This window comes from Miniopterus schreibersii, assembly GCF_964146895.1.
Source record: "Miniopterus schreibersii genome assembly, chromosome: 1".
Classification (NCBI taxonomy): Eukaryota; Metazoa; Chordata; class Mammalia; order Chiroptera; family Miniopteridae; genus Miniopterus; species Miniopterus schreibersii.
Window position 1 is genome coordinate 155,445,807 of NC_138101.1, and position 144,179 is coordinate 155,589,985.

Sequence of the window (144,179 nt, forward strand, 5' to 3'; positions counted from 1 at the left end):
CACCACTGTACCCTCCCCCTTCCACCCCCAGCCTCTGACACGCACAAGGGGAGCTGAGTGGCTCTCAAGAGGGGTCACTGGGATAACCTCAATTGAGAGGAAGCTGATGGGTCAGGGGCTGCCCAGACATTTTTGTGTGGAAGTCAGAGAGTCCCCGTGTCTAGGGAACAGATGCTGCAGCCTCCCAGCCCCTCCCCTAGCCTCTGCCTTCTCACCACATTAAGCAGGGTTTGGGGATTGGGGACGGATGACTGCGTGTGTCTGGGCCACACAGATATCTGCTCTGATGAATGAGTGGTCTCTGATGTCAAGGGCTCCCTCACGGTTGTGGAGGGTGATAGAGCAGGGGAGCAAATGAGTGCAATTAGTGTTACGACTTGTCAGAGCACAATTGGTAGAGTGATTGATCTATCCCTGTTTTAACTGCTGTAAATAATTTTCCTTTTTCTCTAGTCCTTGCTCAAGCCTTTCCATTGCCTTGTTCCAGGGCCTTTCTGTAGATCCATATCAGGAGTTCCTTGTGTTCATTAAAGCCCTAACTGATTCAGAGACTGGTGACAATTATTCTCAAAGGGGAGGGGATGAGGTGACCTGTTGCAGTGGGGAGGCAGAAATAGCCATATCAGAGGGAGGTTTGGATCAGAACTAGATGTTTTTCCAGGCCCAGTGAGCAATGGAGCCCGCCCCCCTCGCCCCCATCCAAAGGTACTGGGACCTTGGATGGACTGCTTTGAGCTGCTGTCACCCTGGGGACCATGGCAAAGGACCACTCACTCATTGATTCAAGAATGAGCTACTGGATGTCTATTCTGTGCCAGGCACTGTTGTAGGCTCTGGGATTAGAGGAATGAACCAAACAGACTCTCTTGACCTTGTAGATCTTGGATCTTAGTGAGGGGAGATGAGCACAAACTAAAGGCAAAAGACTTGGGCTTTTATCTGAAGAGCTGTGAAACCACTGGAAGGGCCTACGCAGAGGAATGGGTTTAAAAAGATCATGGCAGCCTGTGTGTTGTGATTGGACTCTAATGGGGCAGGGGCAGAGGCAGGATGACTAGTTAGGAGGCTGTTTCTAGGATCCAAGGGAGAGGCAATGATGGCTTAAATGTTGGTGATGAAAAGTGCTTAGATTTGAGACATGTTTTGAAGGTGAAGCCAGATAGGGAAATGTAGGGTATGAGATTAAAAGGAGGAATCAAGAGTGATTGCAGGGGTTTTGGCCTGAACTAGAATGGAGTGTCCATCAGCTGAACCAGGGAAGGCTGTGGCAGAAACTTTTGGGGGAGAGGAGGAAGGTGATCTTGCACAGAAATATCAGAGCTCCCATGCCCCTGATTCCAGGCAGGGGCCACCAGCCCATACAGTTGTGTGTGCATTAGAAATGGCATCCCTTCCTCTAGTAGACACAGCCCCTTGCTGGGGGCACAGCTTGACAAGGGGAACATTAGCTCTTCCAGCCAGAAGCCCTGGTGCTGTGAACAACCTTTACAACCACATGAAGAGGCTCTGCCTGACGGGACCAGCATATCAGAAAGACCCCTGCAGGCGGTTTGGGGCCAGATGGATACTTGGGACAGAACAAACTGAACTTAGAGCAATAATTGTTCATGTCCCTAGGTCATGTTTAATAGGAAACTTTATACTTGCTCAGCAGCTATAAAGGAAGTCTGTTTGCATGAGCTCATTAGAGGTATAAAGGCAGGAAAATAATGTTAGGAAGTATTGTTGGTCTTCTTAGGATTAAAAAATGAATGCTCTTTTGTTTTGAAGTTATATGATCGTCTTCCCTTACATGATAAGAGCAGATAAGTTCTTTATATTAATCTCTTAATGAAGCAAATAAAATTTAGGAAAAGAATGGCTTTTATTTTTTTCTGAACGTCTTCCATTAGCACTGGTATGGAACACAGAGTATTTGCTTTGAAGAAGTTGCTCTAAATCTAAAGAGTTCCATTCTCTTCCACACGCAACACTGCCCAAAAAGTGACCAAACCTCAGTTTCCTTTAGAAGGTTCCTCACAACATACCGTAGTCATATAGTTCATACATTCATAAGCCTCACGATGAGCCTGAGAGGTGGGCCGATGATCTCCCACTTCACAGGTGAGGAGATTAAGGGTTGGAGAGTGGAAAGGACTTTCCCAGGATGCTTCAGCTAATATGTGGGAGAACCTGAATGTAACTCAGGTTAGTTTGGCTCCAAAGCCCACAATCTCTATTAAACAGTGTCTTTCAGACTGAATGCTCCGATGTGAAACCTGGCATTCCACAGTCCCAGGACCTCAGATTTTGGAATTTGTAGGTAATAAATGCATCTATTCCATACTCCCTCTTCCATCTGATACCTGAGCTCTCTCTAGTCATTCCTGATGAGATGTCTTCACCCGTGGTCCCAGACCCTGGTCAGAGTGTAAATGCTGGATGATGCATAGGAAAGCCGATTAGGAATACTATAGATACCTGAGTGTTATCCCAGGTCTACTAAATGAGAATATCTGTGGGTTGGGGCCCAGAAGTGTAATCTTAGCAAGTCCCCAGGTGGCTTTGGTGTGGAGTTGGGCTTAAGGAACCGCTGATAGGGCCTCATTTCAGTGATGGGGAACGCCCTGCCTACCCGTGTTAGCCCTGCCCATTGTTTCTACCCTTCTCACTTTCTTTTCTTTATCCCATCTCCTCGGTTAGCTCTGACGATTAAAATATTCCTTAGATTGCACTGGACTCCATCTCCAAGTAGCTTTTACCTACTGGGCCCCATTCTACACTTTGGGTTTCACAGAACAAGTCTAACCACAGTGACAGTCCTTTAAGAATTAAAGTCACCTAACATGTTCCTGGGTCTTTTCTTCTCTAGAAACAATATTCCCAGCTCTGTCACCTACCTCTCCCGTTATTTAGTGTCAAGTTTTTATACCATCTGTGTCATGTTCTTCTGAAATCACTTGGGCAACCCATGTCCTTTTAAACTGGGCATCCAGATCCAAAGGCCACATTCCAGGCATGGTGGGAACTGTACAGCATAGTAGAGAGTTTTGCTTTTCTGGTTCCAGATCCTACCTTTCTCTAAGTGCAGCTTGAATTGAGTGAGATGTTCTGGGTCATGGAAGGGTGGGCTTCTGTGGAGCTACTGGCCAAGCTGAGTTTCACAGGTATCCTTGGTACAGGTTTCTTGTATCCTCCACTGGTACCATTATTGACTTTGGACCCTGCTGGATTCCATCTCATTAGATTCTGCTCCTTGCTCCAAACTGTTTTTTTTTTTAAAATATATCTTTATTGATTTCAGACAGAGGAAAGGAGAGGGGGAGAGAGAGGTAGAAACATCAACGATGAGAGAGTCATTGATCGAGCCCACAACCCGGGCATGTGCCCTGACCGGGAACCGAACCCTGATCGCCTGGATCCCAGGTCGACGCTCAAACGCTGAGCCACGCCCGGCCGGGCCAAACTCTTAATTTTTTGGACCCTGCCTCTTCCATCAGTTGATCGAGTGTTCTTTCCTCTGATTCTTTCAGACTGACTGTTTTGTACGAGACTCTCCAGGCCACACAGTGGTTTATGGTCATTCTTGTTCCAGAGATCATTATTCTGAAAATGACGTATTACATATTCCTTGATAGCTGTGTGCATGTCCAGTTTTTATGTAGATATAATATAGAGATGTAGTGAAAACAGTTGGTGCCCACCCAAATCTTGGTCTTCTACCAATTCTGTGTGTCTGTTTCCCAGTTTTTGTGTGATTTGATGCTAATAGTCTGTACCTGTGACCTTCAGAGGATTTTCCATGGCCATAGAGGTCCCTTTCCCCTATGGAGTGCCACAAGTGCCCAGGAGTGATATGCCTCCCCTGCTCCCCAGCCCTGTACCAGGGAATGACTGACTAGTGCAGAAGTACAGACACACAGCTTTTGTGTCTGGAGGCTGGACTGAGGTGCCACTTATACCCTACAACAGCCAGTGGGTGGAGGCTGGACCTGGAACTTTGCGTAACATGGTGCCCTTGCTCACCTCTTCCCCTTCCTGCACATCCACTCCCCTCCTGGTTTCCCCTGGGAGCACCTTCGCAACAATCCCCTACACATGCATTTTTGATGCAGGGTCTCTTTTGGGAGAAGCTGACCTAAGATGGGAGTCACAGCATGAAAAGACATATCAGGTGTTTCATGTGGATATACATATATAAACATTTCAGAAGTTTTTATTTTTAAAAACCAAAAAATTTCCCTTTATAGATTAGCTATTCCATTTTTGGTATAAGCTCAAATACAGGCATTACTTATATTTTAAGTGGTCCAAGTGAGATTTACTGGCCAGTATCTTTCAGAAGGAACTTCCTAAATCACTCAAGGAAGCACCTGGGTGCCTAAAGGTGGTGCTCTTTGTACCACACTGCTCAGGAAGGCCCCTAATTCCTTTAACATTTCTCATCTGACTTACTCCTTTCCTTCTGTGATTATTTTCTTTTGACATTGGGTGGAGCCTACTTCCTCGTAAAGACAGTCACCAGGATGTCTTCCTGAAAAAATAAATACATACTATTACTGCCTTTGCATCTGCAAGTTTCTACTACAAGCCCACTTAGCTACTTGGAAAAGTCAGAAGGATGCCTTCCTCTAGGTGGACATCCAGATTTGCCCCTGTGTGCTCAATGCATGACAATGCCCCAGGGCTGAGGAAGGAATCACTCATCCCTCACTCCACCCATGTTCTTTTCTTTTTTTTTCCTTTCTAAAAATATGTTTTTATTGATTTGAGAGAGGAAGGGACAGGGAGAGAGACAGAGAGAAACATCACTCGGCTGCTCCTGCATGTCCCCTACTGGGGCATGCACCCTGCCCAGGAATCTAGCCATTGACCACTGTGTATGGGACAACAATCAGCCAACTGAGCCACAGTGGCCAGGGCTCCACCGTTTTTCTTGACTGCTTCCCCTTACATCAGGATTTATAGAGGATCCTGAGATAAAGCGACTTACAATTCACAAAAATCCTCCAATGTTTGGTTGGTTACTAAGTTCTGTCGATTTTCTGCCTTTTGCATCCTTCCCCTCCCTCCTACCACCACTCACTGCCCTAGCTCAAAGCCTCTTTATCTCATATCAGTACTATTTTAGTAGAAGTCAAAGTACATTTGACCCTTGAGCAACATGCGTTTGAACTACGTGTCCACTTACACATGGATTTTTTTCAAAAACTACTGTCAGTGTCTTTTTCTCTTCCTTATGATTTTCTTAACATTTTTTTCTAGCTTACTTTATTGTAAGAATATGGTATATAATACATATAACATACAAAACATGTGTTAATCTACTGTTAATGTTATCAGTCAGGCATCTGGTCAGCAGGAGGCTATTAGTTGTTCACCTTTAGGGGAGTCAAAGCTTATACGCGGATTTTCGATTGTGGGGGGAGAGGGAGAAGGCGCCTCTCGCCCCCTCATTGTTCAAGGGTTAACTGTTCTTGTCCTGCAGTCTCTGCCTTCCATCTGTACTCCTCTCATCACCGCCCTGGTTGCAAATCTTCAATAGCTATCCATCGCTTGCCGATCGATTCTCAGCTTTATTCAAGGCCTCTTGCAATCTTCTTCCACGCTCCTGCCCTGAAGTTCCAGCTAACTGGCTAACGCGCATTCCCCAGACCCTCTGACCCCACCGTCTCCTGCGGCCCCTCACCCCCTAACGCCAGGTCTCTCCCTCCTCATTTTCCAGGGCCAGCTCCCCTGCCGCCTTCTCCAGGGAGCTGCAGAGAACAGACCCAGGAGATTCCCTCCTGTGCCCACCACTAGGACATGCCTCGAGTCTGAGCCTGACCCAGTGCAGGAGGTGAACAGCCAAGTCCCCAGGCTCTGGAGCCACCTTGCCTGGGGCCGAAGCTTAGCTTCACCACTTCCAAATATTGGAACCCCAGGCAAGTCACTTCATCTCTCTGGGGCGTGATTTTCTCATCTGTAAAATAGGGGACATAGTGGCATCTTCCTCAATGAGTTGCTAGGAAGGTAAAATGAATTGATGTCTTCTCAGCCTTTTGCACAAAGCAAGTGCTGTCCAGTGTTAGCTCTCATTTTACTCAGTACATGTCTCTCTTCCCAAATTGACTGTGAACTCCTCAAAAGCAGGGGCTGTCTCACTCATCTCTGTGTCCCCAGTGCCTGGCACACAGTAGGTGCCTGGTCATACTTGTCCAATGAATTGGCTTATTACTACTCTGCCAGTTGTTCACTTGTTCGCAGGTTAACCGGTGAGCGCAGGGTGATTTTCAATGAGCTTGTATTCCCCGGAGCGGGCCAGCAGCAGGCTCCAGGCCCTGTGTCTAGACAGGTTTATAAATGCTGTGTATCTGGGTGACCCGGCCAGCGTATAGGGTTCCTCTCAGTCTCCTCTCCTTATCTCTAGGCCCTGTTCTCTGCTTCTCAGACGCCCGTGAATACGGGGTGTTTCTTGCTCTGCTTTATCCAAAGAGGCTTTGTAATGCAATACCCTTGTCCTTGGGTTGGAAATGTGTCCGTTTTTCACCCTGACAGTTTGGTCTCTGTTTGACATTCAGAACAGGAGAATATGCCAGGACTTCGGGATGTCGTGACGGATGAATGGAAGAGGGAGGAAAGGGGAGCCTGAGAAACGTGAGCAAAGGAGCCATGAAATAACCGGAAGCCTGGCACTGCTTGGGCTCGCCTACTCTGGGTCCTTGTCCAGCCACTCAATTCCCGATCGTTTTCTGCCGAGAAACAACGATGGCCTTTGCCGCTTAGGACTTTGCTGGAGAAATGGGTCCCATCATAAGCCCCTCAGCTGAACATGCCAATAGAGAATTCGGAGAGGGCTCAGCAGAGAGCAGCAAGGACAATTCTGAAGGGAGAGGGGGGAAGGGTAGGAGAGAGAAATCTAGGAGGGAGCTAGGAGGAGGGCAGCAGTGCCTGACTTCAAGAAAACGAAGGGCGTTTACACAGACCTCTAGATTGTTCTATAGGCCTGTGCTTTAGCCGAGACATTCTGGACAGCTGTTAGGAATACGCAGCTGTTACTGTGGATACAAAGGGATGGCAGTTCTGCCATAGCTCCTGTGCCCTTCAGCCCAAACAGGGGCAATTCTGTCACCAGTGCTCAGTGAGGGCCCGGAGGAGACTGGGGCAGTGTTGAAGGGGAGCAGGGTGACCTTCCACGCCAGAGCCCTGTCCCTGTCCCTCTCAAGTGTGCCCCTTCTGACTCTCAGTTCTGTGGACTGTGGAGGACTCTGCCTGGGGCAGAAGTACTCAGCCTTTGATTCCTCTTTCAAAGAGCCAATTCTTCCTTTTTTATCTTCTCCCTGAACTGCTCATAGAAATCTGTGACTATGAGTTTATTTTTGACGTTTCCTTTTCATTCTAGATCCACCTTGCCATTGATTTCTCAATCTCTGCTTGTCTTTCCATTTTTATCTTCTCCAACTTTTCTAGTTTCTGGGGCTCCCCACTCTCCTCCCTTGTGCAGTTTCTTATGTGATACCTGGCAGAGAGGGGCTGTGGAATAAGCCAGAGCCTGGCACCTGCCCAATCCCATCACCCACAGCCCTCAGTGACAGCCAGTATGGGGAAGGAACTTTCCTGGCTGGGACCATCCTGGGGCTTTGGCTACTTCAGCTGACAAACTGCTTGGAGACCCTCACACATCCTAGAACTGGGTTGAGAAGGAGCTTGCTTTCTGTATTGCTTGACCATGGGTGAGTTGAAATACTGCTCTGTGACATCATTTTTTCATTCATTCAACATTTACTGTGCACTTACAACATGCCAATTACTGTTCTGAGCACTGGGCAGGAAGAGTTGTAAACAAGATCCGGTTTCCACAAAGATCTCACAAGCAGGTGTGCAGTCTGCTGCTTTTGTAATGAACCATAACACAGTGTGGAAAATATTATATTAACAATATAAAAAGACTTGGGTAGATGGGGGGAAAATGAATCCATGGGCCACACTTCCTCTCGAAAGCTGACTCCATCTTGGGTGATTGACATAATGTAAATAAACACGGATGATGCCATGTTATTTTGACTCTGTCTGAACAGCAGCTCATTTCCTTTCTCCTCAGGGCAATATAACAAAACAACAGTAATCATTAGCCTTTTTCTGCTGAGGTAGCCATGTAGATATTTCTAACCCATGTTGGCTTTCAACGGCTACATTTTGACCACTTTTTACTGAAAGCAGACCCAGATTTTAGTCTTACAAAATTCTCCCAAGAGTAGGGGCTGTGTGGAAGTACATTGGAAAGACACCTCTCATGAATGACCTCTTTAGAAGAGTGGTTGGTTGGGAGAATGCAGGGAGAAGCAGTAGACCTGCAATTAGAGGACTAGAAGTCTAGTCTGAGCTATTCACCAATTAACCTAATGTCCCTGGGCCTTGGTGTCCTCATTTGAAAATGGGATGACACCAGTATCCACCTTGTTGGGTCATGGTAAGAATTTGATGAGAATGCATATTAAGCACTTAGAATGCAGGCTCAGCAGTAGTGATCACGAAGGGCTCACTTCCTCTTCAGCAGAAGGAGTGAGTTTCTGTTCAGCAACATTTCATGAGCATCTTCCATACTGGTGCCACAGTGGGGGTTCAGAATGGTCCAGAAGCTCACCATTGGGGAAGAGGTCACACACACACACACACACGACTCTAACCAATACACAGTCCCAAAGAGCTGCTAGGTTCACCAGTGTGGTGTGCAGGGCAGGAGGGTCCTGGAGAGCTCGGTGGGGAGGCAGTGTTTGATCTGGGCTTTGAAGGGTGAGTAGAGAGAGGTTGTCTTTCCTTGAAGAAAAACACATCGAGTTCTTCATGATCTGCCTGGACTCCCTTCTGCTACTTCTCTACCATTAGCCCTTCCACTGGGATATTTTCAGTTCCTCAAAAACAGAACATACCTTCTTTTGCCTTCCACCCACCTTTGCACATGCCAATTCTTTGGGCCTGGAACTCCTCCTCCCTCTGCTGGGGGGTGGGGGTGAGGAAGCTTAGTGGAGAACAAAGCACTAGGGTCAAACTGTGGAGTCCCCATCCCAGTTTTGCCATTTACCAACCTGGGGTGGGATGGGGTGGGGGGTTGTTCTGCTGTGTTACTCAATCTCTTGGTGAGTCAACGTCCTCACCAGCAAAATGGGGATACAGGATAATAGTAGTGCCTATCTCAAAGGCTGGCTATGAGGATTAATTGAGGTAATAGCTGCCCAGTGCTTGCCAGACCACAGTAATCACTGAATACAAAACAGGAGCAGTTGTGGAGAACACTCTATGCTTGAATTGCTCCTACTTGTATTTCAGGTCTTAGCTTAGTCATCACCTCCTCTGAGGGGGCTTTTCCTACACAGGCCAACTCCTAAGGCCAGGTTGAGTGCTCCCATGGCTTCTCCTCTCCCACCAAATTGCCAACACCTGTCATCTCTGTGTCCCCACCAGATAGCCAACTCCATGAGGACAGGGGACAGTTGATTGTTGGCTGCTGGGAGGGACACATAGTAGGCACTCAATAAATATTGAATGAATGTCTTGGGGGTATGACAGAGCCTCCTGGGGCAGCCAGGGTTGTGGGGGTGGACCACCAGAGCACCGTGGGGATGAACGGACAGATGGACCTTGACACTGCAGACAGCAGAGAGCGCCCGGGAGTCCTGGGGGTCTAGGGCAGCTTCCCGACTCGGAATAGACCCCGGGAGGACGCGCGTCATCTGAGGGGTAGGTTGCCTTTCAACTTTGGCCCGTCTGCCCCCTTGGGAGAAAATGCAGCCGGGCGGGTCTGGCGAGCGCCCTGGGGCCCCGCCCCCGCCCCGCCCCGGGCCCCGCCCCTCTCCCGACGGCGGCGGCGGCTGGGGCGCCCCCACGCAGGCGGGCTCCGCGCGCTCATTCCGCCGGGAGCAGCGCCTCGAGCCCGCGCCGGCTGCCGCGGCGGGATGCTGCGCTCCACGTCCACCGTCACCCTGCTCTCGGGCGGCGGCAGCAGGACGCCCGCGGCGCCCAGTAGGAGGGTGAGTAGCTGCGGACGCGGCCGCCGCCGTCCAGCTTCCCGGTCCCAGCCGCCAGGCAGTAGGGATCTGGGGACCCGGACGCCCCGGAGCCGGTCCGTGGCCCCGACGCCCCACCCTGGGCTTAAGGATCCTGCCCCAGATCCAGCCTTGACCCTTCTCGACGCCCCAGGCTGGGAGGGTTTAGGGGACTTTTCTGGAATTCCCAGAGATTTCCTGTCCTTCCTGACTCCTCTGTGAAGCCAAGTTTATTGGCACCAGCCTAAAAAACAAGGGAGACATTTCTGCAGTATCCCTACCTTGAAACTCAAAGGTAAAGAACCTATTTAACATACAAACTTCCCTCGTTCCAGCGATTAAAAAAAAAGGGTCGCTTGTCCCCACTGGTGATAGAGTAACACTGCTTGTACTGGAGTGGGCTTAGCCAAGATAGGCTTCACCTGACAAAGTAGGGGCCAGCAGCTGGAGCCCAGTTGCCTGTGACTTGGGTTTATGCAAACCACTTTCTTCCTTCTGATTTAAACATTAGCACAGAGACAGCCCCGGTAGCCTTGCGCACCATCTCCAGGAAGGTTGCCCTTTGGAAGTGTCCTGTTTCTCAGCCATCATTGTTGCATCTTCTCTCCTCTCTCTAGGTGCTCTGGGAAAGAAACGCTGGGCACCTGCAGGTTGCATCTTTCCCATTCTGTGTCTGTTCCCAGATCAGCACCTCAGAGCACACTGCCAGGGCTTCGCTTGAGCTTTTCTGTCCATCTATCCATCATGATATTTAGTGCTTATGATTTGGTGCCTCTTTTCTGTGGATGAGACATCTCTAATGTGTTTCCCCAAGGTTTAGCTAAGTGGGTGGTTAAGTCCAAGTCAGGGCTCCCTTTGGTACTCTAGTTGTGTTCTAGTCTTGCAGAAATGCCTATTTGCTTTTTATATATGTCAGCCAAGTGACTAGCAGTTGCCTTATATGCTATCTTTCTTTAGCTCTGGAAGAAAGGCGTGTTACTTTTGGGTGTGGGCCAAATAATGGGTTTTGTGTGCAAGTGTGTGTGTGCACTCTTGCATGTGCTCATGCATGTGTGCATATACCAAACACTTAGGATTGACATAATTCTGCTTATTCAATCATTAGCTTCATAAAGCAAGATCCCTATTAGGTCCAGATGGGTTTCCAACCATAGTTCCAGCCTTATCCAAGATGAGTATTTGCCTTTTGCTATGGAGCTCCTTCACAGTTGGAACATAATTATGATTGAGAATGAATGGAGTTGCTAAAAAGCTAGCTCTGAGCCACGACAGTCATGCATGAACCAGATTGCATGAATTGCATTGTCTAAGTCGCCCTTCAAAGATGGGACCTGATGGGAACAGCTGGAGTGATAATGTGGGTGCATGCAAATGTGATTAGTAGACAAGTTAACCTTTCTGAAGATTTTTTTCTCAAATATTTACTTTCAAGCATTTCTTGAGTTACACGTGTTTTGACATCTGACACAGTGGACACACTATTGAGCAGGCTTTGCCTTTGGAGTAAGAGAAATACTTTGCAGAGAAGGGGGCAGGGCCCTGAATCAAACCAGGTAGGGCTGTTCTGAGCACAGGAGTACTTGTTTTGGGAAGATAGCTAAATTTTCTAGGATTCCCTTTATGATTTCCAACTCTGCTCATGATTTTCATATGTCACAAGTACTGTGTGTGTGTGTGTGTGTGTGTGGTGAGAGGCTGTGATCCTTTGACTGATTGATTTATTAAACAGCATTTATAGATCTCCTCTGTGGGATGCAGGGCTAGGCCCTGGGCTTCACTCTACCTGTCACAGACTACTGTCATACAATGTGCTGTCATACAGTGTGATGGCTGTTACAGTGGGGTAGAGTGTTGACAAAGTCAGGTGGAAGCTACAAGGACAGGTTCTTCCAGAAGCATCTGGAAGGCCTCCCTCTGCAGGAGACATTTAAGTTTAGTTGTTCAGGATGAGTAAGAGTTTGCAGGGCCATTGACATTACTGGGATGCTGAAAGGAGGACCTATCATTCTTTTAAATGGAACTCTTGACACATACTGTATAACAGTGGCATATTGGACCTGCTTTAGAGCAAAACACTTACTGATTTTTGGAAAACAGGGGGAAGATGTCTTGGACATAAAATTGTAGACCAAACAAGTGATCATGAAACATGTTCCTGAAGTTGAAAGTTTTTCAATAAACCCTGTATTGTTCTGTCTTTCCTTTCTGATGTCGGACAAGTGATGGTCTTGAACAATAACGTTGGCCATTAAAATAACATTTCTGTTTCATCTACATTGCTTTCCAAATTAGGGGCTGCAGGGGAACCAGGCTGTGTTGGTGTAGACATTCAAGCCAACCAGAAATGGTGGTGACAGCTGACACTGAGCAGGGCGTTCTCTGAGTCAGCTGCTAAGGGTGGTGTGGCCAGACCAGACTGTCACCAGTTATCCTTCCTTCAGTGGCTGTCACCTACAATTTATACTTCCTTCTTATCTGAAATCATCTCTCAAGGAAAAAAACAACTACAGGTGGGAGAGTAATTTCTGTCAGCTGATAAACAAAGCTTTAAGAGGCATTATGGATGCCAACCAGCAGGGGTTATGAAATTAAAAAAAAAAAAAAAAATCTTCCTCCAAACCAGTTGTGCTCTAAAAATAGTTTTATCTATGGCAACAGCAGGAAGATAAATTGGCTGGAGAATAACTGTAGGCAGAAAGATGACCTTGGAGAATGGGGAAAACATTTTTTTAAAATATTGACATTGCTTCATGATTTTGAAAGGAATTTTGTAAGTGCAATTGATCCCACTTAATGAGCCTTTGAAGTGAAAGGTCAGTTGTGTCACCAGGTTGTGCACTTTTGGGGGAAGTCACCTGTTGCTTTGTATAGCCAAATATTTTTGGTTAAGCAGTCCAGCTAGGGTGGTGTGAGAGCCGTCAAGGGTTTCCTCCAACACCATTAGATATTATGAATATCTTCTATTGATAATAAAAAATTGATGGCTGATGTTACTGTTATTGTGGCCCCTCAGTGGCGTGTAAAACCCTGGCCCTGGCTGAGTAGCTCAGTTGGTTAGAGCATTGACCAAGTACACAAGGTTGTGGATTTGATCCCCAGTCAGGACACATACAAAAATCAACCAATGAATGGGTAAATAAGTGGAACAACAAATTGATGCCTCCATCTCTCTCTCTCTCTCTCTCTCTCTCTCTTTTTCTCCTCTCTTTAAAATCAATTAAAAAAAAATTAACAAAACCCAAGAAGGCTACAAGGATAGGACTGTCTCCTAGCCTGCTCTTGCCCACATTTCTGTTTATTTGGCAAAGACTTCCTCTATTAAATATCAGAATGGGCCTGCCAGTCATCACTTCCTAGCTAATGCACCACTCTCCTGGGTCCCATTTCTGTGCGATTGGCTCAAAATAAAAAATTCTCTTTAGCTGAACAGTGAATGGGTCAGACAGGTATTTACCTCATTTCCTTTTCCTTTTCACAGAAACATTGTGTGCATAACTTCTGTGTTGTACTACAGGCTCTGAGGAAGGGACACAGGGTGTTGTGGGACATCAGTGTCCAGGGGGAAGTTGGCAGCAGCATCCACCAGGGAGGGCATGGGCAGGGCCTCAGAAATTGTCTCATCGCGTTCAGGGAGCTGTGGATCCAATGCTAACTAACCAGAGATCATGTTGAAATGTTTTGATCTAAAGCGCTTTCAGTGATTCTGTGCGTTGTGGTCTTAGAGCTTCCTGTGGCGATCCCTCTCAGGCCAAAACAGTTCTGGTGTTCCCCAAGACACGGAAGAGCAACACAGTGGTGTGTACTGCTTTTCATTCTTTAGATGAGTGATGTTTCCTAAATGTCAGTCACCTTGTTGACTCGTACTTGTTCCTTAAGGCCAGAGTGAAATGCAAAATTCAGTCACCCGACTTCTGCTTTGGGAGCCCCCTCAGCACTGCCAGAGAAAGTACTAACCCCTTAGTTTAGCATCTAGGCCCCTTGATCTGCTTTGCCTTCCCTGTTCCCCTTCCCCATGCATGCTCTTTCCAGATATTCCAAACTACTTGTCATTCCCCAGGCTTTCCATGCTGTTCTTGCCTTTTTGCCGTTTTTGTACATCTCCTCCGATGAAGGGTCATCTCCTCCAGGGAGCCTGCCCTGAACTCTCCTCTTCCGTGTTCCCCTGGAGGCCTATGCACCCTGTCATTGTTTGCATCATCCATGGTTAACTACTTTAGGGACCCTCCCTCCCCAGGCCTGCTGTGCTAGGTGCTTAAAAAGAGACGTGTCACCAGGGTCCTAAAGGAGCCATGTTTAACACTGAATTGGCAAAGGGGAAAAGAGAAGCTTGGGATTAAAGCCAGCCCATCACCTCTGGCCCACCTGGGCAGGAAGCAGGTGACAAATGGATGGGAGTGCTGGCCCAGGTGAGGAGTCTGACAATTCTGGGAAGGCCTCCAGATATTGCAGTTACCTCATCCTGTTGCACAGTTGGAGTTTCATTCCTTTGGTTAAGTCAGTGATTCTCAACCCTGGTTACACATAGCATCACCAAGAGGCTTAAAATATCTATGCCCAGGTGCCACCCCAGAACTTCAGAAAGCGGAGAATAACATCCGTATTGTTTAGGAAGCTCCCCAGGTGACTCCAATGTGCAGCCAAGAATCAGCACTCCTTCCAGTTTTGCTCTCCCCTTACAGCTCTTGTGGAAATGCAGACACTCCTGGGACAGTGTTCTGGGAGGCCCCTTTGGCCTTGTGGAAGGGCAAGGCTGTTGGGAGGGGCTTATGGAGGAGTCATACACTCCAGGTCACACTGGTATCTCTGAGCATTCATTTACCTGTGTGTTCTCCCTGATCTTGGCATTCGCACATTGTGTGCTGGTACAGAAGTGAGCCAGCACTACGGGAAGGAGAGGTCACCGTCCTCCTATTTATGAATTTTGTCTGGAGCCAGCACTGACACAGAAAAAGAGGCTGGAAAAAGTGTCCAGGTATATAGATCAGGGGTCAGCAAGCTATTGTCTCTGGGCCAAATCCAGCCCTCGGCCTGTTTTGTATACTTTGCATTAAGCATGGTTTTTACAGTGGCCTGAGAAACATAAATGTTTACTCTCTGGTCCTTACAGAAAAAGTTTGCCCCACCCTGATGTAGATAATCAGCCCTTCAAGTTCAGGGCCACAGCAGAGATAAGAGGCCTACTTCAGAACAGGCATGCTCTGTTCCACACAGCCTGGCCCGAGCGTTCTGGAGAGGTTATGTTTGTGCTGAGCAGAGAGAGTGTGAGATCCATCCTCCTGGCCACAACCGCAGGGTCTACACTTCCTCCTATTAGGTGGAGCTGGGCAAGAGCCTCACAGTCACAGTGCAGACCAGGGCTGAGAGAAATTTGAATGCATTTGTCTAATTTCCCTAGGGAAGTCCATCTTTGTAAATCCAACCCCTGTCGTGTCTCAGAGTCATCTTCTCCACCCCGTTTTATTTGAGATGGATAGTTTTCCTCAGGTGAGCCCAGGTGCCTATAGCTGAAAACTTGATGGCATGTGGATCCCTAGGGTTCCCCCTACATGGAGACCAGCCCTCTGCCTCCACAAAGGGGTCAGAAACAAACCCCAGAGAGTGCTCTTAGCTCCCAGGTACCCTGAGTTGCAGAAAGGGCTTGCTTTTGTATTTTCTTGTGGCAAAGGCTTGAATGTTTGTGGTGGTGGCTTGAATGCTATCTGCCCCTCCCATGCTCTCCCTCCCATGGGGGTTAGTTTGAAGAATGTGGAAGGCTCTCTAGGGAGTTTCAGGTATATTCTCCTTACTGTGTTTTAGTTCAACCCAAAAAGAAACCCATACTGACATTTACTGAGCAACTGCCTATTTTGTGTTGATGCTATGTTAATCACTGTAAGGGCTACCAATGCAATTAAGGTGCAAAGCTAGCTCGATATCTCCCTCTCTTTTTCCCTTTCTGTCCATGTTGTAGTGTGTGGACATAACAAGAGGTACTCAATAATTGCTATGGAATCACTGAACTCAGATTTGAATGTTAGCCCCTTCCTCCAAAGGTGGCTCCCCAGTCTTCCACTAGAGGCCTTGCTTCTGCAGCAGGCATTTGTAGATTGTTAGAGGTTGGCCACTGCTTCTTTGTCCATTTTCTCTCCCACTCTAGCTTAGGCTGCTGGCTCACTCACCATTCTTGGAACAGGCCAGCTTCTGTGCCTTTGGCCAGCCTAGAATGAACACCTTGCCTGGTAGTTGCCTGCTATTCTGACATTGGATTCTTCAAACCTCATTGACCTGAAAAGTTCTTTCTGCACTTCTATACCCAGCTCAAGTGTCATCTCTAGGAGCCTTCCCATATACTCTTACTGCCAGGTAACATGGTTGTTCTCCTTCCTTTAGTATAAAGGACACTTACAGAGGGCTTAAATATGTGCCAGAAATTGTTCTGAGCCCTTGACATGTATTAGCTAATTTAATCCTCACTACAATCCTAAGAGAGTTGTTCTGCCCTATTGTTAGCTCTGTGTTACAACTAAGGTAACTGAAGCTGAAGATCAAGTAGCTTTCCAAAGGTTTCAGAGCTAGCAGGTGTCGGGGCCAATATTAGAATCCAGGAAGTGGAGTTCCACCAATCTACCCTGTCTCTCAGGACCTTGTGTTGGTGACACTAAGTGTTCTTGATTGCCTTGTTTGGGTGTGCTTTTAGATTCTGAGCTTCTGGGGGGCATGGCTGTTTCTTTTCCATCTTGGGACCCTCAGAGCCCTTAAAAGTATTTTATAAGTAGCGGGTGCTCAGTAACTGAGTGATGAAATATACTGAGTCCATCTGCTTTTATGCACTTGAGGGGACCCTTGCCTGTAGGGATGGCTGGTCTGATAGTACTGGTGTTCAGGGTCGGTAAAATTCAGCATTCCTCATTGTTCAGAAAACAAGGCTGAGCCAGCCACTGTGGGAGAATAAAGTACCCTACCTGCCCCTCATATACTCCCCCGCCTGGATTGCTTTGGGTATTGTGTATCTGAGTTTCAGGAAACCATCGAGATCAGCATCACCACATGCTGAGAGAGATTTGCCTTGATCTTACTCATGGGAGATTTTACCACGGAGGGATTCCTGAAAGTGAAGGAATAAGGAGAGGCAAACAGTACCGGGTCTACCTAGTGGGTGTGTTCAGGGGTTACTTTTCTTAGTGCTTCTGTTGAGGAATTCAGAGTATCTTCCAGACCACTGGGATGTTCTCTTTGCTGCTCCTGAGGCAGTTCTGTGGGTTTAGGAAGGATTGATATCTCTTTCTTCCTATCTTTCTGATATATTCACTTTCAAATTTTACTAGTGCTATTAATATTACTGTTACTATTTTAATTTAAAAACTTGAAACAGTTGCAAACAATGCAGAAATCCCACTTTCTAGAGACTAGCACTACCATCACCAGTTGGTTGTGTTTCCTTAAAGATGCTTTTCCCGCCCAGCCAGTATAGTTCAGCGGTTGAGCATTGACCTATGATCCAGGAGATTGCGGTTGATTCCTGGTCAGGGCACATGCCCAGGTTGCCGGCTTAATCCCCAGCAGGGAGTGTGCAGGAGGCAGCCAATCAATAACTCTCTCATCATTGATGTTTCCATCTCTCTCTCTCTCTCTTCCTCTCTCTGAAATCAATAAAGACATATTAAAAAAAAAAAGACACTTTTGTATAAATCTACACAAATGATCAGAGTGTATTTAAAAACCAAAAATGGGCCCTGGCTGGTGGGTCAGTGGGTTGGAGCGTCGTCCTGTACACCAAAAGTTTGCAGATTCGATTCCCCCCAGTCAGGGCACATACCTAGGTTGCCATTTCGGTCCCTTGGTGTCTCTCTCTCCCAGCCCCTTCCTTTCTCTTTAAAAATCAATAAAAAACATATCCTCCAGTGAGGATTAAACAAAAAAACAAAAATAGGATTATTCTTAACATTTTTTTGCAGCTTCTTTTTTTTCACATGACAATACATTCGGCCATCTTACTAGGAAGGCATCAGATTGTTCCTGGGTTTAAATTGCTTCCGTACAGCTGGTCATCAGTGGGTCAGCCTTGATTAAAGAATGCGAACAGGGATCCTTAGTGTTCCCATCGGAGCCCCTCTCATGACAAGAGTCAACAAAACAGGAGCTCGGGTGTAGCCTCAAGCACCTACTGCATCTGCCAGATATCTTGGAGGTTCATTTCATTTTAATTCATTATCTGTCACCAGATAAAACTGATAGTTTAGGGAATTGCATTCTATATATCCTGTGGCTTTGTATACCCAGGGTGCACATGGCTCAGTGAGAGCTGTAGGAAGTGTGTTGAGGAATATCAAAGTTCTGGGTAGACAGATGAAAAATGGGCTCAAGCCAGGGAAGGGGACATCTCACTTTTGAGCAGTTGGACCCATAGGGACCCTTCTGAGCCTTGTCTCCTCTTCAGTTTTTTTTAGTTTATTACCATTATGGATTACCCATCTAGGGCAATTGACTTACCAAAAAAAAAATCACTTACCGTTCTAATGCCCACTAGATCATTGACCAAATAGTCATTTCCATGGAAAACAGAGCCATGAAACCAGTAGGCCTATTTCATTTTGAAGCTTGTAGGGTGATAAGACTGCCTAGAGAATAATAAAAATACCTGACATTGATAGAGGCTTCCTATGTGCCAGACATCTTTCTTTTATTCACATTTTGCCCTTGGGGTTCAGAGAGCTCAAATAACTGTCCCATAGTCAACACAGCTAGTGGGTATTGGAACCTGTATGTGCATGTGTGCACCTGTGCAAGTGTGTGTGTATGGATGCATGTGTATGTGCACAGACGTGTGTGTGTGTGGGGGGGATGTGTTACAGGAGAAAAGTACCTTCTTTTCTCTGCAGAATTATGCTGTGGATTAGATCCAGCCTCTTAGAGAAGATTACTGAGCATCTCAGACTTGGATTGCCTACCTGGTGTGAGTTCTCTTAGATGTCTGTGTAAATGCCAGCTGATTTCACCCAGTTCAGGTGGCTTGAAGTCAGAGGGTTCCCTTTCTCTGGAGGGACTCGGATTCCCATCAGTGTTGTTGCCTGTCAGCTAAGAGAGTTACCTGTGGAATAGTTGGTTTCTCTTTGGCCCAAATGACTAGCACTGAGTTTTGAAGGTTTGGTACAGAATTAGCCACATAAGAGGCAGATAGCTTTGGGGCCATTGGGGGATGAAGCTTGATCAAAGGCGAGCGGGGATGGTGAGAGAACTTGAAATCAAGTCATGTGGTTGAAAGAACAGGGATTGTTTGATCCATAGGGAAAGAGGTTCAGAGGACAGGAAGCCTGTCTAGAGAAAGGGGATTCTGTGGTAGTCCCCAAGGGCAGTGCTGTGTCTATTAGGTAAGAGTTCTGAGGGAACATGTAAGTTCATTATCAGGAAATAAGAGGTGCTGGGTAGCAAAGTGGGATGCTTTGGAGGGAGGTGATGCTGTATGCAAAAGTGCTCACACGTGTCCCAAATGCTTGTGCGTGGAAAATTTTACCCCCAGACTGGGCACCCATCTGCCAGTTACATTGTTAGGTGTCGGGGTTCCTTCATAGTGCCGACCAGGTGTAAATGAATCATGATGCTTTGCTATAGTTAAAAATGGCAAAGTTTTATTCAAGGGTCTTAGGGTTTGCAAACTGGAAACAACGACTAGGCAATACCCAGTGTTCTGAAGAAGAAAGACAAGTTAAGAGTTTTTTGGTAAAAAGTGTATTCTTGAGAAGAATCCAGCCCTGCAATCTTAGCCTCTGGATTGGTCTGAGATGATAATCTTCCAGATGTGGTCTGGATAATAGATGTCAGGTGGTCTGGATCTGTGAACATTATTAAGTCCTTCAGGTGAGTAATCAGAGGTTTAGCTATAGGATAGGTATCTGTATCTGTATCTATCTGTATCTATCTGTATCTGTATCTGTATCTGTATCTGTATTTGTATCTTTAGGCATTGATGCACAACTGGAAAGTTCAAAAGTTTAAGTCCTCAGGCTAGTTAAAATAAAATCTATTCCTAATGCTTCAGCCCATTTGGTCCAAACCAGTTTTGTCAGCTTAACTATACAGACTCCATTTCAGTCAGCTTAGCTCTACTTGACTTCATCTTGTTTTCCTCACTCATTCCTCCTAGGCGGGCGGGTTGGACTTAAGTGGTCTTTCACCATCCCATCCCACCCTGGGCTTTTTGGCTGCAGGGCATTTTAGCTCAGAGACCACCCTGTGGATCAATGCAGACCTGCCACCCTGCAAACTAGGTTGGGGATAAATTAGTTTGCTGGGGCTGCTGAAAAAAGTATCACAGACCAGGCGACTTAAACAACAGGCGCTTATTGTCTCACAGTTCTGGAGCTAGAAGTCCAAAATCAAGGTGTTGGTAGGGTTGGTTCCTTCTCAGGGATGCCAGGGAAGAATCTGTCCCAGGCTTCTCTCCTCGGCATGTTTACATGGTGTTCTCCCAGCATGGGTGTCTGTCTCCAAATTTCCCCTTTTTACATAAGGACATGAGTCATTTTGGATTAGGGCCCATCCTAATGGCCTCATTTTAACTTAATACATCTGTAAAGACCCTGTTTCCAAATGAGGTCACTTTCCGAGGTGCTGGGGGTTAGGACTCCAACATTTGAATTTTAGGGAGGCACAAATCAATCCATAACAGGGAGCAAGCAGCACCCCTGTAAGTTGAGTCCACGCTGCTGTGGACTCGGTGCTCTGGGTGCTGCTGGAGCCCTCTTTGGGATTTTTTTATGGAAGGATCACTTCTCCCTGGGAGATGTCACAGCAGGACCTGGCTGTGACATTAGGGTGATAGACAACATGTGGCATTAAGTATATTCTTGTTGTGCAAACATCACCACCATCTATCTCCAGAATTTTTTCATCTTCTCAAACTGAAACTCCATACCCATTACATAGTAAGTGCTCATTTCTCTCTCTTCAGCTCCTGGAAATCACCATTCTACTTTCTGCCTCTATGAATTTGTATTACTGGTTTATTTCACTGAGCATAATGCCCTCAAGGTTCATCCACGTTGTAGCATGTGTCAGAATTTTCTTCCTTTTTAGGCTGTATAATATTCCTTTCTATGTACATATTACATTTTATTTACCCCCATCCATCAATGGACATTTGTGTTGTTTCCACCTTTTGGCTACTGTAAATAATGCTGCTATGGATGTGGGCGTATAGACTTAAAAAAAACTTTGTGATTGAACATTTACCTGTTTATTGTAAAAATTCAATATATAGTCAAGTAGAAAGCACCCTCACACCCTAGTCACCGCTGTGTGTTTTTGGCCTCAATCCCTCTAGCTGTATTTTGGACTATGCATGTGAAATAAGATCATTCTTTACGTACTGTTTGGGAACCTGGGCCATTAAAAAAGCTCTTTGTAACACTGTGAAATCCCTCAGTGGTTTCCCTGTTTTGGGCAGCCATGTGGCGAATGTCGGCGATGGGCAGGCTAAGGCTGGCCTTCCCTCAGAGACCCCTGTGTGGGTGGTACAATGACCCCCATTGCAAACTAGGGAAACAGGTCCTGAAAGCACAAGATCACCCAGCTCTTTCTGCCCCAAATGCATTTCGTAATTGGCCTCTCCTCTCTGTCTTCTAGGCAAATGTCTGCAGACTACGGCTAACCGTACCTCCGGAGAGTCCAGTTTCTGAGGGAAGTGAAAAGAAGATTGAAAGAAAAGAGCAAGTAAGGCATTTCCCAGGCAAAGCTCCAACAAGTCCTCCTCTTTGTGCTCTTCTATGTTAGCCCCTGCCCCTCGGTCCTCTCTGCAGGCTGCTCGCAGAGCCCGAGTGGCAGCAGCTCTGCTGCGTGGAAGCCCTCTCGGCCTCGCCACCCCATCTCCCTCCCCCCAGAAGTCAGGCTGCTCTGACCACTGGCTCTGCTGGCCCTGGGCCCCTGCTCTTGTTTCTCGATGAACACTGGCTCTGTGTTGGCTTTAGCGACAGGTGCTGTGGCAGGGAACGTGTTTTTCCTGAAAGAGCACAGTCCGGTAGAGTCAAAGGGCCCATTGTGAGCTGCTGGTGGGGCCTGAGCTTTGCTCCGTAGCTGGAGCTGGAGCCAGCTTCATGCTGTGGAGAGGCCGCCTGGAGAGAAGCCCAGAGGACTCTGGGGTGTGGGGCAGGGGCAAGGGCACTTGGCTGCAGGTACGAGGGAGCAGACATTTCTGTGCCAGCTGCCATGCTAGGTGCTGGGCCGTGGAGATAAGTCTAACCTTGTCCTTGCCTTAGAGGAACTTGCAGTGTTTCGAGTGAGACTGACATGTAAGTAAACAGTGATGATGTGATACTTCAGGTGTTAGCATCAGGGAGTGTAAGAAGGCCGCTGGGAACACTGGGAAGGGAGTAAGACTGCTTGGGGGGCGATGTGGAAGCGGAGGCCTAAAGGGTACATAGCAGATCCTACCCACCTCTAGGCCTGGTCCTAGGCAAGTCACTTTTCTCATTCACAAACAATGATGGAGCGCCTGCTATGTTCCAGGCGCTGTTCTAGACGCTGTGAGTATAGGAGTGAACAAAGCAGTAAACAAAAAAGTGCCTGTTGCCCTGACTGGTGTGACTCAGTGGTTAGAGCATTGACCTGTGCACCAAAGGGTTTCTGGTTTGATTCCTGATCAAGGGCACATACCTGGGTTGCAGGTTCGATCCCCGGTCCTGGCTGGGGCACGTGCAGGAGGCAACCAATCGATGTGTCTCTCTCACATCAGTGTCTGTCTTTCTCTCTCTCTCTCCTCCCTCCCTTCCTCCCTTCTACTCCCTAAAAATCAATGGAAAAAATATCCTTGGGTGGGGATTAACAAAAAAAAGCATGTCATTCACAGAACTTGTATTCTATTGGGGTGACAACAAAAATTTTAAAACGAAGCACAATTTATAAAGTTTAGAAGGTAGTAAGTACTGATGGAGACAAATAAAGCAAGCAAAGGGGACAGGGATACCAGGGGGTAGGTAGTAGTTTTTCTTCTGCATGTATTTTATATAAGTATAAAATAAAACAATAAACTGTGATGTAGCAGAAATTTTATACATGAAATCATAAGACAATGCCTTCTCAAAATACAAGCTGTGGTTTGGAAATAACCAATCGTGGTGACCTATAAAAGAAGAAGCTTTTCCTTGACTGGTAAATGGTTGATAATGTCCCCAAATTGACTGTAGGTCTTTGTCTCTCCTTTCCCTCTCTTACACCCTTCTCCCCACTTGCTGCCAAGGACAAAGAGCCATCTGTGCTCATGCAAATGCTGAATGACCAGGAATGGAGGTAGGGAGGAGGGAAAATGAGGCTATGACTAGAGCCTGGTGAGAGGATGTAAAGTTGCTTATCTGCTGAAAAAGAAAGGGCGAGTCCCACTAAAAGGCTCCAGTAAAATATCTGGTTCTAGGTTGGAGCAGGGAGAATACCGGGTGAGCTGGGACATCTCCTGCTGGGGAGCAAGGGAGCACTCAAAGGTGAATGGGGTCATATCAAAGGACCCAGAAGCTGGTGTGAAAGGGCTCTCACTGGCACACCTGAGACAGTTGGAGCATCAAATGGAATAATCACCATAGTGGGTTATGACACATCGAGTAATAAAACCAGCCCTCATGAGTCTATAGTAATAATCAGACAAGGGCGAGGGTGAGGGCGAGGGCGAGGCCTCTTCCTTATAGAACATCAACTAATACATTTAGAAAACCTCTATTTTGTAACCCTTAGGTTGGGGCATCAATGGATGCAAAAATGAATTGATGAGTGATTATTGTGGAACCATATGTTCACATGGTCTCAAAGGAATACCTCACAGATTGCTTACTGACTTAAAGGTACAGTGGCACAGTCTGGCAGTTAATTCAACCAAGTGATCTAATTTAGCCACCAATAGTGGGAAGGCCTGATGTCGTGTGACTTCTAAGGTGATCTGAGTAAGAAGTGCACAGTGTTACCTACGTAATATTCATGCCAAATTTGTTTAACTGAATCTAGTAGTAAGGAAATAGAGAAAGCCAAAACCTGGGACTATCTGCAAAACTATTGGCCAGAACCTCATAATAAAGTCAGTGTTATTTAAAAAAAAAAAAAAATGAGAATCTGTTGGATAAAAGAGACTTAATGCCCTAGCTGGTTTGGCTCAGTGGTTAGAGCATCGGCCCTTGGACTGAAGGGTCCCAGATTTAATTCCGGCCAAGGGCACGTACCTTGGTTGCAGGCTTGATCCCCAGCCCCAGTAGGAGTGCTTGCAGGAGGCAACCAATTGATGTGTCTCTCTCACATTGATGTTTCTCTCTCTCTCTCCCTTCCACTCTCTCTGAAAAGCAATGGAAAAAAATATCCTTGGGTGAGAATTAAAAAAAAAAAGAGAGAGACTTGACATCAAATATAGTAGGTAAACCTTGATTAGATCCTGGATAAAAAAAATCTGTAAAAGATACGTTGGGATAATTGCACAATTCTGAATATAAACCATATATTAAATGTTATTGAATAAATATTACTTTTCTTACTTGTGATAATGGTACTTTGATTATATAGGTGAACTATTCTTTCTGCTTCCCTGTAGCTTTGAATATTCTCCAGAGAAAATGTTTGGTGTAAAAGCTTATAACCAAAAGAGAGCGGGAGCGGCCAAGCTTCAGCCACTGGGCCCTTGTTGGTGACCAGGATTGAGTGGGGCTCTGTGTTGCTGGAGTGTGTGTGTCCCCTTCTGCCTCACTGACTCCCTTCCTGTCTGTCCCTTTTAGAGCTGATAGATTTGTCAGAGAGCTGGGCCTGGGCTCTGGCCAGGGGCACATGGGCAGCTTAGCACACGGGGACTCAGAAGTAGCACTTTGTGAAGAAGAGGCCCAAGCTGGAGTGAATGACAGGACAGGGCCTCGGTGGCTGTCCCTGTATGCATGGTGGAGGAGGTGGGGGATTTGTTGTGTTGGAGTTGACCAGGGCTGTGAGCCTGGGGAGATGTTTGTGAAGGGCTCCCAGTGCCGACACTGGGACAGTGGGTGCTAGAAGCTCTGGAAGGCACATTACCACTAAAGAACTGAGCCTTCCCAAAGAAACAGGCACATGTGCCCTGTGTCAAGTGGGAGTTGGTAACCAAGCTGTATATAGATTTGCCTATTAGTCTTGAATAGTGCTTTTCAAACTTTTTAAAGCAATAGGGCCCTCTTTTTTTTTTCTTTTGATCAAAATGTTATCCAGAGCTCATAAATATAATTGAGGTAAAAGTGGTGATGGTGAAGGCCAGAGTCCTCCCAGTCTCCCTTGACCCTGCTCTCCAAGCCTCTCTTGCCTGAGAACTCCGGGAGCACAGGGCAGAAACCACAAGCGCAGATCATGTGCCGTGATGCTGCTGGCACTGGGTGGGCCAGGTGTGCAGCCGGCGTGCCTGTCTGTGATGCATCAGTGACTCACTGCAGAGGAACTGGGGTAGAGAGGAGGAGGGTGGAGCTGGCTGTTTCCCCAGGACTGAAGTCCTTGGGTGGTGGAAGCACTTGAAGGCACCTCTGGTGAATGTGAAGCTGTTCTGGGTGATTTCATCACTAGTCTTGGGTTCCTGGTCTTAAACACTGAGAGCCAGAGGCAGGCACCAGTGAGGAGGCCCTGGGGCTGCCGCCTCCTCTGATGTACCTTCAATGTGGTGGCCCCTCCCTGGGACATCATAGCCCACACAATTACAAGATGCCAGGAATTCTGGTGAGACAGCTTTGGTGGTTTTGGAGGGGGTTTGCTGTGTGCAAAGGCTGGGGACTGCAGCTGGCTGGGATGTGGAAGCAGGAAGATGTAAATGGCCCAAGTGGCTTCTGATGAAACGAAACTTCTTGGAGGATTTCCAGGCCCTGTTAGAACTGCAGCCGACTGAGGGCAGGGCTGGGCCTTCTTCTTTTCCACAGTTGTGGAAGATGCTTAGTGTACTTTGAGGTCCTGAGATGACATGGAGCAGCCGGCCACACAGAGATGCCACTGCCAGTTGGGCCATTCTGTCACTGTTCCCACATCACCGGAGAGAGGATTAAGGGTTACTCGCGGTGGATGGGGGTGGCACATGGTACACGTTGCCTAGCTTCATGGTGGTGTGTCTGGAGGCTTCTGGGGACGATCAGAACAGAGGCAGCGTCTTTTTCTGGAGTCGTGGGGCTATGGGGTGGATGTGGGAGGCTGTCTGCTCCTTTCCTTTCTCTTACAGACCATATCAACTGCCCTGAGGCTGTTTTCTCAGGCTTCACAGGAGCCCCCAAATCCTTCCTCTGCTCCTCAGTTTCTTCGTCTTTCAAGTAGAGACGATAATGTCTGGTTGCAAGAAGCAAACGAGCTACTGTAGGCAGAGGACCCACTTTGGTGTCTGGCCTGTGAACTTGATTACAGAGGTGTGACTGACTGAATGCCAAATTGCTTTCCTTCGATGCCCGACCCAGTGATTCTTGTTCTTTGCTTTCCTCCCTTGGGTCCTCCTGGAGTCAGTCCCCTTCCTGGAACTGCCTGTCCCGCATCTCCTCCCCCCTCTTGGGCTGTGCCTGCTGCACAGTCTTGATGTCATTCTGTCCCTTTCCATAAATCTGAGTGTCCCCCTGCCCATACCACCAGGCCTCACCTCCTCTGCACAACCTTCCCGCGGAGAACTTACATGACTCAGAGCCACCTTTGGGGAGCACGCCCTTCGCACCACCAGCTCTGCTCTCCTGAGCCCTGTGCTATGGGTGGCCACCCTGGCTCTCAGTGTTCTCAACATGGTGGCATTTTTATGTACAGAATACAGATATTTTATTGTGTTTTACCATTATTTTAGTATTAAAAATATAAAATCTGGATTTTGTATTTTTATTTGAAAAAATTTGTCCATAAAGTTCTGGGCTTCATTAAAACTCTGAATGGACCCTGTCAGAACAGGCAGCCCAGGGAGGGCATCTTCCATTCCCATCCTCTGGTTACCAGTGAGAATGGGTGTCCTGTCTTATGTTTGTTCATCATATGTATTTCCCACAGAGCCATTTGGGTCTCATCTGTTTCTAGTGGACTCTGCTGTAGTCATCTTGGAAATGGAGCAGAGACTTTAAGGGGAATACAAAGAGAATGTGTAGGAGTTCAAGGGGGAGAGAGGGGAGGGAATGGGGGAGGCAGGTGCCAGCACCCAAGTCCCTATCCTTCACTGAAGCCTCCCTTAGCCTCCACATCTCTCCCTGTATTTCCTCCAGAGTCAAACCCCTTCTCTCTTAGAGCCCGACCCTTCCTTCTCTAGGATAATTTAATTGTTCTAGAACTTTCTTCCCTAAACAACGTACCTGAGAGATTCAACTCTGGGCCTTGGCCCTCTCTCAGATAAAATTACAAATGAAGACAAAGGGTAGAAGAAAAAAATTAATGATATATCTTCTTTTAAATAAAATAACTATTTTGTTACAATAAAAAAAGTCCAAATATCAGTATTTTGATTTGTTTCCAGTGTGGCTCCCCTGGGTGGGTTGCAGGACTCAGAGCCTGCTGGCCAGTTCCTCTTGAATGACCACTCAGCACACCTGAAACCAGCTCAGTATTATCTCCTTTGTAATTTCCTGGTTGCTCTACCCTCACTGGACAGGTTCACTTATTACCTTCTAAACCCACGGCATCTACTTCCTCCTCAGAACCCTTGCTAAGGCCCTAGCCCAGGCCTGGAGTCTCTCTCTTCTCAGCTGTCTCTCAGTTTACCCACGCCTTCCCTGTCCCTTGGGCCTGCTTCCCAGAGACCTTCCCTGACTGCCTGTGCTTTGGTGACTATTTCTCCTGAACTGCAGGTGCCCAGGCTGCCCCTCTCACCTGGCATCTAGTCACCTGCTGCTAAGAACTCCCACATGTCGCATTACATATTCCTGCAAAATTTGTGTACAACATATACTTATGCATATCCACACACATATAGAAATGAGGTGGTGTCTTTGTTTCTTCCTAGAGCCTAGTACCTGCCTTGCACATAGTAGGTGCTTAATGCATGACTGTTGATTATGATGATTCGGTTTTGTATTAGTTTTCTAGGTTAGCTGCCATAACAAAGGATTACAGACTGAATGGCTTAAATAACAGATTTATTGGCTCAGTTTTGGGGCTGAAATTCTGGGATAAGGTGTCAGCAGGGCCGTGCTCTCTCTGAAAGCTCTAGGGAAGAATCCTTCCTTGCCGCTTCCAGCTGCTGGCGGCTTTTGGCAATCCCTGGCTTGTGGCAGCATTCCTCCAGTCTTCACATGGTGTTTTCCCTATGTGTATCTGTCTCTGTATCCAATTTTTCTCCTCTTTATAAGGACACCAATCATACTGGATTAGGGCCCACTCTAATGACCTCATTTTAACTTGTCCCTATCTCCAAATAAGGTCAAATTCTGAGGTACCAGGGATTAGGACACCAACACACCTTTATTTGTGGGACACAATTCAACCCATAGTAAGTTCTTTGTAGAATATAATCACCTTAAATTGTACTAACAATTCAGATGAATTAGCCATGGACTTTTATTTGTCTATTAAAAAATCAGTAATAATAAGGGGAGGAAATGTTGGTTATTTTGTAGGCATACATTTCATGTTCATAAATTGATAAATGTGGAATATAATCTTTATAAAATTGTTGAACATTAAAATTAATATTGGTAGTAGATAATTTTGAAATTAAACCTCTATCATTTTCAAAGAACTTCATGAATGTATGCATCCATATTTCTATCCAAATCTATTCGCAGTGTATTCTTAGGTAATCATACACTCACACATAGAGAAATAAGAGACCGACGCATCACCAGCTATTACAGATTCATTGTGTTGGATCTATGTCTCACCACATAGTTGAATTTTTGAGAATAGGATCTCAGCTTTGCTGATTTAGAGTCTATGTGATGGTGAAGCCTTTTGCAGTAGACAGAGTAGTTTGAAGCTGATGATATTTGCAGTAGCTATAACATCCCACCATCGTAGGTGTCCTTTAGTGACCTGTGTTTTTAAAGAATCTAGACCTTTGAGAACTCTGAGAGAGAGAGAGCAGATATGTGTATATGTATATATATGAAAAGTCAGGAATTTTCATAGCCCAGTAAAATGTTTAAAAGGAGGAAACCTTGCCCTTGGGTTTTATAGTCCCCTTTCCTTAAGAGCCCTGGATGAATAAGCCTGTGGAGTTCCTGTCTTGGCGTGACTGTTTATACAACATCCCGGGCTGTTGCCAGGTGAGGGAGTGTGCTGCCAGGATTCAGGTGGGGCTGGGGCTGCCCGGCTGAGAGCATGCAGGATCTACATGCGTCCCAGAGAGAGTGGCCCTGGGAGGACCGAGAGAGGCCTGGGTTCTAGTCCTGGCTCCCTCGCCAACTGAGGTAGTATCGGCCCATCAAGACCTCTCGAAGGGCCCCAGTTTCCTCTTCTAGCAACAGGAAGCATTTGCCTAGAGCCACCATGCTCCCCAGCCTCTTCAGCTGTGGAACTCTTTATTCAAGTGAATATCTGGGAAAGTGCCACCAATAAAAGTGAAAGTGCAGTGGCTGTGGCTTCCATAGGTCAGGGCTGGGTGAGCTGCCCCAGCAGTGCCCCCCCCCCCCCAACTTTATCAGATGCTGAGCAGGGGCAGGTTACAACTCCCCTGGACTCTTCAGCTCTTTTCCATTTTTCTAACCCGAGACTCGGTGATTCTCTCCCCGGGAAGAGGAACCAAGGCAGGTTAAGAGGTGAGTAAATTTGATCACTGTGATGGGAACAGCAAAAAGACCCAAGAAGAGAGAGGTGGACAGACAGACAGAAGCATCCAGACAGATATGTCGGAACCCAGATCCTCAGAAATGTAAAGACACCACCACTAATAATAGAATCTGTCAGCATCTACTCTCTGCCCAGCAGCAGACTAGGTGTTTTATGTATTCCTTGGAATGACCTTCTGAAATTGGTGGTATTATCCTCATTTTACCACCTGAAACTCAGGGAAATAAGTAACTTGTACAGGGCCACACAGCTAGCACATAGTGAGTTTGCAGTTCCAACTAGCCTCAGTGACACAGCCATGTTGCCATGGGAACGCCAACTTGCATACTTTCTCCTATCAGGAAAAGTCTGGTTAGGATATTTAATCAATCAGTCAAGGTTACCTAAGGTGTCTACTGTACCACCGGGTTCCAGAAAAGAAGTTCCTGACTCCCCCCCCTCCCCCTTTTTCTTCTCTTTTTCCCGGGGGTTGTTAGGCCTGAGCACCTATTGTCTGCTCAGAGCTATAAAGTGATATCTTTAAGAAGTTACCTCCTATCAGGATACTGTCATTAGAACTAAACTCTCTTTGGGATTTCTGCGTGGCTGGTTTTTCTTTTTCTTCTCATATGTAAGCATTCAAAATTATTGTGTGGTTTTTTTCCCCCACGTATGATTTTATTTAGGAAGGGCTCTCTATTCAGCCTGTGAGATAGTAAAAAATATCTTAATAAGCCAAAGGTTTCCATTTCTCTGAGGATCCTGGGCTGCCCATCCCTCCCTATTTCTCTGATAGACTGTGGCTCAGCTGTCTTGTTCATTTTTGTCACAAGAAGCAAAACAATGTCAAATGTAAGTAATGACCAGGGGCCAGTAATTTGCTGAGATGGACACACAAGTCAGACAGGTCAGGACACATTCCTGAAAGTGACTGAAGGATGGATAGTATGCCCAGTGGCTCAGCACTCAGTTATCTCTGGGTCAGCTGCTGCCCTCTGGCTGGAAAATGAGGTCCAAAGCAAGACGCTTTGGAAATAGCTCAGCTTCTAGTTTGCAAGTCCTTCAGTTCATGTTGTGGCCTATCTTTGTTGTACTGGCAGCCTGGAGGAATGACCAGCTGCCTGTCTTGGCCCCTGGGGCTGTAGGCCGGCTGTGGCAGTGTATCACCGTCAGTTTGGATTTATGTTAAACTGTGTTTCTGCATTCCCCCCAAACCCTTCTTGTCCCAGCGACTTTCTTCCCTTTGCACAGATCAGTGTCCAGGATGACCAAACACTTCAAATATTCTGGCATAGACTTGATTTTAAATATTCTGCTGTCTTCCTTCATTCAAAATATATTTATTAAGCATCTATTTATGCTGAGTATCGGGGACAGCAGATACTGTCTCTGCCTTGATAGAGCTTATCTCATTGTAAGGTCACATGCTTTGATTTAGGGTTTGGAAAATATGGTCACCCATCACTGGCCTCACTAAAGCCCTTATAAGGAGGAATTTAGGCTGAGTTACTTTTCTGTGGTTTCTCCTTCTTTCTAAGGTACTGGGAAAACAGCCATATCATGAGCCTGTAAGTAAATTTAAAGCTATGAGTACATCCCAGGGAACTGTCTCTATTTTACTGATTATGCCTGTTGTTAATTCTGCTGCATTTCACGTAGGGATTCTGGGATGGCCTTTCTATTGGTGGTTCCCTTTTCCCTTTTGGCAATAACTTTCTTTTCATTCCATGCATTTATTAGGGTTTTTGTTTTCAAGGAGATTTTGCCTAGTATTGTTTTATGCCCTGGAGGCTGTTAGTGGGCCTAGTGTACATTTTTTTAAAAATTAATTTTTAATACTAAGCAGCATTATAAAAAAGTTTTTAAAAAGTTAATTATGGAGAATTTCAAACATAAACAATAAGAGACTAAAGTGTGTAATGAGTCATTGACCCTTCACCCAGCCCTAGCAACCCTCGGCCAGTTGTCAGTCCTGTTCTGTCTACATCCTATCTACTTCCTCCACCCTGTACCCAGATGTCATAAATATTTATTTAAGTGCATTTGTCTGAGAGATAAAGACTATCTCCTAATATAATCACAATGCTATTATCATGCCTAAAAAGTTAATATTTATCTTATAGGGAGATATTTTAAATGATATAAATGGAGGAATATTTAGCCACAAACATAGGGCCAAAAGTTACTCTTTTCATTCTTTGCTATGTTCTCCAGTTTTTGACCAAAAGCATACTGACATTTGGTAAAAATGAGAGCACTCTCGGCTCCTTTGTAGCTTTACTGGATATCAAATTTATGATTAGGGTAAAACCATCAGCTCCCTGTTCCTCCATCTAAGAGGAAGCAAGGATGTTTCTTTCAGCTGGACCCTGTATACACATATTCTGGGTAATTCCCCAGAACCTCTCCCAACTTTCAAAGCTCCCTATTCATTCAGCAAATATTTATTGAGAAACTCATTGGGTGTCTATCACTGTTAGATGTCAAGGATTATGGTAGAAAAGAAGACAAACAGGGCCTTAGACTTCTTGGAGCTTCCAGTTGATAGGGGAGCAGGCGTTACATACATAACAATACTAGTAGTCACTTCATTATGGTTGTGGTGAATGTCCTGGAGACCCAAGCAGGCTGAAGGGCCAGTGAAGATGTCCTTGAGGGAGGGACTTTCAGGGAACTGCTGACAGAGCAAATGTTCTATGTAAATGCCCTGAGGCGAAAAGGAAGGTGGCTGATAAAGGAGCAGAAAGGAGACAGTGAGGCAGGAATGGGGCAGAGGCTGAGGGGGAGATAGATCATAGGAGGCTGGAGGAACCTCCCCATCCTGGGCCTGCCTCTTCCCAATGGTCCAGGACCCTGAGGTCTGGGCTGCCACATGGAGATGTGAGTTCCAGTTGCTCTCCTGACTCTAGACTATTTTGAAGGCATTCTAGTCAAACAAGGAGCTTACATTTGGCAAGACATGGACAGGCACTTGCATGCTGCCTCCTTGGAAGAACTAATATTTACACAGTAGAGTTATTGTGAGGATTTAAAAATATGTATAATAAAATGGCTAGACAACAAATATTTCTCCCCTTCTCTTTCTTCATAAATATCCCTTCTCCCTTTCCCTGTCACAGCCCTGCAGCTCCTCACGCTGCCTCAGGAACCCTCTCCTTGTGGAGTGGCCTGTGCGGGTGGCCCTGCACCTGAGCAGGGTCCTGGGCTGGGTCCTTCCCCGTGGGTCTTTCATTTATACCCTGATTTTGGAATAATTTTTCAAGTATTTGAAAATTGAAATAAAAATTATTAATTCAAAAATAATGCCTTTTTGGCCCCCCAAGTCAAAGAATATAAAGGAATATCAAGGAAAAATGAAATCCAGTTTTACTGAGGAAACTGGCATTAAAGGTTTGGATTCCATTTTTCTAGATGTCTTATACACACAAACACACATTTTTAAGACAAAAAAATAGGAATATGAAAATTGCTATTTTTTACTTAACGGATCTTCGATATCTTTCCATGTATGTAACTTGTAGATCCATGACCTCTAGGGTAGTGTTTCACGACCCTATTGTCCTTGGCCTGGCTTGTGTGCTTCTCCATGGTGGTGGCCCTCTTCTCCCCTCCTGGGCAGGGAGGCAGAGTCCTCTGTATGCGGCCACCTGAGCCGTTTCCTGGAGGCCAATCCACCTGTGAAGCCTGTGCTTTGCTGAAATGTATTTCACCAAAGCCTTATGTCATCAGCTTGTTTTGCAGGAACTGGGTGGAGCCCGTGGCTGAAAGAGCATGCTTATGTTTCCTGGTACAGGGGGAGTTTCATCAGCGTGTTTCCTCTTCCTAATTACATGCCTAGTAAAGCAGGGATTATCTAATCCCAGCTTGTCACCTCAACTTGATGGACAATTTCAAGAGTTCCATCAGTGCCTGTGAGACAAGTGTGAGACTCAAGTGGAAGCATTTTCCAGAATCAAATGTAGAGTGTCACAGTTCCTCATATCCCACCTCTCCCCAAATATGTACACAAGGGTGGGAAGCGGTGAATGTTTTGTTTTCTTACTTAAAAAAAAAAAAAGTATCTTTATTGATTTCAGAGAGAGGAAGGGAGAGGGAGAGAGAGTTGAAACATCAATGATGAGAGAGTCATTGATCGGCTGCCTCCTGCACTCCCCCCACTGGGGATCCAGCCTGTAACCTGGGCATGTGCCCTGACCGGGAATTGAACCGTGATCTCTTGGATCCTAGGTTGATGCTCAACTGCTGAGCCATGCCCTGCAGGGCTATTTTCTTTTTAAAAAAGCTCGCATTGTAAACAAACGATATGAAAGGGTATAAAGAAAAAAATTGACAGCTCTCCTGAACTCTAGCACCCCTGTACCACCCTGCTGTCCTCTCCTTTGAGGTCATCACTGTTAATAATTTATCACGTATCTTTCTAGACTTATTTTGTTTTGTTTTGTTTTGTTAATCCTCACCTGAGGATATTTTTTTCCATTGCTTTTATTTTTAGAGAGAGTGAAAGGATGAGAGAGGGAGGTACAGAGAGAGAGAGAAAGAGGGAGAAACATCAACGTAAGAGAGACACATCAATTGGTTGCCTCCTGCACATGCCCAGGCCAGGGCTGGGGATCAAACCTGCAACCTAGATATGTGCCCTTGACCGGGAACTGAACCCACAACCCTTTGGTGGTGCATGGGCTGATGCTCTAACCACTGAACCGCACCGGCCAGGGCTCTAGACTTTTTTAAACTTTGAATTGAATGGGATCATAAAGTATTCATTATTCTTCCACAAATGAATGATTTTAAAATGCAAATTACAGTATTGTTTGCAAAAATATTTTGCAAGTGCATGGGAAGTACTTATGCAAAGGTGATCTAAAGATGAGTGGGAAAGCAGCATGGCCGTTGTGGATGGAATTCAGGCTTTTGCACTGTGATTGTGGAAGTACCAAGGTCAGCCCCAGGGAAAACGGGCTCAGCCAGTTTGTCTATGAAGACTGAGTCCCTGGTCCTGTTTTTTTTCTTGCCCCTTCCTTTCGATGTCGTGGAGGCCCCTACTCTGTCCCCCTATGTGCAACAAAGCCTGCCCTTGGGGAGGTGTACTTAGTGCAGACAGATTTGGGCCTAAATCTAGATGTGTGACTGTTAGCAAGTTACTTCTCTCTGAACTCTAGCTTTCCCAGCTATAAAGTAGAGAGGAAAATCACTATGTCTGAGAGTAGCTGTGAGGATTAAATGTGCCAAGGAACATTTCTAGCTTAAAGTGTGGGCTCAACAAGTTCTACTTTCTTTTTCTCCTACTTCTTGAGCCTTCATTCTAGGAAGGTGTGTCAGGCCTTGGACATGTTACCTCTTCCCAGGGGTATTTGCATTACAAAAACTGATCAAAGCTTTAACTGAAGAAATTAAGGAGTAGGAAGATTCTTTTGCAGTGGTCACACCTCTCTGCCTGGCTTTTCAGAAATATCTCATGAATGATAACAACAGGTTGTGTACTCACCCCATGTCCTTTTCTCTGAGCTGGTCCTAGGGTCGGTCCTAACCTCAGAGGACAATTTGGCTGCCAGATAGTGACCAACATTTCCCCCCGAGTATGTCAATCGCATGCATTTCGGGCCACATATTTAGTGAGGAGGTTGAAGGCACACAGAGGAACTGGTTTGAGGGGAAAGACAGCATCACCAGGAATGTCAGAGTTCAGGCACTTGCTCTTGTTATTGGAGACAGCACAAGCCTATCTTGCCCTTTTGTGAGAATTAGAAAAAGTTGCCCCCTCTGGGAAGATGGGGCCCTGCAGATGCACTTCTAAGGGGGTGGACAGGGCCCTGGTGGAAATTAGAGAAATATACTCTTCCTCCAGGGTAAAGGCAGGCTCTGCCCATGGCTGGTGCAACTGAGCGAGCAGAGACTGGGTTTCTGCTGGCCTCCCTGCCTGCGGCCAGGCACCCCAGTGCTGGGCACAACCTGCATAACCATATACAGTGGGCCTGTTATTACAGTTGTTTTCACACGGCCTAAAGAGTCACTATTCCTTTTTTCTTACCTTCTTCCAGCATCTCGACCCAAGCAATGGGGAGCCAACCAGGAAACTTCCTCAGGGTGTCGTCTATGGCGTGGTGCGAAGATCGGATCAAAATCAGCAGAAAGAAATGGTGGTGTATGGGTGGTCCACCAATCAGCTAAAAGAAGAGATGAACTACATCAAGGATGTGAGTCATTTAAGGGCTTTTTGTTTCTGGTTTATACTCTTTCTGTAGCATGTAAGGGGGTGGAGTTGGAAGCATCGATGTGAATGTAACAAGGCATTTTGGAAGAATTTTTAGCATTATCATTTTGGATGGAAATGTTTCTATATATCTTTATGGTCTTGTTCAGAGTACAGATGTAATTCTGCAGTGAGGTGCAGACTGAGCTTCTGGGTGTTACTAAGTAGGACTACTCAGGACACCAGTGGCTTTCTTCTTTTGTGTATGGTATTGCAGCTCTTTAGTGGTTTTGCTTACTATATTGGACACTCTTAATACGTGAGTTTGGACAACTGTATAAATTTGGCTGCTTTTGGAAGCAGATAACAGAAAAGCAACTCAGACAGGAAATTTGTCTCATGTGGGGATTAGTCTAGAAGTAGGTGGGTGCCAGGCTCCACATGTCCAGGCTCCAGTATATTTCTTTGAGTTTCCCTTGGTTCTTTCCTCCTTCAGCCTCAGGCTCATAGTATTGTCTGAAAATGTGACAGTGTCTGGAGGAAGAAAAGGAGCCACTCATCTCTGGCCACTTTGAAAAGGCCCTCCTTTAGGCTTCTCTTATGTCTCATTGGCCAAGACTGGGTCACATGCCCATTCCCAAATCCATCACTGGTGAGGGGAATGGAATGACTGGCTGGTTCAGACCAGTCGGTTGATGTGAAACATATGCTGAGAAGTCAACCACAATAGACATTGTTAAACCCAGACCAATCAATGCCATTTCTTTGTATTTAATATTACATTTTTGATTTGTTTAAATCATGTGGGGTGTTTTTGAGATAATTTGGAAAATACAAAAATGTAATAATAAGAAAAAATCACCCATAGTTCCACCATTCAACCAGAGTGGTTGTTAGCATTTGGGAGCACTTCCTTCTAAATTTTTTATATCTATCCATCTCTATCTATCTGTTTGTCTGTCTATCTATCTATCTATCTATCTATCTATCTATCTATCTATCTCTATCATCTATCTATCATCATCTATCATGTATCTCCATTCCTTTTTGGTTCTTTTGGTCTCTCTAGATTGACCAATGCCTCTGTTTACCAAGCCAGAGCGATTACATAGAGAGAAAAGGAGCTGCTGTGACATTGATGGTCCCCCAACCCTGACCTGTGGACTAGAGGTGCTCGTGAGCAGCAGGGCATTGTGGCACCATGGAGTACACCATGGGCCTTGGTTCAAGGCCCAGCTCTCTGTCTGGCCCAGCCAAACTTTTGCCCTCTCTAGGCGTTAGTTTTCTCATGCATAGGTCATTGGGCTGGGAAGGGACCCCAAAAGTCAAAACCTCCATCTCTGTGTACCCCATTTTATTTGGTGGGTTTGTGGATAAAACACGAAGTCATTTTGTCAGCTTTTGTGTGGGGTTTTTAAAAGGACATCTCTTACTGAATATCAAAAATAAGTGTTTTAGTTACCTTCTTGAATGTGTCTTGAAAGTTTTGAATACTTGTATAATTATAAGGAATAAAATACCTTGTTTTGATTAAAAATAATAATAATAAATGCTTAACAGAGAAAATCCAAAAAAGCTACATACATACACACATGCACAGAACATGTGTGACAACCACCAGCCTCAAATCCCCAGTCATCCAAGTCCCTAAACATAATTTTTAACTTTTAGAGTATCTCATTCTTATTTTTCCTGAATAGGAGCAGCTTGGACATTTCTAGTCTGTATTTTTCTCATGGAAATACTTAGTCCTTCATTTAAACGCCCCAGATAACATGGCACTGCTTCCGCGGTAAACCTTCTCAGCAGAGTGGAGAGTTGCAAATCGATCAAGACAAAGACAGCAGGTTGAGGCTGGCTGTGGATCAAGATGATGTGAGCCCAGCTCACAGGGGGGCTCTGATCGGAGCTGCCAACCTCCACTGTGCTCTGCCACTTAAAACTAGTTTCTAGGTCCCCCTTTTATAGCTGGCATCAAATCCTTTCCTGGCCTGCTCATTCCTCAGTGTGTTTATGCGATTGTTTGTTCTGTCTCATTGTGAGTGATTCTGGTCCTGCTGGCTTCTTGAGTATTTGCCACCCAGCTAAACATCTCGTCCACTCCCCACTGGTGAGCAGCATGAAGCCAACTTGGAGCCACCGATGGAAGACATTCTTCCTGCCTACAGTGAAAAGTAGTGATTTTAGCTCCGTTTTCCCAATATGTTTGTAGTTAATGGCAGGAACGTAGACTATTATTATTTTTTATTCAATTACAGTTTACATTCAATATAATTCTGTATTAGTTTCAGATGTACAGCAAAGTGGTTAAAAAATCATGTACTTTACAGTGTGGTGCCCCTGCTGCTTCAAGGACCCACCTGGCCCCATACATAGTTGTCATGATCTTATTGACTGTATTTCCTATGCTGTGATCTCCATCTCTGTGGCTCTTCTGTAACTACCAATTTATACTGCCTGATCCCTTCATCTTTTTCACCCAGACCCCAAACCTCTCCCCTCTGACAATTGTCAGTCTGTTCTCTGCATCTGAATCTGTTTCTATTTTGTTGAAAGTATATTATTATTAGAATTTGGGGAAGGCTTCACATCTTAACTGCCTTCCCCCCCAATTTCCACCAATATCCAGTCACCCCTAATAAATATATAGTCTTAATTTTAAAATGTGCTACTTCTGCAAATGCAACTTCAAGATTAAGTCCCCCCATGCTGTCCCCTACATGCCTGTGGTCGTTTTAACCAAACTGTTTCCTTCAAGCCCTTCCTGTGGGAGAAGTTCCAGAGACTCCCTGTTCTCTCTGCAGATCCCTGAGCTCTTTGTCCATCCTAGGGACACCAGAAGGAGGGAGGAGACAGGGACTGCTTATAAGATTTTTTTGTTTTTATTTTAAAAAATATTTAAGGCCCCACTACTCCTCTGGAAGTGCTGCTACAGAGAATCTTGAATAGCGTTTTTGTGAACAGGTGTTTGGAGATTACCTTGCCTGATGCCATATTTGGTGCCTCGTGTATTACTGGTGATTGAGGAACTGGCTTCCAAATCTACGGGCTCTCCAGGGCTCATCCTTCCCTGCATTACATTCCAGACATTTAATTGCTCTTTGGCAGTCAGAGCAGAGATAAGGAAAATTAGAGGTTGCTTTTGCTTGTTGGTCCTCTTATCCATGTGTTTGCAGTCAAATTTTAAAATTTGTCTACTTGTAAAAAATGTGTGATAAGAAAAGGGGCAAACTTTGCCTGAATTGTGGTTTGAAGGTGATGGGTGAATTTTAACAAAGCATTTTTCTCTTCAGTTTATTATTTGGATAATTAATATTCATTAGTAATTACAATTATATAGAATCATAATATGTTTATTATTAATAATAATATATTTCCCTTGGTTTCTAACTAGATATCAGGAGTGACCTTATTCTTTAATTTCCCAAACTGTCCTGTTCTTAAGATTTTTTTGGGTGGGGAGCCCTGTTCTTGTTAGGGTTTCTTAAAAGATTTGGAAATCTCGCATGAAAATGTTATTGCCTGCTCTCTAACCAGCATCTTTGTGGGCTTCAGGTGAGAGCCACCTTGGAAAAAGTACGGAAGCGAATGTACGGAGACTATGATGAAATGAGACAGAAGATTTGGCAGATCACCCAGGAGCTGTCCGTAAGTCAATGTCTCGGTGACATGGAAATAGGGAGGGGTGATAGAGCTTAGAACTCCCTCTTGGGGGCTAGTAGTGGAGATATTTGAGTTTACGATGTTCTTTATGAATGGAATCATATTTTAAATGAACTGGGAAGTTTATTGCAGGATAAAGTTTATTATTTAAAGGATTTTTTTCATAGTAAGAATACTCTTTCTTATATCAAAGCATTCCCTCCAAAGTCAGGAACAAGACAAGGAAGCCAGCTGTCACCATATTAGTTATCATTGTGTCTGAGGTGCTGGCCAATGGAACTAAACAAGAGAAATAAATTTAGAGGTATGAAAGCTGGATAGGTAGATATAAAACTATCACTATTTATAAACTATATGATAGTAAACCCAGAAATCCCAAGTGACCCAATGAAAAAAAGGACTGAAAACAATAAAATAATTCTGTAAAGTAGCAGGGTAAAAAATTAATAGATACAAACAAAGAGGTTTCAATGTATAAAAACCAACATGTTCTAAGAAATGACAGCAACAACAACAAACTACCAAATATCTAGGAGTAAACTGTAACAAATGTAATATAACCCCAAAGTACCAACAGATTTTTATTTTATGTTGTTTTTCTACAACTGGACTAGGCGATTTCAGGGAATACAGAAAATAAATATGAAGAGTTGGGGAAATTCTGGGGGAAAAATACCAATGAGGGAGACTAGCCCTATTAATATTAGAAGAAACTGAAAAAGCCTCAGAGATTAAAACAGTATAGTACTGGCATATAAATAAATAGACATCAGTGAAAAAACCCAGAGATGTACCTCAGTGTGTGACAGGTGTAGCATCTCATATAAAAGGAGGGAAACGGACCAGCCAGTGTGTGCTGTGTCACAACTTCTATGCTGTTGGGACAGAATTATATGTGAATAAATTCCAGGGACATTATATCTCTATAACAGAATACATAGTTGTAAAAAAAGAATCAGAGTGATTAAGTTCTTCAAAAGGAGATATGGAAAGATTGTAAAGATTAGAGAGTAGATGATGAAAAAAGAAAACACAAGAAAATATAATGTGCCACCGCTTATATGAAACAGAAGGGGAAAATAGGTGTATCTATATTGTTTTGTGTGTGCACAAAAAGTTGCTAAAAGGATAATGAAGAGAATAATTAACAGTGATTCTTAATTGAGGGGCCAAGTGGGGAAGGCGGTAGCCGAGCGGATGGGACAGGGAGATTTATTTTAGTGTGTATACCTTTTATACTTTTTAAATGTTTGAACTATGCGACTGTATTACCTACTCAAAAATTTAAGAAAAGACAACCTTCCTCTGACTTAACCAAGCTAATGCTTGTAAAAAAAAAACACACACAAAAAAACTTGGGATTAATAATCTTGAAGAAAAAAGCCCATGTATCTATGTCATACTCTCCTAAGAGTTAATCATTGCAGGACAGTTACAACAGCCACACATTAGAGTTCACTTTACGGCTTGGCTGTGAGATTATCTGCTGAAGTAAAGCCTACTGCCTTGATTATAGGGCTAGGGGTTTATAAACATATCCACCCAGCCCATTCTCCCTGGCGTGTACGAAGTGATGTGTGAAATTCTCGCCTACTTATGGAAATTCACTCTGCTATCCAGTGACAGACACTAACAACTTTAATTAATGTCAGAGGACTGGATTTGCAACATATGCATAAACAAGTCTTGCACGCCCTTGTTTTCTCATGCTCAAATTGTCACAGGAGCTTCCTCTCTGTGCCTACAGCCCCCCCTCCTCCAGGGTATACCACACACCGCAGCCAGACTGATTGCTAAATGACTGCAATGCTCGCATGCCCCTGAACAAGAACATGCCACCTGCTCGGGGCCTGGCCTGCTGCCTCAGCTCTCAGTCCCGTCCCCCGGTGCACCCCCTTCAGCGCTGTGTCCGGCTGCTTTCCTTGGCTCTCACAGGGGTCTACCCTTGAGCCGTCCCGGAACCCTTCCCCTGGCTCTGCTGCCTCCCTGCCTCTCTATCTATAGCCAGCCCTCCTTCAAGGTCTAGCTCAAGACAGGCCTCTGATGAACTCTCTCAAATGTGCCAAACACACACACCCACCAAAGACAACACAGCAGCAGCAGCAGCCATAAAACAATTCTCGAGAATGGGGTGAGCCCAAAGTATATGCCTTCTGGTGGGTAGAAAGAACGAAAGGGCACGGGCGGGCATTCCAGCTGGGCTCGAGTCCCCGGTGTGCCATTTCTTAGCTCTTTGGGTGCAAATCCTGTACCTTCTCTGATTCTGTCTCCTCCCCATAAGGGGCGATGTCTGGCTGCCGCATAGTGTTGTGAGGACTCAGCCCAACAGATGAATGTGTAAAAACATCCAAAGGAAATGGAGTCTTGCCTTTCTGATCTCTGGGCCGCGCAGATGTTGACTTTTTCATTTAAAGCTGTCCGTGAAATATCGAGGTGGATGTGGCTACTCTCAGGAGACAGTTCCAGCCTACACAGATGTTATCGGGGAGGTGTATGGATTGATTTTGTGTAACTGTCTTTTCTATCTGTCCAGGTTTCACAGGCTCAGAAGGACTATCTGGAGAACCACATCCAAGCGCAGTCGTCAGCCCTGGACAGCTTCAACGCCGTGAACTCGGCCTTGGCGTCGGACTCCATTGACCTGCAGGTACGCTCTCGCTGTTCGTGGGGTGCCATCTGCTGTGGTGGAGACAGGCCTAACCAAGGGTGGCCTGTGCCTTAGAAACAAACATGAGTCACAGGGAGTCCTCACGTCACTACTCAGAACCCGTTAAGCGTGGCTGCAGCAAAGTCCACGCCAGGGAAGACAATGAAGGAAGCGCTTCCACGCCGAGGCGCTAAGCCTTTGTGTTGCAGTTGTTATGCCCTTGTTAAAGTGGGGGTTCAGATCCTCAGTTTCATGCTGGAGATGTCACTTGCTCCCCCAGATCCCCAAGTGGTCTTAAGTGCCAGTGTCTAAAACAGTGTGTCAGCCCCCAGCCCCGCAGCCCTGGGTTATAGGAGGTTCCACCCAATCACGGGACAGAGGCAACCTGTGTTTATTCGTGGCAGGGGACCCCCAAAGGCCGATAAGCACTTTTTCTTAATTTAGAAATTACTTCGCATGAAAAGAAATCATGTGCATTTTAAAGAATCTCTTTTAGTACTAGACAATGAAGCAGAAAGCTGCCTCAGGATCTTACATTTGTGCAAATGTGTGTTGCCCGCCCCCTGCAAGGGGCTTGCTCTCTTAATTAATTTGTTTTTGCTGGGGGTTTACCCCTCAGATGCCGCCCATTGCTCTTCTTCCAACGGAGCTCCCTCATCGAGTATGCAAATTAACTTGAAAATGACCAAAAGGAAGCATACAGCCACCTGAAACAATGTCCCTGTCCCTTGGCTTTCGTTTCCAAATATGCAAACAGTAGTTTCTGCCCCACCTCCAACTTTATTTGGCTCTTATCTCTTTACCTTCCTCAGGCTATTCCATATCCTCTCTGGTTCTATATAAATAATTTATCAGATAAGCAAACAAATGTTTACGTTAAGGTTATCCACTTCCCCTAGAGCCTGGTATTCTCTAATAACAACCACCGGGGCAGCAGTGCCACAGACCAAGCCGGGCCACTGTCCCGCAGCGCAGCGGGCCTGGGTGGGCCCCTTGTTTGGATTCGTCTGGGGGCCCATTTCTGGTGAAGCCTCTGTGTCCCACCCTTTTCCTGGCTCTCCACAGAGCATGCCCTTGCCCCTGGCCGCGGGCCAAGCACCACTTTATTCCGCAGGCTTTGTTTCCCCCGACTCCTGCCATCAGGCAGGCTCGCCAAGGCCTCCTTTCCTTCCCTCTCGGAGATCTCACTCCTGGCCAGCTAGGAGGTGGTGTGCCCTGTACTTCACCTGAGTTTACGCCTGATTGGCATCTGTGCTAAATTTCTGGGTTTTCTTTCCCATGATACTTCTGATTTGCTGTCATGCTGACGCTCCAGCTGACACTCCTACTTCAGAGGTCCGCTGTTAAGACAGGGTCAGCCATGACCCAGGTACCCGGACCGATTCCTAGTTATGGTCCAGACTCTCAGTCCTGGGCAGACAGAGGAACCTAATAAGGAAAAGAGTAAAAACCATTGTTAAAAAGGCGGAGGAGAAGAACGGGAGGGAGGGGAGGAAGAGGAAGGAAAAGAAGGAGGGGAAAAAGGCAATAAAGAAAGACCATCTCACTGCCAGGAAACTCAGCTGAGCCTGAAGATAGTTGGCTTATTTCTGCACGGCCCCGACCTCCATTGTCTGTTCTGCCCCACTTTCTTTATTATGTACAGCGAGACCAGACCCTTGGTTTGATTTCATAGAACATCAGAGCTGGAAAGAACTGTTGAGATGATCTCCAACCCCCTTGTTTTATGGATGAACAGATTGAAGCCAACAGAGGGGAAATGACTTTATCAGGGTGTCTAGCTAGTGGCAGAGCCAGGACGAGAATCCTGGTCTCTTGGTCCAGAGGTAGGTTTCTGAGCACAGAGTAGTATCTGTAGAGCCAGTGGGGCATGGAGAGGGGTGGCTGGGCCACGTGGTTTCTGTAGCCTCCGTGATTCCATGCTTCCAATGGCTGCCCTATTTATTACCATTGAAAATTCTCTGGTTCAAGTATGTTTAAGAATGAGGCTTTTTATTTAAAGTGGAGGCTAAGGATTTGGGGGAGCTTCAGAGACTGATCATCTACGTGGAAGACATAGGCATGAGAAAGTGTGTCCAACACCGGAGTTCCCAAATCTCCTGATTTACAATTGTGGATGACTGGGGGAGGTGGTGGAAGGTGCCCAGACCCAGTGTCCAGTGGTAGGAATTCTAGGTTCTATAAGTAGCAACACTATTCATTTAAACATTCTTGCCCCAGTGGGTGGCCTGGAGCAATAATCAACAAGCGTTTGACACTTGTCAGGCGCTTGTCTGAGTCACTGAACTCTGTTCCCTCCTTCACCACCCTCCTCTGCCCAAGGGAGGAAGGTGAAGCCATGCAGGCATTCCAGCAGCCTCAGCCATGCTCCACTGTCTGTCCCGGCAAGCAGTCTAGGGGTACAGAGTGAGGGCTCCTGTACGAAAAAATAGGAAAACACCTCTACCCTACCAAACACATGTTTTGTTTTCTGATTTCATTGTGGGAATTTGGAAAGTAAAGAAATCACAAAGAGGAAAATAAACATCATCCATAATCCTATCGCACAGGGAAAACTATTATTTGGATTTGGGTGAATTTCTTCCTAGTCTTTTAAAAATTTCTCTGTATAAACACATTCGAACAAATGCTTATACATCTTTTTCAAAATGCGATTGTTCTATACTTCCTATTTTCAAACCCAATTTTTTCCTATGTGAAATGATGTATTATGAACACTTTTCCGTGGAAAGCCTTCATCTTACTCCATTTCTGTCCATCCTGAGCAGTGGCAGGTGGCCTTGGCGGCAGCTGTGGGGTGCTATGGGGGAGGTTCTTGGCCCATTCAACTGCAGGCGGCAGAGCTCCTGACCTCCATGGGGGCCTCAGCCCCGCAAATACCAGGTTCTCAGGTTTGTGTCTCCTGTGGCCTGACCTCTACCTCAGTGGTTGATGACAAAGATGTCCCAGTGCAAGCATGACTCTGGTCACGTTTTCTCACACCACGAGATCTGTGGTTTTTATTTATTATTATTGTTTTTCTTTAATTATTTTCACCCCATTAGAAAACGCTTGTGGATGTTACTCTGGAAAACAGCAGCATTAAGGATCAGATCAGAAATTTGCAGCAGACATATGAAGCATCCATGGACAAGCTGCGGGAGAAGCAGAGGCAGTTAGAGGCAGCACAAGTTGAAAACCAGCTGCTGAAAATGAAGGTAGAGTATGGGGAGGGGGGCGTAGATTTCCTATTAACCTTTCTCTTGTTTCCTTCTCCTCTCTCTCCTCCCATCTTCAACTCCTCCAATTCCTTTTCTCTGTTCTCCTCTTTGAATTTTCTCACCCTCTGTGGCCAACCCCACAGGGCTTGGCTTGAAGGCACTGAGGAGATTTCTGTGTTCACACTGTCAGTCCAGATTGGGGGTGCCCCATAACCCCCCATTGGGCACTCCTGCCTTGACCCAGTGGCCTCAAGGGCTGCTGAGACATCCACCCTGGCGCTGCTGTTACTACTGAGCGGCACTGGGATGCCCTTAGGTCTGGGATTGCAGCAGCTTCACTGTTCGGATTTTCTCCGAGGCCCGAGGCCTTCCGGTGCGGTTTGACAATAAAGACCTGAAGGACACAGAAGGAAGATCAATGCTGATCAAGGACTCTGGGCAATGTCCCTCTTGCCCACCAGGCTGCACTTATTCCACTGCTGAGCTCCTAATGCCCTCCCAAATTTGAAACCCACTTTTGCCTCACCCTGTATGGAGTGTCTGCTCTGTGTCTGTCCTGGATATCCCTGTTTGTCCCAGGATTGGCATCAGGCATCTGGGTACATAATTAGGCAGTTTGGCAGTCTGGCTCCTTCCAAGGAGACCAAGCCCCTAAATCCAGTATACAGTTGCCTGTTTGAGAGACTAATGCTTTACTTTACCCCCAAAATAAATAAAAAAGTTATAGGACTCAGAGTGTTTCATGACCTGGATGCAGAGGAAACAGGGCTTGGCAGAAGACCCCTTTTTGGAAGTCTGTGTTTGCAGTGGAAATGGGGTGCAGGACGCATTAGGTCTCTCTCACCTGATAATAACCTCTGTTCAGGATTTTCCATTTTGTGGCTTCTGGGTACCAAAGTGTGCCTAGGGACAAGAAGGGAGAACTAGAGGGCATCTTTGAAGTAAACATCATGTAGCCTGCTGAGGTTGAAGTCCAGCTCACTTATCCAGGGTTGCATGTATAGCTTACTCAGCATTCTGGAACAGGCAGTAAGCTGGAAGGATGGGACACAGACAAACCCACAGCAGCATAAAATTGATAGCATGAAGTTCACAGGCAGGGACAGGGCCACCTCCACCCTAAGTCCTACCCGCCCACAACTCTGCTGACTTTTCCTCATCTCCTAAGCTAGGTCTGCCTGAGCCATGAGAAGCCCCCAGCTTAGTGTTGCCTACCAGGTGGGAATGTTTCCAAATGCAACATTTGGGAAAGCACAAAGGTATGGAAAGGATGAGTCCACATTTCTTACAGGAGCTTAATTAAGTCTTTCCTGGTAATTGATCGGGTGGTGCAACCCGTGGGACAGCTTCACCTCCATGTGGATGACTTCTCTTGAAAGGCCTCCCTGCTTTTCTGGCATAATTTTTAAAAAGTAATAAATGTACATAGGGGGGAAAGTAAAACAATATGAAAGGTAATCTAGAGATATGCCTGCGCCGTTTTACATTCCCACCTCTTCCTGACGACATCGAGTAAGTTAGTATAAAGTGCACCTTTTTAGGTCCTGTGCGCCTGTTCGCCCCCTTTCCTCTGCCTTCCCTCCCTTTGCCCGTTGTTTCCTGCCGCCTCTGTCTTCTGCCGAGCCCGGGCCATGGGGTCCCTCCTCTGCGTGTCCACGCGTGACACATGCAGAGTGGAAAGGGCTGTCGCCTGAAATGCGTGTCTCTGCAGGTGGAGTCCTCCCACGCAGCCAACGCCGAGGTGATGAGAGAGATGACCAAGAAGCTGTACAGCCAGTACGAGGACAGGCTCCGCGAGGAGCAGCAGCGACACAGCGCCGAGCGGGCGGCGCTCCTGGTACGGCGCAGACGCACAGGAAACAGCAGAGGGTTTGGTTCAGTGTTGTCGGCGAGGGTTAAGTACAGGGGCGGCAAAAGTAGGTTTGCAGTTGCTCGTATGGAAAATAATACAATAATTCATAAATAATAATGCAAGGATAAACTCTGTGCTTGGCGTACGCACAACAATAAACCTACTTTTGCCCCACCCGGTGGTAGGCTTTTTGGGTGGAGGTGAGTTAGTGGACTGACTGCGGGGTGAGGGGTCAAGGAATTTATTGTTTTCTCACTCCCTTCCCTTCTCCCTTCCTTCCTTTCTGCATTCCCCTCCCTTCTCGGGATAGCCCCCAATCTCTAGCTCTAAATACACCCCTTTCTCTAGCTAATCTGACCATTTGCCAGCACCCAACCAGGTCCTGGGCTTACCTGCAACTGTGTCCTCCCTCCCTCCACTGCTCCTCTCTGCCTGAACTTTCCTCCTTCCCTGTCCTTGATCCTGCCTGAGCTCCCTAGGAGCCTTGAAAATGCCACCCTCTGCGTGAGTGAAGTCTGTCCCGTTCCCACAGCTGGCAGTATCCCTGCCCCTGGGAAGCCCACACGCTCTCCCACTCTTTGCTGTGGCCTTCTCTTGTCCCTGTTATCAGAGTGGGGCTGTATGTTTCACGTCTTGGCTTCCCTAGGACAGCATGAGTTCCTTGAAGGTAGGGACTCCGTGTCTACCTTAACCTGTGTCCTTACAGGCGTAATAAATGTGCCTAATGATTGGCTGAGCTGGTGCTTTGCAATAAAGGAGAGAGAAGTGGGCATTCTGCACTCAACTCCAGATCTGGCCTTAATGCCTTTGCATTGTTGGCACGTTGACATTCTGAGCATCTAGTCAAGGGGTAAATAACATTCGCAGTCTCATTTTAGACATGAGGACTCAAAGCAAAAAAGGCGAAAAAAATAACTAGGCTTATTAGAGAGCCATGCGATGTGTCTTAATTTCCAGATAAGAACCAGAATCATGGAAGTTGATTTCATGATCTGTGAGAGACATCTAGGCCCCAAGGTCATGCGTTTAAAGAGGCATTGGGATTCAGCAAGACCCTGGTTGGTAGCCTAGGGACTCCGTGGCTCTGCTGAGGACAGTTTGTTGCTTTTGCAGGAAGAAACCAATAGTTTCCTGAAAACGATTGAAGAAGCCAATAAAAAGATGCACGCGGCAGAGATCAGCCTAGAAGAGAAAGACCAGAGGATTGGGGAGCTGGACAGGTTTATCGAACGCATGGAAAAGGTAACGGACACTGCCCCTGTCTATTGCCACTTACCCAGATGCCCCTGCATTTCCTCGGCCCTCTGTAGGCCTGTCTGAGGGTCTGAGACGCCCTCAACACTGATACCTTTCAGCCCTGCAATGTGTGAGTTCAAAAGAAAAAAAAGACAAAACTATTGAAGTATGAGGAAGTCGAAGAAAGTTCTGATTTTTCCATGATGACTATTTTGATGCTTTAAAAAACATTACATGTAAAGTTACCTAAAAAGTCAATATTTCAGTGGCCCTGCTTTGCTGGGGTTTCAAGCATGAACCTAGTTTTCTTGTTCGGTGGTCAAGCCCTATTTAGACATTACCTCCGCACCCCAAGCCTGCTGCTTCTGGGCCGTGCTTCTGAAGGGTTGACTTTTCTGTGACAGGGCACATTTCAGAGGGGGACACCACGATTCTCTGTGGGTGGGGACCGGGTTGTGCAGGAAGGCAAGAGCTCAGGGGAGATAATGAACCTAGCCTAGGGAAAGGGAGGAACCAGAGAGTAGTGCAAATTGGAGAAAAGGGGAGAGAGGGTGGAGAGAGGAAAGAGAAAAGGAAGGAAGGGAGGGAAAAAAGAGCAGAGGGTGACCTTTAGCAGGTGACAGCTGACTTGTGGGGGAGGGGTGGTAGCCGAGGGCCAAGGCTGGGTCTGATTTCTGGAAAATGGCTTTTCCAAACCCTGATTTCCATGTGGAGCCAGTAGCGGGGTGTATGGGTGGAGGACAGGGAGGTGGTCCTGCCAGAATTTGTGTAACTCAAAATGGTCCCTGTGTCCTGATGACTTTTTCTTTAGTGATTGAAAATTTATTGCCCTTGCCCTAAATCTTCTTTTCCATTTAGTCTAGAGAGATGTTTGCTTTATTTAGCTAAGATTAGGTAAACTGATCGACTGCTCTTTCCCCTTCAGGGATAAATCTTTGAGAGCAGGAATTGTGCCAAATCTGTGTCACACACTGTGTGAACAGCGTGTCCACAGGCATGAACCATGGCAGGTTTGTGTCCTGCTCACACTGAGCTCTGGATTTTGCTCAAGGACAGACCGTGTGCTTTTGAATGGCTTCTCTACTCTATATATCTCAGTTTACTGTCTTCTCTTTTTGAGCATTGTATTTGGAACACTTTGGTCAGTAACAATCCTTTAGGGAGTGTGTTCTCCCGGGGACCCTTCTGCAGAACAGGTAATGTTCTATGCCTTGATCTGGGTGGTGGTTTCACCAGGTAATCAGGTATATACAAACCTAAGAAATGATTGTGCAGTGTACACTTAAGATTTGTTTTACCTCAATAGCAATATTGCATTTTTAAAGTATGCTATAAATTAGGCCTTGCCCTACTTTATGACAGCTTTTGGGGGGATTGAAGGGGAGGCTCACCTGTGAAAAATTCACTGGTATTTCAGGACTAACGTAAACTTCCAGCCCATGGCCTAGCACATGGGCTCAGGGGGTCATCCTGCCTAAGCTGGGCAGCAAGAACGTGCATTCGCTGCACAGATTGAGAAATAATAATAGAACCCCACCCGAAGTGGGTTTTCTTTTATGACTTAATACATTGATGGTGACAGACTCTTCCTGCCAGGGTGGCTGCCCTCCACTTCTTGCGTCTGTTCCGTGGTCTACCTTGGTTTACAGCTTCAGAAGTTGTGGAACTTAAGTTTTCAAAGATTTGCTTTTAGTAATTTGACAGGAAAGGGGTTTGGAATCTATATAACGAGTAAGAGTTTGTTAGGGAGCATTTCTGAGAATAAAGATGAGGCACAGTAGTACTTAGAGGAAGGCCTAAAGTAAAACCATCTCCTCCCAATTAGGGAGCACGATGTGGTAAACTTCATTAAGGAAATTTATTATGCCAACGTCACTAATGTATTTCTAGTATGATTTTGGTTACGATGGGCACTGTGCTTTATTAACTTTCCCATTCTCTCCAAAGAAATAATTGTCCAGATTCTATATTACTTTATTGGGTAAACTTCTAAATTTACATAGAAACAGCAAAGTTGACCCATTTTAATGCACAGCTTGTGTTATGTATCAGTTTCCCATTGCTGCTGTAACAAATTACCACAATTAGTGACTTAAAACAACTTGAATTTATTATCTTACTATTCTGGAGGTCAGAAGTTCTAACATCAGTGTGTTGGCAGGGCTGGGTTCCCTGTGGGAGCTCTAGAGAATCGTTTCCTAGCCTTTTCTAACTCCTGGGGACTCTCATATTCCTGGACTCATGGCCCATCCCCCAGCTTTGGAAAAGCAGGCAGCATTTTCCAATCTCTGCTTCTCTCTGACTCTAACCCTCCTTCCAATAAGGGCCCAACTGGATAATCCAGGGTAATTTCTCCATTAACTTAATCACATCTGCAAAGTTCTTTTTCCCATGTAACTTGATACATTCGCAGGTTTCAGGGGTTAGGACGTGGGCATTGTTGGGAGCCACTGTTCTTACTACCACAGTACATTTTTACAAGTGAACATACCTGTGTAAACATCACCCCAGGTGAGTGTGTAGGCTATTACCTGAATTCCAGAGCCTCTTTCATTGATGATACAGGAAAGAATCAAGAATTTTGCAGGATCACCGGCACTGATATAGAGTATTGATTATTATTTAGAACTATGAACGTCACAAGGCATCTGAGCCTGGGCTGGTGGAATACTTTGAATGGCTTTATCCAAGATGTTTGTCTCTAACTCATAAATATGCCTATAAACACACACCAACAAATCTGGCATTTTTGAGCTTTGTTTGGACTCTGGTGAGTAGATGTATAAAATCCACAGGGTGTTTCATATAGAATTGAACTCATCAGTGCTGTAGTTGACAGAGATAATACACATTCTCTGTCCAATGTGGTTTAATCCATTGGTGAAAATGTCAGTGTCTGTCTGTTTTAGGAACGCCATCAACTGCAGCTACAACTCCTAGAACACGAAACAGAAATGTCCGGGGAAATCACTGATGCTGACAACGAAAGGTAAGATGCGATGCCCTTTATCTTATAATGGATTTTGATGGTGGACACACTGTGTGTTTGTGGGCTCACTCGGTCCTTTCATTTTTCACCCATCTGGTCATCTCTTCATGCAGATTTAACACATGCAGAAACATTGCTTGAGAGCTTTCAGTGTGGAGCTGGTTTCTTTAGGAGTGTAACAGCCACATCCTACAGCTGTGGCTGGTTGTCAGTGCAGTGGAACACATTTTAATTTTGCCCTGTCACAAGTGCAAAAGTTCAGTCTACCAATGCTCTTCGTAACCTTGAACTCCGCAGGATGCACCTTGCTTGTTGATGAGAAAACATCAACTATGACTAATATTGTTGCCATGGAAACGAATTTTAAAATGTCTTTCTTTGGCCTGGCCCACATGGCTCAGTGGTTGAGTGTCGACCTATGAACCAGGAGGTCTCGGTTTGATTTCCAGTCAGGGCACATGCCTGGGTTTCGGACTCGATCCCCAGTGGGGGGTGTGCAGGAGGCAGCCAATCAATGACTCTCATAATTGATGTTTCCATCTCTCCCTCTCCTTTCTTCTCTCTGAAATCAATAAAAACATATATTTTTTAAATGTCTTTCTTTGTTTCCAAACATTGCTCAATCAAACCCTGCCTTGTCCCCTGTCTTTGAGTATATAAAACCCCGTGTGGAAAATGCAGGAGTAGTACACGGTCTCCTCTAGAAATCAAAAGGCCGAGAGACTATGCATGGCTCCCTAGTGAAGGAGAGCTAGGTTGGGATGATTTAAGCATTTGGGGCAAGTTACTTAACCTCTCTGAGATCTTTGCCTATCTGGAAAGTGGGAATTCATTTTTAAAGGAGGGGGTTATGATGATTATAACAGCGCCCATCTCTTTGGGTTATTATTATGAGGGAATTGTTGGGTGTACTGCCTGCCACATGGCATTTGCTAGAAAAATACCTGTTTTCCTTCCTCTTATGCAATTCCAGAGTTTGCAATGTTATAGGAATCTTCCCTGGTCTTTGATGTAGTGCTGAGGAGGGACCTGGCAGAGGTGGGAAGTGGTCAGCTCACCGCCAGGCCCCCCATCAGTGCTCTGGTCCAGGGGCCCCCGAGAACTAAAGAACCCATCTACTGGATCCTTTGGTTTCTTCGAAACCAGCAAAGCCAGAGGATAATTTTTGCTGTTTTAAAACCAAAGTGTAAAATGTTTTACGATGTGGTTCACTCTGTTTTGGTGATGAGAAGGCCTTTCAACATGTTTCCCACTTTCCCAAAGTAATCATATAGAGAACATGATAATTCCAGACTTCCCAGGACTCTGTGGGGAGCCCTCATTTCGGACGTTTTGTTGTATTGCTGGATGCCTCTCCTCTGTTCTCTTAATCAAGGTAATTTATTGGATGTTCTAATATTGTATTAACTCCAGAACAGAGAGCCTCTCACACCTGTAAGTGGTACTAACAAATTCTCAGGGCCTGGAAAGTGTCGTAACTGTCCTCACACAGGGTAAAACCTACAAGTGGGAACTGGAAAGAGTCCTCTCTTCTGTGGTAGGGCGGTTGATTGGTAGGTGATCACACAGGGTACACACGACGCTAGAGTGCACCCTGGAGTCCCCGTCCTGTTCCTGGCAGCATCCTTCCCAGCGGTGACTTTCCGTGCTGTGCCGCTGCTTCGGTGTGGGACTCAGCGCTCTCTCTCCCGTTGTGTTAGGTATCAGCAGCTGGAGGAGGCGTCCGCCAGCCTCCGGGAGCGGATCCGACACCTGGATGACATGGTGCACTGCCAGCAGAAGAAGGTCAAGCAGATGGTCGAGGAGGTAAGCCCTCGTCAGAGGCCGTGGGCCCGGGATTGCTTCCTGTGGTAGGGACATTGCAGCCCTAGAGCCAGATCTGACTCTGAGCTCAGTTTTCTGCGGCTCACAGTGGACATGCTCAGATCACCGCCACCTTGGCTCAGAGGAGAATTTCCTCTTATGTCCCCCATGGGGGTTATCCCCCTAAAACAGGGCCTTCTCCAGATCAAAGGGTTACAGTTAATAAGCTGCGTGGTGCAGGGCACAGCTCACTCACTCTCAGAGGACAGTGATACCCTACCCTGTACCCTGCCTGGGTCCCCGCAGCTCAGGGACCAAAGGGAAGTTTGACAAGGAAAGTTTGATTCAGCTCAGGCCTTGGCGCTTGCCCCCGCCTGCCTCCCCTGGCTACCACTGGGGTCCTTTCTTCGTTTCTGGGTGTGTCTCTCTCCTTCTTTCTTCCTGTGTGCTCCCCTTTCTTTCTTCTGCCTTCTTCCCTCATTCTCTCCTCCTGCTCCTGTTTCTCCTTCATCTTTTCGCTTTTCCACCACCCTCTCTCTCCTTACCTGTCTACGTAGTGTGAACCATGCTATAGGTTTACTATAGGCTGGGCATAGTTTCTTATTCTATTTCCTAAGTGAAAAAATTGGTAAATTGAATATTTCTGTTTCTCTAAGAGGAAAGCAATTCTTTTAACCTCTCTTTCTTGTGGGGATTGCTCAATAAAAGAAAGTTTATGCTGTGGTAAAGCTAATAACATATTATTGTAATTTTTCTTGCTCAATAAAACATCAGACAGCAAAAAGAACAGTTAGTACTGATAGGGTTATAAGAATTCCCTAGAGCTTAATTCTCTAACTTGCAAAGAGAAGAAAAGGTTTCAATTTAATTAAACATTTGGTTGGCAGTGGAAAAGCTGAAAAAAATTTTTTTCCTTAGATGAAATTATCTCTTTTATTAATGCATTACTAAAATTAAAAGTATCTCTACTTCCAATAAATAATTTATACACATGACACAAATAGAAGTTTAAAACTATATTTCTTATTAATCTATAAACTGTTGGAGATATCAGAGGAGTGGGGTTAAAGCCAGGGAATTGTGAGGATGGGGAGGGACCCTTTTTTTCTTATGTGTAGGATAAACATGTATGTTAGACAAAATCTGCTTCCCAAACAAGGAACCCAGTCATATGGTGTTGAATCCTATGAGGATTATATTGGCTCCTGTGCCAGCCTCAGGAGCGGCAGAAAGGGCAGCCGAGGTTCAGGCGAGGCATCCGTGCCCATGCCTTCCCAGTCTCTTTGCTCACATGTGCAGGAGCACTGCCAGCAACAGTGATGGGTAGATGTCAGGACTAGGTCGCGTCAGGAGCGTGTTTCCCAAGGAAGAGCCTCATGTTGTCACAGTTAGCATCTTGAGGAACCATGGCTGTCAGAGCACAGCGTTCCTGTGCCTGACTTTCACACCCTTGAAGTCTGGGGCAGGGCTGTTCTGTCCCGCCTCTGGCTCCTTGCTGTGGAACACTGCACTTCCCCCTCCTCACCACAGGGTGGTGCTCTGTATCGTTCTGTTCTAATATTAGAGAACCAGGGACCAAAACCTCAGACTGGTTGGCTTCTGATTCAGTTATTATCTGTAACGTTTATGATTGATACCAAAATCAGGAGATACTTTTTAAAAAGACATTTCAAAGAAGTTTAGGGTTCTCTGTTTTCTAATTTACTTCTGGGACATAATGGACCTATCAAATTGTAGGGAGTGGGGGAATATCTATATATGAAACTAAGGAAGCATGTAAAGATCACTGTCCATGCCTTGCTTTTCTACCTGTGATTGAGTGTCTCCCCAATGAGCTTGTCTAAGTCCTGATGATGCGATCTGGAGGACCCAGGCACTGGAGTGAGGTGACAGGCTGAAATTTAGGATGGCACCATCAGAGGGAGCACCACCTAAGGCCTGCTGGATTTCAGCAGTGGTTGGAGACAAACAGAGAGAGAAAAAGCCTTTTTATTCTAAATTTAAACATCTAAATCAGGTAGTAAGAATTAATGTGTCTATCCATTACACTGTGTTAACTTATACAACAAACGGATGGTTTAGAATCTTAATTGCTGTAGCCATTTATGTGAATACCTTTTTTTAAAAGTTAGAAACATGAAAAAAGGGCTACTGACAAATGAGCACATTCAGAAGAGCAGGATCAAGTGGGAAAGGAGTTGAGAACTCTAGTAATTCAGGGAATGGTCAAGGACCTTGGGAAAGAGATGGCCAAGGAGAGACGTGAGAGCTGAACTAACATTGTAGATAACGGTCATTGAGAAGAGGGAATATATCTTTTGTATTGCAATGCAAGGCTGGGCTGGAACCACTGGGTGGCACCTGAGAAAAGGCAAATTTCAGCTCTTGGTTCAACATATGGAAAACATTTCTAATACTGGAGGCCCTGGGAAGGTATTTAGCCCTTCACCCTGGGTACATTCCTAATGACATAAGAAGTTGAGATAGAAGCTCCTTATAAATAAAGAATTCTCTATTGTTTACTAGGCTGTGCCTGCTGTTATGATCTTAGCATTATCATTACTTTACACAATGACCAAAATCCACAAAATTATAATTAAATCACTTTAAGGCATTTGGACCAAATTTTTAAAAACCCAGACTACTGCCCTGGCCGGTGTGACTCAGTGGTTGGAGTGTTGTTCCTTGCACTGAAGGGCTGAGGTTTGATTCCCGGTCAGGGCACATACCCAGGTCGCAGGTTCCATCCCTGGTCATGGCACATGAGAAAGGCAGCCGATCAATGTTGGGTTTTTTTCCTCTCTCTCCCCATCTCGCTCCCTCTTGCTCTAGAATCAATGAAAGGCATATCCTCGGGTGAAGATTAAAAACAAAAACAAAACAAAAACAAAACAAAAACCCAGACTACTGAATTAATTACTTGTGGAATCTTGAACTCTGACTTTAGGAGGGAAATATATTTTTATCCGTGAACTCCAGCTACCCAAATATTAAGACAAATTTGACCTAAAAACAGAGACAGCAAATGTCCCGGACAGTTTTCCTTCCCTCCCAGGAAGTCTAAAAGCTTGTCAGTGAGATAGCTTCATATTCACCACCTGTAGGAATCCAGTTTCCACTGATTGTTGGTATCATTTTAGTCCTAATGTCTATGAGGAAACTCAGTTTATTAAAATAATGTGCTGCTTTTTTCAGCTCCAACCATTCAGGTATTATTACTGAGTTTCTTGGAACCCTTAAATGTTAGGCAATATATTTCCTTCCACCTCAGTACGATGTAATTTCTTAATAATAATAATAAAAATCTGAATAAAACATAACCAGCCTAGGTTTTGCAATCCATAGCTCAATAATGGCTTGATTGTCATGGTGTGGGACATTTGTCATGTTTCAGCAAGGACTTGTACATGTAACAAAAGAGCAGCATGGGCCTTTTAGAAACGAAGAATTAGTGTATATCTTATGGGGTCAAGTTCATTGGAAAAAGGCAACTCAAAGATTTTTGTGTGAAGTGTGGGGACAAATATCCCCACTGGGCTAGATCTTTGTTCCTAATTAGTCTCCTTTTGGAGTGGAGGTCAGGGACTTCTGTCTCCCTCCATCAGTTGTTCTTCTGACTGGTTCTAGCTCTGACAAAAAATAAAAAACAAAACAAGTCCCACAATCGCTACTTTAGACTTTCAAGGGTTTGCCAGAAAATAGAGAGGGACTGAAAAAAACAGCACCTGTGGGGAAATTCACTCATCCATCATTCACCAGGGCTGGGACAGAGTAGGGAGCGGCGCAGGCGTGGCTGGGGATCTTCCTTCTGGTGTCATCCGAGTTCCAGAGTAAACCTCGTGCTTGGATGTCATGCTTCTGTTGAAAAGCTGCACTGGGATTAGGCCCTTTGCCTAGATGGCATTGCATTCTTGAGCTTGCCGTCAGAGAAACCCAGGCTCAGGGAGGAGGAAAAGGCCGGGAGGAACCTGAGGCCAGAGCAGTGCAGGGCCATTCACGCCTCTGCCTGCGCCCACCGAGGCCGGGTCCCCTGCCAGCCTAAGTGGCTTCTCTGCCACGGGGAAAATTAGTTGGAGGAAAAATCAGATTCGGTTTGCCCTCAGAAAGGCGGACTTACGTTTTCGCCAGTGGGCACTGATATTATTCAGCTGAATATATAGTAACTTCATAAGACTTCTTTGACCTTTTCCGTTTCAAACCTAGGCATCCTTTTGTTTTATCACTTCATCCTACTTTCCCATTGTGTTTGTCACTGGTGAAATGTTTCTTCCAGCAGAAAGTGTCTGAAGAGGTTTTCTTTCAGTTTCAGAGGAGGCATTATTTTTTTAGAATTTTCTTTTGAAGAAAGCAATTGCATCCCCTACCCCTTTCTATAATTTAGATGTTTAATGAGTGCAAAGGTGCCCGGAATTGATTTCCTTGTTAGTGCTTCTCCATGTAGGCGGCACATTAGAATCAGCGGGAAGCTTTAAAAAATTCCAGAGCCTGGCAGATGGGAGTAGGAGGGAGGGACTGGGTTTGGGGGGGGGGGGGGGTTGGTTGGTTGGTTTTTTTAAGCTCCACAAGATTCCAGTATGCAGCCAGGATTGAAAACCGATGTTCTGGATTCTTAGAACAGTGGTATGCGTTTCCATGCTGGGCTTTCAGGTCATTAATGAATTCAGCCAGCCTCTCTCAGGAGCTGCAGTGCCTGAGGTGGAAAGCTGGCAGTAAACTTAGGGTAGGAAGAACTCAAGGGAACAAAGCCCGGGAGACCAGGCAGCAGGGCCCAGGAGCACTGAGGTGGAAGGCTGGTCCAAGTGTGTGACCATCGGAAGGTCCCCTCAGGCCCATCTAGACAGCTCCATCTAGAAAGCTCATTCTTAACAACTCTATTGGCCTGGTGGTGTCCAGATAATAAAACTTCCCAGAGGTGACCCATGTCCACCTAGAGAGAAGTTGTTACTAAGGCAAGTAGATTTGGGCACACTTGTTAAACAGGTGATAGAGACTTAAAGGGACAGAATCCAATTCCAGTGGAAGCCTAGAGCCTACCACTAACAAAGAGATCAAAAGTGGTTCTCATGAGTCCTCTCCCCCCAGTGCTTGTGTGTGCATGTGTCTGGCCTTGCCGTGGTTTGAATCAATCATTTCTGTCTACACAGAAGACCTTATTCTTGGCCACACTGACCTGTCTTAGAAAGAAAAGAACACAGTACCTTGTTGAAATAGTAGTATTAACAATGACCACTTCTCAAGTGCAAGACTAGGCGAAACATTTTTGCAACTCCTAAGAAATGGTTTTGAAAGTATTTAATTATCATCTGTTAGATTTTTAAAGAGTGAATCCCTTGTTAAAATGCAACAGTTTTGGGGGAGACAAACTGGATGAGGGAGAATAGATGATAAGTGACTCTTTTGGGAGTTGAGGTTTCAGTTACTAGCTTCTGGCTCTTGAGCCAGTCGGCAAAGCAGGGCTTCTCTTTTCAAGTCCCTATAACTTATCCCCCAGGCCCCGAATCTGTATGCACCCCCTGCATTAGAGACCCGGGAGAAGTATAGATAGAGAGCCTTATGGGTTTACAGTGTAAGGTACCTAGAATGGAGATAAGCGTGGACTTTTTAGAAGCAGACATACCTGCATTTACTAGTTGGGGGACCTTCAGTAAGTTAGTTTCTTGTCTGAAAAACATGGTTGATAGCAGTATCTACCTGAGAGGATTTTTTGTAAGAGTCAAGTGAGATGATGTACAATTGATTCTTGAACAACACAGATTACCCCGTGCAGTTGAAAATTTGTGTATAACTTTTGACTCCCCCAAAACATAACTACGAATAGCTTGCTGTTGCCTGGAAGCCTTACCAATAACATAAACAATTGATTAACACATATTTTGTATGTTATGTGTATTATATACTGTATTCTTACAATAAACTAAGCTAGAGAAAAGAATGTTATTAAGAAAATCATAAGGAAGAGAAAACATATTTTAAGTATTTAATGAAAAAAATCTTCATATAAGTGGACCTGCACAGTTCAAATCTGTGCTGTTCAAGGATCAACTCTATAGAAAGTACTTACAGCATATTAATTGGAACATAAGAAATACCCAATAAATATTAAGCTGCTATTATTATTATTACTACTGATGGGTCGGTTCCTGCTGTGTGTACCCAAAGTAAAGTTAAATGCATTAAAAGCAAAAGCCACTGGGTTGATTTTTTTGACCAATACACAGGGCTGCCCTTCTCTTCTTGGGAATCTTATGGGCCAAATGGGATCTTTGGGTGACTTTCCTCTTTCCGTGCTTTGGGCTGTGTGCTAGCTTAGCCATCTGTTCTTTGAGTAGAATATTTATATGCAAAACAGTTTTAAAAAAAGATTTTTTAATTAATTTTTAGAGACAAAGGAAGGGAGAGGGAGAAAGAGAGAAACATCGATGGGCTGCCTCCTGCACACCCCCTACCGGGGATCGGGCCTGAAACCTGGGCACATGCGCTGACTGGGAATCAAACGGGCAACCTTTCGGTGCATGGGACGGTGCTCAGCCAAATGAGGCGCACAAGCCAGGGCTATGAACAAAGCAATTTAAAACAATTCTCTGCATCCGCAGAATCTTCCATTTTAAATGGCTCAGCCATTTATTAGCAATTTATTTTGAAATTATTATGCGGTGTGCTGAAATTGACAACACAAAAGTACATTTTTTGCCAAATGCCCCGTGTATAGAGGATTCAGTGTAATCTCCAACACCGATGATTAGCCAGATGGGGGTAGGGGGAAGAGGCCATAGCTCTGAGCCCACAACCCTAATTGACTCAATTCAACTGTTTCCAGATCATGTCACACGAGCTCTTCTTCAGATTTAGTCTCCGGTTCTTTGGAAGATGATAAAATGGTAGACTGCCCCGGGTTGGAAGCGATTCCTTTTATTGTTCGTGACTAGAAGAACTTGCACTCTCTGCTGGGAAGAGGTGGCATGTAGCTGATGAGCCGATGAACAGAACAGGAAGGACATGCTATTAAAAGGAAAACTTGACCATGTAGGGCTCTTATTTGTGAAAATACCACATACTGTCACCTCAACTTGTACAGCCTCACACCGCAGAGTCAAGAGAGCTCAAAGATCCAGAGTACTTTTAGAAACTTGGGTTCCTAGACCTCAAAGAAGGAGCTGCGATGAAAAAATAGCACTAAAATATAATTCAGAAAGTGCCAGGTGGAGGCTGGTCCTAAGACCTTGGAAAATGGAGCCTTACGTATGGAGACGCGGCCGAGGACACCTGCTAAGGAGACGGGGAGTGGGCTGGACGAACTCCAGGGCTCCGGGAAGGAAGTGCTCCCACCAGATCCCACCCCAGAAAATGCAGAAGCAGCCGAGTGTCCATGTAGCTTGATTACGTTTCTGTGCGAGAGGTGGCTCTGTGGATGGCCTGTGAATGGAGATCAACAGCACTAGTCCACTTAGCACCTTCCTGTTTGTTTAAGAAGGTTTGGTTGGCTTCTAGTACCACAGGCATTTTGCCTGAATAGACAGTTCAACTAACTCCATGAAAAGGAGTGTATCTGGTGAAGAGAGACATAGATTCGGCTGAAATATATCGAAGTGAAATATACTTCACGCCTGCTTTATTTTTATGGGGGTCTTTTGGAGAGAGCCACAGGTGCTGGTATCTCATCAAAACTTAGTGTTCCTTAATCTAGTTAGTAGTAGCAGCAGCAGTGGTAGTACTAGTCAGTGGGTGGTATTAGCCCACGTGAGCTAATGGACTGGGCTAATGGAGTGAGTTCATTAAGGGGACAAGGTCAATTAGACGTTGGGTAGTTCTCCACTCCCACCACTTCTTCATGGCAAATGGGCAGGTAGATGCTTTCTTGTCAGTAGTTGCCTTTGGTCTTTCATTGAGATGCTTCTGCCTAGCATAAGCATGTAGGCACTGGATGGGAAAGGAAGCAGATGAATAGATTTCCATATTAGTAATGAACTGCTAGCACAGTTAACCTGCATTGGCATTCTGTTTAAGTGCAGGTCCTCAGATACTCTGCTGGGTACCCCGACTTCTGCCAGGGAGATTTGAGTCAGATTTGAGAATTGTTAACCTAGGTGTCACTCTAGTGTCATGACCTGCACTGTTTACAGGGATATATGCTTTCATTTCCCTCATGTTTTTCTAAGTCTCTGGTGGGAAAGTTCCTGGCATTTGTTCTAGTGAAATAGATTCATTACCCAGCTTCAAAAAAGTGAAATAGTATGAAACCAAAATGTAATGACTTGTAAAGAAAGTGGGTCACCAAGGTGAGCTTTTCTCCCTTGACTACAGATAGTACTTGGAGGTCAGATAAACTTTATTTTGTGGTTCAGAGAATGGGTGAGGTGCTAAGGTTGTCTGCAGGATCCTGAGAGTGCCTCCAAAATTTTATGCCTTCGGTACCTCATGTATGCCTCCCCTAGAACTGACACTGGGTCCTCAGCTAGTTGGTGATCTCATTGATCTGGGTCCCAGCCTGACATGACCTCCCTCCATCTGCTCCTGCCTTTGCCTGTGTCCAGTTCACCCTTTCCATGGTATGGACTTCACTTATTGCCTGTCACACCTAAGTTAAGTGCTCAAATTCTGCTGCACCCCCACCCCTCGTTGCTCCCCTTAACTGGATCTTTAGCTTTCGTCTCTTAAGGCTACAGCTTTGTCTCATGGCCACTCAGGCTTCCACCCAAAGGAGGTGCTACTCAAAAATTTGAGGTAGAATGTATTTACAGTAAATAAAAATGTTACAGTTTCAGATTCTAGTATTCAACATTGTATTCACTTTTTTATTTTAAAATCTTAGGTACTTTATAAAAAATGTTGGTTTTAGAAGGTATCAGAAAGCTCACATGTGTGTGAGCCTCTTTTCTCTATGCATTATTGAAAGGAGTATTGCAGTTTCATTGTGTGACATGTACTGATGAGTATTCGTGATATAAATCATCCTTTCAAGGGAGAAGGTCTTTTCTTTGTAAATGTCATTGAGTCCACTTTCTTTTTGTTGAGATTGTTTCTAATTGGCTCTGCAGTATTTCTTAGAGGCTGCGTGCCCATGGTCTGCCTGTAGAGAGTATGTGAGGCTGTGCTCCTTCCAAATCACTACCAGCTAGTGGATATTTCTCGTGGTTCAAGGCTATGGGTGACCTCACAGTTCCACCTTAACTCTCTGGGGGAGGTATTATTAGCCTAATTTTTTTAAGCATAGGAAATTGAGTCTTAAAAAATAAGTACACTCATCTTTTTAGCAAATGGTATTGGTGCTGGGTTCATGGACTTCAAAACCAGCATTCATTCTTTGCTTATAATTATTTTTTAATTGGAACAAAATTTTAAATACAAAAAATTATAGAGAACTATAAGAACAAAAACCTCAGTACTCTCCTCTAGGATTGTCAAATGTTAACATTTTGGCATGTTTCAGATTTTTTCTAAATAAAAGAAAACATTACAGACAAAGAGGAGGTTCTCTCTCTCTTCCTCTCCAGTTCTGATCTTTTTCCTTCTTTCCCCTCCCTCCCTCTTTAGAGGCAATTTGGTCTCCATGCAGACCATGTGTTGATGCTCTTACCACCTACATAAGTGTCTATTATCAGTATATGCTCAGTTAATGTGTTTAAAAAAGTATGTACATCTTTATGTATAATATATAAATAAGTAAAATTTATTGTATATATTTTGCAACTTCTTTCCCCAATCTGTCTTTGATGTTGTTACATATAGACCTAAATTATTCATTGTAATGGCTGTGTAATATTCCATTATGCAAATATATTATAATGTATCCTATTGATAGACATTTAGCTTTTTTCCAAATCTTTATTCTTTTACAAACAACGCCAAACATGTCTCTGTGCTTCTCAAACTGGGGAATACACTTAGAGGGGGAATTGCCAGAGCCTGGGGTTGGCACCATTTCACCTTTGCCAATACTGCCCATTGCTCTCCAAAGTAGACATACACTTCCACCCATCACGTGTGGGAAGGCGGATTTCTCCACACCTCTTGGCATGTCGGACTATAATTTTTGCCATTTGTGAAATAGCATCTCTTTATTTGGATTCTAATTTGTGTCTAGCCTGTTACGACTGTTGAGGTTGAGCATCTTCCTAAGTGTGTTGACCATTCAGGCTTCCATGTGCCTGAATCGGCCTTTTCCCTTTGGTTGTTTATCTTTTTTCCTGTTGATGTGTAAGAACTCTGTATACTATCAGTATTCATCATTTATCAAAAGATATTTCGATGCCATTATCTTCTCTCAGTCGGTGGTGTTTGTTTATTTATGGTGTTTTGTGTAATATACAAGTTTTTAATTTTGATATAAAGTTACCAGTGTTTCTGTGCTGTGTTGTGTGTCTTGTTTGTTTGCCATAAGGATATTTTTTGCGATTGTTTTAGAGATCATTTTTATCTTTAGGTTTTTCATCACAAGCCTCCCACCCCAACTCGCACGTTTGTCCGTTTTCGTGCTTTCTGCACAGCTGTCTGTCTTGTTACCTTGTAGTTTGTCCTACACCATCCGCTTTGCTTATTTCCTTGTTGCCTGTCTCCCTCCGCTAGAATGTAAGCTCCCCGAGGGCAGTGGCTTTCATCTGCTTTGTTCATAGTTGTATCTCTAACACCTGGAATAGTCCCTGGCCTAGAACAGGTGCTCAATAAATATTTATGGAACAAATAAACAATAACCCATGTGGAATTTTTCGTTTGTATATGTGATATGAATAGGGCCACGCTTTTGCGGTGGGGGTGGGAGGTCATGGAAAGCTTGTTTCTCTAACAGCATTAATTGAATGGTCCATCCTTGCCCCACTGATTTTTTTTCACGTCACCTTTGTCAAGCTGGGGCTGTTTCCCTTGTGCCACTGCCTTTAAGAATTCCTGTTCTCCTGCCCCCCTGCTGACGTCCGCGGGAAGCCCAGTGCTCAGGTTTAGGAGTGGGAATAGGGGTGATGAGCTAGGTCCAGTTCACGGGGAGCTCTTCTCTGATGGGCCAGTTAGTGAACATCGGAGAAGCATCTTTTATGAACCAAATGCTGAAATGGGTGTGAGTTCTGCCCTCGGAGGACTTTCTGGTTGACGTTAAAACCTGTTAGAACTAAGGCAGAAAGCGGTAAGTCTTGCGCAGGGGCGTGAGCTGGGTGCCGAGGCACAGAAACTGGGCCCCCAGTAGTTAAGCTCATAGACTCAGTGGCAAATGAAACCTGAGTTTGCGTCTTGCCCATGCTCCTGCCTGGCCTTTATATGTTTAGTGAGTGACTCATTCTTTCCAACACTGTTTCCTTATCAACAAAATGGAAATGACGCAGCAGCAGGTGCTGCAGAGGTTGCCGTGAGGAGTGGCCGCTCACTAGTCGGTGTGGGTGGCGAGTCTTTAGGAGGAGGTGATATTTGACCCTGTCTTGCAGGGTGGACTGGATTATTCTGGGCAGGGGTGGAGTGGGTGAAAAAGGACATGCCAGACAAGATATGGAATAAACAAAACCCCAAAACACGGAGACCAGTAAGTGCGGGGCGAGTTCAGGGAGCACTAACCTAGTTTGACGGGACTGTGGGAGGGAATCGTAATGAAGAGGCTGGAAATGTGGGTTGAGCCCAGTTGTGGTGGGTTATCAGCACTAAGCCAAGAGAATGTCCTTTATTACTTTGCTCTCCGTTCCTTAATGGCTCTTCAGGGGGTGCTGGGCAGTTTGGAGGGGAGAGGGGCAGGACAGGCAGCTAGGAAGCTCCCAGGGGAGTCCTGGCTGGTGCAGGCCTGGGTCCATATTCAGGAACTTTAGGAACTTTTATTTTTAGCACCAGCCTTGTGCCAGGTGTGGAGCTGGGTACTTCCATATACATATCTCAGTACATTCATCTGAAATGATTCTTTCCCTGGATATTCCTGTCCAATGTATGGTCTTTTGTCCCTGATCCCACATCCACCGAGGAAAGCACAGGGACGGAGAAGTTCAGAGCACCCTCTCCTCCATTCCACCTTCCACCTCCAAAGTCACAGAAGAGAAAGAAGAGCCTTACAGACGTAGGGCCCCAGAATTCCTTCCCAGCCTTGCCTAGTTCCTGGGCAGCATCGCAGCGATCGGTTGTCACCCAGGACGGATGGGGGCAAACCTATAAACATCAGTGTGGTGCGAATGAAGGAGCCTGAGCCTTACATCAGGGGGATGTGGGTTTGAATCTCAGCCCTGCCAGCATCAAGCTCCAGGGCGACCACTGCGCTGGTTTGTCTGAGAATGAGAAGTTCCTGGCATGGGACACGTCCGTGCTAAGACCTGGAAGTCCCAGGCTAGCAGGGATGAGCTGGTCATTAGCCGTGTGGCCTGACCCTTTCCCTCACCCCATCAGCAACCTGTATTCGGGGGTAGCGAGCATCCCTCTGCTTGCTCGTGCAGTTCTTTCTCCATTTACTGCCTGCCTTCCCCACTGGGATGTTTGTTCCGTGAAGGTGGAGACCAGGCCTTCCTTGCTCAGTGCTGTGCTCCCGGCATCTAACCCTGGGTCCGAGGCAGAGGTGACCGCGGGTGATTGCTGAGGGATGAATGACTATGAAACTCGAGGAACCTCAGTTTGCACCTCGGTGGGGATGGCCACCCTTAGGGCTGTTGCTGAGAACCCAGCAGAAGCCCCGGTGCCCGGTGCCCCCCTTTCTTCCTCCCCGTGGCTGTGCGCCGGCTGCAAAGCCGGCTTATTCGTTCTCCGAAGACTCAGGCCGCTGCCCTTCTCCGGGAGAAGTTGAGTTCCCTTTAGTCTAAGAGAGAAATCAAACCAAATTAGATTGTGTTACCTCAGATGCCAGTTTCAACGGATCCCTTTGAATGGTATAGTTCTATTATGATATATAACTTCAAACTTAATAGGAAAAATTGATTAAAATATGTGCCCTGTTCATATCTAGCCTGGCTGAATGCCACAAGACACATTAATTGAAAATGAATTTTTGCAAACCCAATCAAGCCCATGAAGATGAAAAATGTACCTTTTCCCCTCCGCTCCTTCATTGATTTTTCATTTTCCCCACTCAGGGCTTCATTTAGCAATTTTTCAGTTTCGTTTTGTTGTGGCCTTAATTCATTTCCTTCGCTCCCCCCAAAATGAGATAATGTACCCTTTCCGTGTCCTTTTAAAGCGGTTCTTGCGTGCTGTGTTAGTGCAGGCCGGATGCCCATCTCGCCGTATTTCTTGATGCTTTATTATTTCTCAGGAAAAGAGGGTAACTTTATTATTTTTAAAATTCTTACTTTGGTGGTTTTTATCGAGGAGAATGCACTTTAAAATGCATAACTATGAAATGACAGTGTTACAAGACTTGTAAAATAGGATTAAGAGAAACTGTAGCAAAAATTAAAAAAAAAACCCTTTCAGAGGAAGAATGTAAAATATCGGCTATTCTCATTTTTCACGGTGGGTATGTGGGGATCAAGCATGCTTCCTATTTTGTTGAGGGAAATGGAGACAACTATTTGCCAGAGCACAGGAGGTTTGGGTTGAACACAAGGCCCTGTCAGGACAAGAGGCAGCGAAGGGAGAGGGTGGCTAAAGCCCTGAGTGAGCTCTGGAAGGTTCTTGCCTGTCCTGTTCCATTCCTGCCCTGATCAGTTCACTGGTTCAGTGGATCTCTAGGTGTTTTGAAAACAGTAATGGGGATCTTCAAGCTATTTTCTTCTGACATTTTCAAGTCATCTCACAGCATAAATTTCCTGGGAAAAGTCTACTGGGACTCACAATAAAGTGTCATATTGCTTTACTTTGACCTAGAATTCAGAACCCTGGTTATCTCATTTTGATTCGAAGCTTTGATTGGCAGTCTTTCATCTTTGATATATTTTGCAATGGGAAAATGATTCGTTTCTTGACCGTGCAGTTTAAAGCAGGAAGTCTTTTTAAGTGAGGGCCCATGGGAAGGAGTGAAACGAGCAGGGGTGTTGGTGACTAGAGGTTGGGAAACTTCCTGCCACCACACACGGCCCTCCTACCCTGGTTTTGAATAAAAGTGTCTGTGGTTTCAATTGGTTATTCTTAAAATTAGAATGAAAACGTAGAAGAGGGTAAAGGGGGGATAAATGGTGATAGAAGGAGACGACTTGGGGTGGTGAACGCAATACAGTATACAGAGGATTTTTTATAGAATTGTACACCTGAAACCTACATAATTTCATCAACCAATGTCACCCTAATAAAAGTCAATAAATTTCTTTTAAAAATTAGAATGAAAACAAAATAAAAAAAATTTCAAAGAAAATAAACAATATCATAACTTATTAGTAAACAAGCAAGCAAACAAATAACATACCTTCTAGTATCGTACTCTGTTTCAGTGTTTCCTGTTTTTTTTAAAAAAATTTATCTTTATTGTTGAAATTATTACAAATGTCCCCTTTTTTAGCACCCCACTGACCCCCTCCTCCCCACTCACATCTCCTCCCTAGGCCTTCACCCCAGTGCTGTCTGTGTCCTTGGGTTATGCATATAAGCTCTTTGGTTAATCTTTCCCCGCCCCCGCCTTCCCTCTGAGAAGCCTCAGTCTGTTGCATGCTTCCATGTCTCTGACTCTATTTTGTTTGTTAGTTTATTTTGTCCTCTTACCCTTCGAGACAACATGGGGGACCTGGGAAGTATTATGCTGAGGAAAATGAGCCAGTCAGAGAAAGACAAATACATGATCTCACTTATATGTGGGAGCTAATGAACTGTTTTTAAGGCATGTTTTTTCCTGTTTTTAAGGCATTTTTCAGATATTTGCATATTATCATTAGGCAGCTGGTAAAAGAAAACATCCCAAGCGTCATTTCTTTAAAAACCACATCAAGTGCTGCCTAGCACTGAACACTCATTTGCTGCTGCCATTTCTTACATCCCTTCATTTCCGTCTGCGTTCCCAGCCTCAGTGGTGGGTTATGGTTCACGAGCTTTGCATAGCTGGGCCCTAGTCACATAGCTCTAATTCCAGGGCTGCGTCATATTCTGTCGTCTCACACAAAATCATCCGCGTCCTGTGCATCCGTCACTAATGGAAAAACCTCCAGGAAGCTGAAGAGCCTTGCAGCCCCCAGGGTTGTATGAATCCATACACAACAGGACCTCACTCAGCTTCTGTACAATTTCATTTTGGTCTGGTTGACACACAAGCTCTTTTTGAAACAGATTGAGAGGAATCCTCTCACTGTGTGGATTGATGAGCGTGATTTCACCTCCTCAGAGATCTGCTCTTTCTTATAAGATAGTTGATACGCTATACATTTGTTCCAGGTGGGCCTGCTGTATTGTGCAAGGGCAAGATGTACATAAAGGGTGGTGAAGGCAGTGGTGTCTCCTGACGGGTTTGCTGGGAGGGCTGAGGCAGAACAGAAGAGGGAGACACAAGGCCAGCCTGAGGGACTTGGGAAGACAGGGGGGAGGTGACCTTTGCGTTCTTCATGACAGCAGGAGGTTTCCTGGTGGGGAAGGGGAGGGAGGGTGGGAAGGCATGCCTGGTGGAGATACCGGCCTGTGCCAAGACCTGGAGGCAGGACCGTGGTGTGTCCATGGAGTGCTAAGAGGAGGGAGGGGCTCTTCTGCAGGGTTCATTCTGAGACAGGACAGGCAAGCAACGAAACTGGGGAGATAGGGTGGGACCACAGCAGAGGGCCTATGTCCACGCGAGGAAGTTTGAATATTAGAAGCTTGGGTGGCTTTTTAAGTAGGAGAGTGATACATTCAGAGCCCCTGTAGGTAGGGCCTAGAAGTTGGTATTTTGTGAACACTCCCCCAGGTGATTCCAGGGGGTGGCTTTGGATAAGAGGGATTGTTTAGCTTGGACCACCTATGTGGGCCACTCAATTGTGACTGACGTGAGGAAAAGCCATGGACAGTTCTAAGAAACTTGAAGACCTCCCTCCCCTCCTTAAATATCAAACTGGCCTATAGTCTTAGAGACCTAATATCCTGCATGAGCAATTAGCCTGCAAGACACATATTCAGTGTGAGTCACCAAAAACCATGCCAATGGAGATGAAAATTATAAAAAATCCTATTAACATCAGTAAAAAGTTTCCAGATTTTACCAAGATGGGTTTCTTCCCTTTGTTCTATAAGGGGGTCTACGATTTGATGTTTCAATTTAACTGCTGCAACAAGGTTATGTTCTTATATAGATAAAATAGGCTAGGTCTGGGAAGTGAGTGCTTCTGATTTCTCCCTTCCTGTTGCCCTGACTGGAGCCTGGTAACCTGGGTTATTTACCACCACCTGGTGACAGGTAGGTGGAAATGCTGCTCCAGGAGGGCACATAAACCTGTTGACGGTCAAAGTTACAAACTTCAACATGTCAAAAAATGAGAGCAAAGGTACAAGCTGCACGGTACCATGGATTCTGGGCAACCCCTGATTTTGAGGGGTGCTTGTGGGGACATGTCCACCTTGGTCCATCAAGGTCTCTTCAAGAATCTGTTCCCTGATGTCTAAGGGATGGATTGTTCAGAGATGGATGGATGGATGGATGGATGGATGGATGGATGGGTTCATTCATTGTCTGAGAATATAAAAGTGACCAAGGTCTTTACTCTCAAGAAGCTCACAGTCTAGGAGGGAGAAACTGCAGTAATACCATAGTAGTAGTAGCTGGGTTTTTTGTTTGTTTTTTTTTAGTGTTTATCATATGCTAGGTGCAATAAGAGACAATATTTCAAGGCCCTTTGAAGTGGGCAGTGAAAAAAACACCATTTTCCACATAAACGTGTGCGTTAGCATTGTGGATGAAGAACCAGACTTCGCAGTCAGATGTTACCTAAAAGGTTATCAAACCCAGAAGCGTGCACCTCAGCTTATTTTAGAAACTTACTTATCTCCTCACTTGGGAGAAGGCCTGGAATGCGCTCCAGGGGAGACTAAGCTGGGGTTCAGCATTGGTAGCTCATAGGGAGAAGGCAGTCATGGGCCGCCTGCCAGCCTTCCTGTCCTTTCCTCCCTAATCCGAGCAAGCCCCCCCCCCCCCAGACACAATCACGGGGCACTTCTGCAAGACACGCTCCAGGCTGGCGGGCCACGTGCGCGCCCGGCGCTCATCCAGCACAGGAGCACGTCGCTCCCTGAAGCACCGGCCGCTGAGAACAGGAGCCGGGCAGAAGCGGCAGCACCCCGAATCCTCCCGAGCCTGGCCTTTCCCCCAGGAAGAGGGGCCCCTGCGCTCTTCCAACCCGCCCGCTCCTGAGAACACCCAGAATCCTCCCCGCAGCTCTCCGCAGGTGACATCTTGCCTTGTATTTCGTTCTTTTTAAAATGAAAATGCTCCCATGGGCTGTTCATTAGGGAGCCCTCACCACAGGTCAGCCTCCTCCTGACTCACCGACCGCTCCGATTACTCAGAGACAGTGAAACGTGTTGCGAAACTATTATGTTATTTGATGGAATATTGCCTCCGACCTTCTTGGAACATTTTAGTTAATTTCAGTACCCATTTTACCTATCATTTAAAATTTTTAAAGTCAACTTCTAACCATCTTGACTCTATAGGAAGGAATGAAAAAAGAACACTAATATAAGGGTAATTTTTGAAAGATTTCTTTCTTCAAAAGTTGAAGGAAATTTAAACAAAATAACTTTTTTGTTTTGCCCATAATCCTACCCCAGCCCCCGACTGATTTAGTTTATCTAACTTCTCTTCTAGCTTTTACCTTCGCCATTGTAAACTTTCTCTTTTCTATCCCCTGAGGCTCTTTGTAAACACTTTCCTATGTTGCAATATATTTGTTTTCAGTGTTTGTGTAATATATTCCATCACATTGATATTCCATAATTTATTACCCATTCCTTTAGTGCTAGACATTAAGGTTATTTCCATTTTCTCTATTATAAGTAATAGGAGCAAGAACATCTTTGTATATATAGCTTTTTTTCCTACATCTGAATTGTATTCTTAGGATAAATTCCCAGGAGTGGAATTAGTGGGTCAAAGGGTACGAACAGCTTTATGGCTCTTAATATTTATTGCTAAATTGCCCAAAGGGTCATTCTAATTTACAATGCCACCTGCAACACATGAGAGTAGCTGTCTCTCCCACCCCTTCCAGCACTAATTTCTTCAGTCAATAGTTTGGGGCAAATTTAATAGGTATTAAAGGATACCTCATTACCGTTTTAAATTGTCAAGTTCTTCAATTATTATCAACATTGGACATTTTTCTTAAACATATATCTTATATTCCATTTTGTATGGTTTGCTTTCATGTTGGAGGGTTATATTTTTTGACACCAGGTGGAATTTAAAATATTTCATAATGAAAATGTCAAATGCACTTAGGACAGAGAGAATAATCCATGACATTCTGAAGGCTCACTACCCAGATTCAACAAATAGCCAGATCTTTGCTTTATTTACCCCTTCTTTTCCTCTCCTCCCCCCTTCATGTAATTATTTTAGGGCAAGTCCTGGACATTCTGCATATGTTTCTTATATACTTCACTATTCACCCCTAAAACGTGGGCCTTTTCTTATATAATCATAATGCCATTGTCATACTTAACAAAATTAATGATAATTCCTGGGTATCATTTAATAACCAGCCTGTAATAACATTGTTTTGAAATATCTTTTACTGATGCTTTGTTCCAATCAGCACACAGAGAAGGTCCATTACATTTGGTTGTTATGTTTCTAAGTCTTTTAATCTACAGTTTTACCCCCACCCAGTGACATTGCAGAAACTATGCCAGTTGTCCTATAAAAGTTTGCTAATTCTGGATCTGACTTTTTTCTTTCCTTATTAGCTCTAGAAGCTTTACAAGATTCAGTTTCAACTCGTGTGTGTGTGTGTGTGTTGAGAGGGGAGGCAAGAATACTTCATGGTGGTGCTGTGTGATTCACTTTGCATCATTCTAGGGCACACAGTGTGTGACTGTCCCTCCCATATAAAGATGATGCTAAGGCTGATCGTGGATTCAGATGCTGCCAACCCCAAACAGTTGTAAAGTCCCTTGCCAGCTTTGCCCCTCGCTGCTTCGTCTATTAATGATGGTGGCCTGAATCAGTTGTTTCGTCGGATTGCACAATGGTGGTTTTCTAAATGTATCTTTCTTTCCCCATTTATTAACTGGACTTCTTCTGAAAAGTAAAACTTTTTCCCTCATAAACTAGGACTTTTTAGTCATCTCAAAATGCAGTTTGTACAAGAAAGGCAGGGTAAATGCTTCATTCTTTCCTCTGAATTGCCCAGTTGGTAAATAAGGGGTTTGTGCCCTTTCACCTCCAATGGTTTTGGAGTTGAAAACCAACAAGTTGTTGCTGTTTTGTTCTTGTTTTTGAAGAATCATAGACTACTCAGGGTTTTTTATATCTATATATTCCATTCAATTCCATTTATTATTCTTTTTGATGCTCAGATTGGCCCAAGGAAAACCCTTTATGTCCTTGTTTTTGAATATGATTAGGTGTCTGGGTTTATTGAGTATATTTTTTGCCCCTTGAAATGGGCCATTCTTTCAAGATGTCCTGTGTCTTTTTGGTGAGGAATGGTATGTAGAGACCACAATCTGGATATAGTATGTGCTTCTTGTTATTGTTTCTAAGTTTTCTCAGTGGACAGAGTTAGGAAATGAGTATTTAACAAAAGAAAATGAAAGATTATGAGTTTATACTGAGATTTTAACTTCAAATTTAATATAACTCTTTTTACTTCTTTGATTTCATACTTACATTTCTTTTTCTTACACTAAAAACCTTGGTTCCAAACATAATACTATAATATATTAAATAGTTTCAAAATAACAATGCTGATATGACTACTAACAATTTTCCTGGTGAATGAGAGATTTTTTTGCAGTTCTTTTTACCTTTAGAATACATTCCACTAAAAAATATAGTCAAATTACCTTGTTCATACAATGCTTGAACTAATTCTTTTCACTGATTTGATATACAGTTAAGTTTCTTTATTTCAGTTCATTTTCAAGTTTTAGGATTTACTTATTTTTTCCTTTTTGGCTTTTATTTTTCGAATCTGTAAAATATTCTTTCAAAATTAAACCTATGTAATACAGTCTTATCAGAAAAGTCTTTCTTTTGTTTGGTCTCCTCTATCAAATTTTCCCCCCATCCCTATTGGTAACCATTTCTTAATAATTAGGATTTGTTTTTATTTTTGCAGTATTTCCTTTTGCAAATACATATGTATTCATATGTCCTCACCTGTTTTACACTAAAGCTAGCGTGCCATAAAACACACCATATCAGTGTTTTGGAGATCTTCATTTTTTCTTGAAGGTTAGATAGACGTCCACTACTAAGATGTGCCATGGTTTATTTAACCAGTCATTTATTGAGAGACTTTGTTTTCTAAAAAAACCAAAATCCTGTGTTCAAGTCATTTCATATTTTGGCTGCTGTGTCTTTAGGATCTATTCTTAGAAATGGAGTCACCCAGTCAAAGGGTAAATGCAATTGCATTTTTGTACTTTTTATAGGAATTAAGCCATTTTGCATTGAGAGGGATTTTTAAAAAGATTTTTCAAATGTTCACATTTAATATACAAGACTGTTGGAAACTTAGTGCAGTCTTTAAAATTTTGAGTTACTTAATGAACCTACACACTATTCTGGCTGGTATCTGAGACATGGCCTGGTACGGAGTTCCCTGGTTCCTGCTTTTAGGGCATCTACAGTTTGTCTATGGAAACATGACATGTGAATGAAGAACAAAGAGGAGTCCAAGGTAGAATATATGTATTAAAAAACTAAGGTGAGAGCCCAGCTCAAGTCTGTCTCTTTAGGGAGCCTTCCCTGTTCACCCCAGGCCAGTGAGTCCCCAGTCCTCTGAATTTCATTAGCACTTTTAGTGACAATTACCCTTTCCCCAGACCAAAAATTTTGACACCTGGTTGAACAGATATGAATGTACTAACAGGAATCACAGAGCTGAATCTTTGATCTGCTGGGTGCCTCAGACGTTTCAACTGAATAATGATTTTATGTAGAGTTGTGTCTGCATTTCCCAAAACATGTTCCTTGTGTCTGCATTTCCAAAAACATGTTCTCTGGACACCTGTGGGATGGTAATGAAGGTCACATGGAAGAATCAGTGTGGATAGATTAGGTTAAATAAGCCTAATGACATATCACTCCAAAATCATGTCTGATGTCCCAGGCTTACCTGGGCATGGAATCCCCTTTCCGTAGAGCATCTCATATTACTCCTGTCCCATGAACCACAAAGAACAAAATGTGTAGGTTTTGTCTAAATGGAAATCAAAGGCGTCTCTACCAGTTGACTAACTTGTACAATTCTGTGTTTTTGACTAACCATTTTCAATTTGTTTCTTTCTAGATTGAATCATTAAAGAAAAAGGTGCAACAGAAACAGCTCTTAATACTGCAGCTTCTAGAAAAGATATCTTTCTTAGAAGGAGAGGTAAGAAGCCGTGTCTCTTTAAGCTGGTGTCTTCCCTACCATTAAATTTTATGTTGCTGAGCCTGCCATCGACACTTAATTAAAAATATGGCTACTTCCTGGCCTTATAAAATTGATTGAAGGTTAACTGCCAACACTGAAAATGAGGTTCTGACAGCTAGTTTTTCTTTACCACCTGGCTCTCCTCACCCCAGCCTGCCGCTCACCCCTGATTTTGGCTGTTTTTCGTGTCCAAGGATTTTCCTAGCAAGTCTGATAAGCTTTTGATTAATACTGATCATTGCCAACATTTGTGTAGTGCTTCATAATTTGCGAAGTATTCTCACATACTGTCCTCATATGATTCTCTCAGCAACTTTAAGAAAGGCAAGGCAAGGATTGTTATCTTTGTATTAACCAAGTTTTATAAAGGAGGCACAGAGAAGGCAGGTGGCTTTGCTCAGGAACACCCAGCTCGGCAAATGCCAGGGCCAGGTGGAGAGACGGGCTTCCAGTCGGTGCTCTTCTGTGACACCGAGTCAGTGTGCTTTGGCAGTGACTTAATTTTCACCTGAAACTTTAAAGCCTTTTAGTACTCCTGACTTTCTGGCTTTTTGAAAGTCATTTTGGGGATTTTGTGTAGTTTCCAGAGAAGGAAATTATGGAGTTGGAAGAACTTTAAGGGCTGAGGTATTAGCAGAAGGAGAAGCCAAACTATTTGCTCTGAAGGGTATTTAGTAAGAGCTTGGCACTGAGCCTCTTCCTTCCGAGTCCCCTGAATTCCTCCTCTCCTGTCTCTTCATTGTAGTCCCTCCCCAGGGACAGCCCAGGAGACAAGGGTGAGGTAAGGGGCCAGGAAAGAAGGGACATTTATCAAGCACCTAGTACTCGTCGGGCATTGTTAATGACTTTCCATATCCTCTGTATGACGTGGAAGTTGAGTGGAATCAGACTGGTGCTTCGTGTTAGCTGGCTGAAGCTGGGGAAGTTTCTTAAACAGTGAGGCTGTTAACTGCATCTACGTGTGTGCCCGGCAGTGAGAACATAGAGTGCCTGGCCGGTACTGAGCGCTCAGTAACGTGTAACTTGTTAGTGGTGTTCTCTTTACTAAGAGCATGCCCAATGAGTTAGATTATAGTTCCCCCGTTTTATAGATGGGGAAATCGAGGTTCAGGTGCTAAGGGCCCGCCCCCTGTGGCAGAGGAGAAGGGTAAGCTTGGATTCAAAGCCTGAGCTCTTAACGACTGTGTTTGTGGGAGTGGTGAGCCAGGTCTTCATTTACTCCGTTTTTTGAGGGACTGCTTACAAAAGTCATAACCAGAAGTCCCTTATTGCCCATGGGGCCCTGGTAGCAGATTCAAGGCCCAAGAGTCTCAGTGTCCTGACAGCTGTGTAAATAGATACTTGCCCTGTGCCATTCCTGTCTTCTCCTGCGCAGTCACTGGGCCCAGCTCCTGCCTTCTGACTGGACATTTCTGTCTTGAAGATTGCCCTCTGAGGCCGTAGCTCGGTGAGGGGAATCACACTGTGCCCAGTGGGAGTCAGAGAGTGAGCGTCGCAGAGGATGCTCATGGGTCTAGAGAGAGGGTGGTTACAGGAGAGAGGAGGGAGATGCTGACAGGAGAGACAGAAGGTCACCCACAACAGTGCCCAGTGCCCTTCCCCCTCCTCCTCCCTGGTGGGGCTACTCAAGCCGGCCCTCCTACCGGTAGGTTATGAATTGTCCTAGGGAATACTGTGCATGGAGAAGCCCATACACTTATTTGTACTTTGCTTAATGCTTGGTTTCTTCAACTCCTCTCCTATTCTAGTTTGGGTTGCCCAGATCCTGAGATGTGGGTATCAGTCCACACAGTTTATTTGGGAGGTGATCCCAGGAAGCCTCTGTAGGGAAGTGAGACAGGGAGGGGCCTAAAGCCAGTACTCAGTACTGGGTGCCTTACTGAGGGGGTTACCCCTGTGGGGTCTCTAGGAGATGTGTGCCACTGGCTCTGAGTTATCCTTCCCAAAAGTTCAGAAAGCTGGGGCCTTTATCCACTAACTGCCGTCAGCCATTGGTTAAGGCCTGAGCCTGGGGCTGTGGCCCTTCTGCTGCGGGCAGAGTGACCTGGACTCCACTGGTCAGAGGAAGCTGCAGGGAGAGTCACAGTGGTGTGTCAGAAATGGTGAGTGCCCAGAGCATATGGGTGGGGCTGACAGTGTCTACTGTGTATAGCTAACAAGCAAGACTTGGAACCAGTTTTTCTTGAGCATTTAAAGATTGGTTATAAATTTGATAGATTAAATTCCCTTAGTTAGTTAGTTAGTATGGCTAATTCCTTTTGACCATTTCAAACATCCACCTTAAACAGCAGACAAAATAGGTACAAAATAAGTTAATGACAAAATTGAATAATACATTTATGCTTTAATCTGTTCTAAAATATTAAATATCACAGGTCTAATTTATTTCTTCATTGTTACTGTTCTTGTTTTTGCTGGTTTCCAAAGGCTATTTTACTTATTTCAGTGTTTTCTTAGACTTAATGTCATTTGGGCACTTTCGAGACAGGAGCAATGATCTGCCAGATCCAAAAGAGATAGGATTGCTTTTCCTGATAGCGAAGGGGAGAGAATGTGGGTGGGCACCCTGCTGATTCCTAGGTGGCTTCAGGGTGATTCACACTCAGGACCCCTTGTCATTGTGATGCACTGACCTGGTTGTTAGCATTATTAGAAACGAATACATCCCTTATTAATATTTCACCAATAATTAATTAGTTGGACCATGTAGAGATTTCATCTCCTAGGACAGGAGAGACTGAGCCTGAGCACTGGGTTTTCCTCTTTGGCCTGTGTGACTAGTTTATCATGTTATAGACACACTGCTGACTGTGACCTCTGATGCCCGTGAATTGCTGCCCCTCTTTCTGCCGAGTTGTATGACTACTGAGGCCAACCAGCCTTTCCCTGGGCACTAAAGTCCTGGGATGACCTGATCCGCAATTAGTCCTTTTGTTATTCTTTCCTACTTAACACAGAAATGTAATAAACACACATGTAACAAATACTGTAGTAAAAGAAACTACATTGCCTTAACCTAGTTTTAAAAATCAATGCGAATTGTCACATCTTATACTCACCCTCCTTTTCTATTAAAATTATATTTTCGTGCACTTTATATTAACTTTCCTTTTAGGTGACATGAACACAAGGCGTTTCTAGACTCTCCTTGTTTCCATATTAATTATTCCCTTCTCGTTTTGTTGCTCAAATTGTTACAGCTCAGCTGGGGAGAGTTCTCCTACCTTAATTGCTTTGCCCAGGGAGCAGGGTTCCTGGTGGCCTCGGAGTCATTCTTAACGCAGGGCAACAACAAAGGGGTTCAGACCCGCCCTCGTTTCTGTCCTGTCTCGAGATAGGATACCGGCTTACCTCCAAGCTGCCTGGGTTCATTTTAGTGGGGAGCCACATGAAGATTGACTATATGGGCATGAGAATTAGTAGTGGGCTCATGTGCTACGCCAGTTCTAGTAGTGACAGAATTGGGGGAAATACGTGTTTTTTTAAGACCACGAGGTCACACCAATGTTCTCCAGATTTATCTAATTATATTGCTTTATAGTACAAGGTTCTGTTGGCTACTAAGAATTTCTATTACATTGACCTGTTCTAATACCAGTAATTTTTATACTGTGACTTTCCATCCCCTGCCTTAAACCGTAATGATGCCAATAGTAGTGTTTCAGATCTCTTTGGAAAGGTTTGGTGGATAGATCTGGTAACCTTCTATGTTCCATCTTATTAATAAACTACCTTCTTTTAAGGGCCTAATTGCAGACTCCGGAACCAGGCTGCCTGAGTTCAAATCTCAGCTCTACCCACTTACTGGTTATGTGATCGTGAGCAAATTACTTAGTTGCTCTGTGCCTTGGTTTGCTCATCTATAAATTGAAGTCCTTTCTTTAAAATGTTATTCTCTCCACTGAGTTGTTATAAAGATTAAATTATTTAATACTAAGTGATTAGAAAAGTATTTGTGCTTATTATTTCTTCAGTTGCCTAGTTGCCAGGGCCTCCTTTCATTGTCAATGATGTATATTCCCCCTCCTCCCCTGCCTCTGTATTCTTCCCTCTTCTTCTTTTAAATAGAGAAAGGTGGATAATTTGGGGCCCTGAATTCATCATTTGTACTTACTGATGCTTGAACTCATTTGATTTTGCAATTCTCCACCACCACTAGGTCCCCAAAAGTTTGTCTAGCCTAGTCCCATCAGATTGCATTTTCATCAACTGGTCAAAACCTTCTTGATACAAAAATGTGCCCATTCTTTTTCCTTTTTTCCAAATGAATTTTTATTTGCTCACCTCTTGAAGAACAAATATCCCATCTCCTACTTTTGATATAGAAGATGTTCTTAAAATAAAATTCCAAGCATGTATCTTTGTAAGGTTGATAAGCTTTCTGAAATTCTACATAAATCCCATTTTATTTTTTTTTCCTGCTGAAAAAATCCTACATGTACTGCTCAATTTAAAAGTCAGAGGGAAGGCTTCAAATGTCTTGGTTTGGTCCATCCTGCATTTAATGTGTATTGTGTGGTCCATAAACCTCTCCACATGTCTGTTGTGCGTTCCTGGGGCTCTTATTAACTTCCCCGTGTAACACTGGGGCGGCAGCCCCCGGCACCAGGGCTCCACGGACGCACTTTATTGGACACACATTCTTGTTTAGCGCATGTGTTACAGCTCTGCCGCTCGTTCCCTGGGCCTGAGGGAGGAGGGGGAGGTGGTCGCTGCCAGACATTTGTGACATAATTTCCCAAAAAACTACCCGAAGGTGCCCTACCGGGTCCTTCCTTCCTGGAAGGCACGGGGCCTTTAGAGCCACCGGTGGCGTGCATTTCACAGCAGGACACAAGGTGGTGGTATGTGAAAGCGGGAGAGCCCTGAGCTTGGCTCAGCCTAGAAGCAGCCTCCTGCAGGCACAGGCCGGCGGCGGCCTGAGCTGCTTTTTGTCAGTCCGGTTCAGTCCTGTGCTGCAGGGCTGAGAGCAGGTAGTCTTTGTTTTCCTGCATCGAGGCCTGTCCATTTTAGTTTTTAAATAGTTCTTAAATCTGTCCCTCCCTTCCTAACTTTCCTTATACTACTCGTGTTCAGGCTCTCACCATCTTTTATTTTCATCTTGCCAACCTTATTGTGCATTAATTTATGTAAATAAACTGCATCTATTTAAAGTGCATAGGGATGGATGTTCACTAGACTTATTGTGGTGATCATTTAGCAATATATCCAAAAATCGAATCATTATGTTGTATATCTGAAACTAATACGTTATATGTCAATTATACTTTAATAAAAAAATAAAGTGTATAATTTGATGAGTTTTGACAGTTGTATGTACCTATGAAATCACCACCACAATCAAGATACAGAACATTTCCATCACTCCCCAGAGACTCTGTTTCCCTTGGCAATCCTTCTTTTTAGGCAACCACTTTTTTTTTTCAAGGATGGGTCACTTTTATCACTTTAGTTGCTCTGACCTGTTTGCATTTTATGTAAGTGGAATCAAATAGTACATACTCTTTTGTGTCTAGCTGCTTTCACCAGCACAGTGATCTCAGATGTATTGCAGAGCGGTTCTCCAGTGTATGAGTGCATCGCAATTTATTTACCCGTGCGCTTGTTGATAAACATGTGAGTTGTTTCCAGTGTGGGGCTATGTTGAGTAAAGCTGCTCTGAACATTGCTGCCCAAGTCATCATATGGACATGTTTTATTCCTCTTGTGTAAATTCCTAGGTCGAATGAACAGCTTGATAAAGGGGTTGCAATATTTTATATTCCCCCCGCAGTTAGTGTTCCAGTTTCTCCACATCCTCTCCCTGACTTAGTGTTGTCAGTCTTTTTAATTTAGCCACTTTACAGGGTATGGGCTGGTATCTCGTCGTGATTTTTATTTGCATTTTGTGGTCACTAGTGATGGTGAGCATCTTTTAAAATGCTTATTGTCTGCCCTGGCCAAGGTGGTTCAGTTGGTTGGGTGTCGCCCCATGCACCGGGAGGTCACTGGCTTGACTCCCGGTCAGGGCACCTGCCCAGGTTGCGGCCTCGATCCCCAGTGGGGGGCGTGCAGGAGGCAGCCGATTGATGTTTCTCTCTCTCTCTCCCTTCCTTTCTCTCTAAAATAAAAAACCCATGTATTTAAAAATGTTTATTAGCCATTTAGATATCTTGTTTTTTGAAGGGTCTTATTTGCCTATTATTTTATTGAGTCTTTAGTTTTCTTATTACTGAGCTAAGTGTACTTTTTGTATTCTGGATGCCAGGTCTTTGTTAGACATACGTATTATGAACATTTTCTCTCATCCCATTTGCTTTTTCACTTTCTTGATACATTTTGAAGATATTTTTATTTAGGTTTTTATTTTTTATAAAGTTCAATTTATCACTTTTTTCTTGTATGGTTTATGCTTTTTGTATTCTATGAAATCTTTGCCTACTACAAGGTCACAGAGATACTCTGCTACGATTTCCTCTAAAAATTTTACAGTTTTTGCTTTGTAATTTAGATCTCTGATTGTGTTGGAGTCATTTTTACGTCTTGTATGAAGTAAGGATGGATCATTTTTCTCCCCACATAGAGCTACTCTACTATTTCCTCTCAGCATCTCTTTTAATTCTTGATATTGATCATCAGTGCCACCCTCTCTCCCCCCCACCATCTTCTTTGATCAGTCTAGTGAGGGGGTTCCCAATTTTGTTGGTTTTAAAAAATTAAAATGGCTTTTGGTTTTATTGATTTTTCTCTATTGTCTGTTTTCTATTTTATTGAGTTTTGCTCTGATAGTCATGATTCCGCCCCTTCTAATTATTTTGGTATTACTTTGCTCTTCTTTTTCTAGCTTCTTGAGGTCGACATTGATTATAGACCTTTCTTTTCTTTTAATATAAGCCTTTAAAGCTATAAATGCCCCTCTAAGCTCTGCTTCAGCTACATCCCACAGGCTTTGCTATGATGTATTTTCATTCTCATCCAGTTCAAAGTATGTTCTAATTTCCTTCGAGAGTTTTCTTTGACATATGGATTATTTAGAAGTGTGTTGTTTAACTTCCAAATAGTTGAGGGTTTTAGTGTTGTTGTTTTTTTAGATATCTTATAGTTTTTTAGTTCTAATTTAATTGTTATAGTCAGAGAACATACTTTGTATGGTTTTAATTCTTTCAAATTTACTGAGACTTGTTTTATGGCTCAGCATATGGTTTCTCTTGGTTAAATATTGTGAAAAGAGTATATCCTGCTGTTTTTGTATGTGTTCTATAAATATCAATTAGATTTAGGTGGTTAATAATATTGTTTAGATTATTTATATTTTACTGGTTTTTGTATAATTGTCCTAACAATTGCTGAGAGAGGTACTGAAATTTGTTACTATGGTTTTAGGCTGTCCACTTCTTTAATTCTGTTGTTTTTGACATCATATATTTTGAAGCTCTATTAATAGGTACATACACACTTTTTATTGTTATGTCTTGGTGATGAATTAACCTGTTCATTATTATGAAATGTTGGTCACTATGTTTGTTCCCACTCTTTGTCCTAAAGTCTATTTTATCTGATATTAATGTAGCCATTCCTGCCCTCTTATGTTTAGAGTTTGCATAGTATATATTTTCCATGCACTTATTTTCAATTCATCTGTGCATCTCTTATAGACAATATGAAGTTGGATCTTGCTTTTTTAAAATACATTCTAATAGTCTCTTTTCATTGGAGTTTATCATCCATTGACGTATAACTATTATGATATAGTTGGATTTAGATTTACCATTTTATTATTTGTTTTCTATTTATTCCCTTTGTTTTGCTTTTGCTTTTGTTTCCCCTTTCCTTTGGACTATTTCAGTATTTTTTTGAATTCCATTTCAATGTATCAATTGGAATTTCGCTGTGTGCCTTTTCTCTAATAGTGATTGCTCTAGGTGTTAAAATATACATCATTAAATGTTCACAGTGCACTTAGAGGTAATATTGTACCGCTTCACATAAAATGTAGAAATCTTGCAATGATATAGGTCCATTTGCCCCTCCTGCTGTTGCAGTTATTATATGTATTGTATCTATATACATTATAAACCCACAATAACATTGCTATAATTTTTGCTTTAAAAATCATGTGTATTTTAAAGAGATTAAGAGAAAATATAATGCAACCATTACAATAGGAAATGCATATTAATGAAAAGAACCAAGTACAAAAGTATTTATAATCTAATCTAATTACATATGGGAGAACAGGGAAGAGACAGAGAGAGACAGAGAGACAGCGAGCGAGAGAGCGAGAGAGAGAATCTGTTGACGTACCCTGGCAGTGAGCCAGCACCATTCTCCCACGCTGAGTGTCAGGGGATAGATCCGGAGCCTGCAGATCTGTCATGGCTTGTCAGCTGCTAGGGAATCTGGAATGCATTCTTTTCCTTTACACCATTTCCCACTTATTAGAAAGAATTCATAGTGCTTCATATCCTGCAGGACATGAGTTTGTACCAGGGCTGCTGCTGTGCTCCTGGCAGCGCCCATTCAGAGCAGGAGCTACTGAGCTATAACCCACATTCGTTCTTTCAGACAAGTGAGCCTCTGTTTCATAGAACTTTTAAACTTTTATGTGCTATCTAGTGCCTTAGAATAGAGCCCCAGCTTCAGCTCCAACTTAAAGAGAAGAAAAGACAAATGTAACGTTTTTTCTAGTTATGCAAATAATATGCTCAGTCTGAAAGCATTTACACATTTTTTTATTCAATAAACATTTATCTTGCATCTCTTACATGCCATGCTCTGAGGATATAACCAGTAAGATAGATATGGTCATTGCCTCATGAAAAGTTAGTCTAGCATTATAGAAAAATATGTAGAACTTTTAAATAAACATCCAAAAACCTCAATATACAGAGATGGCCACTGTTAACTTCTTTCTGAATTTTTTGTGTATGTTTGTACCCTTTAGATTTTAGGCACCATCACTTCAGCTGTTTTCATTCCAATATCCTCAGCTTTTTTTCTCCTTTCTCCTTCATTTCCCCCATGGGGCAAATTTCCAGTTTCTGAGCATGTGATCATCAACCTACGTAATGTTTGGCCCTGGCCTGAAAACAAAAATAATTAGAATGCTAATTTTAATCCCAAAGAGCTTGTTCTATTTTATATGTTTGAGATTCTGAATTTTCCACACCTATGAAATACTAATTATTAAGTTATAGAGGTATTTCCCATTAAATTAAATTAATAGACTTACTCATTTTATAGTTTAATAAGGGAGTATTAAAAGCTGAGCTGTACCTTATATATAATTGCAAAAAATGCATTAAATATCTAAATTCCCATCAATAAGAGACTAGTTAAATAAATAATGTACATCTATACGATGGAATGCTATGAATGCATTAACAGAGTTTGTTGACATAAAAAAGCAAACTAATAAATGTGGAAAGGCATTCACAACAAATTGTTAAGTGAAAAACAGATTTATGATAGATCAGTATATTTTGTTTGTTTCCATTAATGTAAAATTGGATACATATGTATGTACATGCTTGGAAATCTATCTGCAAGGATTCCTTCAGTGTATTTCTTCAATCCCTGCTGTGTAAGAGGTGATCAGTAATTGCATTGTGATGGGTGTCCATGTCGTGGGGAAGATCTGATAACACATGTAAATGATATCATGTTTGTTTGTGGGGAAACATACCTTTACTAAAAACACTTTTTTCCCTCATCTCTAGAATAATGAGCTACAGAGCAAGTTGGATTATTTAACAGAAACGCAGCCCAAACCTGAAGTGGAAACCAGAGAGGTCGGAGTGGGCTGTGATCTTCTACCCAGGTATTTAGGAATTTCCTGTTTTTCTGACTCAAATTCTTGTTTGACTTAAGAAAATACTTTCCTGGGCTGTTATGATGAGAATTGCATTTTTTCTATCAAAAATATTTCTGCAAAGATAAGTGGTGGCTGCTGAAGCATCTGACTGGTTTCTGTGGGACGGGGGCATTGTGCAGGCGGAGGGGAGGTGAAGGAGGGACCTGGGAAGCCGCCTCAGAGACACCGGCCCTGTCAGGGAGGGCATGGCTCCCTCCCCTCCCCTCCTCTCCCCTCCCCTCCCCTCCCCTCCCCTCCCCTCCCCTCCCCTCCCCTCCCCTCCCCTCCCCTCCCCTCCCCTCCCCTCCCCTCCCCTCCCCTCCCCTCCCCTCCCCTCCCCTCCCCTCCCCTCCCCCTTTCTTTCCTTTCTCAGACATCTCCTGAGTACCTTCCCTGTGCCAGACAGGCCGGAGCACAGTGAGATTTAGGTCCTGTCCCAGGGTGCAGCCTGGAAGGGGGGACAGATATTTGGCAGTCATTTCACAGCAGTGTGAGAGGGCCTGTGAGGTGCTTCGCAGTTATGCAGAGGAGGGAAAGCCTAAATCTTAAACAGAATTCATCTGCTCCCCAGCCCATAGCGGGGTTGTCAAGCGCTGAAGGAGACTCGTAAGTGGCGTGCTTGGGTCATGAGCGGGTCCGCCGTCACCGCACCTGCTGCGCCCAGCTGCGTTTCTGAGCCAGGGGACCGGCGCGCTCCATGCTGGGCTCCGCACACGCGTGCCTGGGTCTCCCCCTAGCAAGGTTCGAGCCTGGCAACCAGTGTCTAGCCCACCAGCTCTAGGCGCCCAAAACTGTGCTTGGCCCAAAGAGGACATACAAGAAGTTTATAAGAAGGATGCTGATGACATGTGGTTTGTGATTTAGGTAACCAAAGTGACATTGTTCTCATTTAATTGCTAGCTTTATGGTAAAAACAAGGCAATTTCATCATTCTGATATGATTAATAGAACATGTTTAAAAAAATAAATTAAAAAGGGGGGAAAGAATATGTAAATAGACTCCAGATCTCATCCTTGCGGGGTACAAAGTACATGATTAAAATAGAGCCAAAAGTGCCCTAGCCAAGTAGCTCAGTTGGTTAGAGCATCGTCTCAATATGCCAAGGTTGTGGGTTCGATCCCGGTAGGGGCACATACACAGATAAACCAATGAATGCATAAATAAGTGGAACAACAAATAAATGTTTCTATCTCCCTCTCTCTCTCTCTTCTTCTCTCGCTCTCAAATCAATAAATTAGTAAAAAATTAAATATATATAGCCAAAAGGAATGATTGATCATATCCAGGGACTCTTTTTGAAATATAGTTAGGCTATTTCCCTCCTTTTTATTTTTTAAGAACCAAGTGGCTTAATCCACTCTAATTGCCCACATAATAAATCTTGTTTGGCTAGGACCAGTACAAAACTATGTCTGAAACCAATCAGTTGTTTGTTTTCTAGTTCCCACATTTTGGCTTAAAATACGGCTTTCAATTTGTATGCCGAAGGATAGCCTGAAGCAAACTTTTACAGTGAAGTTATGAAACCACAAAGCGGTTTTCATAATGGAAGTGCTGACAGACCCTTAACTTATGGCCATGGTGAACTTGGAAGCCACTTTAGTATCTAAAAGCAGCTTTTCCATAAATGTAACGTTTGCTCTCCCCCAGGATCCATCTTAGCACTTTAACTACCTAGGTCAATCAGCAGAGGAAATGAAAACTACATATCCACATTTCCGACAAGGCAGAATAATATTTCATTCGTTTCCTCACAAATATTTATTAAGTGCCTACTATGTGACAGGCGCCATGCCAGTCCGGGTGGCGAGGACCACGGGGCCTTTTAGAGATAACTTGGGGCAGCAGTTTTCCACCTGTGCTTGGAACCACCGTGCTGTGTGCTAGGGCTCTGGGGCCAGGGTGTTAGCAAGGAGCTGGCCTGTTGGGGACCCCCCTGCACCATCACCAAAGGAAAATAATCTGAGAAGAACTCCGCTTTTAGTGTGTTTTATATGTTGGATTCTAAGTAAGATTTTGTTTGAATAACGAGTTCATGATCAAAACAAATTGGAAGCCCCTGGTCTAGCTTAATCCCATGTTTTATAAATACCAAAATCGGGCCCAGAGAGATAAAGTGATTGACTGGAAGCCACACAGCCAGGATTAGAACCAGGCCTCCTGAGTCCTGGTGTGGTACATTTGTGGTTTAAAAATAATAAATAGAGCTACTAAATTGTGTTGTGTATGTTCCAACAAAATTCCTGGTTCTTACTTGAACCTCAAACTCGCGTCTAACCAATACAAGATTCCATGGTGTTTTCCAGAACATTTTAAAAACAGGCTCTTCCAGTGTTTTAGAGCAGTGAAAGTATTAAGCCTCAATGATGCAGAAGGGTTTGTTCTCGCTTCCTGTCCTTCTTCCACAAAGAAGTCAGCAGTGTGGTCCAGGTGGGGACCTCGGGCTGCAGGGGTGCCCTGCCCAGCCAGCCGTCAGCTGAGCACTGCTTGGGCAACCTACGTAATCTTTCCTAAGCCTCAATTATTTCAACCTTAAAATGGGAGTGAAGATAGCAGTATCAAATCTCATAGGGTCGCTATGAGGTACGTGTATACACGTGAAAATGTGTATAAAGTATTTAGCATGGTAACTAGACTGAAGTTAAGAGCTTAAAGAATAATAGTTATTATTACTATTAACTGAGCAAAAACTCTGACTACATGTAAGACACTCTCAAATATAAATGAATTTGTGCGTGCTAAGACAATTTATTTAACTTAATTTTTATTGGTGGCTATTAGTGCTTTTGTTAAATGTATTAATAGCTTAATCAAGTGTGTAGTGCTATAGTATGCATTGAGGTCTTCAATTAAGCTGTCAGTGGTCTGAAAGCCTCTAGACAGGCCCAGTGGTCGATGAGGCTCTGTCAGCTGAGACATCAGTGTGGTCCCAGAATGTCTCAGACACCGGGCAGAGCAGCCTAGTACCTACAACTCATTTCTCCTTACACCTGCAAAGGTGTGCTGCAGCTAATGGCATTGGTCTATTAGAGCTGCTCTATATGTATGTACTGCTGAAAAAATTTGAAATTGGCCTTTTCTTTACTTATAGAGCCATCAAGCCCCCTTTATTAGCGCCCCCCCCAACACACACATTTCCCCCGTTCCTGCCAACACCTGGCAGCCTGTGGACAGGGGACCCTAGGCTGCCATCCCTTGGTCTAACATTTATTTCATGCTCAAAACACATTTGTTGGCTGAATGAATGAAAGATACACACTAAGTGGGGACCTAGGCAGCTGATCTGCATGATAATATAATTTATTTAATAAGGGACTTGGAAAAACATTCCTTGCTTATATTTCACACCTTTGTGTTTATTATCTCTCTGTAAGCTTCATGAGGGCAGGGGTTTTGATCGCTTTCATTAATTGCAGTCTCTCTGGACTTAGAATAGTACTTTGCATGCAATAGGCACTTAATATTTGTTGCTTGGAGCCATCCTTCTGTAGCACTTGGCAGTTCTTATGCAGAAGAATGTCTGCTTCTTACCCTGGTAGGACTTTGCTCTCTTGGTTCTCTCCTACTTCCCTGGCCTGCCCTTCATCTTCTTGGATGGCTCCCCCTTTCCTTCTAAGATCTCACTGTGGGAACTGCTCCTGGCTCTATCTTGGCCACAGTAGTTTCTACGAAGGTGGCATCCAGTCTCGCTTTACCTCTTGCCTCCCCGTGGCTGAGCCTTCAGGTAGTTGAATCTCTGTGTCTTGCACACAAGTCCTCACTTCTGGCTGCCTGCTGGGCACTCCCAGCTGGTGTCTGCTTGATCTTCACACCCGCCCGATCCTTCACAGAGCCGGTCATTTTTCATCAGTCAGTTTCTCTTAGTAGTGGCTGGACACTGGCTGGAAGTTAGATCTGGGTTTGGGTCCTGGATATGCCTCCTCTTGCTCCATCTATAGCTTTGGTTGGGAAAATTCCTAACCTCTTTGCAAGTCAGTTTTCTCACCCAGAATAGCAGGATTTTGATAGTAATTCCCTCAGAAGCTTGCTGAGTGAGAGAGAGAACGTTCCCAGCGCAGTGACCACATTTTCATATTTTTCCTTTGCTGCCACTGTTTTCCCAGTTACCTAAACTCTATCTACTGCAGTCACCTTTGAGACTCACTCATACAGTGCTCTTTTCCTTTCACGACTTGCTTCATACCTTTCTCTTCCCACTGCCACCAACCTGCTTGAGGTTAGTGTCATCTGTCTCATCTAATCATAGCATCTCTCTGCCTCCAGGTTCTCCTCTTCAGGTCCTTCCCCACCTTCCCCTAATCTCTGCGTTACACAAATTCCTGGAGAGCAAGGATCTCTTAGTAGAGCAAGAAGGGGAAGAGGTGAGAAGGTACTCATTGGGATTTCAGGGCCTTTTAAACTATTTTTAAAATAAGATTGAACAGCTTTATTTGAAAGGTTTGATGTATATTCATTAAAGCCACTGAAAGCAATTTCAAGTCAGCTAACCTTAGTTCACAGAGAAAAGTGGAAACCAACAAAAAACAAACAAAAGAAGGAGCCTTCTTTCTCCTGCCCCGAGTAAAACCTGGTTTCCAGCAAACTCATAAATTATGTCTTAATAGGTACAATTTAATGAAAAATATTCCCTGTGGTCATAAGTGCCGAGCACATAGTAAGCACTTTAAAATGCCTACATTTTCAGATTTCTGTTGCAGAGACCAGAACACAAAGTAGCTTTTGTCAAAGCTTTAGTTGCTGATTCTGCTGTCATTTCCCCCAGGGGAGAGACCTCTTTATGGATTTGTAAAAGGTTGACAATAGCCTTAATGTGTTAAACAAAATGGTCGAATTTCAATCATGTGGTTGAAAAATTATTTGTGTTCTTGAAATCTTATTGTTTCCTAGTGATCAACTAAATAAAATACCTCACTTCTTTCTGGTTGGGATATAAGAGCCTGTTTTTGAAACCTAGAAGGTCCACCTTCATAAATATTTCTGCGCTTTATGGGCTTTTAGGGTATTGTCACCGGAGACTATTTGTATTTTGTGGAATTTTCACAGTAGTTGGCAGAAATTGCCATCTGGCTTCTGCCCCTGGCACTCCACTGAACTGCCTGGTGAGGTCACTGAGGACCCCTGAGTTGCCAGATCCTGTGGCTTCCTCTGTGTGGCAGGTGACACTCTGACCACTTTTCAACGTCCTTCATCCTCTGGTTTCCTCTGTCATCTGTATGCGGAGTGAGGGCACTGTGCCTGGCCCAAGTGAGCTTCTGGGGTCATGAAGATGAGTGAGATACAGTTTTTCACCCTTTAAGTAATTAAATCCAGCAGAGGAGACAAATGCATAGACCAGTGGGTATAATGGGGTTCTTCCAGTCGTGTGTCTGAAGCCTGAGTGACAGTCATTTTCTAGGTGTTCTGGGGAAGGTAAGGTGGAGGGCATGGAAAGGACATATTGAATCAATTGGGGAGAGACATGTGAAGTTTAAAATTCCCCCAAGCTTCTAATAGACCCCATTAAGAAGCTGTCTCTTTAATTGAAAATCACTGCAGGGTAATGGGAGGTGTTAGTGATGGGAAAGTTTAACAAAAGTGAATCTTTGGGAAGCAGGAGATGGAGCACCATTGCTCAAGGAAACAGTGAGCGGATAAAGAAAGGAAGGGTCATTTCTATCACTGGTGTGGGGAGTCGGGGAAATTGTCATATGGGAGTGATGCTTGGTCTGAGCCTTGAAATACAGGCAGGAATTCATCAGATCGATTTGATTAGGGAAGCAGTCCAGGTGTAGGGCACAGCGTGAGAATAGCAGAGGTGCGCAGCAGCGCAGGGAATGGTGAGAATTGCGTGCTGGTTTCCAAGGCCAGCCAAGAGGTAAAACAGGAGATGGGGGAGGACCTTTAAACCAGGCAGAGGAGCTGGACTTCACCCAGGAAGTAATGGGACGACTTTTGGAGAGTTTTAACAACAGTGATATGCTGTGATTGTCTTTTTAGGAAGATGTCCTTGATAGCAAAATGGATAGTGAATTCGGGGAGGGGGAAGTCTTTGCCAACATTGGAGTCAGGGAGACCATTTAGGATACTATTCCAATATTCAAAGATAAATTATGAAGAGTCTGAACTAAGGCAGTGGCAGAGGGAATAGAGAAGAGAGATGGCAAAACAGTCAGGTAGGAGGTAGATTCCATACCACTTGGCGAGTAATTGGACATAGGAAGTTAGGGGAAAGGGAGTTAGCTTTATGTGTCATATACACAGTTGGTCACTGCAACAGTCAGGATAAAGAATGTAGCTGCTGTAACAAACAACTTAGAGATCTTGGGGGGGTGAGCACAGTAAAGATTGATTTCTCACCACAGTCCAAGGCAGGTTAGCATGGGCTTTGCTCCACACAGTCATTCAGGAACCCAGGAGTCTCCAATCTAGTGACTCTGCCTGGGCTTTGGAATGTTCCTGGGTCCTCCACTGTATCTTCTGCATGAAAGGAAAGAGAGAACTCATAGAGAATTATGTAGAATTATGTAGAAGGTTTTTACACTTGACTATTGAATAAAGCAGGAATTAGGGACACCAACCCACACACAGTAAAAAATCTGAGTGTTAACAAGTAGGCCCTTAGGTTACATGGATTTCCAACCGCAGACTGAAAACACCATTGACCCTTGAAGAACACGGGTTTGAACTATGTGGGCCCACTTATATGCAGATTGAAAAATCTGTGTAATCCTCACATGAGTGGACTTGCGCAGTTCAAACCCATGTTCTTCAAGGGTCAACTGCAAATGATTTCTGCTCATTTAGTCACATGGCCCACTGGATTGTAAGGGAGGCTGGGAAATATAGTTGTATTATGTATCCAGGAGGAAAAAATGAAATATGTCTCTATCTTTGTCACTAAATCCTATTAATTCTACTTCCCAAATATCTCCTTAACTTTTCCTTGCTCCTTTACCTCCAGTGCTGTTAGAATTCATTCTCTTGATCACCTCCTACATAGCAAAAATCTCCTAACTAACCTTCTGCCTCCAGACTGACCCCTCAGTGGCCAACCCACAGCAGTACCAAGGTATCTTGCTGGAATAAAAATGTGAGCATATCATTCCCTCCAACCCCCTTAAAAGCCTTTAGCGATTCCCTGTCCCCTTCTGAACTCCCTAGCAGAGTACAAAGGGCCCTTCTCCACTGTGTCTCGTCTTTGGCCACTTTCCATCATAAAGCCTTTGCTCCAGTTGAACCAAGTGTGGCTCCTTTCCACACCTGCGGCCTTTGTGTTCACCCTTCTTTGCCTTGGCGCACACAGTTTCTTCTGCCTGGAATTCCCATCTCCTCCTTGCCCACTTGAGGAATGCCTGAGAATCCTTCAAGATTCACCTTCCCTGTGCAAATTTCCAGATGCCCTCCTATTGATGCTAGCTTGTTCTGCCCTCAGTTTGCCCATAATATATTAATTGTATTTCTCAGTGTTCTTGCTGGAAGGGAATATTGAAGAGACTTAAATGAAAAGGGACTATTTGTAAAGATTTGGGCAGCTTTAAGGGAAATAAATAAGGGACAGTGGGAGAGTCTGGACCTGAAGAGGCAGGGGTGAAAGCTGGTGGAAGAGACAGAGGGTAGGACTGTACCTGTGGTCTTTGCCAGAGAAGTATAGCCAACTGCCACCTGCCACCTGGCTGGGAGGGAACAAATGTCCTGACCTCTCTGGCCTTCTGTTTTCTCATCTCCTACTACTATGTCCCAATTGGTCAAAACCAACTGGAAGCTAAAGGGTGAGGGAGACCACTGATGCTGGCCTTCAGGGCAGCTTCCCAGGGCTCAGAGTGAGGGGAGAAGGGGAAGAGTAGATCTGAATGGGCCAGTGGAGACTATCCAGCACAGCTCTGTGTGTCTCTATTATAGTAGAGCCCAATACATCATATTAAAAATCTTTATATATATCTTTTCCCCACCAAATTATGAGTTCCTTCAATGCATGTTTTATATTTTTCTGAATCATCGATGCCTTGCACGTGCTAAACCTTTAAAATTTGCTACAAATAATGGTCCCTTTTGCAACATTTAAATGAAATATTCAACTGCATTATTACAGTCTATTTTAAGTGTTGAAAAGCCATTTCCTACAGTTGACTGACCCAAGAGCATAGAGAGTTTTGCTTCATCTCCCTGACCTGCCTTTTCTCATTTCTCAGAGAAGCAAATCGGACCCGTGAAGTCTCTGCCATGCCTTCCAGGAGCTACGCCCCGTATGCCCGGGTCCTGGAGTTAACCATGAAGAAGACTGTGACTTAGGCGCTCAGGGCCATGCACTCTTCAGATGGACAGATGCCCTGGAAGCCGCAGCCTGAAGCCTGGGAAGGGCGCCTGTGGCTTCTTCATATACGCAGGTTAAGCCAGAATGGAAATTGCTGCGGTTCTGATCCATTTCTTAACCGGTGAAGGAAAGTGGAGGCAGAGGGGGAGGGCAGGAGAGAGGTTTACAGGGTCCTGTTTCAGACGCCGAAGCAGCAGCGCCGCTGTCCTGGGCCGTCGCCGGTTTCCCGTGCGCGCTGACGTCCTGTCAGAAGAATTCCCTCACAATTTATTTTGTTTCACGAGACTTCAGTTGGGAGGAAGAAGGGCATTCGTTTGAAATTTCATGTTATTCACGCCAGGACCATTTGTTACCGCATGAAGGTTTTGTTTACCCATAAAGTATTAGAGGCAGCGCTCTCCGCTACAGAGAGGCCTGTCCGCGGGGCCTGGCTGCCCGGACTTGTCCCTGGGAGGGAGGGCGTCCAGCGCGGGGGCTGTCTCCTCGCGGGGCCCAGGCTGTGCGCAGGGTTGTGGGCACCACTGGAGATGGTCCTCGTGTGGGCAGGCACGCTTCATTCCAAATTGCTGATCCCTTGGTTTCCTTTGTGCCTTATGCCTCTGTGGAGCCAGCTGAAATCACTGTATTTATTCAACCTGTGATTTTTTTCTCTCTTTTTCTTTCTCACTTTAACTGAAAGAGAATTTTGTATGTTGTGGAAATTTAATCATTTCAAGTTTTCAGTATTGATCGGTGTTTTTGTTAAACGAATGAGTAATTTGTTCATGCATGCTCTACTTTGATATTATAATAACCGGTGTCACATAAGTTTAATAAATGCCATATATTTTGTTCTACTGATGCTGTCTCTGTGTTTCACCCATGACCGTGTACAAGGGGTAGAGAGTGGAATCAGACTCTGGAGCGAGTGTCAAGGTCAGGGCACGGTGAGCTTTCAATCAGCATAATCCATAGAAGCATTTATATACCATAAGATAGGGTGTGTGTGTGTGTGTGTGTGTGTGTGTGTGTATTTTTAAACTCTGAAATTTAACTAGTTAACTCTCCTCTGAAAAGAATAAGATAAAATACAAAAGTTATAAAATACAAAAGTAGTTTTTACTTTAAAAAGTCACCCTTCCTTTTGTCCAATCCCCTCTGCCCTTACTTCCCCACTTCAAAAAAAGAAAGCACCAAAGAAACCACACAAAGCAACTCAGTTGGGTAAATTCCCATGAGCCGGGATAGTATAAAAAGGAAAATGTGTATTTTGAAGCCAAACTTGTGTTTAAATTATGATTGCAGGACCTTGGGCAAGTCATCAAAGCTCTCTGAATGTCAGCTTCGTCTTTTAAGAACCCAAAAAATCACACCTACCTGGTAGGGTGATGGGAGTGCCAAATGAGGTGTTCGTGCAGAGGCAGGGGCCAAGTGAGCGCTGAGCGCAGGAGTGATTGCTTCGTTCTGCACGTTTGTTTCAAGGCTCTGCTGCCTCCTGGTTCCCCTCACTCATGGGGGTGTTCTAGCAGTGAGAAACCAGGCCCTGTGCAAACCCCAAAAAAGAAGCGTTTGGACAAAGGCTGTCCTTGGGAACAGGAGAGAGAAGCTGGACTCAGAGTGGCAGAGGGTCCTAGGCCTCTAGAGAAGCTGGTCTGGAAGCTATTTCTAAATGAAATGCAATGGCATAAAGAATGTCAGTTTCAATGGGAGCAAGGCAGAAATGAAAGCTGATCCGTGGGCACCACCACATCCCCTCCTCTCTCTTTCCTAAAACAAGAAGGAAAAAAAGGGAAAAATTTAGTGAGTAATTTTATATTCAAAGAATACCATGGCTCATTCTACAGCATTAAAGGTGGTCTCTATCTGAGGCTTTTTAAAATTTTTTATTCTCACCCAAGTATATGTTTATTGATTTTTTTTAGAGAGAGAGAAACATCAATTGGCTGCCCCCGTATGTGTCCCAGCAGGGGATCGAACTCACAATCTGGAGTCTGTTGCGCTTAGTCACTTAGGGTGTGCCTTGGGCAGGTCACAGAATCCCTTCAAGCCCCTGTAAAATGGGGACAGTGACGGTCTTTCCTAACTGCGGTTGGTGTGGAGATTAAGCAAGTTAATATCTGTGAAGTTCTTAGAATAGTGCTTGGTGTACAGTAAGCACTCAATAAATGCTGCCTATTATCATTATATATTTTTGTGACTACTTTTATTTATTATGATAATTATATATATCTACACCACTGTTTCTTATCATTAGTTGGATTCCATTTTACTGATGTTCTATGATTCACTCGACCCATTCCCTATTGTTGGAATTTTGAAGATTATCGTTACTCCTTTTGAACAATTCTGATGAACCATCTCTTTACACTTGCCTAATTATTTTCTCAGGATAAATTCCTAGAAAAGGAATTGCTGGGTCAAAAGTTATGTGCTTTTAAGTCTTTTGGTGCACATGGTCCAATTTGGCCTTTGGAAATTTGAATCCATTGAAATGCTCACCAACAGGATGAGAGTGTGGTTTCCTGACCCCTTGGCCAACATTGGGAATGAGAAATGAAGGAGTGTATAAAGTTGCTTGTTTTGGGCAGACATGCACATACCCCAAACAGGCAGTGAAAAAAGTTCCTTCAGGATATTGCCTTTGGATACCTGACCTCAGGGACTGCAGGTGTGATCTGCAGGCCTGTAGGTGTCCCCACGGCCCAGCGAGTGCCTGGGCAGCTGACAGGAAACAAGACTGGGCTCAGAAGGAGCAGGTGTCTCCCAGGATCCTGGAATCAGAGAGGGCCTGCTGCTTGGTGAGCCAGAGCAAGAGCCAGCCACAAGACAGAAATTTTAGGCTATGTGCCTAAAATGGGGTTTGAATCTGAGTGAAACTGCCCCAGAGGGCAGATTTCAGAGCTAGACAGGGAGAGAACAACATTTGGGAAGTGCCTGGAGTTGGGTGATGTGACATGGTCCCCCATTAGATGGCACACTAACGAAGGATGACCCTGAGCTGGTCTGTATGTCTACTCTTGGCACCCATTTTCTCCCCAGCAAAGGCTGTCTGTCTGCTCTAGAAACTTCAGGGTGGTGCTCAGGGCAAGGGGTGGGGAGCTCAGGCTATATCAGACCATGGTGCTTTCTTGACATCCAGAGTTGGAGGCCCAGTTCAGGTCAACCAGCACATGCCAGGTGCTGCCTGCCAGGTGCTGCCTGCCAGGTGCTTCCTGTCAGGTTCTAGGAAAACAAAGGTCACCTCAAGACCCTGTCATCTCCAAAACCTGTCCTAATGTGTCAGGCTCTTCCTGACCTTTGGCTGCCTCTGTATCCTAGGGGTACCTATTCTCTGCCCCCTCTTTTCTACTCTTTCAGCTAATGATTGATCCTCATATCCATTTTCTGTCTCTCCAGTGATGTAAGGGCCTTGGGGGGTTTCCCATAAAGGACACACATAATTTGGAGAGGATCATTCCAAACCTCGATGAGCATGAAGAAATCTACAAAGGAGAAGGAATCCAGAAAGTGCCCTGGCTGGGGGAAGTAAAGGAGACCACGATTGCTGAGATAGCATAGCATACATGCACTGAATCTCTACAAATGGCTCTGTGTGGAAAACGTCACCACCATTTTGTAGATAAGGCAATTGAAACTCAAAGAGCTGAAACTCAACTCAAAGCCTTTCTGACTGCAGAACACAGGTAGGAAGCCTGGAGTTGGTCCCTGGGCTGCCACTGAATCGCAATACCTACCCCCTTGGTCAAGTCACTTCAGCTCTCTGAAGCTCAGTGCCCCAGCAAGCAGCTTTGCCTAGGAAGTAAATGGAATTGCACCCCTTCTCCCTCACATAGCCCCACATAGCCTTGCTGTGCGCGTCACACGAAACAGCATGGAAACATTTTCCAGCACCTTATCAGAGGCATGCCAATAATCAATACCTGCTATTACTACTAGTAATTGCTGGGAAGGAGGTGTTGCACCATGAATATTTGCAAACCCAAGGATTCCCTCTTATTGGACACATATTAGAGACTTGGGTTGTGCAGAAGGAAAGTATGGGGGAAATGTGGCTGGTGGCTGGATAAAAGGGAGATTAAATAGTCTCCTTTTCCTCATATACAAATTTGAGAATAACTCATTTGACTTTGTCAGGGAAGGAAAAGACCATCAGGGAGACTGGAAATGCATTTCTGGAAAGAGAGACCAGGGGCAAAGAGTCTAGAGGTAGATGCTGCTAAATTTGGGGGTAATTTGATTGGGCAGGATTAGATAACTAATTCATGATGAGAAGTATAAATGAAAGAAGTTTTTTCAGATATGGATATGCAATTGTTTTAGCACCATTTGTTGAAAAGTCTACCCGTTTTCCACGGAACTGCCCTTGTCCCATTGTAGAAAGTCAATTGGCCGTACAGGCGTGATTCAATTTCTGTACTCTATTTTGTTCTATTGATAAAGTTGCCTATCTTGACACCAATACCCCACTGTCTTGATTACTGCAGCTTTATCATAAGCCAGGGAGTCTCCTACTTGGCTCTTCTCCTTCAAAGCCGTTTTGGCTATTCTAGGTCCTTTGCATTTCCATATGGATTTTACAGTCTGTCAGTTTCCACAAAAGGGCTGCTGGGATTTTGAGTGAGATGGCACTGAATAGATAGGTCACCAAGGAGAACACCAAGACCTTGCTGTGAGTGTCAGGCCAGCTCGTAGCAGCTCCATGGCCTTGCTGGCAGTACTAGGTCCGCTCCTGAAATCAGGAGCTACTCCTCTGTTCTTCAGTTGGGAAGGTACCAGGTAAAAACTTCCATAATGTATTTTGATAAAGGTACAGTATAATCTTTGTGGAATTCCGAACAAAATTTATAAGAAACATTAATGTGTGCCCAAGGGCCATAAAACTGATGTAATTTGGATGCAATAAAATATAAATAAATGGCAAACAGTTCTTGGGGGTTTTCTCTTAATTTTTCAATACATACTTTCGAGTTTTAACATACAGCATTTACAGCATTCACCTTCCTGAATTAGGGGTGGGAAGGGGGGGTTGAGAAATAATTAGTAGGCAATTTTTTGGCCCTGGGACTTTTCTTGTAAATGTTTTCTTTGGCAGCCTTACTCTTGAGAACAGGAAGTTACTCTCTTGTTACAGATTTAAGACTTTTCTGAGCCAAATAACAGAAAGCTGGATTAGTTCTGAAATGAAGGGGGGAAAAAAACAACAACTCTAGGCTCTTGCTGCAGATTAATGACATCTTGCAAATATTTTAATTCTCCCCTTTCCTCTTAACTCGCCACCTCCTAAACAAAACACATTTGGCCAGAAAAAAACTTAACTGGTCACTTTGTGGCCCAACCCTGAAATAAGAGGTCTTTATTATACCCTCAATTTATTTAAACATTTTTGGGGGGCTGAAGGGAATGAAATTAAGGGTCATCTCAAGTTAACCTTTTTTCCTTACAAAATCTCCAATATGAATTTAGAGTAGAAAATGTTGTTGTAAAGATGCTAATATGTCCGCACTGATCATAAAAATCTGTAATTTTCTTTGACCTTTAAAAATGGCTTTTGTTATAGATAAAAATGTTATATCAAGCTTTGTAAACAATGCCTATGTTTTGTTTGAGATGCTCACAAACAGTTCTTTAGGAATTGTTCAAAATAATAGGATGCTTTGACTAGAGCACTTACTAGTCTGAACTATAAAATAAGAAAACTGGTCCCCATCCACCACCGAAGAAAGGCAGTTCTTTTTTTAAAAAATACGTCTTTATTGATTTCAGAGAGAGGAAGGGAGAGGGGGAGAGAGAGAAACATCAATGATGAGAGAGTCATTGATCAGCTGCCTCCTGCACGCCCCCTACTGGGGATCGAGCCGGCAGCCTGGGCATGTGCCCTGACCGGGAATCAAACTGTGCTCCTGGATCCTAGGTCAATGCTCAACTGCTGAGCCACGCCACGCTGTTCTTTTGAATTAAAATTCAGTTTTTACACTTGATTACAGGGGGGAAAAACAAAAATAAAAACAAAACCCTGTAGTATCAATAAAGTTTATAATATGAGGGAATATTAAATCTATGACTTATCTGAGAAACATCTGTGGGGATTCTTAAAACGCAGAAGTCTTAGGAAGAAATTGAGATTTAGAAGTAAAGAACACTTTCCGTAACCAGTATATATCTTCTGCTAGTGATGTAGGAAGTTTTTGTGGTATAAATAGTAGGCTCTCAGGAAAAGAAAGAGTTGGGCAAAAGTTTTCATTTATACTTGCACCACATTCCCAAACTCCAATACCCTGGTGCCCAGGAAGCCGGCAGAAAGGTGGGGAGGGTCTGGAATAGGATAATGAAGGCTGAGTGGCTGGAGGGAGGCAGACGCTCACCCAGATTGAAGTACATGCCCATCTTAAAGTCACTCGAATTCATAATTTTGCACTGCTTTTCTTTTTGTGAGTTATAAAGAAAATACTTATTTCTTCCAACCACCTTTTCCTCCAGCCTGCTTGAAACGATGTTCCTCCCACATCATTAATTACAGTTTGCTTGTCTTCTGCTATTTTGACAACTTCAGTTTTTTAAAAACCCTATAAACAATCTTAAATTACTCTGAGCTGTCATCCATTAGATATAAAAATTAAATTAAGCCCAAGAATTCTAGGTGATGGAAAACATTATCCAGTCTCATAAGATATGGGCAACTGTGGGAGTCGAGCAGAGGTTGATAAAGCCTGAAACATCATCAGTGTTGGATGAGTATTTATTTAAAGGGAGCTACCTGCTTCCTGGTTTACCACATACCAAATATTTCTTCTCAACATTTATGAGCTTAAATAGATGCAGATGTTGCCAAAGAATGTATTATAACATTAATCATCCTAGAATCATATAATTTAAGTGTTGAAAGGCATCTTGGAGTCTGTCTGGTTCAATATCCTCATTTTAAACAGGAGGAAACTGAGGCCCAGAAAAGTTAATTGGCCACAAAGTTAGTGGTATGCAAACCCTTTTCCCCCAAAAAACATAGCTGGGGGTTGACGGATATCACCAGCACCCCTTCATTTTCTGGTCTGGAACACCATTATTGCCCTTTGCACTATGCCTGGCTGTTCTCTCCTCCATACTTCTGGCAAGAAAATCAAGAAGGACTCTTTTTCTGAAGAATTCCTCTGACTATATGTTATGGGGACCCTTGCTTGTCCTTTCCTATTTCTCCTAGCTGAGGCTTTTCAGAGCTTTGGTGGTTTTTCATGCAAGGCAGGGAGTTAAAGGGGACTAGACACTTGATTCTGGCCAGGTCTAGTGAGAGGAGACGAGTAGTCAGTTTTCTCTAGCTTCATCCTGCTGCTGATCACCAGTTTCTTTATTTCATGGCCTCTGATGTACATCATACTCCAAAAGGTGAGATGTGTGGTGTGCTGACATTGTCCCAGAGACCAGGTTCTTCTTTCCCTCCACCAAAGGCACAACTCCTCCCTCCCTCCCTGATGAAATTGGAAAGGAAAGGAAATCATGAAATCTCACCCTTTAGCGACTTTGCAAATTGCCTCTCTTGCTCTCTTTTTCTGTTTTCTGACAAATGTACGTGAAAGCATCTTTCCTCAAACACAAAAGAAGTATAGGCATATTTATCTGAGAGTATTTTATTAATGAAATAATTCTTATAACCAGACTTGTGATATACAATGTCCTGGATATCTTATGAAAAATCTTAGATGAAGCCCATTTACATATAGAAGGCTCTGCTTTCTAGTATGGAATTTGAACCAATTCTAAGTCGGTTTTGACATCCTTCCATTTTGCCTGCCCTACATATTTTCCAAATCCTGGCAAGAAAGTATTCTGGGGTCTTGCTGCTATCCTAAACTCACTGCTGTAATACTCTCTCTGGTCTGTCTTCCTCTCTGATTGCTCAAAATTAATTCCATTTTCTCCCTTTCCCACCTATCAAATTCCACTCTTCTAGTGTAAGTTATCACCTCAGCTAGGCTTTTGTGAGAAAGCCATTTGGGACAAATACACACTCATGTGTAAATGACTGATAGGCCACAGCCCTGCTAGAAGGATCTGTGGTCTCAAAGGAAGATCCTTGTTGACCAAATCATCTTATTGGTGGAATTTCAGCCAATATGTCAAAGGGAAGTGAAATAAATCAAGGGGAGAAGATAGTTTAAATCTTGTTCAAGATTCTGTCTCCTAAACTGAGAGGAGGAGCCTCAGCTACAATGTCTGTATCACCTGTACCAAAGATATATGTGATCTTTCATGGACTTTTTTTTCCTGGCTTGTGAGTTTATTCATATGAAAAATCATAGGACCTGGCCCGTGTGGCTCAGTTGGTTGAGTGTCATCCATGCACTGAAAGGTTGCTGGTTCGATTCCCGGTCAGGGCACATGCCTGGGTTTTGGGCTCAGTCCCCAGTGGGGGGCGTGCAGGAGGCAGCGGATGGATGCTTCCTTCTCGCATTGATGTTTCTCTCTCTTCTTCTCCCTTCCTCTCTCTCTAAAAATCAATCACAATTTTTAAAAAGCATAGAGATGTTATTTAATCACAGTCACATATCTAATTTACAAATAAAATAACATGTAATTTTAGAGAATCAAACATTTAATACTTTTTTTTTCTTCTAAATGATCTCTTCCCACACTATCAAAAAGATCACAAAACACTGCGTTGGCCTGAAATGGGAGATTTGACACCAAACCACCACCACGTGAAAGTCTGAAGAGGAAAAAAATTCTCTCCCTTCAACTTGAACCTTATTTGGCTGGGATTTTCTCACCAGTCTTCCTATTTTTTTTTCCATGGGCAACTGCCCTCTTGATTAATCCCATTTCCCTCAGTCTTAGTTTTTCCAAGCAGCTGAGCAAACAAAGACGTAGGCGGCCATTTTCACGCGCTTCCTCCCCCCAGCCCTCTGGGATGGGCCGTCTGTCCATCCTGTTCATAAACCCGCTGCCTGAATGTGCTTGGAGAAAGCTGCAAGGCTCTTCTGTCAGGATTAATTTTACTAGGCCACAGCCTGTCAGCTGGGAACCACAGCTCCGGTAAATGGCTTTAAATTACTATTTGCTGATAAAGAGGGAGATAGGAGCTGAAGATTTGGTCCCTCATTTCAAACAGTTTGGATAACTAATGCAAGAATTTACTTTTAGTGTGGAGTACACGCTCTTTACAGCCTAAGCCCTTGGGTAGCTGAGGAAAACCTTTTGTTGCAGTGGGATTGCAGTGAAATACAAAGAGGGGAAATGTGGCATTTTGTAGAAGTATAGAGTTTTAGGGCTGGAAGGGAAATGAAGAATTTATCTGTGAATTCCTCAGCACAAAGCTGCCTACGAAGCTTTCTGTTTCTGATCCCTGTGCAGAGAAACATTATCCCTCTTACTGCCCCTTCCACTTTGTCTCCCTCTTTTTCCTTTTCTTGCCCCATTTTTTATACCTAGTTCCAGCTCCCTGTTACCTCCCTTACTTTCTCTTCCCTAACTGGCCAGGGCTCCTCAGTTATTGTGTAGTTCTGGGCTGAGGGACAGACAGAAGAGGCAGCAGGGCAAGACCGACCCATAGATGGAGGGGTCAGCAGGTCCCAGCACTTGTCTCTCCCTCTGTGATGTGGGCATAGTCCTCAGCGCTCTATTGAGAAAGCATTTTGGGGAGTGACTGGGAGGAGGTTTGGTAAATGGTATGCAGATGTCAACTATTATTGTTCAATAAAGTCTTAGGTTTACCATTCTTTATTAATTTTTTATTAGCCGTGGCTGCTACGGTTTGTTTGAAAGTTCAGCATGTTCCATTCCCAAATGGATGCTTAAAAAACAACAACAGGAAAGAAAATAGAATTTCCTTTGAATTTGTTTGTGACCCTCGGATCCCATCTCCTCTCCATGTGCTGAGCACATAGCAGGGGGCAGACCAAAAACTAGCCTTCCCTCTCCTGGTCAGCTCTCTCACCCTGAGGTCCAGGCATCAATCAAGCCTTGATTTTCCTAACAGATTAATGCTATTGGACTCTGTAAAATGAATCTCTCATTTTGAGGAATTGGTTCATGTAATTATCACCTCAAGGTAGGCCAGCAGGCTGGAGACCCAGGGAAGAACTACTGTTACAGTTCCAGTCTGAAGGGTATCTGCTGGTAGAATTCCTTCTTGCTCAGGGGAAGTCAGTCTTTGTTCTGGCAAAGGCTTAACTGATTGGACGAGGCCCACTCACATTATGGAGGGCAATCTGCTTTACTCGAAGTCTACTGATTTGAATGTTAATCTCAACCAAAAAATACCTTCACAGAAACATCTAGAATAATGTTTGACCAAATATCTGGGCACTGTGACGTAGGCAAGTCAACACATAAAATTAACCATCACAGGCTCCTTTGTTGGTGATCACTGTTTCTAATGACCTTGTCTGATTTCCATATCTGACTATCCACTCCTTTAAATTCTCTTTTGGGTCTAACCTCCCACTAACCATCATTCTGCTGCCCAAGTTCCTGCCACTTGGCAGGTGGTGGGTTAAATATTTTATTTATACTTGCCTCACAAACCACTGCCACAATGGCCACATAAGCACTGCCACTATGGTCAGTTCTAGGCAGAGAGACTGGGCATGCTTCTGCCTGGCCCCTTGCAGTAGTCCCCCACCCACCTTCCATTACTCCCAACGTGATGGCAAGACCATCTCTGTGTGCTGAAAGGCCCAACAAGTGTGGAATTGAACACTTACAGTCTCTGCTACATTGACATTGGTGTTTTCCATGTCAGTATTTCAAGTGAAGGAAGCAAAATTAGGTTTAAGCAAAAAAACTATCTGACAGCAGAGGAACAGGGCAGCTTTGGCTATAGGTAGGGAGATCTTTTAGGAGCTATTATAGTAGTTCACTCAAGGGCTTGGACAGAGACAATGGAGGCAGCGATGGGTGTATGGGGAGGTGCTGAAAGGTTGGCAAGAGGGAGAGTGTACAGAGACGAAGGTGTTTAGGCTGCAGGATTTCATGATCAGTTGGGTTGAGGGAAAAAGAATAGGTATGAAAACCCAGTTTCTGGTTAGGGCAACTAGGTGAATGGCAATGCCATTAAACAGTGGGAATTTTAAAAGGAAGAGTGGGTTGGAGGAGGAAAATATAAGTTCAGTTTTGGACAAGTAGAACCTAAGAAACCACTGGGAGAGCCAGGTGGTCAGGCCCTTACCCTGATTCTAATTTTAGTCCCAGAACAAAAACTCCAGAGTTGAGAATCCTGGAAAAATAGGTAACACAAAATTTTTATGGTAGGAGAGAATTTCAAAGAGAAAGTGGTCAATAGGGTCAGATGCAGCGAGGAGGAAAAAGACTAAAAACTGCTCCTTGGTGCAGAGAGTATAGCTAAGTCTCTGAGGTAGCTAATCTCTGAAAAGGAAGAGGGGCACTTTTAACAACTTTATTGGGGGTATAACTGACACGCTGTACACTGGACATACTTTAAGTGTACAGTGAGCTAAGTTGTGACTCATCAAAACAATAAACATTCCCATCATCCCAAAAAGTTTCCTCCTGCCCCTTGGTAATCCTTCCCTCCAGCCTTTCCCTGCCACCCCTCATTCCTAGGCAACCACTGACCTGCTTTCAGTCACTACAGATTAGTTTGCATTTTTTAGAATTTTATATCAATGGAATTATACAGTATGTACTCTTTTTTTTTTTTTTCTGGCTTCTTTCACTGAGTATCACTGAGATGCACCGAAGTTGCATTTACTATAGTATTCAATCATTTGGGCACACCATGATTTATCATTCACCCAGTGATGGACACTGAGTTCTTTCCAATTTGGGGCTATTCCAAATAAAGTTGCTATCAACTTTTATGTACAAGTATTCGTATGGACATACTTTCATTTCTCCTGGGCAAAAACCTAGCTGAGGAATGGCTGGGTCATATGGCAGCTTTTAAGAAACTACTAAACTGTTTTCAAAAGTGGCTGTGCTGCTTTGCATTCACATTAGCAGTGTACTAAGACTTCTAGTTGCTGCACATCCTCTCCAACACTTGGTATGGTCAGTCTTTCTAATTTCAGACGTTGTGATAGTTGTGTAGTAGGATCTCACTGTTTCTAATTTGCATTTTCCTAATGGCTAATAACATTGGTCCCCTCTTGTGTACTTTTATATGTACATCTTTTTTGGTGAAATGTCTGTTTAAATGTTTTATAATCTAATTGAAGTGACACTCCATCACTTTTACCACTTGTATCCCTTTGACCATATTATCTTTGTTAGAAGCACATCAGTAAGTCCAGCCCATATTCAGTGGGAGGGGATTACACCAGGGCAGGACTGGTGGGGTTATCGTAGAGGCTGCCAGTGACAGATGGCTTCCCTTTTCTTTTGGAATAAAATTTAATCTCCATATGCTTGTCTACAAAGGCCTGCAACATCTAGCCCTGTCCTTTTATTTGTTTGCTATTTGGACATGCTGAGCTCTTCTTCCTTATAGAGCCTTAGTAGTTGCTCTTCTCTCTACTTGGGATGCTTTTATGTCAGATTCTTCCATGGCTAATTGCTTCTTGTCATTCAGCTCTCAGCTTATAAATTACCTCCTAAGAAAAACCAACCTCAGTCACTCCTTATCACATCACCTGATTAAATCTCTGTTTGGCATTTATACTATCTGACAGAACGCAACTTTGAGTGTGGCAGGAAACTTATCTCATTCATCATTATATATGCAAAACCTAGAACTAGAAAGTTTGTGTATGGGTGTTGTTACGAATTCAGATATTTATTATGACATCTTGAAGTCCTAAACTAGATTGTATAAAAGATTCTATCCCATGCCACAGAAAATATCTCCACAGTCATTATGGTTAATACTTACATAAAAAGCTTAAACTTGTATATATGAATGGGGCATTTCATTAAGAGGAAGAGAAATATGGTGGAAAGGCAGAAAGAAAAATGAGAGAGGGAAATTGAATCAATATGCATTAGGGAGACAGAAAGTACAAACATAGCCCCTTACAGAATTTCCTGACTTTACAATTTTATTAGAAAGGATAAAGAAATCACCATGCATAACACAATTGGAGAAGTATAACATGCTTCATGTAGTGAGGTTCTGACTCAACTAAGTGCTGTAGTTATGCTCAAAAGAGAGAAGTTTGGGTTGTAATAATCTAGGGAGGAGGTGAAACTTGAGCTAAGATTTATAATGGGCTAGGGGAAAAGGGACAGCCTTTCACAAGAGTGAAACAGCTGGCGGCAAAATTCTGAGGCTTGACAGAAAGGCATCCTTGCCTTGAGGACACCTGTGGTCCAGGGTCAGAAGAAGGGGTTCACTACTGTGGAGTAATAAAGGCCTCAGCTGCAGCCCAGGCAGAAGATGAAGGAGGTTTTGGATTAGCTTGCCAGGGGACAACTACCTGAACTAAGGGTTTTACTCAAGTATTTCTTATTTAGCTAGGACAAGAGCAGGTTATTAAAGTCCTTGAAAGCAGGCTTATGTTGAGAATTTGATACATCAGTTAATCTGATCAGAATGCACGAGTGTGGGAGGACACAGAAGTGGCTTCAACTATGCTCCCCGGAGTAGCTTCAGATTTTACCTAGTGCTTCTGATTAGGAGGGAATTGCTGTGTTTATTGTAGCACCTTACATAGGATTGAGAAAGTTAAAATTTCCGTTTCAAAAAATTGAGAGGCCGTGTTGGAAATTATGGGGGCGTTCAACCCTCCCAATTGATATTTATTGTGATTCTTGCATACTTTCTACTCTTTCCTTTGGGGTATAGCTCTGGTAGCTGAACTATAAAGATAGGGTAAGGGCATGCAGGAGGCAGCGATCCATGACGACTCTCATCACTGTTTCAGCTCTCTCTCCCTCTCCCTTCCTCTCTCTGAAACCAATAAAGATATATTTAAAAAAAAAAAAAAGCAGGGTAAGAACTAGCTTATTATGCTGCCTTCCTTTTTTCAACAGCCTTAAAAACAAAACAAAACACCTTTCAGCAATTCTAAACATTTGGAAATAGGCATAAAGCGAAGAGGATTTTCAAATTGGTGTTGTAGGAAGAGCAGCTGGTCATCTGAGTTTGAAAGCACACTGGAATATTTACTTTGGTGTTTGTGTCTGTTTTTCTATAGGCCAAACCTGAAATCGTCAGAGAGAGGCTCTCAAGCCAGACACGCACTGCCCGAGGCAGGGCCGCAAATGCTCCACATGCCAGAGTCCCATTAAGAAAAGCTGATGGTCTCGAAGGATCCTTCCAATTTTTAACATCTGAGGACTCCACACCATCGGCCAGGGCGGCCCAAGCCCTGTCCTGCACATTCCCCAACCTCACCGACGGCGGGCTCACCACTCAGGTTTCGACTTACAGTTCGCACCTTCCCCGGCGCCCACACCCACCTTACCACTACATTGTCTTACTGTTACCTGATTAACGTCTGCCCCCTCCACCACTCCGCAAGCTCCACAACCGCAGGGGCTGTTGGGGTGACGGGGGCACGGCGTAGAAACTTTTTGAATCGACAGCTAAAGTGCCGCTGCACAGAGACGTGACAAACCGTGTGAACCCGCGCCCAGCCAGGAGTGACGTCACCCTCCGTCACTTCCGCCCCTGCGCGCTCCTCCCGACACCCCCTTCTCCTTGTCTGTGTTTGTTTCCGGCGTTTCAATAAAGCTCGATTCGGCTCGAATAAGACCTGTCCTTCCGGGAAAATGGCGACTCCCGCTAGTGCCCCGGAGTCCCCGCCGGCCGCGGATCCGGCGCTAGCAGCGGAGGCTGCCGAGGAAGACGAGTGCCCGCCGCCTCGCCAGCTTCAGCCCCTGCAGAATGTCCTCGCTGCCCCGCGGCTTCGAGCCGCAAGCTCCCGAGGACTTGGGGCAGCGGAGTTTGGCGGAGCTGCGGGAGATGTTGAAGCGCCAGGAGAGACTTTTGCGCAACGAGTAAGCTTGGGTCCCGCCGAGTCACCGCCCGACTCTTTCGGTTCGGGCGGCCTGGGACGCGTCCCTCCCTTCCCCACCCCCGTGCCGTCGCCTGGAAGGTGACCTTGCCTCAGGCAGCTGCGGTCCTGCCCCGTGGGCGAGCGGTCGGCCTACAGCCGCAAAGCCCGCGCGTCCTGGCCCGGCGCTGCCGCCCGCGGGCTTGGCTCGGGCGCGGAACCGCGGCGGAGCGTGGCAGCTCCTCCTCAGCCGCGTTGGTTTTCTTTACTCGCTAAAAATGAGGGTTTGTACCTAAATCCTTTTGTTTTCCACCCCCTGCCCAGCCCTACCCTAAACCGTGCCCCAAACATCTTGCCAATTTCACCTCTAGATTCTGTTTCTACAGGAACCCTGGGATATAAAGAAGGGCTTTTTAGGCAGAGAAAGTTTGAGCCTCACTGAGTTGGTGGACTTAGTGGATTTTAGCAAGGTATATTGAACTCGATTTTAAAAGGGAGGCTCAATTAGCTTGGTGCAGGGTGCTTTGAAGGAATAAGAGGCTGAAGACAGTAGAGGTTCCCAAGAAGGAGGTTGTAAGAAAGTGAGCTGGAAAGGGGGTTGGGGAAACGACATTGGGCTTGGAATAACTTGAATAGGTAGTTGACTGAGATGGCTGAGGTTTGTAGCCTGTCTGGAGAACCATTAATAAAAGTAGGCAAACGGGGAGTGGAATAGACCCGAGGTTGTTTTTAATTAGGGGAGCCGAGTTGACCGGAGAGTTAGAGTTAAGAGCTGGAGAAGTGGTCAGGAGGCTCGAGAAAGGAGAAAGCTAGGAAAATACAGGAATCTCACCTGGAGGGGATGTTAATAGTGGAAATTATGGGAATGAATGTAGTGTCAGAGATAATATAGGGCCTGAGATGTAACCTTCCCTCCCCATTTATTGTATGGCTAACACAAGGGGAATCAGAAAAGAAACAGTCAGCAAAAGGGACAAATGATCCCTTGGGAGCTTCTTAGTAGACACAAGTATTTTGACCTTGTGAGAATGGGTTTTTAATCTATAGCAGCAAATTAACTTTTTGGTCTCAGGATGGACCCCTTTCTACTCTTAAGACTTATTAAGTATCCCGAAGGGCTCTTGTTTTATGTGTTATATCTATTGATATTTGTCAATGTATTAGAAATTACAAGTGAGAAATCTTTAAAACACAAGAATACATAAGTTCACACATTCTATTAGCCAGCAGAACAATGGTAATCACATATCCTGTGGCTTTTGGAAGACTCCAGTGTACTCATGTGAGAAAATGAGAGTGAAAATGGCAAGTAGTGTCTTAGCATTATGGAAATACTTTGGCCTTGCAGACCCATCCACCTCCCCTGCCCAGGAAGGTCTTGGAGATCATACTTTAAAAACTGTTGATTTTTGGAAAATCTTATATAAGTATTAGGTGCTTAAAATACTTTTGCTGAAATTCTAATTAGATGAGACACATGACGCATATTCCCTATTCTCTCTGGATCCCCTTGTTTGGGGGTATTTGGGTAATTACAGTCCTGCTTTGGGGCAGTTGGAAGTCAGATTTTTAACTTAAAGATTGATTTTTTTGAAAATAAGGCTTTGTCTTTATATCTCAAGTTTAAAAACATGGCTCTAATGTATTCATGTCTTTTCCATTTGACAGAAAATTCATTTGCAGATTGCCCGACAACGGTAAAAAGGTTTTAGACTCTGTTGCCAAACTGAGAGCTGCCATTGCAGAATGTGAAGAAGTTAGAGGAAAAAGTGAACTGTTTCATCCTGTTAGTTTAGACTATAAGCTAAAGCAAAAAGCAATTGCAGTTGACGTGGACGCAGATAAGGCTCAGAATTCTGACCAGATACTTGATACTTCATCACTAGTTCCTGGCTGTTGTGTAGATAACATCACATCATCTAAAACAACCTCCCAACAGGGACTTGTACATTCTAGTCACAGAAGTGATGAAGAGGCTTCCCAGGTTGGGCGCACAGTGAACAAGTACCCAGCTTCCACCAGCAGAGCCAGTCCGCCTTCTTCACCTGAAGCCAGTGAGCGTCTCCCTCAGCATCTTGTGTCAGGTCAAGCAGAAGATAATTCTAGCAGCTCCGACAACCTGTTTGTTGATAGGTTACAAAGGATCACAATTGCAGACCCAGATGAACAACGCACAGAAGAAAACACGAGGACTGAGAACTTGACAGGCCTTCATAGTGGGACACAGAAGAAACCTCATTACATGGAAGTGCTAGACATGCGAGCCAAAAACCCAGTGCCCCCACCACGTAAATTTAAAACCAATGTGTAAGTATCCGCGGAAACACCTGTCACAGGAACATAATATTTGTTAAACCCCCAAAATTGGGAGAATGCTTTAAGTTCAGTGGACTTTGAGTGAGAACTACTTGTAGTTAGGAATGAGCGTATTGTGGAAACAGACTGGCCTGGCTGGAGCGGAGGATTCATGTTGAAAAATACTTTAATATTTTATCCAAATAATTGAAAACATTTTAAATAGCAGATGGAGTGTTAAGATTGAGGATACTTAGCCAGTTTTTCATAATAAGCAGAATTTATTATGACATTTTTTTCAGAACCATTTTCTGGTATACAGCTCCCCCTTTGATTAGACTGTCAGCCAAAGAAAAAGCAATTGCAGGAGCTGATAGACTTTCTCAGCAAAAAATATGTGTGTGTTCACTGGATGTAGCAATGGGGACACAGAAGTAAAGATTCTGCTCATCAAAGAGTTTAGGATCTAGACGAGGACCCAAGGCTTGCACACTTGGAAGAACATTAAACTGTAACAACTTTAGGGGAAGGAAGCTGAGGAGGGGTTAAAAAAAAAAAGTGAAAACAGATTAGGGAGGGCAGGAGGGGCAAACTAACCCTGCTTCTAAATTCCTTTTCCTAGTTTTGTTTCTGAGCTTTCTAGAAAAAGAAAAGCTCTTTGAAGAGAAAAGACTATTACTTGTATGCAAATGTGACATTCAAATCTGGGAATAGCCGCTGGTACCAGTCTAGATTTACAAGGATGTAGCATTATCAGATACAAAGTCTAACCACTATTGCCTATCTTTGAAAAACTGAAGACCTCTAGTTAAAAATACCTAAAACCATTTTTATTATTATAAAGAGACTTTAAAGTTTAATCCTACCCCAATTTAACCTCAAAACATTTTATTTCTTTCATCCAGAAAACCAGGATTAATGTTACATTAATTTTTAGTTAGGAATAAAAAGTAATCTTTTGTTAAGTTAACTCTCATCTTGTGTGCAAAGAAGTGTCTTTCCTCACTGCTGGGAAGACAGGAAACCAGAAGCATAATCTAGTTAGTAAATACAACAGAGAATAATACCCTGATCCTAGTTTTGTATTAGGGCCATTCAGCTGGAAGTGGGAGTGGGGAAGGGAATAGCAGTGAGGGCTACCAAGTGTTAAGGAAATTGAAAAGAAAGCTCCCCTGTAGTTAGAGCAGGTCAGGAAAGGCTGCACCTTGCTAGTTAGCAGGCCATAGGCCGATGAGGATTGAGGGGAGAATGAGCAGCAGCGTGGAGGTTGCAAAGTGGGAAAGGTAGTGTCTTTGGCTTCTGTTCTGCTCTTCCCTTGGCCTCCTATATCTTCTGGCTCCATTACTACCTGGATGCCAGAGGCTGCCCTTCATCTACCTCTAGCTCAGGTCTTTCTAGAACTTCAGATTTACACTGCCAGTTATTTATGAAATGTGACCTATGCAGGTGTTCATGGCACTTCATGTTTATCATGTGGAAAGTGGAACTCCTTTCTTCCCCAACTGACCTTTTCCATATTCTCTAAGTTATTAGTGTCACCTCATTTCCCCCAAGGTGTCTTCCTTTTTCCTCATCTCCTTATCGTCTAGCCATGAAGACCTGCGTAATGTATTTCCTTGACCTTTGTCGCTAATCGCTCTTGCCTTCTTCCTCTCTCTCTTGGGCTATAACTATGGTCTGTTCCAGTCTCCAGTCTTAACTCTTTACCAGTTCATCTTGTCCACTGCTGCGAGAGTAAAATTTGTAAAATGCACATCGGAACCTGTTACATAGAATAGAGCTCTTCACTGTGGTCTGGACCCAGCCTGCTTCCCAGGCTTGTCTCCCTTTTCTCTACTCTCTCCCTCTTGCACTTCCTGTGTGCTGTAGCCATGTGCCTCTCACTCCCAGCTGGGATGCCCTCCTCCCTCATTTACTTGGAGAGCACTATTCCAGGACTCCTCAGATTTCGCCTTGAAGCTTTTCTGACAACCTCCCTGTCTCCCATTAGAACTGGCCATTTCCTTCTTCATGTTCCCATGTACCAAGTATAGATGTGAATCATGGTACCTGTGATATAATATGGGTGGGGCAAAAGTAGGTTTGCAGTTGTTTGTATGGAAAATAGTACAATAATTAATAATACAAGAAAAAACTTTTGTGTACTCACAACATGTAAACCTACTTTTGCCTCACCCTGTATTGCACTGAAACGGTTGACAAGTTTATTTCTCTCTAATGCATAGTAAGCCCCTTTGCAAATGTTTTTTGAATGAAAAGGTAGCTTCAGTTAAAGTATAAGGTTTGAAGAGAGAAGGAAAGGGCAAAGAGCTACAGTTGAAGGCCACTTTTGTGTGTGCGAGTGTGGTGGATGTGTGTCTATAGAAAGATGGCATAACATAAGTTTTCCCTCCTTCAGGCTACCATCACAACAGAATGACTCATCTGGTCATCAGCGGAGAAGAGGCCCTCCTATTTCCTCAGAGGAAAGGCGGCGCAGGGATAAGCAGCATCTTGATGACATCACAGCAGCTCGGCTGCTGCCACTACACCATATGCCTACACAGCTGCTCTCCATAGAAGAATCTTTGGCACTTCAGCAACAACAGCAACAGAGTTATGAGGTATTGAAGAGGGTTGTTTCCTGTCTGTATGTTGGATGCTGCTTACATAAGTCAGAATTTATTTCAGGAAGATGGGATTTAACAGAAGTGATTAGGTGCTAGAGAAATGGCTGGTGGATGCCATTAGCTCTCAGATGTGTTTTCAGAGTCATGAAGTTGCTAGAACTGCAGGCAGCAGCTGGAGATGATCACAGCTACCTGCAATATCAAACTGGTATTCTCCAGGAAAGGTGAGGAGACCACTGCAAAATTTCACATCTCTGAAAGCCCATGCTGGTAGGATAGTAGTAGTATCACTTCTGGTGTCTTCTACCTTGTAAAACCCATGCGAGAGCTTCTCAGTGTTGGAATCTAACCGAGAACCTTGCAAAGAGAAATGGAAATGTGGTTTCTGGTTCCCATCTCCTGCAGTACATGGGAGAGCATAAAAGGAGAGGGGGAACAGTGTTTCGTTGCCAACAGACAATTGGACACTAAGCTTAAAAATCTAATCTGCAGGCCCTTGTGAAGAGAGAAGAATCGCCAACTTATAGTGACTTAATTGAGTTTGCATAGGACTGTCTTCAAACATTTGTATGTTCTACATAGAACCTTAAACATGTATATTGACAATTTGTGTACAGAATAACGAGATGGAAGAAAGTATGTGTGAGAACCACAGTGAGAAAAGAAAGGGTTTGTTACATTTAGTAATGATTTGAGCCTCCAGGAAAACAACACCCTAACTTTCTAATATTGCTGTTAGATTTTTATCATGTCTTACGCACCAGTTCATACAAAACCATTCTACTGTTCTGCCTTGGCTTTTAATAAAAGCTCAGTTGGCCTCGGTTGGCATTTTTAAGGCACTCCTTTTTAAAACCATTTTTTCTTCCTCTCAATGCATTAAAATTATTGCCTACTTACAACAGTAACATTGAAGAATTGCTTTTTAAATGGTCCGTATGGTCTAAAATGCCTGTTCTAAGACATTTTTAAGTTGAATTGCACCCTACAGTTTGAAGTTGACTTTCTTGGCAGAGTAGTAGTAGTAGCAGCTCCCACTTCAGTCCTACTTTTCCATAATGTTCATGACCTGAGGGGATGGACCTAAAGAAGTTGGCACCTACCATCAGTCGGCGGTTGTATCCTGCAGTGTGTATAAGCACATTCCCAATATCTGGAATTTATTTGGACATTTTGCTGCATAGTAACTTCCATGGGGCTTTATTTGGAGAAAGATAGCGTTTTAGTATTAATTTTTTGATTTTCATTGTGGCATTGAAATATAACTCATAAGCCTAGAAGCCATGATTTAATCTAGGAAAGATGGTTGTCAGTTGGAGAATCAGCACAGCATTAGTGATTTTTGACATTTGGTAGCTTGTATTATTCTGTGAATTTGTATATACACACGTGTGTGCCCACATACTTAAAAATATATCCATGTTTATAACTGTTTGTAGTGCTGAGCTGGTTACTCAGTTTCTCATGAAGAGGTGGGATAGTTCCATGCACTTTATTAATGGACATCTGTAACTACAGCTGTAGCAGGCTGATAGCTCTCACAGCATAGCCCTGTTGTGTCTGTGTAGACGCAGCTGTCAGGCTGGTTACATTGCTGGAGAGCACTAAGTGCAGTGGCATGCCCCTTTATTTCCAATTCTGTTTAAATGACTTCCCGTTGAAAAATTGTAGGGAAAAGATGTGAGTGTGTAACTTTTTGCTTTGCTTTTTATTTTAAAGGAGATGCAAGCCAAGCTCGCAGCACAGAAATTAGCTGAAAGACTGAATATTAAAATGCAGAGCTATAATCCAGAAGGGGAGACTTCAAGGAAATACCGAGAAGTAAGGGATGAAGGTGACGATCAGTCCTCTGATGGTGAATTCTGAAGATGGGCATTGGGATACTCTCCTGACTCTCTGCCTGTTTAGATGTCCTTTTCTTAACATCAGACTTTCTAACAAGTATCAAGATCAGTGTCAGACGTGGAGGGAAAGAATTTTATAAAGTTACACAACGGTAGCTATAAAAATAGTTTTGTCTTTCAGAAGATAACTTTCATGTACTGGAAAAGTTTAATATTTGAATATTGTGTTTAACCACATTGTATTAAAGTTTTGCAGTATGTTATGTGTTGTCTGATATTTTAGTATATAGTAGAGCACATTTTTTTCTCTAAGCCAAATGAAAGCAGGTAATTGCTTTTTTCCCTTCTTTTTACCTGTATCAAGTAGCATTTATTACATCCCTTTCAGTGAAATATTTAGTTGTCCCAGGCATCACCTAAAATGAATTAGGAAGATATAGTTCCCTCTTCTTTTGAGTAATGAAGGGAGCGGTCTAAAGAATTTTATGCATGTTTGCCTGGGTTATTGAGGTATTGGATGTGAAATACCTAGGCAGACACAAAAAATGCTTAAATGTTTGTTTCCTTTGTCTTCCCTTGGAAGGATGTTATCTATCTTCTGGTTTCAAATAAGGAATACAGTTGACCCTTGAACAACATGGGGGTTAGGGATGCCAACCTGCTCAGTCCAAGATTGTGTATAACTACTTATTTTAGTTGTTACTGGAGGGTGGATGGTCTTTCTAAATGACCAGCTTTGCCCAGAGTAACATGAAATACAGGAAAGCCTAAGTGACTGATGAAAGTGAAGGGAGTAGATGTTTTTATGTTTGACCTGACTTGAGTTCATTGCTCTTAGCAGATGATAGATTCAGTTTGGTAAGAAAACCAGTTTTTTTGTTTTTAAGCTACAGTTGAATTATCGTCAATACATTTTCCCCCCAAAGAAGCATACATACGTAGGCTGCAGAAACCTCAATCTATATATACATGTTTATAGGGTTATATGATTGTCTCCAGAAAAAATTAACTCTTATGTTGTCAAAGATTTCTTAAATATGTTGGAGCTTTTACACAGTGTTGAAAGCAAGAATAAAATATTAATTAGAGCTACTTAAAATGTTAAGGGTGATGTTTTACTGGTGCTTAATTAAATTTACTTTAAAAGAGACTTTTCATATATGTAATTTTATGGAAAATACATTTAGGTCAGATGTATTTTCTGGAGAGGAAGGGCTCAGTTCTGTATTGTGCACTTCCAGGTGCAGCTTCTGCTTTCCATCCCCCATCCCCCCCAGAAAAGCAAATTAAAACTATTGAGCTAACAGTTTCATTATTTTCAGTTTTTAAAACTCATAGTGAATGATTTCACAACATAAAATTTTGATGTTCTTTTATTATAGAATGGAATGATATATGTTATGTCTGGAAAGTTGGGTAATGTGGAAGGGTTCACATTCATACACACACAATCCCCGTAATTCTACTACCCAGAGAGAGCTTCTGTGAATACTTGGATATATGTACTTTTGCATATTTTTTCTATGCATAGCTATCCATTTATATTTTCAATTGTGCAGTCATACTATACATTAACTCATTGTCTGTTCTATATATTGTAAACATTTTTCCATATTAGAGATTTGCATTTTAGATAGCTGCAGAATACTGCATTTTATGGGTGAACTATAACTTAAAATCAACTTAGTGTTTAACAGTTTGTTAATTATAATGTAACTGTAAATGATGCTATCAACATCTTAAAAGAATCACATCTGTACAAAATGACTTATTTCCAGAAGATCATTTTCTAGAAGTGAAATTGCTAGGTGAAAGGTAAGTTTTTGAGAATCTTGATGTATATCACTCATCAGAAAGATTGTGTCCTATCACATTCCCACTAGCAATATATCAAACAACCAGAATTGAAAATAGCTGTTTCAAATATTTGCAAATTGAATAGTTGCAGAAAAGGATTACCTGTAAAATTGGTGTTTCTTTGATTACTTAATGAAGGTTGAGTGGTTTTTTTCATATTTATTTACCATTATATACATTCTTTTGGGGATTACAAATTCATATCCTATATTCTCTTGGAGAGTTTGTGATATATTGATTTATATGTTCTTTATAAATGAAGATGCCCATCTTTTGTTACTGTTTTAGTGTGTTACTTGCCTTTTAATATAGTTCATGGTGTTTCGATGTAGAAGTTTTTAGGATTCTACCTTTGCAGGTAGGTGAGCTTGAGCATGCCTTCCTCACCCCAAAGATAGATACATATTCATCCTTATTTCTTCTGGTACTTTTTCAAAATTTCACTTTTATACTTACCTTTAATTCAAAAGGAAATTTTTGATCCATCTCAAATTTATTTAGGGGTATTGTATGAGGTGAGATTTAATTTTAATTTTTGCCAGTAGTTGATCAGTTGGTTTAGTTGATTTCCCCACTGATTTGTAACGCTGTCATAGAATATTTCTGTGTGTCTTTTGTGTCTTGGACCTATTTTGTTTTTCCACACTTTTTAATAATTATGGCTTTAATTAGCATTAACATTTGGTATTACAAATCCTTCATTTTTTAAATTTAAAAAAATATATAAAACAGGTGTTCCATTTAATGAATAAAGCAGATAGCTATCTAATCACAAACCCGATGCAGACAAGTTACTGCCAGTACTCCAGAATCTCCCTGTGTGTCCCCTCTTGCTCCCTTTTCTCCCTCCAAAGTAACTACTATCCTGACTTTATGGTAATACTTCCGTCCTCTTTAAAAAATGGTTTTACCAGTTATGTATGCAACAATATGGTTCATGTGTTTTGCTGATTTTTGACTTATGAAAATGGGATCATGTATGTTTATCTGGTGCCTTTCACTCAACATTGCTTATAAGATTCATGTCATGCGTGGGTGTGGTTTATTCATTTTCATTGCTGTTTAATGTGCCATTTCATTGATGCCATTTTATTCTGTGATAGTCACTTCTATGATAGTTTCAGTTTTTGGCTATTGAAAGTAATGCAATGAGCATCTTTGTGCACATAAATTTCTATAGGGTATTTACCTAGGAGTTGAAATAGAAGGTGTGCACATCTTTAACATTTAATATTCCCACCACACCCCATCCACCATGTGTACAGTTTCAGTTCCAGTTCATCACTTGATATAGTCAGATTTTAATTTTAGCTAATATGATGTTTTTACAGTAGACATTCATTTTGGTTTTCTTTTGCATTTCCCTAATTAGGAATAGCATTGAGCATCATCATATGTTTATTTGCCACTGGAGTTCTTTTAAAATTACCCATTCAAGTCTTTCCTCCATCTTTCTGTTTTGTGTCAGTTGTCTTTTTCTCATTGATTTGTAGCATGTATTATTATTTTTTAGTATGTCTTTATTGATTTCAGAGAGAGGAAGGAAGAGAGAGAGAGAGAGAGAGAGAGAGAAACATCATTGATCAGCTGCCTCCTGCACGCCCCCTACCTGGGGATCGAGCCCACAACCTGGGCATGTGACCTGACCGGGAATTGAACCAGGATCTCCTGGATTCTAGGTCAATGCTCAACCATTGAGCCACGTCGGCCAGGCTGTAGGATGTATCCTTGATACCATTATTTGGTTATATTTGTTGTAAATATCCTTACCCTTTCTGGGTTACTTTTCATTTTCTTCATGGTGGTTTTGATGAACAGAAATTCTAAATCTTAATGGCAAGCCTATCAATCTTTTATATCTTAAGGAATCTTTGTCTATCCTGAAGTCATGAAAATATTCTCTTGCCTTTTAAAATCTTTTTAGTTAAAAAATGTTTCATAATTTTGCCTTTCCTATTACGTTTTTGATTCCACTTGGAACTTATTTATGGCTGTGTGAGGAAGGATCCTTCTGCATAGCCGCTGTCCTGGCACCATACAGTGCACTTCTTCCACATAGCAAGCGTTTGTACACGTCTGTGTTACTTTCTGGGTTCTCTCTGTGATTCCATTCATCTATTTGTGTTAATATTATACCACATTATTTATGGTAGCTTTATGATAAGGCTGGAGTAAAGCCTGTCATCCTGTTCTTCAAGAGTGGATTGGGTATCTTTGGGCTTTTGCATTTTCATATAAATTTTAGAATCAGTTCGCCTTGTTCCACCAAAAAAAAAAAAGTGCCCTTGGTAGTGCAAATCTTCATTAATTTTCAAAAAAATGGTATTCTGTCATTAACTTTTTATTCCTAAGATTCTATATTTTGAAACTTAGGAGATTTGGACCTTTGCCATTTATAAATTAAAGTATACTAACTCAACTAGTATGACTTTTTAGTGTATACAAGTTAAATAGAAAATTCAGAACACTGTTTTAGTGTAAGTATGTATTGTGTAGTTTTGTTAGCTAGTAAGGAAGACTTAAAAATATCAAATGGAGGTTTAAAACAGGAAAATTGAGTGAATCTGCAGTCATGAACTCTTCAATTTTGAAGTGATTGGTTTAAGAGAAGGAAGTTAAGTGCTAAAGTTTGGGACTTCACCTGAACCGTGGAATATGTTATGAGGATTAACCTCATTACATAATAGTCATCTATAGGATAATACTTTTTCATATTCACAGGACCTGTCTCTAACCCACATCACATTCTCTGGGCATCTAGGAGCTGTGAGTCAGGGTGGAAGGTAAATAGTTTGTGGAATTATCTCTCTTTCCTGCAGCTGGGGTGTTGAGATGATTTGCCCAGGGTCACTTAGAGGCAGCCACGAATTCTGGGCACTGGGTTGCGTGGCCTTGCACATGAATACCACAAATTGAGGTTGCATGTGGGCTTTAAAAAGTGCTCGTGCTAGGCAACGGCTCAGATTACTCTTGTTATTTATCATGTCTCTGACACTAAAAAGAAGAACTTTTCTCCTGATAATTTTTTGTATTTGAAATGTTTTGTTTTTAATCATCTTAGAACTGTTAGGTCATTTTGGGCACTGCTGGTATCTTCACTCTTCCCTCCTCACTAGGTAGTTGGCTGCATAAAACTTTTTGGAGAAGAAATGCAAGGAAAAGTGACATCTGTATCATATGCTTTATCCAGAGGACCAGGTGAAATCTGGCAGTTTATCCTTTGCAGGCATCAGGAGGTTGGAGCATTAAAAGAAAGTAAAGTTGTTAGGGAAGAAAAGATTCTGTCTCTACAGAGGAAGTTGAAAGTGCCTATGCTTAAATAAATAAAGGGATTATATATCCAGCTTTTATGGAGAGCGTACAGAGTCATCTAAGAAATATGGCAAATTGCATTATTGACTAACTCCTTGACAGGGAGGAGAAACTTAACAGCTATTATTTTAATTTCTGACTAGAGTGAGGAAGCTTTGATACTGGGCCGATGAAATAAACCTAGTGTTGGATAATACTGAACTAGAGCCAGACCACAAATCAGAAGCCATTCTGAGAGCCCAGCATAAAAGCCCAAACAATTAAAGATGATCTATTACTTCCCACATGATTTTAGAAAACTTGGAATAAAAAAAGACGCAAAAGAGAGTAAGCCACTGAAATAGCATTAGATTATTAGATTTAGGATTTAAATGCCACTATTTCCTTTGAATCCAGTGGGAAGTTAAGTACTCTCATGACTATTAAGTCTGTAAGATGAGGTCAGTGACCCCTTATCTAATGTATGGGGTATGTTTTGAGAGAACAAAATTTCAAAGTGTGGTCTTTATAGAACACTTTGAGGTTTAAAAGAGAGTCTATATGAAAACCTCATTGTAACGATGGTAACAATTATGACTGGAAGTAGTCTAGGAGGCACTTTTTGGCATACGAAATAAAATGTTCCAAAATCACCACCATATGAAACTTTTAATTTAGTGTTAAAATTAACTGAGAACAATGGAGACTCCCTGAAAAAGCTGTTTTGACAAGGGGAAATTAGGACATTAAGCTAAAGACAGACCAAGCTTCGCATGGAAAACTTTCACATTATTAAGGTGAAAGAATGAGAGTAGTAAATCAAGTCCTTCCTCAGAGCAAACAGAAATGCTCCTTAAAAGACAGAGGCTCAGCTTGGTGCTTATAAATTTTGTCTGAAAATATTGCTAGTAAATACATCAGTTCTCTTAATCAGTACCATGTATATGTGTATTGAATTAAAGAGCTCTTTTAGTGATTCTGTTATAAAAATAAAAGCATATCTTCTATTGATTATATTTTTAATAAAAAATATTTCTCCTCCCCTTTGGCTACATTTAGTAGGGTCAAAATGAAGCACATTAGGAAACAGTACCTGGCAATAGAAGTCTCATCTCCGATTAGCATTTTTAGTTCTTAGGGAGGGAAGCTTAGATATCATTTGTTTTGCATTCTGTAAATGGGGAAACTGAGGCATAGAGAGGCGTGGAGACTTGCCTATGGTTGTGCATGCTGCTGGTTCTGACAGAGCCAACTGTCTCTGCTCTACCTTATGCTCTTTGCTTAATGTGGAGTCTACTGAAAATTAATTCTATAACTTATTTTTGCATAATTACAGAAAAAGCACAGGGCCAGAAATCTATTTTCTAATTTTAAAACTATAGAAATGTATAATTTCCTTAGGTAGTCTTAACTACTGAAACCAGGTTCAGTTTACTACTGAAACAAAAATGGATAATGTATAAAGAAATAAAGTAAAATAAAAATGGGTGACGTACTGCTTATTACTTATAAGTGTGACCCTAGTTTTCCTTTTCATTGCCTGACTTGTTCCGTTCTGAATGTCCCCACTTTTACAACACAAACCTCCCAGCACCCCTTTGGTGACATCTCTGTCTTAGCACCCTCACAAATGGTGGAGAGTCCATGTGTCTTGATAATTCCGTCGAGTAGCACTGCTCAACGCTCCCTCAATGTTCTCATCATTTCTTCAGTAGGAAAGTTTATTTCAGGCTTGCAGACTGTGCAGGTCAAAAGCAGGAACTGGGTAATTATGGGCAGGAAGGCAGCATGGTGTCCCTGGTTCAGTGTCTTGCCACCTCCAATCTAGGGCTGCCATGATTTCCACTGGGGAAAAAAAATCTATTTACTGTCAGAGTTCTTTGTTAAAATACACATGATCCTGCAGGCAGCAAAACATCAATAAATGCTTATTAATCTCTCAGCGCATGTCGGCTCATTAGGTAATTAGGAAAGTTGGGCTGACGGGAGTGAGAGATGGGACGGGCATGTTTGGGGGAGAAGGGGAGGGCAGAGAGGAATGGGGAAGGGCAAGGACATGGACAGGGAGTAGGCCTGGATGGACCCTGAACACCAAGGGCAGGGGGAACACAGCTTGGAAAAATTGTCTTTATCTCACTGTCTTCAACTCCTCCCATTTTCTCTTGAATTTGCTTCACTCTCAAGGTTTGCTCCCAACGTTCTCCTGAAAAAGGTCCCCAATGGCCTGCATGTTGCAAAATTCAGTAGCCTCGGTCCTACTTTTTTCCCACCTGCCGGAGCCCGTGGCCTGGCCGATCGCTCCCTCGCTCTTGAAAGGTCCTTTTTCTTGCCTTCTGGAGAGTCAGCAGCCGCTGCCTCTTGGTCTGCTTTGCAGGGTCCTTCTCATCCCCGTCACTAAACACTGGAGCGCCCAGCCCAGCGTTTTCTCCTTGAGCCCCTTCTCCACCTTCGCTCACTCCTGTGGTCACCTCACCCGGCCTGTGGTTTTAAATACTGTTGGTACATCACGACTCCTAAGCTTACATCTCCAGCTCTGAATTCCAGTTTCACACTCAGCTGCAACAAACGTGCTCTGAGGAGAGCCCTGGGCTCTTGGGCTATGAGTCAGGATATATTGGTGGTGGTGGGGCACCAAAATTCTTGTTTTGCTTTTAACAAATTGAATACCCTTGGCCCAGTCACGTAACTTCTTGGAACTTTAGTGTTTTGGTTTCTGCAATGAGAGAGTTGGACCTGGTCAGCAGCTCCCAAATGTATGCCTTAAAGCAGAAATCCCGAGGAACGTGGGATGTGGTCGTCAAATGGGCTAGCACGCTGTGTGGCCCGGATTGTTGCAGGGGCCTCCCACCTGGTCTCCCTGCTCCTCCACGCTACGGTGGGTCTCAACACAGCAGGCAGCAGGGTTTTTTTTAAAGGACATCATCAGATCAGGTCATTTCTCTGCTCAAATCCCTTCAGTGGCTCCCATCTCATTCAGAATAACGATGACCTATAAAACCCCACTGGAGCCCACCTGGGTATAGGACAGGAGCACTCTACTCCAGCCACACGAGCCTCCTTGCAGTCGCTGTAGCATGTCAAGACTGGTCCCACTTACGGCCTTCACGCAGCTGTCCTCTCTGCCTTGAACGTCCTTTGCCCACATGTCAGTGGGGCTGGCTCCTCATTTCCTGCAAGTATCCATCCAAGTGGCACCTTGTCAGGGATGGCAATGAATGTAAAATAAGCCCCTTTAGTTCTTCACTTTCTCCAGAGAATTGTATATTTTCCTCTTGGTTTATTGTCTGACTTCTCCCTCTAGAATATGAGGGCAGGCATTTTTATTTGTTTTGTTTATTGCTATGTCCCCAGTGGCCTAGAACAATGCCAGAAATCGTGGGCATTCAATATTTTGATGAATGAATGAATGAATGAATGAATGAGAGGAGAATATGGGGGGAAGGTGGGGAGAGGAAGCGAGAGCTTGGGAGCCATCTCCACGCACGCCCAAGTGCCTCTGCAGTTCTTCGTGCCATTGTACTGCTAACACAGAGCAACGCGTGGCTTAGGACACGATTTCACATCGGTGGTGTCTCTTGCTTCTAAGAGCCCAGAGAAGTAGGTATTATTATTCCAGCATTTTCCGGAGGAGAAACCTGAGAGTCAGCAAGGTAGTGACTTCTTTTCACAATCACTCACTAGTAAGACCTGTCTTTGTTTTTCTATAATTCGGGTGTCCTTTTCAATTTCCCATGCTCCTCTCCTATTTGTCCGGTTTGCTTGAATTCCAGACGGCCAGTGCCTGGCTCTCCCTGGGGGCTGGAGAGAATGGAGTGTGGGAGGAACCCTAGACTGTGTCACCAAAGCCTTGCGCTGGGCCGCGGGTGGACCCTCCCCGTTGGTTCTCACAGAAGTGCTATGGCAGGCTGTGCCTGTCACAGGTATTTTTCTTAATGAGAAGGGAAACAGCCCAAGTAACAGGTCTTCTCTAGCTGGCTTCCTCCCAGGTCTTTGCTTCTAGCTTCTATGGCCACTGCCTCGCCCCACAGGGCTGCCAGCACTTAGGCCCCGGCCTGAGCCAGCAGCTCAGACCCACCACTTACTCCAGGATAATGGGCAAGTTACTCAACTCCTTAGCCTCTTCATCTGAAAAGTGGAAACGACAATAATAGTATCCTGATCTCAGGCTTGTTGTGAGGATGAAATGGTCCTAAGTTTACAACAACTGTTAGCTGTGCTTCTCCCTGCTTCCAGCCTGGCTCCCTGAGGAGGGATCCATTCAACATCTGTCCACCCCCACCCTCTGAATCGCTGCCTGGTAAAAGGGAACGGAAGAGTCAGGGGGTCCACTGGAACCCTTCCACAGGCATGGCTTTGCCCTTGCTCCTCAGGAGGGACCTTAATTTCACATGTCACAGAGGGAGCAGCATTCAAAGAGGAAGAACTAGACACTCCTACAGGAATGGGGGCTGTTCTGTCACATTGTGGTCCCTAAATTTGGGAGCCAGGGTGGGAGGGATCGGGTTCCAGGAAGAGATTGGGTCTGAGGGATGACAACATATCCCTTAGGTTTGGACTTGGGCCCGTGGGGTCCTGCAGGAGATCTGCAGACATACGGACTGGACTATTGGATAGGCAAGCCTGACCCTTGGGAGAGAGCTCAGGACAGGAAACCAAGGAGAGCTCTCTCCCTGTAGAGGAGGTGGTTGAAGCCTCTAGGTCAGATGCCCAAGGTGAACACAGAGCAGGAAGGGAAAGGACCAGAGCCAGAACCATGGGAAGTGTAAGAGAGATTGGGCAGGTGCAGGTCTGACATGTAGCCAACTCACGCTGGACTCAAATCCTGCCCTTATGGACCCTATAGAGTGGCCACATGCATAACTAATTTTTATCTAAGGTTGACAGAACCAGGTGACTAAAGGAGACCAAGGGCCTCATTCCCAGGCACGGAGGCCAGGAAGACTCTACGAAGGCGGGTGCTTGAACTAGGCTTTGAACCATGAGGGGGGTGTGGATTGGCAGGACTGAGAAATGGTTAGACACAGCATCATTAAAGGTAAGGAGGTAGGAAATTCAGGACGTCTGGTTAATATCTGGCCAGAGGTACTCAGAAAGTAATGCGGAATTGGATTTGAATTCCAAAGCATTTATTTCATTTAGTGTAATATTCTCCAGGTCCATCCATACTGTCCCAAAGGGTACGAGATTCTTCTTCTTTACAGCTGCATAGTATTCCACGGTGTAAATGTGTCACAGCTTTTTTATCCACTCATCTACTGATGGGCACTTGGACTGTTTCCAGATCTTAGCCATTGTAAATTGCATTGCTATGAACATAAATTCTTTCTGATTAGTGTTTCAGGATTCTTAGGATATATTTTTAGAAGTGGGATCACTGGGTCAAAAGGCAGTTCCATTTTTGTTCTCACTTATATGTGGAATCTAAAGAACATACTAAACTGATGAACAAATAGATTCAGTGACATAGAAGCATGGAACGGATCGACAAATCTCAAAGGGAATCTGGGGGTGGGAGGTTGGGTGGGGAGAGGTTAACCAAAGAATTTATGTGCATATATGCATAACCCATGGACACAGACAATAGTGTGTTGAAGGCCTGGGGTGGGGAGTGGGTGCAGGGTGGAGGGGGTCAATGGGGGAAAAAGGGGACATCTGTAATATTTTCAACAATAAAAAATAAATAAATAAAAACCAAACGAAGGCAAAACAAAAGAATTTTTAAAAATATGTGCCACACATTGAGGTTTAGGAAGACTTTGAAATGTATACTATTTTTGCAGACACTGAGATGGAGAGCAGTGTGCAGAACATCTATTAGGGAGAGCTCCTGAAAGAAACACCTGGGAAAGGGAAGAGACGGAAGCAGGATCAGCATGGAATAAGCTGAGATGTGCTGGGGCCTCACTGAAGACCTCAGGTGACCTCATAGGGAGCTCGGGAGCCTGTATGGCCCTGCAGAGCAGTTTCCTCATGGGAGGTCTAGTGGGTTGGTTAGTAGCCCCAAAAAGATATGTCCAAGCCCTAACCCTTGGTACCTGTGTGAATGGGACCTTGTTTGCAAATGTAATTAAGTTAAAGATCTTGAGATGAGATCATCCTGCAATTAGGGTGAGCTAATGACCAGTGTCCTCCTAAGAGAAAGAAGAGGGAGATGTGACTCTCAGACACCCACGGAGAAAGCCATGCAAACACAGAGGTGAAGATTGGAGCTATGCACCCACAAGCCAAGGAATGCCAAGGGTGGCCTGCAGCCACCAGGAATGAGGGGAGAGGCCTGGAGTAAAATCTCTCTCAGAGCCTCCAGCAGGAACCAACCTGTTGATTTCAAGCTTCTAGCCTCCAAAACTGTGACAGAATAGATTTCTGTTGTTTTAAGCTTTTTGTTACCTTGTGGTGATTTGTTATGGCAGCCCTAGAAATGAATACAGGAGGCCAAGCCTTTTTACCATGTACCATCAGTCACTGGATGCGGACTGTCCCTGAAGGGAAGCATGACCTTGGGTGAGCCAGTTTTCTTCAGTGGGGCCAAGCTGCAGAGGCCTGACAGCTGAGGGCCCTTGTCTGGCAGCGCCCCCAGCAGCCTGGGGAACGTGCTCTTCATTTCTAAAGGGGATCTGGGCAATACATCATAGAAGTCACTTCTCTGTCCCTCAGTTTTCCCACCCACATAATGGGAATAACAATAAGACCCATCTCATAAGGTTGCTAGGAGACAAAATTAGATAACATTTATTGAGCACTCACTGTATATAAGCCAGGCAGGCCTGTACACGAGTTCGTACTTGTATGTTGCCAGTGTATTTATTGTAAGCACCCAGTCAACAGTAGCTGCTATCACACAGGGTGTGCCCCAGGTCACACAGCTGCCAGAGACGGGATTAGAACCCAGATTTCCTGACGCTCAGGCAAAGGCCCTTGGTCTGTAAAAGGCCTCCCTTTTTCGGCATGTACCCAATCAGGTCTTCTCATGACACTGATAGTATTTTTATGCATGAAACAAAATGTGTGCTTCCCCAAAGAAATGTTCCTTTGCATTGCTAGTTGAAGGCAGAGCTTCGAGTCGTCTGAAATTCAGCCACACTCTCCCATGCTGACTCTGTGTGACCAAAGACATTAATTTGCAAGACAGGCTGGGGCAGGAGGGGCAGCTGGGGCTGGGCACAGGTCCCTGCTGCCTACAGCTAATTGGCTCTGCAGGCCCCGCGTCCCAGCATCTGCTGACATGGCATTCCTGAGACGTGGGGAGAGGCCAGACACTATCGTTTTAGAGAGGACAAATTGAAGGACAGCGAGATTAGCCGATTTGCCCTCTTAATTATGTGGTGAGCTAGAGATGGAGCCAAGAATTGAATCCAGATTTCTTAAGTCCCAGATGGGTTTTTTCATCAGGAGGTCTTGCCACATTCCTTGCCTTGGAACTGCCCCCTCTCTGGATCCCAGAAACATACCTGGGTTGAGTTCAGGGGGGTGGGTGTCTCTGTGTTACCGCTCCCTTCACATTTCACTGATTCTTAACGAGAAAACGCTCTTACCCTTAAAAAGGGTCACTTAATTGAGAATAGCATAGATGATGTACAGATTTCTTAAATGCTCTTAACCACATCTATTTTTCAGGAATTTTGGCTCAGTGCATTTGACGCCCCAACAAGGGCGTTGACCCATGCATGTCTTTCCAGAAGAATTTGCATACAGAAGCATTGCACATGTAATTAATGTTAAAAGGAGTTTTCTTTTCTATTAAAAGACGAAGATAAAATTCCCATTGATACCATCTGAGACCAGGAAGGGACAGTGGCCATACAGAAATTTCCCTCTGCATCCCTCTGCCCCCAGAGGGCACCTTAAGAGCAATATGATGGGCTTTCACCACTAGGGGGCTCAACCTGAATTATACACTTAAACATGTTGTTCGAGTACAGCTGTATCCATTTCCAGATTTCCAGGCAAAGTTAGCTTCCCAGCAAGGTAATTGCCACAGATCACTGTTACTGTTGACTTTAGGTACATCAGATACATATCCTGCTATGTGCTCCTCCCCCAACTAGATTCCATATTTCGAAAGTATGGACTACACAAGAAACAAAACCAGCTTGCTAACTTTGATCTGTTTTTGGTGACTCTTCTTGTGAAACCACCAAGGTGAAGGCCATCCTGCGAAGCCACTTGCGGTCTTTCTGCCTGGTCCCTACGTCAGCTCCCCTGTCCCAGTCTGGGTCTTCTTTGGAAACAGACACGGTTTCCTCTTCAAGTCTCCCGGTGCTGGTGGCAGGGGGGTGTTCAGTCATTCTTTCCTTCAAAGAGCTATAAAGTTCTTTAAGACAGTAAACGGCTAGTTGGTTTGTTCCATTGGTCATTCATTCATTCATTCATTCATGTGATGTTTACTGACACCTACTATATACCAGGCACTGAGAGACTGTAGGGCTAATTCCTTGACCCCTTGCAATGAACCGTCTAGTGGAGAATACTAATAATGACAAGTGTGGGAAGTGGGACGGAAGGGTGCTGTGGAAGTAAGCCTGAATTCTAATCACCACCCCCCAAAAAAGTGTTAACTGCTCCCTCACTCTCTTCCACTCAAAGGAGACCACATCTTGCTAAAATTATTACAACACATCACCAGATGATGCTGTGTTATCTCAACTATTGGGTTTTAAAGGGCGTTCCCTTTGGGCTCCACTTGAAGCAAAAATAAATATATTAGCAAGAGAGCAGTAAGAGTGCCCTGAGGAAGAGTCCTGGGCTCTTATATCAAGATATATTTGGTGGCAGGGATGAGGAGAGTGGGGAGAGGATAGTGCGAGGGTTGTTCCTGCTTTGCTATTAACAAATTGAGTGCTTGGCCAAGTCACTTAACTTCTGGGGATTTAAATTGTCCATTTTCTAAAATGGCATTGGACCTGGTCAGCATCTCCCAAAATGTGTCTGTTAAAACAGCAATCCTGAGAAAAATAAAATTTGGAGGTCAAATGGGTTGGGGAAATGGGGCATAATCTCTGCCCCCCTTCACTCACTGTCCCACGGGAATTCAAAATCACCTTAGTATATTAAAGATTTTGATGGGCCCTAGAGTACAAAGCCTATTTAACTTTATTTAACTCAGCATTTCCCAGATGTATTTGCCTGGAGATCCAATTTTATGTACTACCTATTAATATAGAAATGTTAGACTAGATGTTCATTGAAAAACCAATAAACATTTATTGAGCGCCTACTCTGTGCTAGGAAGTTACCTCTTGGGCTGCATTACGTCAGTTTATGAATCTTATGATTTAATCAAATGAACAGTGGAGATGGAGATTTTTTCTACAGATAACACCTTCTAATTAATCTGCCCACAGTTCCCAGGAGTGCCTTCCTTCCTCCCAGAGGGCACTGTTTAGTATCATTAGTGGTTTTGCACATTAGTGCCAATTTTTTCCTTCACATTGTATTAGAGTTCAAATCAGATTTAATTCTTTTAAATTAATATAGCTAACAGCTGAGGGTAAGCAGTGTTAACCTGGCGCTAGTCTTAACTGCCCATCAGATCCTAGCCCAGAGGACTGAACCAGCTTTCAGATGTGCAAGACTTTTCAGGAATGTTCCCAGAAACTTCATTTACTCCTGCTTTCTTTCTTTGGGTTCTAGGTGCTTTAATAATCTGGGCAAAATTCTGTTAGTTTTGGAAAGAAGGATCTTTTAGTACATGTTTCTTTTGTACAGCTGATTATCAACAAAATCCTTATCTGGTCAGCCCAGACATCCACTCATTTTGTCTCTGACACCTTCACACAAAGGGAAAGGGCATCATATGTCTTTAAAATATTCTCCCTCTTCTCTTGTTCTGCAGAAACTTTAGGAAGTGAGTTTTGACAGAGAGCCTAATTTCCTTTCTTTTAAAGTCATCTTACTTTAGATTAAAAAAAAAAAGAGAGGGGGTATATGAGAGTGAGGGAGAGGAAGGAATGAAAGGGCTCATAGTGAGAAATTCCATTGCTTGTTCTAACTTTGCCTTATCTAACATTAAAAAACAGAATAGGCAGGAAGTTAGAATCTGCAAGTTAGGCATTCTAAAATCTGGATTCTGTGTTCTTTTTTATTCTCTGAAATGGACTCGAGGCTGCTGATTGCAATGCCTAAGTGATAGCTGCTGATAAATATTATCTTTGCGGAGAGGTAGGGCATCATCATATGTCAAGTCTGCAGACTAATTTTTAATGCAAGCCCAGCAGATTTTTGTGGACATGGGCCAGGAATTTTAATGAAAGAAAACATCAAAGATGCAGAAGAAATGAGAATATTAGTCAAGGAAGATACACAGCGATGCTCTCTGATAACCCCTGTTATTGACATTAGAACTCTGTGGGAGCAACTTAAATAAACATCTGGACACCGAGTTTAGACATTTTCAGTGACAAACCCCAGACAGATCTTTTCGACTTGCAATAATAAATATTTCAGAGGCTATATGAATCAACCGAAAATCCTGTTTTCAATTATTCTCGTTTTATAAATAGAGCATAGTTAATTATTCAAGTATAGAATTTCTTTTGAAGATTAGGTGAATTTTATATTTCCTTTGTCCATGTTATACTTCAGTTTTATTATTCATATCAAATTTATGTCTGTGTGTTCAAAAATAATATAGTTGGCTTGCCAGATACTATTAAATCAGAATCCAGCTGAGCTTGATTTTTTTATTGTTTTATTTTCAGCAAAGACTATTTTACAGCCCCCAGCACTGCTGTTCTGCGAGCTTGTTCAGCATGACCAGCCCCAGTGAAGGACACCAGTGGTAATAAAAGGGGAAGACGGACTCCCTAGGTCTTCTTACCAAATTTCTTTCATTGTTTGGAGTCATATGGCCATTAGTTAGTCGGGTAGGAACCAGGAGGACAGGGTGCTGATAATACATCAAGAGAGGCAAACTTTATGAAAACCTTGACTGAAGTAAAGCTAGCTATGGAGTCTGTGGGCAAAGCTGCTCCAATGGCCCTGTTGATTGCTATTGCCCATTTTATAGTAGGAATACAGGCTTTCCCCTAAAGGTTGAAAATAAGAAAGAGAGATGTGATGAATCGCATGTATTACCTCCAGAGAGCCAAAGCTCTCATGCATTAAAAGTTAGCATCTGCGGTGGACAGCCCCCGAAGTTTAGAACCCGCTCTGGGGGCTGTCTTGGTTAGGCGTTGGCTTAATACCTAGTGCAAGCTTGTTGCATGGCGCTTACTGAGTGTACTTGGTGAAATTGTCGGGTACAGACTTGTTCCTCCCCACCCTGACCAGACTGCAAACTCCTGGGCTGGGACTAGCTAGCTCATCAGTGGGTTGGGCACAGGGGATACCCTTTTAAAGTGCTTTAAGAGGTCTCAGTTTTGCCTCTGGTAATTTTGGAAGGAGAAAGCTTTTGACAGGCCACAGTGTCTCCATTTGTCCAGTTTTAGATCCAGGACGTGATAATCATAGTAAACATTCATTGAGCTCTCACTCAATACAAAGTCCTGTATTAGGAGCTACATTAAAGAAATGCATGTGTCTAGTATAAAAAGTCAAACAACTAGAAGGTTTGTAATGAAAAACAGCTATTTCCTCTCCAATCCCACCCTATCCCTAAAGCAGCTACTTTAGTTGTTTCTCGGTTACTTATCTACAGATTTCTGAATACTGTGCTTATGGTGCCATTGTCCAATTTTTCAAATAGACTATCTACTGAATGAAGAGTGTGATTTAGTTTCTAACCTCCATCCACCCTCTCCCATTTCTACCCCTCTCACCCTTCCCATTTTGTTGTTGTTGTTAATCCTGTTAAAAAAACTGAGGATATTTTTTCCATTGATTTTTAGAGAGTAGAAGGGAGGGAGGGGGAGAGAGAGAGAGAAACATTGATGTGAGAGATCCATCTGTTGGTTGTCTCCCACATGGGCCCTGACGGGGGCCTGGAATCAAACCTGCAACCCAGGTATGTGGCCTTGACTTGGAATCAAACCCTGGACCCTTTGGTGCATAGGCCAATGCTCTGATCACTGAGCCACACGAGCCAGGGCCTCCCAATTTTTGATTAAATATTCAGTGTCTACATTATAATGACTATAAACAGTATTTTCTATTGACAGTGTTTTCAAAGTATTGTAAGATTCCATGACTTCACTTGATTTGGGATTTATAATCACTTTATTTATTTGTTTGCCGGACTTTCATATGTGCCTAGAAAAGGAAATCTCAAATTTTCTAAATCTCCTCTTATATTGTCAAACAGATCAAATAAACATCAGTTCTCTTTTACTTGGAGCCTTCCCTGCTAAAACTCCTGTCCCGCTCTACTCTGGCTGACTGGTCTCTTGGTCTGCCACATGGTGTCTTCCTGAGACTTCCCTTCACTCTCATCTTGGAATTCCCTTCACCTCACTCTATATATGATCTGTTTTCTGGATCTGGCATCTTTGTCTTTCTTGATTTATTTCCTCAAGTTTTGATGGCACACATCTCCCATCAAATATGGAAGCAGCAAAAAGGCAGCATGGGAGATAAATTTTGGATTCTTTGAATGTCTGATGGTTCTCTTTTTACCCCTACTCTTGATTCACAGTTTGGCTGGGTATAGAACTATAAGTAGCAATTCATTTGCTTTTAGGATTTGAAGGTATTAATGACTCTGTACTTTAGCTGCTGAGAAATTTGATGGCATTCTGATCCAAAATCCTTTGTGTGTGACTTCTCTCTCTCTCTCTCTCTCTCTCTCTCACACACACACACACACACACACACTCCTTCTGTGAGCATATTTAGGGTCTTTTAAAAAAAATTCCTAAGATATTGAAGTTTCATGATGATGTTCTTCAGCATTTGCCCTTTTATCTGTGTGGAGGTGTGGGCTGAGTTGCTATTGGTTACACTTGTTCAATCTAGGAAAGCATTTCTTGATTCCTGGGAAATTTCCTTATATTAGTTATTTGCTAATTTGCTCCTTTCTGTTTTTTATCTTCTACTGAAACTTCTATTAGTTAGATATTGGACTCCTGGATGATTATTGTAACATCGCTATTCATATTCATTATAGTTTTCTTTTTTGTTGTATTCTACTCTGAATTATTTTTGTTTCTTCCAAGTGCCTTTTTTTTCCTATTTGCTTTTGGCCTCTTGATCATGTTAGAGGCTCTCTTCTGATCTCTTCTAGCCTTGCTGTCTAGTGAGTTACTAAAGAATTGTTGGGAGGGTATATGGGCCTAGAGTGATGGGGGTGCCCAGGCTTTCTTTGGGAGATCCCCAAATGTCAGCATCTGTCTATTTCTCTCTTGTGCTGGCCAGGTTCTTCAGAAAGTCTCCTGCCTCTGGGGTGTGCCCTAGTGGCAGGTACTCAGGAGAGAGTGCCGGGACTGTCCCCACTCAACCTGCAGTCTTTCACTCCATCCCCTGCTTGTGAATGAATTGCCTCGCCTCACCCCCACCTTCACTGTGTATCCTTGAGTCTCTGGTGTCTCTTTCTAGAGGGGCCACTACCAGATGCAGGGGCTGGAGGAGGGGTCTGGGGTCTGTCCACTTGCTTTGCACACCATCAGTGAATCCTCCAGTTTTTAGCCTACCTTTCAGAGAATCCCACTGCCTCCATTTCTGAACCATTGTGGGGCTCAGTGGTATAAAATGACTTGTTCTTTATTGCTTTCTCCCTGCCTGCAGACAGTTACATATCGCTTTCTCTACTCAGGTAGTGGGTGGGTGCATGGGTTGGTATAATTTTTATTCTTTTACTAGGAGGGATTCAAATAGGATGGATTTAGATGCATGTATTCAATCTGCAGTATTTCACTGGAAATCTTAAGCAATCTCTTCAATGACCTTATAATGAAGAAATAATTATTATTCTTGCTTTACAGATGGTGAAACAGGCACAGTTTAGGTTACACAGCCAGGAAGCGATAGAGTTGGATCTTAAACCCAGCTCTGTCTGACCCTCTACCTCAGAGGTCTGGGCTTGGTGGTCTGTAAAGCAGTGGTTCCCAACCCTGTTTGACATGAGAACCACCCAGGGAGCTTTTAAAAAAATGCTAATACCTAGGCTATGCTGAAACCAATTAAACCAGAGGATGGACTCAAGCACTTACAGTTTTTAACAGCTCCCACGGGAGATGCTAATGTGCATCCTGGACTGAGAACTGCTGCTCTGAATTCTCCGCCAGCCCAGGGTTCTTCCTACATTCCTTTCAGAGCAGAAGATCACCCCTGTTCACCTTTCCACCAGTCCTATTCAGATAGGCTTGCTAGATTTAGCTAATAAAAATACAGGACACCTAGTTAAATTAGAATTTCAGGTAAACAACAAACATGGATTTTAGCCTAACGTCCCAAATTTATTTGTTGATTCTTGGAAATTCAAATTTAATGAGTGTCCCACATTTCCTCTGGCAATCCTATATTCAGAGCACTGGTGTGCAGAACCCTTGAGATTTGTAGAACATTCCATCTGGCAGCAGCCTGCCTTCAAGCCCCCAGGCTCCCCAAGGCATTGCCACCCCCTGTCGTTGAATCCAGTGGATGGACAGAACCGAAGCCCCCACTAGGCCCTCTTGTCCTCATATAAACAACACATTCATATTTCTCAATGCCGGCTTAAATAACACCTCCTCCAAATCCATCTTCCCCGTTTTTTCCTCAGTGTCCCTACAACATTTTGCTTGCTATTAATGAACAGGTGGGAGTCTCTGAGTTCATGCTGCGTGTTGTGAGATGTTGCATGGCTGTCTCCGTGAGTTGACTGAAATCATTTCTAAGGCTGAGACCTTGTCTTGTTCACCCTCTAGTCCCCCCAGGGTGGGGGAGTGGGGTCTGGAGGCACTTAGGAACCGGTTGTTGAGAAGTTGTGTTCTCTGAAGTTAGAGACGCCATCCTCTTTTAGGCTGTCCCTTATTTTGGCAAATTTATTCCTGGCTTGCCAGGCACTAGGTCCTACGATTTAAGGAGGCACTTTCAGTGTCATGCAAGTACTGACACTGCACTTGCATGACACTGAGAGTGAGCGCCTCCTTAAATTTTACACCCCAGTGCCTTGCTTGCCTCACCCTAGTCTGGCCCTGTCTCTTAGGGAAAGAGCAAAAGAAAATAGGCTTGGAGCCACCCAAGTAGGGGGTGTGTTTCCCACTCCTGTATTTGGTGTGTGTCCCCTTGGCCTCATCCAGAGCATATGGATGCTGAAGTCCCTGCCTACGGTCTGCGGGGCTGCCAGTGTTTTGCTACCACATGAGAGCAGGTATGTGAAACACACACTCTAGGTGCACAGAAGAGTCTCCAAGACTTTCTGAAGTCTGCAGACAAATTTTGGGATATATGTAGTAAAAATGAGTCAGTTTCTGTCCTCAAGGAGTTTATGGCGTGTGTCTTAAGTTAAAAATATATACCTCTCTGTTAATAAAAATATATTCTTCCAAAAAGAAGAAAAGAATCAGAAAGCCTTCTGCATGATCTTTAGCAGAAATAGGGTCTTTGACGCCATTAACTGGCTGTGTTATTGTAGAAGTCACTTAACCTCATGGACCTTGGTTTCTTTATTTGTAAGATGATGGAGGATCAGATGAGACAATCTCTTCACCTCTGTATTTTAAAAAGTTCTGTGATTTCCCTTATCTTAGTATTTCATTTTCTATTAAAATGGTACTTATCTCCTACCAAGCGACAAAAATATTTCAGTTTTGGATATCTTTCTTGATTTATCCCTTGTTTTAATCTAGCTCCATATCCTGGCATACCGCTTTGTCTAAAACCTGTATTTTAATTTTTTAAATGCAATTTGTCCTTTATAACTCTTTTTCATGTCCCATAAAAATGATAGATAGGAGAAGGTAGATAAAGCTACAGATCAATCTTAGATTCTGATAATCTAATAAATGCTTTGAGCACCAATCTTGCAGTTTATGACCTCTTGCCAATTGATTTATGGCCTTGTAGTAAATTTTCTCTCCCACTTATCCAATATTTATTGGAACATCTTGTTCTTAACAGACAAAGTACTGTATAAAACATCTGTCAAAACAAAAGGCAATTCAATTAAATATCTTTTACTTCCAAATCTACTTCTCTGGTTCTCTCCAACATCTAGATTGCAAAACAACAAGTCATCTTAGGCATAACCCTTGAGCAAGGTTTTAGGAACATAAAATATACTTGACAAATCATTAAAACAAAAGTTAACCTGAAAGAAGGGGAAAAAATCCCTATTTACTCCACATTAGAGGTTGGACCCTGCCCACATGGATGCTGGCTCACCCAGTGTCTCCCAGTCTCTTCATCAGCAATGGTTCCGTTACTCATTTTCTTCCTAGAGACCCCACAGTTTGAGAGACTTTCTTTAGAAACAAACTTTATTTAAACCCGGCATGGACTAGCTTAGTTATTAACCTAAAGATATGTTAACAACCATTTCCCCTAGTCTGTGATAATCCACATTTACTCACAGAGTTGATATAATTCCAGCCAAAACCAAAGAAAAAGAGATGTATGTACGCCCGGCTGGGTGTGGTTCAATGGTTGAGCGTCGACCTAGGATCCAGGCGATTGGGGTTCGATTCCTAGTCAGGGCAGATGCCCGGGTTGCGGGCTCGATCCCTGGTAGGGGGCGTGCAGGAGGCAGCAGATCAATGACTCTCTCATCACTGATGTTTCTATCTTTCTCTCTCCCTCTCCCTTCTTCTCTCTGAAATCAACAAAGATATATTTAAAAAAAAAAGTATGTACAATTTCTATAGGCCTTTCAAAAAATTGACATAATATCAGGGTTTCTCTCCTCTACTTTCTTTGAATGAAGCACTAAGTATAAACAGAAAATTTTCAGTTCGTCAGATCCTTTCTCTACTGTTAAGCTCATTGGGTGGGGTGTGTGGTGGGGAGTGGGGGGTGTGGTGGGGGGGTGGGGCGGGGAGCCTAACCTCCAAGAGTTGCAGTTGGGAGAGGGGACGCTGGGCTCTTTGCACAGAGATTCACACATCTGTACTCGTAACGTTTTCTTTGTGTAAGGGCCAGAAGTACTCCAATCAGTGTCCTCGACCCTGTTTTTAACCTGCAACCCCCTAAGCTTTACTCTGAAGGCCAGTTTCCGGATGGTTTGTGTGTGTGGCTTAGTGAGCCCCCCAAGTTGCAACATCTCCACAGTTTAAATTTCTCCAGAGTTCAAGGTTCCAATTTTGTTGTTGTTGCTGCTAAATGCTCCCCAAATGTAACATGGATCGATGACATATTGAAAGCATATGCATGTTTATCTCGGCATTGTCATTTCCTATCACACCAGGAATTACACGTGAAGTGCAGGGAGGTGGGGTGGGAGTGGCAGGGGGAGCAGAAGCAAAGGCCAAGTGTATTCCAGGAGACGACTTCTTAGTGGTTTTGGTGTTAAAGTTGAAACCTGAAATATATTCTCATCCTATGGGGGGAAAAGCATCTGTTGATGTACATCAGTGGTACCTGAGCCATTTCCTTTTCCACCCTGAATCACAGGAAATTTTGGAAATGATCTTAACTGCAAACTTTCATGTGAATGGTCACAGTGGGGACTATTTTCCCTTTGTGCTCAACTTTTCAATCTTGAGATTCCTATATTCAGAGGGAGGAAGGATGGAATAGATACCGATAATCAACAGAATCTCAAACTTGCTTCCCAGGCCTCTCACAGAAGTTGCTGACAGCCAAAGGGAAAAGGGGACAAATTCAAGGTAAAATAATATAAGAGTGGAGTTTTGTGCTGTCAGGCCTGGGTGCTCCCAGCTTCTCTGTGCACAGACATATTTTAAGTTTTGTCTTTGAAATTCTGCCATGAAAGTCCAAAAATAGGTGTCTTTTTTTCTGTTTTTTTTTTTAACATTGCAAATTGTCCTTGGGTATTTAACATTTCAAATGTAGCCCAGAGTTTCTCCAGTGCTGAGAGAAACTCCAGTGAAATCAAGTAGAATTGCAAGATTCTCCATTTGCCTCCCCACCCCCCCACAGCTCCCAAACCTCTCCCGGTGGTGCCAACCTCCAGAGCAGGTCTGGAACAGAACTGTTGTGCAAGGAGGCCCTGGGGTCACTACTTGCTATGTTCCCGTGTGCGCTGCTTTCTTGGGTAAAACCCAGCTGCACCAAAGGCCACCCACCCAGGGCCTGCCTGTCTGTTCCATCAATCAGTGCCCCTTACTGACCTGCTTGCTGAGGGCCCAGAGACCCTTCCCCAGGAGAACAGAGACTCCTGAATCGGATGTCCTGGTTTGGTAACGGCTGGCTGAATGACCTTGGGCAAGTTACTCAGTGCTTCTGCACCTCAGCCTTCTTACCTGTAAAATGGATTTTGTAAAGATCAAATAACATGATGCACATAAAGAACTTAGAACAGTGCTTGGCACTATTAGGGATGCAGAAAAAAATTGGTTCTTATTATTAGTGTGGCTAACAACATTGGAGTGGAAATGACCACATGCCTCGACACTTTCCCCTGCATTTCCATATCCAAATGCCTTAGACCAGAGTATGGTAACCCCTGGACCCTGACTTAATGCACTGTGTAAGGCTGCTTGAGGCTGGAGATGTGAAAGTGAAGGAGGCCTCAGCTGTCCCGAGCAGCCAGAGGCTGAAAGGCCATGAGATGGTGAATTTCACTAAGGTTCTCATTCAGGTTCATGGAGCTCTTGCTGGGTACAAAGCTTGGGATGCCGCAGGAGGCAAGACTGACCCAGCCCTGTTCTCGAGGAGTTTCCAGTTGGGTGGGGGAGAGTAACCAGCAGCATTTCCCTGCAGGTCCCCAGCAGTTTTCTTTCCAAGCAGCACAGGCTGCCTTTCCCATGATGCTAACTCCCATCCACCTCCACCCCACCTGATGGCCTGATGTTTGGGCCATTTCCCCCTGGTCTTTTGCAGCCCCTCTCTGTTGGAGGGCCACACACACTCAGGTACGGTCCTTGAGCATAACTTCTAACTGACCTAAGCCTGGTTCCTGCACCTGTGGCTGGATGAGCCCCTCTGCTGGCCTATGCAGAAAAACAATCTGTTTGTCCAGCAGATTCTTCTATTTATTTTTTTTTAATCCTCACCTGAGGATATTTTGTCCATTGCTTTTTCAGAGAGAGAGGAAGGGTGTGTGTGTGGAGGGGAGATAGAAACGTCAATGTGAGAGAGACACGTCAATGGTTGCCTCCCGCTCGCGCACCAGTCGGGGCTGGGGATTGAGCCTTCAATGGAGGTACGTGCCTTTGGCTGGAATCAGACCCGGGGCCCTTCAGTCCAAGGGCCAAAGCTCTAACCACTGAGCAAACCTGCTAGGGCGGTCCAGCAGATTCTTAATGGGGGATCTTAGTCTAAAGTCTTCATGCAGGGCCCAAAGGGGCCATTCCTGGGGAGGCTTCTCTCCCTAATACTCCTGCTGATTAGTAGTAGTTTCAGTAATTCAGAGAATACTGAGGGAACTTTCAGAATGTGAGAAGAATTGTGCTAAACACTGGATATCCCCTACCTCAGTGCCCTTATGAACCTTTGAAATCAGTACTGTAATTACCCTGATTTATAGATGAGGAAACTGAGGCTTATAAGGCTAAGCAGAGTGCCCAGAACCCAGAGTTTGTCAGCTGCAACACTGGGTCTGGATTGTTTTGTGTTCTCTCTTCTCTGTTCCATGAAGCTTCCTCTGGGGGCACAGGCATGTCTTTCCCAGCTCAAATCTTGCCATTTCTGATGTTCAACTTCTATCCCACCCAAAGACTTATGTCTATCTGACATCCAAGGTCATCCACAAATGGAGACCAGCCAGCCCCCTGCAGCCACCTCTCTCCTCCCCCTTAGTCATTACAGGCTTCTCTCCACTCCTGCACCACCAGCTGGACACCCTTGTCCCACCTCCGCCAAAGACCTCTGCACCTCCAAAATTTGGGTAAGTGGCACTGCCCCTGCCACAATCGGCAGGACCTAGACTCCTCGATTCTCCTGCAACACTTCAAAGGTATCACCTACCTGAAGGGTTAGCTCTGCAAGCACTTGGCCAGCTTGTTGTCCTCCTATGACTCCCTGCGCTGAGCATTGCCCGTGGAAGGTACTGGGTGTGTGTGAGCAATTCTGCCTCTGGCCGAGCCTGCATTCCCCATTAAGTAGACATGGCATAGAAGCTTAACCACCTACAAGCTGTTGATCTGGCCACTTTGCATTATTACCACTAGTTTTCTTGAGATTATTGTTGCCATGTTGACTAGCCAGTCAATAAATAATAAGAAATGGCTGGAAAACTGTGGCATGCTGCCCTTTTGGCAAAATTAAATGAGCAACATTTGTCATTTCTGCTTGTCTTACCTCTTCTGTTGTGCCTTCATGAATCCAGTGATCTGTCACTCATCCTTGGACACTATACCCAAACTTACTACAGAGCAGTCATTCACCCCCAGGCACAGTGCTCTTCCTGGGAGCTACAGCCTGTTTTACCTGGAAACAAAGCCTTCAGGTAAAGGAAAGAAGGTTCCATAGAGAGATTGTAGACATCCTCAGACAAGAGGGAGCTTGCTTAGCCTCCTGAAATTCCACCTAGACTATCTGAGATCATTCTTGGACATTTTTGCTATTCCCTAAGGGATAATTTTTTTGCAGAAAGATCTCAAGGTGGGAAGGCTGGGGCCCTGATGGCTCTGCCTGGGCCAGCTGATAAATGTGTCTTTCAGCTCCCAAAGAAAGGGCCCCCCTCACCTGACCTTGCTCTTCTCCTCTTACCTCTCAGGCTGCCCCTTCATGGGTGCCTCTCTTTCCTCTCACTCCCCAACAATGGGCTTCTTTCAGCCTCTGCCCCTTCTTATAGCCATGCCCCTCATTATGAGCTCGTCTATTCTCATGGTTTCATTAGCACCTCTTTGCAGATGACGCACAAGTCGACCTTTGCAGCCATGACCCCTTTCCTGTGCCCCAGACTGCATTTCCACCTGCTGACAGGACATCTCCACTCACACATCCTGGACCCCTCAGCCTCAGTGTGCCCACAGCGCCACTCTCCACCTGCTCGCTCCCTTTAAGATGTGCAGGTGCCTCACCCAGGCATCCATTTCAATCAGGGCTCCTGCCAGGCTTTCGGGAGTTCCTGACTAGAAACTTGGGAGTCAGTTATCACAAGTCTACTGAATGCCTGTTGTGTGTCAGGCAGTATGCTTGGGCTCAGGGCAGAGGATGAATAAAAGTCACCGAGAGACCTGAAGGCACTCAGTGTAGAGAAGGGGAGATAGGGGTCAAGAATTCCAGGCAGTCCTAGGGAGAGAGGTGTGCAGGGAGCCATGCACGCAGCATTCAATAACTGCCTGTGAGGGGGCTCTCAGTCTTGGCTGGTCTTGACGTTCCTTTCCATCGCCACTGCCACCATTAGGTTCAATCCTACATCACTCACACCTGGATTACTTCAACTGTCTCCTTGATTGTGAATTTCTCTCTGTCACCAGTTAATTTTTCTAAAAGACCACTCTCATCAGTTTACTCCAGTTCTCAAGAAAAAAATTCCCCCCCTGCCCCATCCTTTCTCTGTAGCCCTATTTCAGCGGGCAGTTCATGGTGTCTGGCTCACAGGGCTAAAATTTCAACTCTGCTGCTCAGTTGCTGTGTGGCATTTGGCAAGTTACGTAACCTCCCTGTGCCTCAGCCTCCTCATCTGTAAAATAGGGATAGCAATAGTACCTACCTTATAGAATTGTAAGGACAGAGTGAAGTAAAACAAGCAGAAGTTAAAGTTAGCATTGAATAATCGGCAGCTGTTCTTATGATGCTTTTCTATTGTTTCCAAATAGCAGGGACCCTCAGGTGCTCTGAGGCCTCTTCACAGGCCTTAGAGATTTCTGTCTCTGTGTTTCCCATGATGAAACCCTTACCTGAAACACCAGGCTTTTTTGGTTATGTTTCCCCTGCCCATCTATCAGATCTAGCTCAGTTCCCTGAATCTGCATGGATTGTCCCCAGCTTCCTCAGCTTTTGGTGGCCTCTCTGTCATTTGGGCTTGAATCACAGATATAATAGAGGCCCTTAAAGAAAGTAGACTTCCCCTAAATATACTGCCCTTCCTTCAAACAAGTAAAGACACTGTCGGAAAGGTCAAAACCAGCAGCAGCATTGAACATGAAAACACTGCTGTCTCCAACCCAGAGAACGGGAACAACCTTCTGCCTTTAGCACCTTCTCTGCTCAGGGGCTGGCAAACCTGTTCTGTATAGGACCAAACAGTAGGTATTTTAGGTATTGCAGGCTGTATGCCTGCAACTCAACCCTCAACTACTCAACCCTGTGGCTGTCCTGAGGAAGCAGCCAGAGCTGGTATGTAGCTGTGTTCTTGTAAAACTTTCTTATGGAAGCAGGTGGTGGCCCAGTTCGGCTCACGGGCTGCAGTCTGCTGGCCCTGCTCTAGCTGGAGCCAGTTTGCTGGACAGGCGACAGGCACCTCTGCTCAGCCAGCCTCCCCGGGTTTTCCTCCCCACAGCAGTGTTTCCTCGCTGTTTGGACTCAGTCAGCCTCAGCAAGTGTTTAAGTGGACGGGGGCGTGGAGGTGACTAAGTGTGTGCTTCGCCTGACAGCTTTGTTCCTGAGATCAGCCAGAGCAAGGGCGGACGGGCCCAGAGGGCCCGAGACGGTTAAGCAAAGGAAACCAGAGGTTTTTCTCCTCCCCTCTTCCTTCCTAACCCACACGCCACTGCCCTCCGCCCTATTCCCAAGGGTAAATAAATATACATTTTATAACCACCCCAGACAGATTTTTATTATCAAGAAAGGAAATTAAAAGTCTCTTAAGTGTAGATAATATGGAGTTTGCTAGACAAATTGACAATAGCCAGGAAATTTGAAACGGAGGGTCCCAAGCTCCTGCGCTGAGTGTCTGTGGCCCGTCTGCCTCAGGGCCGGGCTGGCTTCAGGGTGGTGCAGCCTTGACCACGCTGTCAGTGCACCCAGACTTTCTCTGTGGGCAGGGCTGCTTTGCCCATTGTTGATTTGACATTTAGGGGGCTTCCTCTGCCGCAGGCCCCCTTCTTCCCTTTGCTCTCTGAGAGGGTTGGTGGGGAAGGCAGTCGACTCCCCAAAGAAAGTCCCAACTTCCAAACCCCTGGTTACCTCTGTTGATGGAATCTTCCTGTGAGGGAGACAGAAACCTTTCTCTGGAGCTGCCCTGCTTACATTCCCCACCACCCCTTCGGTTGTCACCAGGGGAGTGATTATAATTTAAATCGATGGGCACTTGAGAGAAGGTGAACTGTTTGCCCTCCCTTAGCACTTGACATTTTGAACATTGGACAATGAAAGGTGACTTTGTTTATTTATTGAGCTATTACGGTTTCACGCTAAAAGGGGTTCCTGCCAACGATGGAAAGAAACCTCCTTTTTGGGATTAAATCTTTAAGCACAAATTGCTTTGTTACTGGTCAATATTTGGGGGGAAAATCCAGTAAAAGATGTATCCAGTTGACATCGCATACATTTTTTTTATATCTCACTGGGTACATTGAAAGTAAATGCCTTCTCCAGTATTTCTGACATCTGGTCTTAATATATGAAAGTCTTTGTTTCATGTACTTTTGATAGACAACTTTTTTGTGTGGAGCATTTTGTTATTAGACTCCATGAAATGTTGATATTAATCTGAGCTGCCCTGGTCTTCATGGAACCCAAGGCCAGTCTGAAACCATCCTTGGGTGCATCTCTGGGAGAGGATTTTTGAGGATCATGCAGCATATTTTGACATCTTTCCAACGGCATCTGACTGTTTTGTGAAAACACTGTGTGTGCTTCTAACCAGGAGGACCCTTGGGCAGGGTCACTGCTCACTTCAAATCTCCCAGCCAGTGTACTAGGTGCTGTTACAAGGAAAGCTGGTGGGTTGAAAGGTCAGAGGTCAGGATTTACCTCCTCCATTCAGTGTTCCTGGATCCAAAGGAATGGAGGGCTCTGTGAAAAGAGGAATGAATTGTATTGTGAAGGGGCCTTCAACTTTTTCTGGATCCGAATGGACTTAAAACTGAGGCCTGTTTTCTGAGAAACCATTTTCCAGTTTGGACAACTAGCTGCTCTCTGGACTTGGCCAGGCCTGTCTGCAAATGGGCAAAAACAACTTGGTCACATGCAGAGTGATGCCACTGTCACCATCAGCTTCTTTAAGGAAAAGAAAAAACTGCAGATGAAAGTAAAATGTGGTGGTACCATTTTCATGGAAGCACTTAGAATGAGACAGTACAGTGAAATTGAGGCAAGGTGACTTGGCAGACACCAGCATTTCAGACCCGGAGGGCTTGGGACCTGGCAAGGGTGAGAGCAAGTTGGTGTTAAGAGCAGGACTGTGTCTTGGGTCCAAGGCTGGGTGTCCCCACTTATGAATCACCTGGGGATGGAATTGAGACTCCTCTGAGAGTTTTCTGATCAGAAATGTTGGTTTCTGTTTGTATATGTTTCATAAATTTTTATTTTTCCTTTAAATTAACAAATGTCAACTTTTTAATGTAGATTCCCTAGACTCATGGAGAGGAACTAAAACCAGGACATTAAGAACCTTAAGGATATAGTGATATGTGGACTTCTGCAGAATGTTCCCCCAAAGCTGTCCCCTTCTCGAGCTTTTCTCCACAGCACCTGTCTCACCCCAAGAGAGCCCCAGGGACATTCATTTAAAAACCCATACAATTCTACTTTGAACTAAACTTCAATACTAGAT

General features: G+C 43.9%; 2 protein-coding genes across 3 annotated transcripts; both read left to right on the forward strand.

Annotated features, from left to right (window-relative positions):
- The first annotated feature begins 9,819 nt into the window (after positions 1 to 9,819).
- Positions 9,820 to 93,620, forward strand: MYZAP (myocardial zonula adherens protein). 2 transcript variants are annotated; one of them, XM_081139564.1, is made up of 13 exons: positions 9,820 to 9,986; positions 21,603 to 21,689; positions 35,699 to 35,854; positions 39,406 to 39,498; positions 42,047 to 42,160; positions 45,205 to 45,357; positions 47,072 to 47,197; positions 48,326 to 48,454; positions 51,358 to 51,437; positions 53,138 to 53,243; positions 74,534 to 74,617; positions 84,358 to 84,458; positions 92,661 to 93,620. In XM_081139564.1, exons 1-13 carry the CDS (start codon positions 9,912 to 9,914, stop codon positions 92,758 to 92,760), a joined length of 1,404 nt encoding a protein of 467 aa, XP_080995690.1. In that variant the 5' UTR covers positions 9,820 to 9,911; the 3' UTR covers positions 92,761 to 93,620. The 2 variants fall into 2 exon arrangements, with proteins under 2 accessions (XP_080995690.1, XP_080995691.1); XM_081139565.1 differs by lacking the exons at positions 74,534 to 74,617; positions 84,358 to 84,458; positions 92,661 to 93,620 and adding an exon at positions 60,058 to 62,000.
- A 13,767-nt stretch (positions 93,621 to 107,387) lies between these two features.
- Positions 107,388 to 117,273, forward strand: POLR2M (RNA polymerase II subunit M). Its single transcript, XM_081139595.1, has 4 exons — positions 107,388 to 107,650; positions 109,315 to 109,953; positions 112,340 to 112,544; positions 114,270 to 117,273. Exons 1-4 carry the CDS (start codon positions 107,538 to 107,540, stop codon positions 114,414 to 114,416), a joined length of 1,104 nt encoding a protein of 367 aa, XP_080995721.1. The 5' UTR covers positions 107,388 to 107,537; the 3' UTR covers positions 114,417 to 117,273.
- The last annotated feature ends 26,906 nt before the right edge of the window (positions 117,274 to 144,179 follow it).

Bases quoted from the DNA above. Each gene is read 5' to 3' on its own strand.
- MYZAP (XM_081139564.1), top strand. From the start codon at position 9,912: ATGCTGCGCTCCACGTCCACCGTCACCCTGCTCTCGGGCGGCGGCAGC. The intron at 21,690-35,698 runs GTAAGGCATTTC...ACCTTCTTCCAG, and splicing joins AGATTGAAAGAAAAGAGCAA to CATCTCGACCCAAGCAATGG. The intron at 42,161-45,204 runs GTACGCTCTCGC...TCACCCCATTAG, and splicing joins CGGACTCCATTGACCTGCAG to AAAACGCTTGTGGATGTTAC.
- POLR2M (XM_081139595.1), top strand. From the start codon at position 107,538: ATGTCCTCGCTGCCCCGCGGCTTCGAGCCGCAAGCTCCCGAGGACTTG. The intron at 109,954-112,339 runs GTAAGTATCCGC...TCCCTCCTTCAG, and splicing joins CGTAAATTTAAAACCAATGT to GCTACCATCACAACAGAATG. The intron at 112,545-114,269 runs GTATTGAAGAGG...TTTATTTTAAAG, and splicing joins AACAGCAACAGAGTTATGAG to GAGATGCAAGCCAAGCTCGC.